The sequence below is a fragment of the Polyodon spathula genome, chromosome 5 (assembly GCF_017654505.1).
Source record: "Polyodon spathula isolate WHYD16114869_AA chromosome 5, ASM1765450v1, whole genome shotgun sequence".
NCBI classification, from domain to species: Eukaryota; Metazoa; Chordata; class Actinopteri; order Acipenseriformes; family Polyodontidae; genus Polyodon; species Polyodon spathula.
The window spans coordinates 8,724,164-8,868,342 of record NC_054538.1 but is presented as its reverse complement, the minus strand read 5'-3'; the positions used below and the strand labels follow the sequence as shown (position 1 = coordinate 8,868,342).

General features: G+C 37.2%; 4 protein-coding genes, 1 long non-coding RNA gene and 1 pseudogene across 5 annotated transcripts; 4 read left to right on the top strand and 2 right to left on the bottom strand.

Moving 5' to 3' along the window:
• Nucleotides 1-45,295: 45,295 nt before the first annotated feature.
• LOC121315242 (potassium voltage-gated channel subfamily F member 1-like) lies at nt 45,296-47,646 on the bottom strand. The gene has a single exon (XM_041249284.1). The coding sequence runs from the start codon at nt 47,080-47,082 to the stop codon at nt 45,652-45,654; it is 1,431 nt and encodes a 476-aa protein (XP_041105218.1). The 5' UTR covers nt 47,083-47,646; the 3' UTR covers nt 45,296-45,651.
• Nucleotides 47,647-50,889: 3,243 nt separating this feature from the next.
• On the top strand, nt 50,890-60,179 carry LOC121315514 (protein disulfide-isomerase A6-like). The gene is made up of 13 exons (XM_041249664.1): nt 50,890-50,995; nt 51,778-51,919; nt 52,425-52,482; nt 52,824-52,950; nt 53,047-53,153; nt 56,593-56,714; nt 57,006-57,120; nt 57,317-57,457; nt 57,761-57,845; nt 58,035-58,107; nt 59,230-59,388; nt 59,547-59,643; nt 60,030-60,179. Exons 1-13 carry the CDS (start codon nt 50,962-50,964, stop codon nt 60,096-60,098), a joined length of 1,329 nt encoding a protein of 442 aa, XP_041105598.1. The 5' UTR covers nt 50,890-50,961; the 3' UTR covers nt 60,099-60,179.
• A 1,640-nt stretch (nt 60,180-61,819) lies between these two features.
• LOC121315516 lies at nt 61,820-74,185 on the bottom strand (annotated as a pseudogene).
• A 3,167-nt stretch (nt 74,186-77,352) lies between these two features.
• LOC121315513 (nucleolar protein 10-like) lies at nt 77,353-99,936 on the top strand. The gene is made up of 21 exons (XM_041249663.1): nt 77,353-77,535; nt 77,945-77,990; nt 79,495-79,593; nt 80,235-80,312; nt 81,404-81,441; nt 81,833-81,969; nt 82,541-82,606; nt 83,158-83,218; nt 84,116-84,201; nt 84,985-85,063; nt 85,216-85,365; nt 85,972-86,038; nt 86,672-86,724; nt 87,432-87,558; nt 88,406-88,485; nt 88,596-88,694; nt 89,139-89,231; nt 89,510-89,683; nt 91,688-91,944; nt 95,063-95,165; nt 98,313-99,936. Exons 1-21 carry the CDS (start codon nt 77,470-77,472, stop codon nt 98,466-98,468), a joined length of 2,115 nt encoding a protein of 704 aa, XP_041105597.1. The 5' UTR covers nt 77,353-77,469; the 3' UTR covers nt 98,469-99,936.
• Nucleotides 99,937-113,090: 13,154 nt separating this feature from the next.
• Nucleotides 113,091-116,155, top strand: LOC121315241. The gene is made up of 4 exons (XR_005950223.1): nt 113,091-114,788; nt 115,142-115,276; nt 115,546-115,622; nt 115,764-116,155. It is a non-coding gene; the product is annotated as an uncharacterized LOC121315241 (long non-coding RNA).
• Nucleotides 116,156-119,051: 2,896 nt separating this feature from the next.
• Nucleotides 119,052-126,891, top strand: LOC121315512 (ornithine decarboxylase-like). Its single transcript, XM_041249662.1, has 12 exons — nt 119,052-119,167; nt 120,125-120,268; nt 120,356-120,511; nt 120,713-120,886; nt 121,201-121,373; nt 122,843-122,977; nt 123,212-123,293; nt 124,545-124,628; nt 124,790-124,952; nt 125,060-125,175; nt 125,261-125,475; nt 125,975-126,891. The coding sequence occupies exons 3-12, from the start codon at nt 120,410-120,412 to the stop codon at nt 126,111-126,113; spliced, it is 1,383 nt and encodes a 460-aa protein (XP_041105596.1). The 5' UTR covers nt 119,052-119,167; nt 120,125-120,268; nt 120,356-120,409; the 3' UTR covers nt 126,114-126,891.
• Nucleotides 126,892-144,179: the final 17,288 nt, after the last annotated feature.

Here is a 144,179-nt window from a genome sequence, read left to right as displayed (position 1 = left end):
CCTTGTCAATTAGTGGTAATCATTTAACAACACACATGTATGTTCTGTCTCATAAAATGTTGCTACCCAACATCATTTTTGCTGATTCCAAGACACCGAAATCAGTAACTCTTCAGGAAATGTCCCAAGGCCTTTTTATGTGGTACATGTTTATTAAACACACTGATTACATGATATAACTGTCTATAAAATATATGGCGCCTATCCAGAGTTTGGTCATACAGATGACAATGTCATTGTTGGAATAGACTAGGATTTAAGACAAGGTAAATCTAAAGGCTTGTGCAAAAAAGCCTTTAGATTTCTTCATTATCTCATCATTGTATCAGAAAGTTTTAAGAATGATTAGGCTAGGTTTTTAATCCACCAAGCAATTTCCAAATTGTCATTGAATGTATTTTTTTTTTTTTTTGTATTTATAAATGTAGCAATATTTTAATTTCTCAATTTTTTTTTTTAATTTAGTAGTCGCCAGTTGTTTTTATCATTTTCTACCAATCTGGAATAGCCACTTATTTTTAATCTAAGCTCACCACTACCACCCCTGCATTGACTCGGGAGCGGCGAAGAGCAACACACGCTGTCCGCCAAAACATGTGTTGTCAGCCAACTGCTTCTTTTTCACACTGCAGGCCCACTATACAGATAGTCAGATGTCAACACAGCTTTGGGCAGCTTACAGGCAAGCCTCCAGGCTCCTGGCCAGAGGGGTTGCTGGTGCGTGGTGAGCCGAGGACACCCTGGCTGACCTAAGCCCTCCCCCCTCAGGAGGCGCTCGGCCAATTATGTGCCACCCCATGGGAGCTCCCATCCACAGTCAGCAGTGGAATAGCCTGGACTCGAACCGGTGACGTGCAGGCTATGTGCACATCCTGCACTCCACGCGGAGCGCCTTTACAGGATGCGTCACTCAGGTGCCCCTCAAGTTCTTTTTTAATATAAATTTTGCTCAGGTCACTTCAACCACTGCTGTTGTTTCTTTCAGGGCATAGTTGGGGTAGGTAAGCCTTGACGAATGCCCAAACTGCGAGATGAAGCAACAATGAAGAGTAAAAAAACACCAGAGAAAGCTTTTGTAAGGAGCCTTAGTCTGTGAGAGACAAAAAAAGCCAACAGAGCACACATTGTTATTATTTCCAGAAGAGTTATCCCTCTGCTGTGAATGTCAATTTCCCCCAAGCTCTCAATGATAATAATCTAAGAGAGAATCTGGAGTCACTTGTACAGTACTCTTCCAAGGTCACATTGATAGGGACATGCCATAGAATTACAAGAACAGCTGTTGACATGCCTTTCTGAAATGTCCAGCACTCTTAAAATAGAGATGGTGAATGGGTAAAATGTTCCGTCCACCTTTGCTTTGTATTACTCTGCTGGACATAGAAATGTTTTGGGGGCAGTGTAGGCAACATCTTGTAAGACTGGGGTTTGCAAGGATAATTGGAAGGCAATTTGACTCATGACTCAATACATCAAGTTGCATTGGCTTTGAGATAAAGAAACCTCAATGATTTTGAAACTATTTAGCTATTTAGTTATGAATCATCAATATAACTACTCAACTGAATACTTATGAAAGGTGATCAGGGTTAATGTTGCTACTTTTCACTGTTCATTTCATTGTGAAGTTACAGGTCAGCTTGCATTCAATTCTAAAGAATCTTAAAACATGTATAAAATCAATTTCTTTGCAGTGATAATTTTGATCCATTTACTATACTTTCCTTTATGTGTTTTTCCCTTGGCTGGCAGTTCTTTAAAATGGTTTTATCATAAAGCTTTCGCCTATGCTTTACCTTATAAAGAACATTTGCTGTCACATCCAAGGGCCTAAATTTAGGCTGTCTGTTTATTACAGATCTATTGGAAAAGCCTCAATGTGTCTCCAGAAGAAATGCCTTTTAAGAGCCCTTAGTTTCAGTATATTTAATGATCAATATTATTTTTTTCATAACAATCTTATGCTGTTTAGTGATGTCATTCACCCAAGTGTGAATTGGTGGAAAAAATCTATATTGTAGGCTTTATTGTGGTCAGACAGAGTGTACAGAGAACTGTGAAAACAAAGGGAATGTAACACTTAAAAGTTAACCGAACTACATGTATGAAAAAAGAATAGTGGATATAGATTGAGGTAAAAAAGAAGCACTCTATATGATGGATTCTTCTCCTCCAGCAAAAGTAAACAGTGCCGATTCCAAAACAAAGTCATGCGGTATCATAGTGGGAGTTTTCAAGTGGAATATTAAGTTATAATTATATCAATAAATGGCAATACAGACACATTGGGAATGTAAATGAGTGTTGGAATACGAGTGTGTGCAAGGTCCAGATTTGGTCCCTGTTCCTTCTGGTTTGACACCACTAAAAACGCAAATGAAAACGTTATGATCAAAGTCAAATACTGGCCCTTCAACACATCCCCAGACTTAATGAATAATGACAAGGAAAGAAAATGAATGAATTATTTTGATTTGTTTCGCTAATATAATTATTCTTAAACTCCCTCGGACAATGAATGCCTTACACACTGACATATATATTTCTTGCATAAATCAATTTTTACACAATCACACGTTGTAAAATATATATACAAGACTACATGTGAAAAGGAAATTCTCTTAACACTACCTCTGGAAATAATATGTACAGTCTGTTCTGATGCTGTCATTAACCAAAATAGGAAGAAAAGAAATCCTCTGTGTCATAAATACAATCCAGAACATTTAACACTGGTATTTACATGTACTGGATCCAAGGACAACACTAAGATCCAGTGGAGGTTTTGTCAAATTAAGCTTTAAACCTGAAGGATTGAGATGCCCCTGATCTACAAAGCATTCCAAACGTGAAGAAAAAAAAAACACTGGACTTTTTTAAACAAAGGAAATGGGAACTTTGCCATCAGCAATTTTCAAATTTGTGCAAAATGACAACATTCGTCGTTGGCCTCGTAGTGAAGATTCAAACCCAGGAATCTTATTTAGTCAGGTACGTTATATAAAAAACTTTACTTATACACATACACATACAAATTAGTTTCAAAATGCTGTTGTGAAAAAATATGTGGCAAGTGGTCTGTGGGAAAAATCCAAACACCAAGGTAGTCCCTCCATTGAAAAAGGTTGGGAACCACTGCCTTGGGGACTGTCAGCAAAACAACACATTCAGACCTCAGTAGGAGCTGCTATTGAGAAGTCTTGCTGAGCCCCGCAGAGAGAAAGCGATAAAGTACAGACACAGACTTGTATAACCCCTATATATAAAATCACCCCTGAATTAAAACAAAATTATCCCAAATGTAAAACACCCCTAAATGTAAAATATTGCTTCCCCCTAAATGTAAAACTTCTACTCGTAAATGTAAAAACGATCTTTGCCCCTAATTGTAAAACCATGGACAACTCTCAACTTAAACACTAACTGCTATACCAATGAAAAACAAATAACTTTTCATTGTAGGTGTACATTCATTTAGTAGGTGTTTTACACATTGTGATTTATTTACATTTAGTAGGGGGTTATTACTCATAGGGGTAGATGTTTTACACACAGCAGCAGTTGTTTTGTCTACAACCTAAATATGTAAAATCACCCTAAATGTAAAACACCTACTAAAATGCAGTCATACTTGGTCAGTCACACTTGAAAAGCCCATTAAATCCTCCAAAACACAAGATCAAAATAGTACCAGCCAGGATTGAGACTGAGATTACGATTCCTTCTGAACTGGCACCACATTGGATGTTTTAACATTGCTCTTAAACTCAAAACAACCCCACTGTTCCTTCCTGCCACCCTGAATAATCTTTACTGATACCAAGCGGTCCCCATTTTCTCAGTGAATTCTTTCATCAGTGATCCGGGCTGAAGTGTGTCATCATGCTCTTTCTCTGATGAAAGTTCATTCTCAGGGCTAGAGGTAGACTCAATGAATTCATCTTCATTTGCTGTCAGCTGCAAACTAACATAGAGCTCACCCTGCCCTTCTGGAAAATAACCCAGATAAAGAATAGGCCCATCGAACTGGACTTTATGTCATGAACTTCAAAATCCCCTCTAGCAGGATAAATACGTATGGTGACCTTATACACCTTAGCAGCAGCAAGCAACATTAGATTGTCTCATTCTGACTCATGGATTCCAAATAATCCTTCTGTTCTCCTTCGACAAAATTGGCATAATGTGACCCATCCTGAGCAAAGGGGGAGGTTCTTAATTCAGTAACAATTTCAGACCTCAGAGTGTCTGCTGATTGAAATATGCCAAATCTTTGAAGTTGCCGAGTGTCACAAAGACGGCCTGAGTGGGTGGTGTCAGACCAGAAGCAGGAAATAAACAGATAGTGGAGTTTGGTTGAGCTGAGCGAATGCTTTCGCTCAGCATTTAATAAATAAACAGAACAGACAGAAAATAAACGGTTGGAATAAACAAGCACAAACACAGGGGACACCGCACATTCGCCAAAATAAACAGACATAAACAAAACGGACTAACACTACACAAAACACGGTGAATAGATATTTTAAACAGTAGCAATTGTAAATAGTTTATCCTCCTCTCTCTCCAGTTCTCCACTCACCGAACACCCAACCGCGAGTATGTGAAAACGTGCATCTGTATATACTGTTGTGCTGGGATTCAATTACTAATTAATTATTCACTTGAATCCCAGCACGTGAATTAATTATGTGCAACCTCATGCTCATATTTTAACTACTTTAAATGTACGTGAAGTGATGTACAATCCCGTGCCTAAATACAAATATACATTTTAAACACTCTTGTTACAGACCCGTTTATATCCCGTGTACCAATGACTATACACCAACATTTAACAAACCACACGCAACATAACAGATAATATACACAGGGGCAGGCACTTTGTCACATGAGCCAATACAGCAAATTGACAATTGCCATCACCAAATGGATCATAAATGATTTTCATCCCTACAGCATCAAAATACTCCAATCCATCGTCATGTGTGTACGGGATGTAAATCGGTTTTGTCCCTGCCTTCAGGGGTAACTTAATAAGGATGTCCATCCCTTTCCTGAATTTTGGTGGCGGGTTATATTGCTGTTGTCACTTGACCATGTACTCATTAATTTTTTTCTGTTGCCTTAGCAGCTAGTTAGTGATCTGTTGGACTCCATCAGCTTCAGCAACTCGATGTAATCTCCTGGGTTGGGTGCAAGGAACACAGCATGGATGTCGTCCTCTGGGCAACATACATCTCTATCACAAGTTGATTATCTCTTCCAAAGAAGGCTTGAAAAGGTGACTTGTATCTAAGTGTTGATCACTGTTCAAAATTTCAGCTTATTTTGGAAGGCTTTTTACCAGTTAACATGCAAGCATTGTGATGTCATAAGCTATTTTGTCTACTCCATTCATTTACTGCATTTTTGAATTCTGTTCCTTGATCAAACATTCTGCAATTGGTGACACATGTTTGCATGCAAGAGGAATCAACCAGATGAAATGACTGAAGACGTCCATGACTGCAAGCACATGTCTATCTTTGTTTAGCAACAGATTTCTTTGCCACGTCCATTAAGTCGATCTAGTGATGATCTTACACCTGTTTTGCTCGAACTGCTCGTATTTGTGGCTTGTTGTGAAACTTGCAATGAAGTCTCTGACACACAGTATTCTCATTTAACAACTTTTGAATACTGCACTCTGAAAGTCCAACATAACGAGTTCGCCAGCGATAAAGTTTTCTTGCCCTACTTCCTTTGGCCTTCCAGAATTCATGAAGTACAATATCAGGTTCCTTGTTTTTCTCAATGATTATTTTGCCATCCAGAAGCTGACCATTCACCACACTGAACACCACAGCAAAATTTCCGGTTACAAGTGTTGAGATCACATCAATGGTTTCTCTGTCCATTACAGCAACAGTTTTGTATTGTGTCAGATCAGTAATTGGTACAACCAACAGAATTATAGGCAAAGCATGCAAATAACGGGTGTGACAAAACTGGACTATGAAACTATGAATGGAGGACAGTTAGGACAACAACCAGTAATTACAAAAAATGAATTTAGACAACAGTGGTGTGAAGGATAAATGCAATTTATTTTTGAAAGATGTTAAGGTGTGAAGCAGAATAAATACTAGAAAATGGTGGAAGCATTATTATACTGACAAGGTATTTTACGTATACATATACTGTATCAGTGAACAGCAGTATTTTTGTAAAAAAATAAAATAAAATGTAAAAAGCAGGTTTCCTGAATACAGAAAATGCAAAGCCAATCATTTTATTTCTTCGTCAAAAAACTGATACTGAAAATTTCAAATAACTATGTAGATTGGGGTGAAAAAAAGTAGTATTCTTCATTAATTTTAACAAATGTATACATATTCATCAGACTTGGAAAACGTATATTCAAATACCGGCACACCAAATGTTGCTAATATGATTTTTTTTCTTAATTTTGTCTAATTTACTTAATTTTGTCTAATTAATATCCCAGAATCTTATAACTGACTATAAAAACCTGATAACTGTGGTGCTGCTTACAGATAGTAGTACATAACTGTTTTTAGAAATATATAAATTCTGTTTAATCAACAAAAATATGTGTTTTTTTATTATTATTATTTTCGATTTATCACATTAACACATTATGATTATTTTAAAATAGATTATAATAATAAAGTATTATACTGGCACACCAAATAAAAAAAATTAATTCGTCTATATAAAAAAAATAAATAAAGGGGTAATGTTTTTGCATTTTAGGGGCGATTTTACATATTGGGCTTGCACAGTCTTTCACATTGAGCATGGTATTTAAAATGCATGCCACATCTCGGAAAAACAAATCGAGTGGAATGTAACCTTTTATTTACTTCTTCACATATGATTCTTTTGGAAGCGGCACAGCAAGAGATAACCTAAATGCACTCATTATTCCAATTTCTTGATATTTAGTTAGAGCTATATTAATCGAAGCCACCTTTCAGACTGTTTTATATATATATATATATATATATATATATATATATATATATATATATATATATAGAGAGAGAGAGAGAGAGAGAGAGAGAGAGAGAGAGAGAGAGAGAGAGAGTATTCATTGTAATGGGATAATGCAGCATTTCACGTATCAAATGTACTGCCCTTGGGACATTTAGCATAATTGTTTAGGAGGGATTATCATTGATTCACAGCACCATTGCTTTTGATTTGTTCAATAACACAATACCAAAGTTGAAGCTCAAGCTAAAAAAAGAAAAAAGTTTCAGAAAGGAGGCACTCGCCAATTCATTGAAAGAACAGCAGAGTAGCATTTATTATTAAACTTTTCTGCCACTTTAGTTTTTTGCTCAGTGAAAACATAATTACCTGCTTTCAGAAAGGCAGAACGGACCCCCGTACCCCCGTCCCCGGTCTAGACCACATGTAGGCAATAAAGAGAAATAAAACAGTGTGGAGAACGAGAGCAGCTACATTCATTAAAACCCTAGAGCTGGAGATAATGCAGAGCGCTACTGTTTTTCATTTTTTGGTATATGACAAATCACATACCATACCATCATTATTATAGTATTATTAAAAACTATGCATGAATTGTTGGGAAGATCTATAAACCAGATGGGAGAGTGTCTGTGATGAATGTGAGGCGCCCTCAAGAGAGATGAGGCTCGAGCTTAAGCTTCCAGGGCTGGCATGATGGGTAACCCCAGTCATTTCTAGATGCACAGGCCATTGGCCAAACAACAAAGGTTTTCAAATCTATTATAACAGGGATGGGGCTGGGTGAAAACCAGCAACAACGCAGAGCGAGTAATATGACAAAGAAGCTGAGCTTGTCTGCTTGGCTTATAGAGTAATGGCAGTGTAGGTGAAATTGTTATGTATAAAGGGTAAATTTCCACTCACAGTTTAAATTAGTTTGTACATGCAATTCTGCAGCAGCCTACCAGTAGGGGAGTGTATATGATGCCATAACATTCTACAGCATATTCCAATATGTTTAAATGCCTCATAAAAGGAACTGGTTAGAACTGATTTTAGGGTGAAAAATGTCTTCTGCCAAGATGAGAATTCTAGTCTGAAATTCTTATGCAAGATTTAATGTTAACACCCTCACATGATCAGCGATGAGATGAAAATCACATGATATGCGGTAAAGCAGTATGGGGTATAGTAACGTTAGTACATATATTATGAAGGATAATAATAATTTTATTATCCATGATACATATGCAGAACTATTTCTGTCCAGAGTTACCCCAAAGAAGTCGCACTACTTGGAGATAACACTGGATAGGTCATTCTTTTGGCCATGGAAAGGGCTACAGATTAGAAACAATACGTCCCCAGATCAGTGATTTGTGCAGATTCTGACAATATGGAGCAGATCTGCCTGCAAGCTTCAGGCTGGGCTGTACACAAAAATAGAATAAAACTAAACTGTTCATTAGAAAGCTAAGAACTGGGGCGTGTATCGTTTATATTTAAAAAATAAAATATAGTGTTTTATCGCAAAACAACACAACCTTTTTTCATTTTTGTCCAATGTTTAACGATGTCAAAAATATCCCCAGATTACAGCACTAGGTCTTCTGCTTGCAGTATTAAGGTCTTTTCACACTGAGCGCGTCATGTCAAAGCATCAGCGTCTCATGTATTTTAATGCCGTCAAGTTGCTTTCACACCAAAGACATTCAGATAACTAGAAAGCAAGAAACGGCAAACAATATAAAACATTGTTTTATTTTTGTACAGTAGACCCTTCCGCCATCATGTACATGGGTGTCTCGTGCTGGCCCAGTATCATTGTGATACCCTAAATTGGACCATTAGTGATATCACCATATATACAGTATATATTTAACTAGCCCATTGTGTGCATCATTAGATGTTATTCCTCCTTTGGGAGCTATACAGTTTTACAGCTGTGGGGTAAAATGATAATTTACGGTTGCCTTAGGACTGTCCTCTTTTATTTCACTAGATTTTCCGACACATTATTAATAGGTAGCAGGCTGACAGTCATTAAAAAAAAACTGAACAATTCAGCCAGGGCGATGAGGAGTAATTTGAACTATTCAGAGGAAGTCTATAACAGCTAATACCTCATCACCCAAACCCAGCCAACACATTTCCATTGTTGCACTGCAAAATACAAACAAAATACAAACGTCTACATAATTACACCCCAGCTGAAAAATCATCTGATTTAGCTTTATTTCCCATCTACCCTCACTAAGCTGTGTTACAAAAGGTCATGTCTCTGAAATTACAGGACCCCATTTAAGGACTTGATTTCCCTTATTTTGCACAATTGGAGAATCAAGTTAAAAGACAGATGAAGTTAAAACACTAATGGTAGTGAGCACATGCCTGTGCTAGACTTGGAAAAAATCAGGGAGCAGGTTTACCAAACACAGGGGTAGTTTCATATGAAATGAAAGATCAGGGAGCAGGTTCATCAAACTGAGGGGTAGTTTCAATATGAAATGAAAGATCAGGGAGCAGGTTCATCAAACTGAGGGGTAGTTTCAACATGAAATGAAAAATCATGGACAGTGTCAGTAAAGACAGAATCCCATTGCATGTGTATATTATATTACAATGTTTCAGTTGTCATTACTTGTCAGGGTTTAGATACAGTGGAGTAAATTAATAATGAGAGATATTAGTAACCAGAAAATTACAGTGATCTACATAATGTATAATAATAACTTGTGTTAAAATAGGTCTTTGATCCTCTGAATTAACCACAGGGGTAACAAACAAATTACATTTAGCAAACAGATATTGTACATATTTCAGGCAATTCATGTTTTGGAACACCCATATATATATATATATATATATATATATATATATATATATATATATATATATATATATATATATATATATATATATTCCTGTATATTTATAAGGACATGACAAAGTGTTTATATACAAAGTGTTTTGATCAGTAAATAGTTTACTTTCGTGTTGAAGTGTGTAGTTTAGTCCAGTGTGGAGATAGGCTTTTGTTTTGTTTTGTTTGAAAAGCAATATTGTACATTTATCATTTACAACATACTTCAAAACAAAGAAGAAAATAAATATATGAGCCCTGTCTCGGTTTGTAACAGATTCCTCTTGCTGTGAGTCTCCTTTGTTTCATTTTTTAATTTTTTTCTGCATCCTACACAATACCAGTGAATTGTTAATAAGATATTCTCTAAAACAGCAGCCGTGCTAAGTGCCAAGAAATCTGCATGAAAAAGCCTACCCATTGATAATCAAGGATTACAAGTTATTATGAACAGAAAGATAGTACCATAGATTATGACAGTTGCATTATCCCTGTAATTAATGTTGATATAACAGCAGGAAACCTGCATCCATAGTCTTCATAATAGGAACATTTGCGTAATTGTGGAAACAGAGTGACGAAAATACATTACAGCTACCTTAGAAATCTAGAGGCCTTTAATAATTGTCCTTTTCTATGGCATTACATTTAATTCATATGTCATTAACTTTTCAAAAATTCAAAGTAAAAAATGTTGAGATTATTTGCATTTATAATTTTTCCTAAACTGCGTAAACAAACATTAAAAAGTAGGACACATTATAGAAGCCTAAAGTCACACTGGCTGACCCGTTTTGGCTTGACTGCATCATTATATATATCTGTGTATTTGTTGATATAAGTTGTATATATTCTCTGTCTCACTTGCTGGTCTTCTTTCTTTCTGCCCATCCTGTGTCTGTGTTTTTTGTATCACACTGATTTGCAGTTATGTGCATATATATTTCCATGCACTAGGATGCATTAAAGGATAGTTTGTTTATAGCCATGGATTCATGACTCCCTTTTATGTCAGCTGGCTTGGTTAAGACTTTCTTTAAGATTGTTCTTATAAGAGTACACTTAGATTGGCCTCAGTAATTCAAATTAGACTGTTACAAACTTAAAGACAAGTCGGCTGTTTATTCTTATCTTAGAGGAATGATAGAACTCCATGATAGTGGACAATACCCTTATAGAAGTTTACCATGGTATTTTTGCATTTTTTCCATGTTTTTTCCATGGCAATACCATTTATTTATCATAATTTACTCTGGTTTACCATGTTTACTAATATGCTTTACCATACCTCACTGTTCTTTACATTGCTTTATCATGCTTTCCCTATGCTTTATTATGTGTTGCTATGCTTTTACTATGGTAAACTTTTATATGGGTATGTTATTAGTTTTAGAGATGACCTCATATAGCCTTGTCTTAGAAAAATAAGGAAAAGCCTGGTACTGTATATTAGTTTTAAGGAGTAGCCTGGCACTAGAACGTGTATTATTAATTTTAGAGATAAAGACTGTCTAACCGAACAGATGTTTAGATAAGCCTTCTGATGCACAGAGGAGAGAAAGTCCTATAAATTACAATTAAGTATCAGTTGAGTTTGGTAACACAGACTTAATTGGTCCATCTTTTGAGGTCCTCTCTGCAAAGCTGACTGCTGGTGTTGTATTCAGCCTCGAGTTTGGACGACTCTCCTTTCTTTATTCTGTTTTATATTTTAACATATACCTCTCTGCAGGAAGGTAAGCATGATCTTAGCCTTCATAAGGTAACCTTGAGTCCATTCGTACCCCACGGTGCTTTAGTATCCGTTATTATGTGGATCTCGTGACTTGATTTTGGTTTCCTTTTAGGTAGTTGTCAGGCACCTGTCATGTTACACTATGCAAAGGATAATTCTAGTCCAGGTAGCCTGGTTGAATTTCACAAATTGTTTTAGTTTTGGGGTCCATATAAAGCCGGATCAACAATTCACCACAGTCATTATAAATAATTGTTTAGTACTGCCATCACCCGGACTGCTGACCATGGCTAGTATTATTGTGGGGTGGTGTGGCAGAGCAAAGCTCTGCCCTTTAAATTGGCAGAGATGTGGTTAACTTCCCCTACCTGCCTGGGTTTATTATGTTCAGGTGGCTGGGGTTGATTAGTTGATTAGGTTGATTAACGATCAATCAGCGCCCAGCCACCTGATATAAAAGGAGGCCTCTGCTTCTCATTAGGAGAGAGGGAGCTGAGGAAGCAGGTTGGTTTTTTTTTGGGTTGTTTAGAAAGTTTGAATCCAGTGAAGGCATCGCCCAGCCTGGAAACTGTTATTTTTGTAAGTTTTGCTTTTTATCTTTTTTGTGTTTAAATTGCTTTGTTTTGGCCCTTGTGCCCTTTCATTTTGTGTTTATTTATAATAAAATAGTTATTTTTTTTTGAACTGCAGTCTGTCTCTGGGCCTCTATCCACTCGCCAGCCTGCCACAGGTGGATAACGTGATTTTATTATTTGGGCTGCAATCCCTGTCTTTTGTTTTCTCTGTTTTACACATTGATTTGTATAGCTGGAGCCTATTGTTTGGTCACCAGACCAAGAATTACAAAAATAAAAATGCCCCTTTTCCAAAACCAGATTACAATTGCCTGTCTGTGATTATTCCTGCACTGCATCGCCTCTGCGCCTGTTCACAATCAGCAGCCACTTTGCCACAGTCCTGAACAGATATTCCTAAGCGAAACTACAGCAAATCGAAACCAAGGCTTGAATCATGTGACATGAGTTAGCTCCTAAGTTTCGTTTGTTGCCTCTTACTCGGTCGCTCTAACAGAGAGTGTTCTGGTTTCAATGTCATTTAAAAGTGCAGGCTTTGCATTTTCCAATAATGCCCGCATGAGTACTTTCTACCAGCCCCTCATTCAGTGCTCCAGGGCTATGATGCAAACAAATCGGTAGGTGTGTTCAAGTGCCTCTAACTCAAAAACAGAAAGAGCTATGAACACAGTCAATATACCAAATGAAAGAGGAGGTGTGCCTGTTACATATTCCTAGAATTAACTACAGTGTCCAGAATACAGTGGTGCCTTCACTTGCTCGGAGACAGCTGTGTGCATTGGGCGTCTTGTTCATTTTGCATAGCATAAACAACACATTATACCACAACACATAGATCTGCAATCACTCCATCCATTTAAGCATTAATAAACCGCAGGAGTAATAATATACTCTGATTCGTTAAACTTTGAGTACTTTACTCTGTGTGATTTATCCTTTTTTTAATTTTTCCTGTTTCTTTAACCACTGGTCCACACAGCCTCCTAAGCAGGTCAGCAGGTTTGAGGAGGTACTTGGGACCTGTGTGGTGAAGGGCATTGTAGGTGAGCAGGAGAGTTTTGAAAGTAATCCTGAACTTTACAGGTAGCCAGTGCAGCTGGGCAAGACATCCGTGAGGGAAAAGTAGGGACGGACTTTGGAGATGTTTCTAAGATGGTAGAAGGAAGATTTGACCACAGAGAAGATGTGGGCATCAAAGGAGAGGTTGCTGTCAAGAAGCAAACCAAGCCTTTGTACTGCGTGGGAAGGCAGCAGCGGACAGTTTACAAGGTTCAGGGCAGCTATATTGAGATTCTTAAGTTGAGTTTTAGATCCTACAAGAAGGAGTTCAGATTTGTTAGTGTTCAGCTGAAGAAAATTGGCAGACATCCAGGCCTCGATATCTTGAATGTAAGTCGAGTGACGGACCATGGCAGAGGGACTTCCAGGGTTGAGTTTTAAGTATGGCTGGGTGATCCCAGCATAGTGAAACATGAGGCTCTGTTGGTGGATGAATTGACCCAAGGGAAGCATGTGGATATTGAAGAGAAGGGGCCCAAGGACAAATCCTTGGGGGACATCACAAGCAACTAGGTTAGTAGCACCACTGCAACCAGCTTAGAAAACAGACTGCATGCGTCCGGATAGGTAAGAGGACATCCAGGAGAGACAGGTTCCAGAGATTCCACCATAAGGTGGTCAAGATGAATGCCATGATTTATGTTGTCAAAAGCTGCTGTTAGGTCAAGGAGGACAAGCACAGAGGGAGCACCATCATCGGCATTAAGCAGGAGATCATTCACAATCCGGATCAGAGCAGTTTCAATAGAGATTGTTATCCGTCAGATGTTTCATCAGCTGACTGGCTAAAGCCCTTTCAAGAGTTTTGGAGAGAAAAGGGAGATTGGAGATGGGACAGAAATTAAATAAGTCAGCCAGATCGATGGAGGATTTTTTGTTACTCTTACTTATTGGTTTACAGGAAGATATTTATGGTGAATCCTGAATATCGCGTTGGAGCAGATGTGCAGGGTTTTGCTGTCACTATAGCTGCTGCTATGTCTGTGAAGTCTATTTCAAGGACATGTTATTTTGTTCTGCAAATTTGGTGTTTCCTTTCAGTGAACAGAGAACTGGAAGATAACAGTTCTGACAGAATGAAGAACAAAGTACTTTCAAGGTCAAACACAGACATGGAAAATAAATCCACCATTGTTGTCCTTTTGGTTTTAGCTTGTATTGAGACTTCTCCTAGGGGCAGTGCGTTATTGAATTTCATTTGAATTACCATGACAATGATTGTAAAAGGACAGTGCTCATACAGGATTATCAGAAAGTTTTGGCTATTTTCTATTTCTGAAATTCTCCAATGACTGTCCTGGAAATCAATGGACAAAAATTGTCGACAAGTCAGCTCTCAAAGTCGCTAGATTTTCAATATGTTTTTTGGAGAGGTTAGCTGCATATAGTAACAGAAGTTAATGTGAAACAAAAAGAGGCTATATTTGTAGTTTGACTTGTGAACTGTATCGTAGTGTGAATGATCGATTTCAGCTCCATGTTATTATATGGGTTTATTCAGCCAGGTTTAATATCTCACAAGACTATATGCCAAAAGAAAATTCTATCAGTACTACTTCTAGAAACAATGTGTACAGTCTGTTCATGACGCTGTCATATTTAACCAAAATGCTATAAATCCTATTGACTGTGTACCACCAGTCCCATTTAATTTACACATCACAGCCCACCAGAAGTGGTAAGTGATATCCTCTACAATCTCCAATCATTTTTTAATTTTTCAATTGCTTCCCACTCACCTCACCTTCATATTCCGGTGTGTTTTTTGTATGTACATCAAGCGAAGTTGGCGGTCAGTGAGTGCAATGCATTGAGTTGGAAATGGACAGATTGATTTGCTACATGAGGTAACGATTCCGGGGACAAGAACTGTGTGACAAGTGGTCTGTGGGAAAAACCCAAACCCCAAAGCGGTCCCTACATTGAAAAAGGTTGGGAACCACTGATGTAGGTAATGTCATAAATACTAGCCTCTAATCGGCTGGACTAAAGAAAGAAACTTTCTGAAATTTAGCATGGATATTTGTTACAAGTTATGGACTGTGAATGTAGGTCATGTACAGGATTCTGACACCTAACTGGCTGAGTTATTAAAGGCAATGCCTTGGTAACTGTCTGTTCAATGTTGATAAACCATTGCATTCTGTGAATACAGTTCCTGGTGACCTTTTTCTTTATTATTGTACTGAAACCTGTGATGTGGTCCTAAAAACATCCTCTTTGATCCAAGACCATTTTTATCATAGGAAGCAAAACAGAAAACCCGACACATTTTGATACAGGATGCTGATAATAGAAGCTTGGGTGGCAACAGCTGCTGTAACCAAGTCTATAAATTATTAACGTTTCATGAGTGAGGACCACATGGGCCCTTCTGGAGAACAGACAATCTTGGCTGTGCATCTTTCCGTTTTCCCTTTAGAATACTCCAATGTCCTTTAAAATGTAATAATCAGTGAGGAATGGGCACGCATTTCACCAGGAAAATCCCAGGACCGCCCTGGTGCCCATAGGTCTTTATTATTCATTCAGCCTTCTTATTTACAGTCACTACACAGTATATCTTTATGGGGTGAATGGCATAACTACAGTACATAAGAACTACATTCCAGAGCTCTTTTCTTTATCCTGCTTGCTAATGCATCTTATGTTCTAGGGGGGAAAACAATCTTCTTTGATGTTTTTTTACAAGAGGATTATACATTTGATGAGGTCCGAAGGGATCTCCTATCTAAACATAAGGCATCAGCAAGCAGTGCCTTATGAAACATAAATGAGAATTAATTCATAGCTGGGAAACTGTAACGGAGTTTCATGGGGGAAATGGTCCGTGGAGTAGAAGGATGATACACTGCCCAGTTCTGGGGAGAAGTGACTGAAAGAATCAAGATAAATCGAGTCTGTCTGGGATTACATGAAGAGAGAGAAGCAACTGAGGCTGCCTAAATCCACAGAAGAACTGTGGTTAGTTCTCCAAGATGTTTGGGCCAACCTACCTGCCAAGTTCCTTCAAAAACTGTGTGCAAGTGTACCTAGAAGAACTGATCCTGTTTTGAAGGCAAAGGGTGGTCACACCAAATATGGATTGGATTTAGATTTTTCTTCTTTTCACTCACTTTGCATTTAATTAATTGATAAATATAATCTATTAACATGTCTATTTTTGAAAGCATTCTTACTTTACAACATTTTTTCACACCTGCCTAAAACTTTTGTACAGTACTGTATGTATATATATATATATATATATATATATATATATATATATATATATATATATGTGTGTGTGTGTGTGTGTGTGTGTGCATGTTTAATATCTTTTGTAGTATATAATCAGTCATTGGAAATCCTAGATTGTGATTGGTTAATACCATATCATAGGAGGAAAAATAGATTAACTGGTGCTCTAACATCCTTACACCATTGGCCAATAGTCTTCATCTGTCATGTGATTGGTTCACAGCACTGTAATTCCTGCCCCTTTTCAAAGGTAAGCCTTTCTCCTTGCACTCTTCACAGGAGAAAATGGCTGAACACTGAATTACAAAACACACTACAAAAGAAAGATGCTCCAAACACTAAAATGATGATTAAAACATCACTGTCACTGTTTTTTGACTTTCTGAAATTCAAACAAATTCAACTCAACGAAAACAAATATGACGGGCAGGATATAAACCGGATTATGCAGCAGTCGCAAAGCAGATGGAGACGGAGAAAAGCTTTGCTAACTATATGGTATGAACTTCAAAAACATTTTCTGTTATTTATTTATTTACTTATGCTGTATCAGCTATATTTAAACAACATATATAAGTCGATATTTATTGACATATGTTGCATCAGCGATATTTAAACAAAATAAATATAAAGTCATATTTGCTATCCAACCTTGCCTCACTTGTTTTCTTGACTTATTCATATATTAAATATGTACTGCAGACTCAGCTCAAAGTGGAGAATTAAATGCCCCTGGTGAAGGCTACTGTTACCTCCTACGGCTCAGGGCATTATAGCCCCCGTCGGTAACAATAGTCTTCTATCAGTTGTTTGGTTTTTTCTGTTTTTTTCTAGCAGATTGCCTCAATAGAATTATACAGCATTAACTCCCCCTGTCATTTATTCTTTCTTTCTCTCTCTATCTCATTCTCTCTCTACAACAAAAATCTTGTATCCGTCTCTATTGTTTTATCTTTGTATAGCACTTTTGTTACATTATCATCATAATGAATTTCCTTTTTAGTATTTTTAATGTTACATGATTAGCAGTCATGATGTCCTCTAACAAATTGTAATTAGGTGCTTATAATAAAGATTAAAGCAATAAGCAAATGTGAAAACAGTGTTAGAAGTTTCCATGTGAATTTCACATAATTATCACTATGACTAACTAATAATTATCACTTCAATAACACCACTTGTATACTAATGATTACATACTACCTTTTAAATGTATTTATTTATGTATTCTTTCTTTCTTTAACCAGCAATATACCCATTAAGACTGAGGCCTCATTTACAAAAGTGTCCTGGCAAGATGACCAGAAACAGGTAGCAGTGAGTTCACATCCCTAAAAACATCATCTCTCTAAAAGACAATCTCATCATACATTCAATCTTAGAACAGAAACATTTACTCTTCAATAATTCTGGAACCTGCACTTTAAAACAAATATAATCTTACTGTAGAAAATGAATGTTCCATTCTAAGAGCCAAAAGTCGCTGTAAGCATAGCCATTGTCAGTTTAATGATCACCAATAGCAGAATACAGTGGACAGTATTTAATGAGCTGGAGTTTCTAAGCTTCAAAGAATGTGGTGGGTGGTTAACTGGCAATGCTTGTAAACAAAGTATCTTGGGATTAAAGAAAAATAAAAGGGAAGGAACACATTTCATCTCCTGATCAGTCTATAGTTATGCTGCCTTTTATCAGATCTGAATTTCTGATGTGATGCTTTCCTTCATCTGGTTGACCTGAATTGAACTAAATGTAAGATTTAGATAATCAAAAATGAAAGGCAAGGCACACATTTCATCTCCTGGCATTTCAAACCAGTCTATAGTTACGATGCCTTTTATCAGATCTGAATTTCTGACGCAAAGTTTTCCTTTAGCAGGTTCAACTGCATCGAACTGCATGTAAGAGTTAGATCACCGGAGATGAAAAGCTTTATTCCTGTTATGGAGGCAAGTGCTCTTTTTACTGCTACTCTGTCCCTGATCCTTAAAATCAAAAGCAAACTGACCGAGCCTCGTAAAACAAATAGATTGTGCATTTGGCAATAACAAACGTGTTGACTTTGGAATACACTGCGCTGCTAATCTTTAATTTGATAGCTCATTCAGGGCTCGATTCAGTAAGCAGTGGTAAAACTGCATTTAAGAGTGGAGGTGAGTTATTACACTATGTAACACAATTTTTGTTCCTGGGTAGTAAATGTTATTTCCTAATTGCTTATGCCTCAAAAGTACAGAAAATGGCTATTATTCCCCTCAAACTTTGCTTTTGTGACCAGGACAGTGATATTTCAAAATATCACTATTTCCAATGGGAAAACGGGCAAATGTGTGTCTTTTCGTTCACATAAAGTCAGAAAAAAACAACATATGAATCCAAATTAACATGTATTTGTACTAAAGTAATACAAAGACACACGAGTAACGAAAAGACACACATTTGCCCGTTTTCCCATTGGAAATAGTGATATTTTGAAATATCACTGTCCTGGTCACAAAAGCAAAGTTTGTGGGGAATAATAGCCATTTTCTATACTTTTGAGGCATAAGCAATTAGGAAATAACACTTACTACCCAGGAACAAAAAAAAAAAAAAAAATTGTTACACGGTGTTATCACTCCTTCAAGCTTTACTCCATGCTTCCCCTGTAACTCACAAACGTTCTAATGGTGTTTTTTTTTTTTTTTTTTTCCTGTGGTGTTTGACCACATCACATGAATAATACATTTGTGTTAATAACACCCTTTTTACCATGATAGTTGAACTCTTACTTTAGTATCTCCTTCAAATAACTCCCCACACGCTTACATATAGAACACCTGGAGTCAACAATGGAGCACAATTTAACATTTGTGTTCAAATATAAATTAGTTACATGAGTAACTTATAACTAGGACTGTCATTCGATTCAAATTTTTGATCGGTTAATTTATGGGCATTAGTTGATTAACCGGTAAATTTAATCAAAAGAAAAAGAAAAGTAAAAGAAAGGTAATTATTTTATAATGGCTGTCCTGCAAAGTAATACTAAAACAATCAATCTTTTTTTTTTTTTTTTTTTTTTTTTTTTTTTTTTAAATAAGCCCAATGGGAATTTGGTCTTTTTAAAAGCATTTGTATTTTATTTTATTAAATGTAACACATTTTCACAGATCAGCCTAATTTTTTAATTTGTAAAAAGCCATTTGAAATCTTAATTTGAGGTTCTCAATATAATTCTCAGTGACGGTCTATAATAAGCATTATCACTCATGATTGGACACGTGCATAACAAGGGCCAGATCTTTGACTCTCCCATTGGTTAAACTTACTCAGGACCTTCAGCCGAGGCAGTGGATATCTTCAACTGTTTATGTCCCACCTCCCCTCACTTATGATTGGACTGCCATGAGAAAATGCATATCTTCTATTGGTTGATTTTATTTTATATATAGATAAATTGATTAATCCGTCCAATTGATCTGTTAATTGGAACAGCCCTCCTTATAACTTTTCTTTTTTATCATTCAATATCTGTTAAGCAACAGTAATGTGAAATGTATTATTAAATGCTGCTAATGAATAACTCATACCATAACAATTATTTTTAATAACTAGAGTATAGAGCTGGAGTGATTGTGTGGTATAGTTTTCAAGACATTTCTTAGTGCCCCATCTGGGCAGTTCTGTCTTGGTTAATACATAAGTACTGCTAAAGCTGAATTGCTTTTAGTGGAAGAGATTATTAATATCTATAAAATTATATTTGGAAATCAAGGAACAAAATGAGGCCAATGAAGGAGAGTCATTTGGAAATCAATATGCAGAAAATACATGCTGTCGTCAAATAAAAAGAACTGTGAATAAAATAAGATGGACAGCCTTAAAGCAAAAAACAAAAGAAAAAATGTTCACAGAAAAAAAGCCAAACGATCATCTTGGTGGTAGATGTGCAGGTTTGTGTCCTGGCTGTGCGAAGCAGGCCGATCTTCACTGATAACTGAAGGGAGCGTCACATTGGCTCTGGCACTCCTGTGGGTTAGGGAGGCAAAGCTGACGGGGACTGTTTCTCCTCATCGTGCTACCACGAACCCTGCTGGCTAGGAACCCAGTGAGCTTAAAGGTGGACATCTGTAGGGCTGGCTTTCATCCTTCAGAGGTTGGTAGCTTGCTGACATCTACTCTTGTGTTCCTGGGTGAAAAAGGATGCTGGCTTGGTTGTGGGATCGGAGGCTGTCCACCTTTGGGTCTCCTGAATTGTATGGGGGAATTGAGGGGTGAGGGGAAAAGGCAACTGGGCATTCCAAATTGGGAGAAAAGAGGGAGTAGAATAATAAATGAACCCCTCTGGAAATAAAAGTCAAATCAACTATGAACATTGAAAGCACTAAAAGAATTTGATGAACAGATATGGCATTAAGTCCCTGGACAGTCACTACTGCTATGTAAGCATCTCTAGGTTTATTTAAATAGGCCATGTAATGCACGTACACTTTTGCTTCTCTTTGTTAATTGTTTTGAGTATAAAATTGATTCATATTTCTGTGTGAGTGCATGTTGGGCTATGGGAATGTCATGAGTTCAATCACACAGCCTTACCCTGTATTCAAAGTCTGAACAAGTTTTGTTCTGGTGCTACCACTTGTAATAAACCTGCCATCAATGTCACAGATCTGTATTAATCAAGACAGGTACATGTAATCCTATACCTCTCTTTATAGTCTGTGTTGTTTTTGAGTTTACCTCATTTTCAGCCTTGCCATCCTTAATTTTTTTCTGTGACTTAGTGGCTTTATCTAAACGTAGCCAATGAATCCATGTTGACAACAAGCAAATCCTTCACACCTCACAAGGAATTAATCAGTGCATGTGGACGTTTTTTTTTTTTTTTCTGCTCAGAAAACATTCTAATCTGTAAAGCTGTGCTGAAAATAGTAATGGGCACATTCTCTTTTCAGACTGATTCACAAAGTCTTATCAATCACTCTTTATTATGCAGCAAGCCAATCTTTTTTTCATTAGAAGCTCAGACTGTGCTCATATCAAGGTAATTCCTTCATTTAAAGCACTAATGCCATGGCATTTCTCAAAATGAGATTGTATTTAATCAGTGAGAAAATAAGAGGAAAGTCCCACAGGTTCAGGTTTTTCTAAAGATGTTTTTTAGGACAATATAAAGTATCATCAATTTGTCATTTTCAAAGATGTCCATCTAAGTAAATCTGAAATACCATGCACCTTACAAACAATCTTTTTTTTTTTTTAAATATGTCTACAGAGATCTTCTGTCTAGCCTACAGCCATATAAAACTTTTAGATTTATTCTGCTCTCAATTTGGAGGGGAGATACTAGGAGCTCTATGTGGTGTAGCTCGTTGGTAGCTTACAAAAAGTGTATGGTAATTTTTATTAAACCTCAAAGATTAACATGTGTAACAGTATAGTATAGCCTTTTAATAAACCTTAAATGTTATTGTATAATCTGTAAATATAAATAAATAAATAAGCAATCTAAATATATATCAAAATATTATTTATTCATGATTTTGTGAAATAATTTATTTACACATTTTAATGTTATGACATAGGGGTGGGGTTTACCCTTTTTTTAAAATTTGAAATCGGCAATAATTTTTTTCAACCCAATTTGGAAAGCCCAATGTTTTTCTTATTTCAACATGGCTTACCGCAGCTGACACGGTTCCTCCGAAATGTGTGCCGTCAAACACCCGCTTCTTTTCATTCTGCAGGCCCGTCATGCAGTCATCTCAGAGCTACAGTGTCGGAGGACCATGGAGCGCCCAGCCAGTCTACAAAGGTCGCTCGTGCTTGGTGAGCTGACGACACCCTGGCTGACCAAAGCCCTCCCCACCCAGGCGGTGCTCAGCCAGTTGTGCTCCGCCCCCTGGGAACTCCTGTCCACGGTCGGCAATGGAATAGCCTGGACTTGAACCGGCAATCTCCAGGCTATGGGGGGCATCCTACACTCTATGCAGATCCACAGCGAGGCCACCAGACCTATAGTGCTGGAGGACAACACAGATCTGGCGGCTCCACTGCGGAACCACTGACGCCCTATCGGCCACAGGGTCGCTTATGCACAGTGAACTGTGGATTCCCCTCCCGGCCTAGACCCTCCCTACCCAAGTGGTGCTCGTCTAATTGTGCACCGCCCACTAGGAACCCCCCTGGTCACGGTCGGGCCCAGGCTATAGGGCGCATCCTGCACTCCACATGGAGCGATTTTACTGGATGTGCCACTTGGGGGTCCCTTCTTCAAGTTTTTATTAAAAAATGGAGAGCATTGGTGGAACAACTCCAGTTCATAACATCAATAATGTTCTTTTAACACTAGAACGACCGCGTTTATAGACATACCTAGAATAACATGAATGGTCAATTTGACAAACAATTGAATATAATTCAGTTTTATTCAGGAACATCATATAAAGCATCTACACAACCAAAACATTGTAAATAAACAGACATTTGAAAAGAAATGTGTTTATATACAGACACGTTACATAACGTGCAAACTCAAAAAAACTGTAAAAACTGAAATAAACAAATATTTGAAAAGAAATTTGTGTATATACAGGTATATCACGTACATACAAAACTGTACAACTGAAAAAATGTAAATAAGTATAACTTGGCGTACTTTAGGGGGCGTGGCGCCGTAATCGGTTCCTTTGTTATGATTAATGGGAGGAAGCAAGGATGATCAAACTGTGAGAGAAGTGTCGTTTATACTAAACTGTGTGTTTATCTCTGCCAGACGGCTAAATACAGATCTGGGAGCTGCCGCTCGGACTGCACTGCACCTGAACACACACCAGCACCACTGTTTCCAGCACCGCACCTGCACTGAGAGCACAGACTGTCTGGAGACATGCCTGTGTTGTGTGTCTTTGTTTGTTATTATTATTTTGGGACTGCAACCCCTTGGTTTTGACGCTGGCAATACCCATAGTTGGGTAGAGCCAGCATTATTATTTAAACGGACAATGTAGTGGGATGTCTTTGTTAGATGTGATGTATTTAGTTATATTATTTTATTGCGTGAGAACTGATGAGAACCATCTCCGACTCAGGAATTACTCCCTCACCACGGACATTCTGGATCTGCTGCTTATTATGTTGTGTGTTATATTGCTAATGAGAACCGCATCGGCGGCAATCCGTCTCTGACTCGGGACCCACTGCCGTTCCATCTTCGACTCAGGAATTGCTGCTTCACTGCTCACACACCGGAAATGTTGCCGATGAGTTGCGTCGTCACTCGTTCTGTCTCAGACTCAGGAATCGCTGGCTGCTTACTCTGCTCACACGCTGGATCTGCTGCTGTAGCTCCTTACCGCACCGCTCCGTCTCAGACTCAGGAAACACTGGATTCTGGAACTCTGCGCACACGCTGGATCTGCTGCTGTAGCTCCTTACCGCACCGCTCCATATCTGACTCAGGAATTGCTGGATTCTGGAACTCTGCTCACACGCTGGATCTGCTGCTGCCGTTACTTACCACACCGCTCCATCTCTGACTCAGGAATCGCTGGATTCTGGAACTCTGCTCACACACTGGATCCACTGCTGCTGCTCCTTACCGCACCGCTCCATCTCAGACTCAGGAAACACTGGATTCTGGAACTCTGCTCACACGCTGGATCTGCTGCTGTAGCTCCTTACTGCACCGCTCCGTCTCTGACTCAGGGAACGCTGGATTCTGGAACTCTGCTTTGCACGCTTGTGTTTAATGGACAGCTCTTTGTCTTGTTTGGTTTATAAAATGCTTTATTCAAATAGTAAAAGGTACACAAAATAACAACCTTCAATACAAGGTTCCAAAGGATCCCTGGGTCTGACTCTAGGCACCGAGCTCAGTACAACTTTTCATTCACATTTCCCGGGGTTAAATAGCCCTAGTTCCGCCCCTAATCCCTGTAGCAGGCAACCTATAGAAGGTAAGGCATCCTTATCAAAAATCCTACAGAACTTGGCTCCACTCAATCTGGGCTCACTCTGCGACTAGATGGTTGTCAAGTGTACCACAGCATGTGTGACTAATGCTTTTGCGTTCTTACATTCAATCTTATTGTACATAATTATAATAAACTAACATTCAATGGTATCTGATTACAACATCATATAGTACATAAAAACTAGCATTCAATTGTGTTCAAGGACTACAGATAATACTGCATATATTTGCCTTTTAAAGCAGTGTTTTACTGGTTATTGTCAAGTGTGTAATTCCTGAAATATGGTAGTAATAAAACATGGAAAATTTGCTTACAGTCAAGGAGACCCAAAAAGAGAATAAAAGTACTTGAGCCGTGAACTTTGTGTTTGTCGTTGTCTGGAGCACCTGCATCACCCTTTCACCTTCGCCTTGCCACCCACATGTTCACAATTGCCCACATAACAAAGCGCACATACACAATCAAAGCTATGTTATTATACACAGACATACTATAATCAAAATGACATGCATAAATAAACATTTGAACAGAATGGGCTTCATTTACTATTGTTTACAAAGTCTAAGTGCTGGCACAAATCACACAGATCCTGTTCTTTTGAAAAGATGCAGTGCAGTTACTACAGGCTGTCATTTTGCACAGCTATCAACAGTAACCCAGGATTCTGCACCAAATGCTCCACGGTCATATACTAGTGCAAAGAAAGCTTCTAATTCCTCCGAGGGCATTGTCCAGGAATCATCTTGTAGTTGTCGGTGGGCTTCTGCTTCAGTGCAACGTTGTATGTGGTAAAGTGTAGCCATGTCAACAAATAGATGAAAAGCACTCAAGGGGCTTTCATCAATGTTGCATTTTGCATATGCCGTAGGCCCTTCCCTCAAAATATTATGTTCACCCCTTCTACCTGCAGCTTCGACACCAGGATTTGTAGTGTTCCAAACAGTGCCATCATAACCAGCCTCTTGAGTGCCAGGTGGTGCTGGTGCTACCACTGGAGAAGGGGCTGCCTCAGGTGAAGTAGTGGCTGGATCAGGTGCAGGGCCTGATGCAGGTGAAATGGCTGGCATCCTTGCAGGGGCTGCCACTGGATTGCACTTTCTCCCACGGATCGCCTGTGCCCTCGGTGTCACTGCTACTGGAAGATTCATCTTCGCAAACCCAGTCTGCTTCAGAGCCAGATTCATCACTGTCCGTCACTGCTGCATCAGAATCATCGTTTGGTAAAATTTGCAATAATTTCAAACAATAAGATGATGTCTAAGATGATATTTCTTTGTTCAATACTCTATTTCCTTCAGCACATTTTTCCTTTTGTTTACTGGATTAAAATACAGATCACAATGAGCAGTGTCACAGGACGCATCTCTTCCAATTAAAGCACCAGTAGCATAATGTTGCACAAATAACCAAATTATTATTTTTTTTTCTGTGTTCAGAATAAAATAACACCTATCATGTAACAGTTTTAGCGTTGCTGTGACAGCTTGGTTGCGGGTTTGAACCCTATCAATAGGGTTCTTCAACTCCATCAGTTATTGCTTCTCCCAATAGTTACCTTTGAGTTCCCAAAAAATGCCAGTCCTAAGTCTACCTGCATGTATGAGAAGGGAATCTACTCTTTATCTCTCATTAGTATTATCAGACAGCAACAACATCGATTCACCGTGGCAGTAATTGCAGTTTAGTTCAAGTGTAATTAAAAGCATTGCTAACCTAACTTGCATGGGGGACCAGATAAGAAAATGTAATTAAATATATTAACTAGCATTGAACAAGGCACCACTGAAAAGATCAATCACATTTCTGTGGATTTATCCTGTAGGCGCAATGCTGCAAGGTTTAACATGGCATCGAGACAACTGATCACCACTTCCACAACAATCTATTTGCAACATTTTTTTTCCCTTCACCCTTATTCAATAACTTTTTAACAGCTTTGCATTGACTGGGACTAATGATAACACCCCACTGCTGAGAAGACCATTTTCATCTGTTCAGTCATGAAACTATTTGGATCATAATTACACTGTCTGATAGACGGTATAGTGAATGGGTGTATTAGAAGACCCAAACAATCTCTAATAGCTTTTTTTCTATGTATTTTTGCACTTCATAGTTTTAGACATTAGAGACAATGTATTTGAAAAACATGGAATTAGATTTTTGCTGTTGGAAGTATATGCAGAACTGTAAGTGACCAGGCTATTAATGAAGTCATACTTATTTGAATAAAAATAAACTCTCCCATTTACACTTTCTGTTATGTTATTCCAAAATTAATAATTAGCACATGTTTATTTTTCTAAACAGGCTTTACATATTTAGGATTGTGCAATAAAAACCTGTAATTAATTAATGATGCTATTAACAGTTGGTAACATGTTATAAACATTTTTCAATAAATTATGGTATTACATTATTTTCTCAGCTTGTTCAGCTGTACTTCGGAGAATAGTATCTTCTATTATCTTGCATGGCTCCTACCTGGTAATACACAAGTATTTCATAAAAAGGTTGAATGACAACCTTTTCATCTGGCTTGATGTTAATGGCACACATGAAAGAAAGAATGTTGTGGCAGTTGCACGGTAACCGCTATGTATTTTTAGTCTTGTTTTCAAGTATGTCAGCGAGATAATAGATTTTAAAAAATGAATGCATTAATTATGCATTGTTATTAAATATGCCTTCCAAGGAAACAAACAGGATACTCCAACAGTCTTGTCCAATTAAAAAAATGTGAAACTCCACAAATCTGGCCTGTGCGCAAAATGGCTTCCACAGTCTCCAGAGGTAATTAATAAGGTGTTCAGAAAGAACAGACGTGGGCGGTAAATAATACCCCTTGGCATAGTTTGTCAGTTTGACAGCACAAATTACTTATCCATGCTTCTGGCAAATAGGTTCTATTCAAATTAGATGGCCTGCCGTCTGCCTTGAGCTGACTGGGGCAGCAGTAAAAGATAGACCCACTCAGTGACAGACTTCAAGTGCAAAAATCAGAGGAACAGCCTAAGGGAAGACAGAGAGACTGAAATGGATGAGAATTCTACTTCAAAGGAATCAAACACAGGCACCAACTTTAGTCCATCGTTAAAGTATATTCCTTCTAGACTATGCACAAAGGAAAAAAAAAACTAAACAGGCACTTGCTTGTCTCTTTTAGGTGTTATTCTCCACAAATTGTAGAATAGTATTATAAGAGTATTCTGAACAAATCAGCAGAACAGTGTCCCTGTTTAGTAATTAATGACAATGAAGGTATGTGCAACATGCAATACAAAAATAAACAGCTCTTGACTTAAAAACAATAAGGATTATATAGGACTCATTTGTGCTAGGAGCAAGATGTGACTTAAAAATCAAGTTACAAATTATCTTATTACAAAAGTAGGCATCAGCTGGATGAAGTGTGTGAATGCCATTTATGGTGGTTAGGAGCTTGTGTATGGCTATCATGACGTTATTTATCACTGGACTCTTTTATCCAGTGCTGTTGAGTCTATCCTCTGCTTGCCCATGTTAAACTGAATCTTCGTATTTCTTTAGCACAATACTAGAGATTCCAGTCTGGTTAGTTTTAGCACTGCTCATCCTATAAATTAACCACGCTAGAAAAAACCCTTCAGGCTGATGTAAGGATAGGTGCAGTGCACACAACTGCGGCTGCAAAATCTGACTTGCCTAACGGCCAGGCAATTTTTCTTTTTAGGTCAGAGGAGGGGCAAAATTATTGGAGGGTCAGCAATTGCCCAAGTGCAAAATCCTTACATCTCATTATAACGTTTGTGCAAATTATTCTACCTAGATTGCATCAACCCCATATTTTGAGATATTCCCAAATTGGGAATAAGTTTCTACCTTTAAAACATTTTTTCTAAAGCATTTTAATTATTAAAACCAAAATATGAGAAAATATGAGTCAGCATTTTAAAATATGTATCTGTATGAAATATTTGCTTTCTTAGTAGTATTCAAGTAATTTTTTTATGGCTTGAAATATTTTCTTTCAAATAACTTCTAAATACTTAGGATGCCCCAGACTACTATTATCATAAACTAGTCATAGTCATTTATCCAATACACAGCAGCCCCCAACACTGTACATTTAGATTCACATCAAGCAGCTTCTTGAAGGATCCCAGGGTGTCAGCTTCAACAACATTACTGGGGAGTTGATTCCAGACCCTCACAATTCTCTGTGTAAAAAAGTGTCTCCTATTTTCTGTTCTGAATGCCCCTTTTTCTAAACTCCATTTGTGACCCCTGGTCCTTGTTTCTTTTTTCAGGCTGAAAAAGTCCCTTGGGTCGACACTGTCAATACCTTTTAGAATTTTGAATGCTTGAATTAGGTCGCCACGTAGTCTTCTTTGTTCAAGACTGAACAGATTCAATTCTTTTAGCCTGTCTGCATATGACATGCCTTTTAAGCCCGGAATAATTCTGGTCGCTCTTCTTTGCACTCTTTCTAGAGCAGCAATATCTTTTTTATAGCGAGGTGACCAGAACTGAACACAATATTCAAGATGAGGTCTTACTAGTGCATTGTACAGTTTTAACATTACTTCCCTTGATTTAAATTCAACACTTTTCACAATGTATCCAAGTGAACAATGACAGTGTTCAATTTAATGTTTATGGCAAATAAAAAAAGTACAAACTATATGTTACAATCAAACAGTCTAAAGGGACTATTTTTTTCTCAGTGGACGGATACATAATATATTTCTTTTATTTTTTTCCTTAAAAAAGCCTCACAGTGCAGGCAAGAATTGTCTTACCACACACCTTGTCCTGGGTTATTTCTTACCTGAACGAAATGGGAAACAAAACCTACAATAAAAGCTTTTGGGCTGTGAACATCATAAAAAACTGGCTTCAAGAAAGAAAGTAAAGCTTTCTCAGAATTTTTATGCTTCCGTAAGAAATAAAGATGGAGAGCAGTATAACACTTCCAGCTTTGTCAGTCTGCGAGCTGGTATTAATCACTTTTTGAATGAACCGCCATACAGCAGAAAAGTTAATTTAACAAAAGATGCTGCATTTAACACAGCTAACAATGTATTCATAGCAGTAATTAAAAAACTGAGATGAAGTGTAAATGACAAAGCAACACACTATCCCCCAATAACACCTGCACATCTGGAGAAGCTAAAAAAAATACTTATTTATGTAATTTACAAAGTTTTATATGGCCATTAATGAATTAGTATAAGAGGTTAATGTAATTGATATACATAAATGTACTTAACATTTTAATAAATAGATACTATATTTACAATTAAACATATGTTAATATATAAAAACAAACATGTTTAAACAAATTTTGTTTACATTACACTAGAACTATTTTTTTGTGTTTAGTGATAGTTACTGTTATTGAACATATTTTGTTAATTTGCTGTGTTAATTTAAAAAGTAAATTAATATAAAATTAGATTTATACTAGCATTAAGGCACTGCACAGGTTGGGTGAAAGGCTTTATAATGCCCTAAGTGTGTGCTTATGTCATGGTAACCCACCTGCTGTCGTACCTTAATTCTTCATTAGGTGTTAGATGACACTTTAATTGAAGAAAATGTACAGCACATATCAATGCTCTGTCTTCTCTAGTTAGTTTTGTGTTTATTAGCTGAAACCCACTCATTTAGGTTTCATTACAGTAGTTATAATGGCCTAGTGAGTACAGTTTATAAATTAATTGCTATATTTATTAAATAAAGGTTGATTGATTGAGTGATTTATTGATCGTGGTTTGAAAGAAACCTGTAGAAAATGTCTTTAAGGGCCAATAAACATAAAAAGGATAGAAGGTACTGCAAATGCTTGCCCCTTCTAGTCTCCAATACCTGCAAAAAAAAAAAAAAAAAATCTACAAAAATTAAAATATGCAATATCTGTTTTACGCAAAGATTATTTTGGACATCATGAAAAGGAATGTTCACTGTTTAGGATTTGAACTTTTTTTTTTTTTTTTTTTTAATGTGTCTGTGACGTACAGAGATTTTATATTAAAGCCTTCCTCATGTTAATCATTCCTCTCTTGTTGCAAGGACTATTTCAGTCAGGGCATTCTGCATGCCAGAGCCAGCTTAAGCAAATACTGTAACTGTTCATTCAAGTGTCCTCTTCAACTTGTCCTATTGGAATCCAAGCTGTCTGGACCATTCTGACCCAGTAAGCAGAACTCCCCAAGCATTAAAACTTGTATTTTTGCCAACCTCCTGCTAATCAGTGGGAAGAAGGAAGCTGGGCCAGGTTAACTACCTGAGAGCTACATGACATCAGATGCCTGTTATGATACTGACATTTTCCAGCAGAATAAATTGTGAGATGATAATAAATAATAATAATAATAATAATAATAATAATAATAATAATAATAATAATAATAATCTTAGGAGCAAAGACTGCATCAATATATACATACATATATTGCTTCTGTGTGCCTCCTGGCTTGCTATTCATCTTCAAGATGTAAACAATAAAAGGTCAGGGGGTTTTACAGGTATGTGCGCAGGCTCAGAGGAAGAGTAAGATGGGCCCCAGTGCAGGACCTTATTGTGGGCTCCCCTCCCCTAACGTTAATTTAACCCTTATTTATAAACATCAAACACACCAAATCAAGTGTTCAATATTGAACTGTATTTAATTGTCAGAATGTTAGCATGTATGAAACAGTATGTAATAAGAACGTGTTCTACTCACCTACTTTATTTTATTTTGCGTACATCTTTACATCCAGCACAAACAGGTTAAATCACTAATCCTACCAGGATTCCTCAATTCTGTGATCACAGAAATTATTACAGAATTCATGATTCTGCACAGACACTAGCAGAAATTGTTTCACATAAACAGTTGTTTTTTTTTTTTTTAATTATTATTATTATTTCCAAATCAGAAATACAGGCATGTTGATTTGTTGTAGTTTATTTTGGAACCCGCAGCAGCACCCAACAGCTTCTGTTTAAACTATAGGATGAATCGTGCACACAGAATATAACTGCAAATGTCTGTGCTGAATAGAACCCCAAAATCTTCCAGGACGAAGTGACTCGTACCAGTCTCCAGGGGAAAAATGTTAGGATAATTAAGACAATAGCGATACCTGTTGAAATGAGGGAGGGTACAATCTGAATTACTGTTACCACACACCGGCAGCTACAGTGATACAAATGTGACATCTGCAAATATAAATAAGAAGGAAATTGTCCGGGGCCCCCTGAGTGTGTGGGCCCGAGTGCAGTTCCACTTGCTGTACCTGCTATTGCTCCACCACTGTATGTGCTATTAAAAAAATTTCATTTTCTGAATGAGGCTCACCTGTTATCTGTGCAACATGCATAATAACCTTTACTCAAATCACAGGAAATATTTAATTTAGTAAAAAAAAAAAATACCCAAACCACTGTTCCTCCTCATTTTAGTTTAAGCCTCTTTTACAAAGGCATCCCAATCCCCACATCAATGCATGCTTTCCTCCTACAAGCCTCTGCATAAGAAGGGTCAGAAGCGGGAAGGAATCCCCAAGGAAGCTTGATCACAAATCACGAATCTGCCAGGAAAATGTCTGTAGTAAAAGATAGAAATGAGCCAATGCATATGAGCACGTAGCAGCACAGCTTGAAACACAATTAATTTTCTATTCTTTATGAAGGAAATAAACTGTAAAATCATTGAAATCGACTATGCCACAGGGAAATATTCCCAGAAAAATATTAAAGGTTCCCACACACAAGTACTTTTAAATTGGCAGTTGAGCAATCCACAGCAATCCTTACAAACACACCAAGACAAGTCAGATACAATTTGGCCAATGGCCGTTTATTAATACAATGATTTGCAATATAAAAAGATGCACAAAATGAGCCACCCTGTGATTTGCAATAGCAGCACTACACATTGGGTAGCTTGGGGGAGATTCTGGGACTAGTAATACAAGTGAGCCCAGGGGGGATCCGGTTGCTGACCTGTCTTTGTAATTCAATACAGACTAGATAAAAGCATAGTGATCTTAAGGGGCCCCGACTACAATACCCACTTACTGTAAATCAGGGCCCCTTAAGATCACTATGCTTTTATCTAGTCAGTATTGAATTACAAAGACAGGTCAGCAACCGGATCCCCCCTAATTAGTGGCACACACACACCCCACCCCCCCCACCCCCACCCCCCCCCCACCCCAACGTCTAATTTAATGTTTCTATACCTATTAATTTAATAACACTCCAGAAATAGATTAACACTCTTAATAGGTCAAGCATAAATAAATTAAAAATAAATTAATGGCTAAATACAATTATTATTAAAACCTAAATCATTAACCTGTGCAAACTCCCCGTTATTAAATTAGTAGCTGTTTAATAACAACCAATGTTACTTTCTCTAAGCCACCCTCCTGAAGTAGCACTGTAGACAGAAACAATCTCCATTTGCCCTTTACAATCTGTCTGGATACAGCACATCAGCCTTTCGTCTCAACAACCCCAGACGCAGCTCGGGTCTTCGGGGGATCACAGCAGCAGCGGGTAACGGCTTGAACTTGAAATAAACAGGGAGAGACAAAGCGCAGGCCAGAGCAGTCTATTCTCATCAAGCAAATATCATTGAATTAAAATACTTTTACCGATTCCCTACATAACCCATGGCAATATTGACCTGAACAAAAGCTATAATCGAGTTTCATACTGAAAATAGATAGGGAGAGACAAAGCACAGGCCAGAGCAGTCTATTCTCCAGCACAAGCACTGCACAGTTTGTAAATCTCCCAGGAGATCATTGCAGTTTTGCAGGTGACATTCTGAATGGGAGTTTCCTGATTGCCTTCACTTGACAATCTTCACTCCATCAGACTGTTTGTCACTAATATTTTAAGCATTCCTATAGGCAATCCACACACATACAATAAAATAAAAAAAAACAGTGCTCAATTAAAAAATATTACAAAATCAAACAAAGTGAAACACAAACATCGAATAAAACATAAATAAATAGTGATATGTGGCTTAATGAGAAAAAAAAAAAATATGCTTTTTGGCATGTTAGAATTACAGAAATGCACATTGTTATAATTTAAATTAGATCTTGTTTTCTGGTGCTTGTTAAGGGACAGCACTACATTAATTAAAATGTAATCATACGGTAAGTAGGTAACACAAAAATAATCAATGGGTTCACAGAGGGCATACTCACCAAGGGATGAAATTCCGAGCTGGTTATCTTTCCTAATAAATGTAATTATTGCTGTGTTAATGCATTGTTTTTGTGTTGCACTCCATGAGCATGAATACAGGTTTACTTTGACATTGTGATATGTTTGGACTGACTAACCTCATTAAAACAAGTGACAGGCCTCAGCTGGCAGTTCTTTGTGGCATTCTTCTTAGAAGCAAGCCACTGATATGGGGTGGAATCCTTACTTTTCTTTTGGTGTTACTGAAAATAATCCAGTCTAGGTTACTTAAAGAGGATAGGGTGGAAGAGCAGAATGGTAATGCTTTGGCTAAGTGTCAGTCACATATTCCATTATCATTGTTTGTGGTCACCTTGTAATCTGACCATTTTATAAAAGAAAACTAACTAAGTAAAATGAATCGGATGCTTGCTGACAAGCCTGATGTGTGTACTAACCAGACTTGTAGTTGAGTCCTCAAACCTTGTATCCGTGTCCCGAGTGTTGAGTCCAAGTCATCAGGGTCTGAGTCCGAATCACTATCATTCAAGTCCGTCCGAGTCATCAAGGACTGAGTCCGAGTCACCATCATTCGAGTCGAGTCCGAGTCATGAGAGTCTGAGTCTGAATCACAATCATTCAAGTCGAGTCCTAGCCATCAGGATCCGAGCCCGAGTCATCAGGGTCCGAGTCTGAGTCACCATCATTCAAGTCCGTCCAAGTCATCAGGGTCCGAGTCCGAGTCATTTTTCCGTAATAAATTATTTTCATTGATGGAGTTGTATTGTTATTCTGTCATTCTTTTTTTGCTATCAGTCAGTCCTTCTGTCATATCAGTCTGATATATCTGCCTGTTTGATGGTAGGCAAGTTTCAATTTTAGTGGCTAGTTTGACAGGTGAATTCATTGATTTTGCATGCAAACAGTGATGGCATGTGCTGGGAACGAGTGGCGATTAGAAGCAAAGCACAGAATGTTTAATCACGCAGTGACTTTCTGCTATGAACTAAGAAGCTCTAAAAGTATAATTATAACTTATATGATTATTCTCTTTTCATATATTTTTGTTTTCAGTAAACTCAAAATTACTAAGGAGACCAATGTTCTATAGTTTTCTGTGAAAATAAATTATATTCCAGAGGTTCAGGGAGCTCAGCAAAATCAAATTACATATTTTTGAAGAAATTTAGTTTAAGCAATGTATTTCTACAGTGCTTAAAAACTTAGAACCAGGTTTAAAGTAGTAAAGAGAAAGGTTTGTTAAAGCCAAATAATTATTTCCTTGTTAACCATTCTGACATTATTTATTCCTTATAAAACGTAATGCAAAAAAGAAAAAAACTTTGCGATGGTTACTGTTTGATTTGCAGCTGGACTGGGCATGTGGTTACGTTACAACCTAACTTGCTTCCAATTTCTTATTCTTAGTATGATTGGCTGCAAAGACAACAGGGCTAACTAGCAATTGGATAATGTTTTGTTTGGCGGGTTTTTATTGGGCACAGTTTCCTAGTAACTGAAGACATTGTATTCTGAGAGATATAGTTGTCGGTGGAAGTTTTAGGGGAAGCGGGACTGGAAAGGAAGAATTTCTTGTGTAATAGAAAATTTAAAAAAGGACTTGTCGTTAATATGTCCAAGTAATAAAGCCCAAATGTCTGAGTCTGAGTCACACAAGGTCAAGTCCGAGTCTTATGCGGCCGTGAGGAGTCAGAGTCATGAAAAATGTGAGTCCCAGGCTCAAGTCCAACAAGTCTAAAGTAAAAAACTGAAATCACCCACAGAAACTCCCAGGCACAATGACAACGCAAAGGATGTGAAAATGTTGCTCAACTACTTTGCACTGGTGGCAATTTCTGCTCTCTCAAAATCCTTTTACTCCCCACAGGAGCAGCTCACTTGACCCTTATATGATTAGTCACATATCATTCTCCCAACTAAAAAGCATAGCACAGCCAATGAATATTTTCTTCTTCAACTAATTTTAAAGATATTTTTAATCATCTTAATATGTTTAAATGTCCATTTATGAACAGACCGGTTCAAGTTAGGCCAAGTTGTGTGTTGTTTAACTTGGGGCGTTTTTAAATGCAATGGAATACAGTAGTACATTTAAAAAGTGCTGTCTCTTTTTTTGTTCTTCTTCTGGAACTGAAGGGCTAAATTAATTTTCAATCAGGTGTATTGTTTATACTATATCATTTATATCTGAATGATAAATGCAGGATAAAGTCAGTGTATGAGGAAAGAACAGTCTTCAGGATGGAATCCAGGATTCTGTAATAACAAGAAACACTGATGCCTCTAGTTACAGGTATTATTACTTGGTCTTTTCTTTTTTAAAGTACGTTTTATTATTATTATTATTATTATTATTATTATTATTATTATTATTATTATTATTATTATTATTATTTAAACATAATTAATATAATCAATAGAAGTCAGCAGAATATAGTGTTCACAATAAAATGGCTGGGGCACGGTGAGATATGAAAGTAGCTGAAAAGGAGTCCAACACCTGCAGTTATCCCAGTACATTTGCACAGGTTTGAATTTCAATAGCCTAATCACACTATTGTTTATGTATATTATTTTAGATTTTATAGGTCCTTTTATAAGTGCAATAATGGGCAATTAACTCACTTAGGACTTGATTGGAAAAGAGTACTGGACTGGAATGGACTTTGAGAGCCAGAGCTGTGAACCGCTGATACGAGACCGGTTTGTCCAGCTGGAAGCTTTTTTGTGTTTCATAGTCAGTCAGATGTAAGATCTGAGTTAGGTGTTTGTGTGAATTTTTAAAACCATTTCTTCCAAACTAAAACAGTGACTCTTAAACCCATTTAGCAGATCCGTCAAGCAAAGTAAAAGATGACATCCACGCGTCTTAAAAACAGCACGTGAAGTCAGCTTGTACATACCTAAAATAGCAAAGATGAAAGCGTTTTGACATTTTGATCAAAATGTAGCAGTTCATTTCATTGACTCTGTTCTGCCTGATCGGTCATAATTTTCCGAAGGGATAGACAGAATGAAATGTAATGATTCAAATGATATGGACTTATAAAACGAATCATAGTTAGAACTACAGTTGCACAGATTGAAAGCAAAAAAGATAAAATACCATCTCAATTAGGGGATGGCTTGTTAGAAACAAAGCACCTCGACTTCAGGCTGGTTTACATTGTAATTAAATGGACCTGGTAATTAAAACAGAAGCATGTATTTTAATGAGAAGAAAATACAAGTCGTGGAGGTTTGTACTTCATGTGACCTTTGGCACTAGTTATTTACTTTTGCATTCTATCAGCAGGTAATTACCATGACTACCAGTCTATAGCTTGAAGATGTTCTGTAAAGCATTGTTTAAATGTCAGCCTCTCTGATGTGAGGTGCGAAACTCCTCATTAGTGTAAACTCCCACTGGCGATATAAGAAAGGCTGGTACAATATATAGATTATTTTTCCCCGAATTTCATGTTGTCTTTTGTTCAAGGTGGAGGATTTCACAGATAAAACTAAGTAACGGATTCCAGGGCCTTCTATCATGATTTACAAGTAAGATGTTGTATAAAACTTGAAGATACTTGATGAGGTGATTGAAACTTAGATAACAAATTAATTCACTTGAATTTCATATTATTTTCTTTTACAGTACATTGTAGATGTCTTGAAAATGTACCTCTGTTTTCCTGCTTTCCTGAGGTCACAAGAGAAAAGATAGCAATATTATGGACGCTCTCAAGAGGTAATAATGACAAAGATGTGAGAAAGACTTGAGGAATGTAAAACCCAGGGGTGAGAATACAACCTTGGGAGCTCATAGATCATGACAGGCTTCCTTAGAGAGTATATGATAAAAGTCTTCAGTGGTATAAATCAAAGGGGCTCATTAAACAGCAAACCCCATTTTAATAACAGCAACAACAACATCAAACGAATGTAGTTGGCTGTGCTGTGTCAGAATATAGCACACTGCACTGTTGTTATGGGCGTGCTGGGTTACAACCAACTTCTAAGTACCGTGCCAGTGGATGTCATCTTCTGGAAATTAAGGAGGGGCTTTTTTCCTATTTCAGATGTCCCGTGTCATGAGAACCACTAGCGAAAGAATACTTCACACTGTGTGCCAATGCTACTGTTTTTCAGTTAACAGGATTACAATTCATTTCATTTTACAATTCATTTTAGTCATAGTTCTGCTATGTTAAGAGGGAGCAGGATAAACTCATCTGGAAACACTACAAGAAAACATGTAATAAGTGCAAACACCTGCCATACCATATTACCACATTTTACTAATCTTGAAAATGTACACCATCTGAGCATGAGTAGGTCAGATTACCTTGATAGGCTCTCTCTCACACACACACACACACAGACTTAGCTTGTGTCTTAAACAGCACCCTATAATATATGTTGTACCTAATATAGGTAAATAGTTAAACATTACCTAGTTTCAATGTGACGTTATTTGCATCTTATACAAACCACCTTATAAAAGTCATCTGAGCCAAAGAAATTTCAGATCAAAATCACATCAAAATCAGACTCTGCTTTATATAATAATGTATATTGGGTGATCATTCAGTCAGAAGACAAATGGTAAAGGCATACAATATGTTTTTTTGTTATTAAATAAATATCCCTTGTAAGGTTTTATCAGAAGTGTGCTTTTATTTCTGATGGGACAGTTTCTTATCCTGCAGTACTGTTTAGTCTTTCCCTATTTGAGCAAGCTATCTAGAGCCATGAGCTCATAAGCAATGAACAAAAAGGATGCAATGGGATTGTTGGACAGCAAATGCATGAAGTCACTGTGCAGTAAAACTGGTGATATTTCCACAATGTACAACCCCTGGCACTGAAGCTGGTAATCTTGCTGTAGATCTCAGAGCTGTTACAGCCACTCCTATAATTACACTTTGGAATTATGTTTGCTCTCAATGTCTTCCTGCTGCGAGAGAGAGTCTATTATTGGAGTAAATTAGTCCAATATGTTAGTGTGTGCCCAAATGAGTTTTGTGTAGCTTCTTGCTAACTTAAAAGGTATGTCTGGATGCTTATCAGCAGCCTTTCTAATTCTTCAAATCATGTTTTATTATGTTGTTGTTGTATGAAGAAATCTGACCTGTTTAAACTATCCCTGGCATCAGTGGACTAGCCAGGATTTTGTTTCGGGGGAGAGGGGGGTGGGGTTGGTGGGTGTTTGTAATTTTTCAAATCAGAAAAACAGCGAGGTGACAGGCAAACTAGTTTCTTATTGTGTGCACAATGCTCATAATATATTGAAAAGAAAAAACCAAAAATATTTAACATCCAAGAATAGTTGCAAACGATGTTGTGCTTAACATTTCAGCAAAAAGAGGCACCTTAGTGTGAATCTACACCTCTGGTTAAACAATGATGCAAAGAACGACTTTCCACAACTGAAAACAATGCAAACGCATAGGTCAATTCAACATTGTAATGATTTAAAGACTTCATTAAAAATAACTAATTAAAATGCCACGTTTCTGTCATCTCCTTTTACCCCTAGTATGATCAAACTTGATGTCGATTTCATCCACTTAAAACACAGCAAGCTGTATTATTGGCATTGTTCTAATCAATGAAATGCCCTGTTTTCTTTGATGAAAAGACTAAAGTTCATATCCTCGCAACGTGAATTGTTGTTTTACCGTAATAACACTAAAAATGGTTAATTCTCTCTCTCTCTCTCTCTCTCTCTCTCTCTCTCTCTCTCTCTCTCTCTCTCTCCAAAGTGGATGTGACATCATCTGGGTATAGGTTTGAAAGCACCTTTGCAGAGTCTTCAGTTAGCATATGGACATTGCATAGGAGGATGCAATTAAGATTGGCAAGGACGGCTCTGTGTTTCATAAAGCGCTCCTTCATTTGAGTTGTATAGAAGTCCAGTAGTGTTATGAACAGGTTCGGGCAATAGTATGTTTCACAAGCCTTTCACGTATCACTGCCATCACTGTCCGTGGGTCTCCACAGTGGTCTAAAATTAATTCCATACTCAGTTGCTTGGGCACAAGTTTTCTGAAAGATTTTTTTTTTATTTGCTCTCTGCATTACAGCGCATTTCCTCTACTTGTTGTATCACTGAGTCCGCTGCAGAGATGCATTCAGTCAGATCACATTCAACTTTTTGAAGGAACTGTGACAGGCAAAAAGTTTTTGCAAGCATTTTTTTACAAACATTCATGGTCAGCATGAATTCAGCTTTATCGATGGCACTGAAAAGCTGGTTTGCTTTCACTGAAGAATCCCCCGAGAAATTTTCACTGATCAGCAACAGGCTGGATCGGACTGGGGCCAGGAGCTCAACGAAAGTGAATGGTGATAGTGCATCGTGACACTCGACCCATCTTGTTTCACACAGAGCTACCAATCGACTTTTATTTTGATATGGCAAGACACGTTGAATTTCATTTCTTAGACAGGCAGAATGCAAAGCTGAATTGTGAAAAGAGTTTCCAAAACAGTTCCTTACCATTTGAACAGAGCAGCATTTGTTCAGGACAAAATTGAGACTGTGGTGCACAGTGAACATACCATGCATATTTATACCTTTCTTTTAGTTTGGCCTGTACTCCATTCAGACGGCCGTTCATTGTGCTAGCACCGTCAGAGCCCTGGCCTCCCAAAAAATTGAGATCAAGACCAGCATTCACCATTTGATTTTCAATTGAATTGCCGATTGCCTCTCCAGTCAACTCTTCCATGTCAACAAATGAAAGAAAGTCAAGTCCTCCTTAATCACATTACGACCAGTGTCATTCACATTCTCATCCACGTACCTGATGCATACAAACAGTTGCTCTCTCCCCGATGTATCCTTAATTTCATCCAAAGTACAGTGAAACACTTAGCTGAATTTATTTTTTCCACCAGCTCTTTTCTAATGATGTCTCCGATCACATTTATCAATTCATTTTGCATTTCATATCTCTATACCTCAGCAAAGCACTGAAGCTTCCGTCACTGTGAACTGGCTCTGATACTCCTACAGTCCCTGAATTTTGGTTTCCACGCAGAGCTAATTCCTGGCGACCACATAGAGTAATCGTTTCTATGATGCTCTTTAATTTCTGTCAGTTTTCTGCCAGCTGCTTCTTCCTCTCCAAATCAAGTTTCAGTGATAGTTCCTCTGTTTTGTTTTACAGCACACGTTCAAAGTTCACTGCCAAGACAGTTGCATCAACATAGAATTTTCTTTTTGAATGTTCACGAAACACCTCCAGTGCATGCTTAGAGTCGCAAAATGCGTTGTTCACCAATTTCCCCGGTGTCTGATGACCTCATTTTCCCACACTGTGAAATGAAAACGTGAGGCACTGTTTGCAGAAGCACCCGTTTAACTGTGGCAAATACACCAGCCAGGGAAATCTGTCGAGCCAATGATGCTGAAAACTGCCAGTCACAGGGAATACGTGCCCTTGTTTAGGTGTCCAATCTGTCATGTAAATCTTACCCAATTTCTCACATATTATGAAATGTCACTGTAAATGTTCCCTACGGCAGTCTGAAATGCTGGGGGTAGCTGACTCACTGTGGTTGGCGGCAGGTTGCTGCTGGCACTCCAGACAGCTCATTGGCTGATTTTGTTTTTTTGTTTCTTTCAAGGCCATTGTTAACTTTCAGTTAATATTGCGTCGCTGCGCATCCTTTACGATTGCTGGACATATTTGCCTAGTACTTTAAGTAAATTTTCCAATCAGAAAAGGTTCAGGTTCAAAATCGCATTAATGACAGGGAGTAGCCCAATCGCAGACATAAATATGACAATCAACAGACACCTGACAGGAGGTTACATTTATTCACCCCACCTCCAAACAGAGAGCTGTAATGTATTGAAATGTACATGCCTCTGCATTTTTTTTTAAACAAAATTATTGTTATGTCTTTGACGTATATGGGTTTTTTTTTGCCTTTGCATCCTAAGATATAAGTCGGCTTTGTGCTTCAGTTGATGTGAAGAACCAGGAAAAGACCATAAATAGTCCTGACATCCAATGAAAGAACCAGTGGAATTGAGAACTGTCTTAAAAAAGACTTTGTTTTGGGAACTGCTATCCTGTGGGGTGTATTGAGAACTCTTGTCAGAGATTGGACAATGCAACCACCTTGAAGATAACAAAGGCTAATATAATTCCCTGCCTAAGATGGAGTGTGGCCTAATGTTAAATCTACAATTTCCTGCCCCCTTGACTGCATGAGATTTGCTGTGTTCCTGAGAACTTGTATTTCTTCTCAATTGCAAAATCACAGAAATCCTTTTAGATTTGTAATCGTGGTCATTCTGCTAATCATATTCTAGTACTTGAATGAAAAAGGTTTATATTTAATTGTATTTAACAATCCTCAGAGTTTACATAAATACATTTTAGTTATGTGTTTTTGTTTATTAATTTGTGACTTGTTTTCTTTATTTCTAACATCGGTCCCTTTAACTAATTTAAAAAATATATATGTAATTAGAATGCCGAGTCTATTCTAATCTAGAGGTCAACATGTTCACTTTATATCACATGTATACAGGTAAAATGAGGTAACACTATTACAAGTGCTTTGTTGGTGGTCGTGATATTGATTGTACATCAACCTGAACTTGAGTTTCAATAGGTCATGTGTTCACAGACATTTTCAGGAACAGTGGCTTGAAACTTGGTTCCAGGAGACCAAGAGACCTAGTTTGAGGCAACTTTGCTGTATCAAACCTCAAGTCAGTTCCAGGCCACAAAGTGGCTTCATATTCCCTCAGTTTTAGAAGAAACTAAATGTTATTCTGTAAGCCCCACTCAGTCCCCAGCAAATGCCGACAGGGGTTGTGATGTTGCTAAGCAACGACAAGATACCAACCAGAATATTACAATCTAATTACACTATCAGTGGGGTTATAAAATGCCTTAAGGAAAGCTGATTTGTGCTTGGGGATATTCACGTCTGGGTAATGAAATTATTGGTTTCAAATTTGCCTATTGCTTATTGGAATGATTGTAGACATGATAAATAGAATAATGGATGGTTCAGAATATGTTATCACACAGTAATATATGCCCCGAGTTGGGTTTTGGGTTCAACTACCAGTGCATTACTAGCCCAAAACCAGCAAGAGACATATTGTGTTTTAATAATATATTCTAACACATATGTTATTTTATACATTCTGTTGCTTAAAGCATGTAAAAGTGAACAAATCAAAACATTTCTATATTTACTGTCAGTTTTTCACCTGTTGCAAATCTTATATATTATCAAGAAATGTATAATAGTGTTTGATTTTATTAATTTATTTTTTGTATTGTTTTTATTCATAAACTGCTTAAATAGTGTATTTTTTTAAGTATATAAAAACTTTATATTTTAAACTTTACAGGCTATGTTCCTTGATTAGTTCTAATCTTGAACAGCCTTACAAAAGTTATTATGTAATTCATTTAAAATAGTGTTGACACATGTAGTTTGGCATTAGCATCATGTGTTTGCATGGTTTGGCAGAGGGTGTACATTACTGACATTTGTGATTTGGACAACTTGTAACACACATTTAAAAATGGAAGCTATCTTCTCATTGTCAATGAAGTAGCAGAAATGATTGAAGTAAGTATTTACTGAGATGTTATCTTCGACTTCATTTTAATAGAACTGAATCTGTATCTCAAACAGTCCTGCAAACTTAAATATTGAACCTGTCAATAATCTCAAAAGAGATGCACAAATGGAATGAAAAGACCTGACAATGAGCATTATGAAGCACCTGCTGTGTTGCTGTGATAGGGAGAGGGCTTTTCTGTGTGGGTGGACAGAAAGACAAGCTGTTGCTGTAGACTGGTTATTAATCTCCTTGCTAACAAAAGGAAAAAAAATAGTAATGAATGACCAAGAATTTACCAGAAGCTTACAGCCCATGTGGATTTCCATAATTCTGGTCAAGTTATGAGGTGTGAGGAAGTTTTGTGATTTATAACCCCTGTGTGCAGGTTTTTAAATAAATATATATATTGGCTCTTAGAAATATTTCATTTCTTATTTTATTTTACTCCCTTTAATTTTTATTGAAGATGGCTGATGAGTTTGGGGAAAGTGGTTACAGCGTCTGGTGAAGCAGCTACACTTACATTCAAATATGATAAAATAGTGCTATTTTTCAATGTCAAAGCACTTTTCAAGGCTGAAGATGAAGAAGTTTAAAAAACTGTGCCCCTTGTAGATTTAAGAAATGAATAAGAATTTTAAAGTTGACCAAATGTGATATTTCCTACATCCACTGGGGACAGTGTTGCCAAGGGACAGGCTAATGGATGCACCCTAGTGTACCAGCGGAACTTGGAGACAAACATGTTTGAGAGTCCTTTGAGGAAATTTTTTTTTTATTTGTTTTCCTTAATTATAAAATTTGTATCTAGTTACCAGGGTGTGATACAAAGTACTTCTAAACAGGAAGAAGAATATATTAGTTAAATAAGGTTGTTCTTCCTACTGTGGAGGGGGTGATCTCTATTATTTTAGGACTGAGAGTTAATTAATGGATGAAAACAAATATATATATATATGGAGAGAGAGAGAGAGAGAGAGAGAGAGAGAGAGAGAGAGAGAGAGAGAGAGAGAGAGAGAGAGAGAGAGAGAGGGGGGGGGGGGGGGGGGGGGGACTTGAATAGCTTTGATCTGAAATTAATCGGAATGAAGCAGACTGTCAGCCATTCTGTAAATGTATTGCATTTAGGGTGTGTAAAATCTAGGGTCAGTAAAATTACCCAAAAAACGTTGTACTGTCAGTGTTTGATAGAGCTCGTTGCATTGACTATTAATAGTGCTCTCAGTAAAATATTTGCTTTTTTGGAGCAGAAAAACACATATACAAAAGATTAGCAAAGTCACAATGGGGTCTAAATGAATCGAAACAGCAGAGGATCTAAATACGGCCACTGAGATTATTCACGTTTGAGATTGTGTTTCATATTAGAGGGAATAGAAAAACTAAGCAATGTTAAAACCAGTGTACATAAGCGCATCTGTGATCTCAACAGAAAATGTGAACAGTCATTACAGATAGATACTGCTTTAAAGATAAACTGCAGGAATACAGTCAGCCATTGTGATGATACACGCTGTATAACACTAGCCAGGAATAATAATAATAATAATAATAATAATAATAATAATAATAATAATAATAATAATAATAATAATAATAATCATACAGAAAGTCACTAGAACCCTGAGATCAAACTACAGACTCACATGCACATTATCTTGTAGTTTCTTTGGTATAATTAGATGTAAACCATGTTGTACATTTCTCTAGCTGTTCCTGTTTCTGAGATTCTGAGGTGCAGACGTTTGTGTTCATAGCCACGTGTCGTTTATCCCTAAATATAATCATAACTGTAAAAGTTAAGAGATAGGCAGGGGTCAATTGTTATACACTGAGACATGATTAAGTCTTTAGATGTATTTTAAAAATAACAACACATACTTCTATTGAAAGGTTTTTTGTTTTTTGCGCGCTATAATAGTGTAGCAAGTTTTTTTTTTTTTTTTTTTTTAAATGCAACACATGTACAATTGTGGAAAATGATTGCAGTTGAAATGGTGCTGGAACGTGTATTTTGTTTAGGACTTAAACATTAAAATAGTATCGGTATAAAACATTGTTTTCAAAAGCAAAACATGAGATCAGCAAACAGATTGTACATACGGTTTTATTAGGCTAAGCGGCATCTCCCATACAGAAAGAGCCTATATTACACTACATTACACACATTATTGTGATAATCATGCACATTATATAACTGTTTAATGACACAATAACGCCACGCAAAAATGTTTTAAATATCAGCAATAAGATGTTATAGTTCAAAGTGAACCAACCTGCTGTTGCGACAGAACGGATTCCTCTTTACCAAAGAGCTAAGCAGAAAGTAATCGAATAATGATTATAATTAGTCATTTTCACCCTGTTTATAGATTGCAAAATATCGTCCCGGTGTTTTTTTCAACACTGAAAAAAATAAATAAATAAATAAATAAATAAATAAATAAAAAACTTTATTTACAGCTTTGAAGTGTCTCTGTGTGATGCTTCGCGTCTGATAAAAGCGGAATGTAACTGTCGCTTTGAGACAAGTTCCTTCTGTTCACCCCGGCTGCTGCATCGCTTTCTTTCCTTCCCTTCCCCTCTGTGGAATGCAGTTCCATTAAATCGAGCTCGTGCTTGGTTGCAGTCTCCAACACTCTCTGTTTATCGTAGTATTTGACGAAGTTGTTTATGATCGGGTGAATGGGTAGCGCTATGGCAATCACCCCACAGAGGAAGCTGATCGCTGCATTGCATTTGCCCAGGGTGGTCTTTGGGTATATGTCCCCGTATCCAACAGTGGTCATGGTAATTATAGCCCACCAAAAAGATTGGGGGATGCTCTTGAAAAGAGTCTCCGGGTGGCTCTGCTCCATGGTGTAACCCACGGCGGAAAACACAAAGATACCCATTGCTAAATACATGAGTAGCAATCCAAGCTCTTTGAAGCTCATTTTCAAAGCGTATGTTAGAGTTTGGAGCCCAGAAGAATGGCGTGCCAGTTTGAAAATCCTTGCAATCCTCATAATTCTCAAAGCCTGGATGGCCTGCTGGACGTTGGACAGCTCCATCATCTTGTTACCCAGATAGGTGAGACTTAAACTGATATAGAATGGCATTATTGCCAAAACGTCAATGATGTTCATAAACGAGAGGGCAAAATGTACTTTATTCGGTGACGAGATTAATCTGAGAATGTACTCAATGGTAAACCAGCCTATACAGACGGTCTCAATGGCGTCCAAAGTCGGGGGTTCCACGTGGTTACCTTCGGCATCCTCCACTTGCAGCTCCGGGATAGTCCCCACACACATCACCACCGAAGAAATCAGAATAAAGAGAAAGGACATGATGGCCACCACTCGCGCTGGAAGCGAAGACTCCGGTTTCTCCAAAAACTTCCAAATAAACTTTTGGCACTTTTGCCAGCGGTCGTCTGAGGGATCTCCTTCCAAGTCGTCCAATATTATCTGTACTCTATTTGCTATTTCTTGTAGTTCTTCCTTCTTCTCGCTCAAATTGCTTTTGCAACAGTCGTCCAGAAAACTAGTATCTATTTTCCAAAACTCCAACTCTTTCTGGAAGCAGATGGGACAAATACCCCTTTTCATATGGATCTCTCCAAAGTAATACACGTCTATAATGCACTTGAACGCGCCTGGATCTCTGTCGAAGTAAAACTCTTTCCTCCCAGGGTCGTAGTCGTCGCAAAGGGAGAAAATTGCGTCGTATCCCAGAGAAGAGCAGTTGGCTAGCTCAGCGAGTCGGGTCTCTGGGTAGCGGTTCAGGATATCCCCATACAGGACTTGTCTCACTCCCCCAATATTTACCACAATCTCCGTTTCTTCACTTGCCTCTGAACCATTACAATTTGCATATCTCATCCTGGGCATTCCCCACATTTTGCTTATTGCGAGTCAATAGATTTCCAATGCATTAGAATTAGGGTCCCTTTAGTGTCTCCAAAATGCGCAATAGTCTAAATCATTTACAGTTGTTTTTTTTGTTTTGTTTTGTTTTGTTTTTATGGAACTGTGGGATCAAAAAAGCAAGTTCATAGTTGTTACCTTATTCTATAATTTACCACATCGAGTCTTTCCTGGAAGAAAAGAAGACACAGATCTTGGCATAAACAGTACCGAAGAACACAGAGCCCAGGGTGCCCCTGCACATTCTATTTCCCTGGTACCCTGGCGTATAACAGGTCCCTTCTTTTCCAGTGGAATGAGTGCAACGAAACTGACAGCCGACTGCCTGCTGTTTAGAGTGGAATCCAGAGCAGGGGTTCTGTCTTGTCAGGGCTATTTATCCAGACCCCCACATCGCGTCACTCGGCTATAAATTCGCAAGGCGATTAATGAAAAGTAATTGACAGCTCTGGTGCAAAAACAGGTGAGCCATCATAAACAGATCCCGGGAGAAGCAGCACAATCGTCAACACACTTAAGAGTGGAAAAAAGGGATTCATGAGCGCACAATGTTATTTCAAACATATGTAGATGGCCAACTGCTTTGTGAACTACAAACACTGCATTTTTTAACAATACGTGTTTTCAACGGACACTCAAACAGTATCCATAACTTTTAAAAGTTTATATATTTTTTTGCAGTTTCATTTATCTTTTTGAGAATGCTAAAGTGTTATACATGTGGTTGTGTGTGTTTTTTTTTTAATTAATAATATTAAATCGCTTTTCTCACGAGATACTACTGTATATAAAAATAACTGTATGTAAAAACAATGTACTGTGTTGTTGTAATTCCGTTGTAAATCTTGTTTTATTTTTTATTTTATTTTATTTTTTTTTACCGATTACATTTTCTGAACAAAATACGCAGCCAACAGAAAAAAAGTGTATCTGTCTGTTTTTAATATTGTAAGATTCTTGGCGGGTTAGTTTGCAGGGGGAAAAAAAACCCGCATAATGTTTACATGATCGAAAAAGTGACACTGCTGAGGTGTATACAATACATACAGTGCTCAATATGCACCCTCTAATGGTTGTCCTGCGAAAATGTTAAAAAATAATAATTATTATTATTATCTGTGGAAATTGAGTATTTGTGGATGATACGGTACGTCATAAATAGTAATGTGTATTAACCATGAGCCTAATAAATACACACCGACCTAATTTGCTCAAAAATCTTCTTTAATTTATGAAGGGATTTCTTTTTCTATGAAACAGTAAAGGTTAAATCTGCTGATTTATGCCACGAATAATCTATTTGTGCTTCATTTATTTATTTTGCATGTTTTTACTAAGTTTAACACGTCCATTTGTAAACAACAATTCATACAGTAATTTGGTTAAATTGCTTGAGGACAGAATGGCTCATGTTATCTTAGAAAATATATCACTGCACATTCACAAGCATGGAAAATGTAGCCCACAGTCTAATAAGTCAGAATAATCAGGCAGACACAGAGCATTGGATGTTAACAGCTGCACAGGCGCGCAATTTTAATAACACAGGTGCTGACACTAGGGTACCAGCAATGGTAGCTCTAGTGTCAGATTTAATAAAGAAGATCAAATTCAAGGTAAAGCAAAATAAAGAATACAGTAAATTATAAGTAAAAGCGAGTTTGACTAAGAGCAGTTAAGACTATAGTAACTATTTGCTTATATGAGTGAAGTCCAGTAAGAGCAGGTAGTGAGTTTGATAAATGGAAGCGAATGATTTCAAATAAGAGCACATTATATATGCAATATATATATATATATATATATATATATATATAGAGAGAGAGAGAGAGAGAGAGAGAGAGAGAGAGAGAGAGAGAGAGAGAGAGAGAGAGAGAGAGAGAGAGAGAGAGATATCTCAGGAGTGCTGTTACCTATAAGAGTAAAATCAGATACAAGATATGGTAAGTAGTTATAGTTAGGAGCAGTAGCTGACCGCGGCAAGGCATGGAGCAGTTCAGTGCAAGTACAAGCTGATTGGAGTACTGATACAATTCGGTGCCATGTAGTCCAGTATGGTTGAGAGTTGTGGTGTTTACAGTGTGAACGGGTGTGTTTTGAGGAGGCGCCAGAAGGTGTTCAGGGACTGAGCAGCCCTGATATTCATGGTTAGGTCGTTCCACCACTGAGGGGCAACAGTGGCTCTGGAGGCGGGGGAACGGGGGGGAATGGGGGGGGGGCAAGTTCATACTTGAAAACCTACTCGGAGCGGGCCAGCGGTCTAGCCTTCAAACGCCAACAGGAAGGTGACCGTTTACTTTGTGAGTCGTCTGGACCGGGGAGGGGTTCCTCTACCAAGAACTGGCTGTGACAGTCAAGTTTAGTCCAGTTCTGGTCTCTATGTGAAGATAGAAGATCACGAACGTTACTTTTGCAGTATACTCCTGCTTGGATAGAAGGGTGAAAATAAGAATATAAGGGAAGCCTTCTTCCCAAAAATACAACATATCTGTACAGAATTCCCAGACTTGCCAGACCCAGAAAAACTCCCCATTCTCCTCGGAGAGCAGACAAGCTGTATAGAAGTGGCAGCCCAAGTACACAAGCGCCTGGAACAGCCTGAGGGACAGGGAGTGACACTAAGGCCCCTCTCATAGGGAGGAGGGGAAGAAAAGAAGAATAAATACATGTTTTATATATAGTTGTTGTGATTTGTTTTACTTATTTAATGTAACATTTACATATGTTATAAATGTTCATTGTAAAGATGGAAGTTACCCATCATTGCTTTGGCAATATTTGTAAAAATCTGTCAGGCCAATAAGCATTTGAAATTGAAATTGAATTCTCTCTAGCTCGCTCGCTCGCTCTCTCTCTCTCTCTCTCTCTCTCTCTCTCTCTCTCTCTCTCTCTCTCTCTCTCTCTCTCTCTCACACACACACACACACACACACTCACACTCATTCATTCATTCATTCATTCATTCATTCACTCACTCACTCAAAAGCACCCCTCTGTGTTGCATGGCGGTGCAGTTGCTTTTTGAGCTGCGCGCAGCTTCCCCGGGCACGACCCACAGCCAATCAGGACTTCCTGCTCAATTGGGGTTGCCTAGCAACGCGTCTCCTGTTAGGCGTCCCTGCTGCACACCTCCGATATAGAACCAGCGACACGGATTAAAGGTATCCATGTATGTCTGTAAATTTGAGTTTACAGTGACTGTGAAGTTTTTTTTTGTTGCAAAGATCATTTTACAGAATCGCGATACTTAATGTTAGGTGAATAAAGGTAAATACAGCCTTTATAAAACCTCGTCATTGCTTATACTTTGTAACAATTTGTTCATTTTGTGGAATATATCACCTCGTTCAAAGTTTTCAATACAGACAAACATTTCACTGGGAAATATACACGGGGATAGATCAGTGTGCAATACTAATGCAATTTTATAAACTATATAATACTACATGAAGTCGGAAACTTACTTCTGCTCGTCAAACATGCATGCACCACTGAAAAAATCAAATCAAATAAAAAAAATAAACAGGATGTTGCTCTGCAAAATCTGCTCTCGTGTGAATCTGGAAAGTTAGTAGACATGAAAAATAGAGATGGATAGACTTTTGTTGCTGTTACTTTAGTGTCAATTTCTTGTAAAACATAAAGCATATTTGGCCCTCCCTTAGCAGAAGAACTGTCACTCCGTACTCTGCCTCCTCAGTGTGAAAACCACACGTCGGCATTCGATTGGCACGTCGTTTGAAGTATTGAAACAGGCCAATCAGAGCCTGACACGGCCCGAGATTTGTTCACGTGTCAGCGGCAGTAGCAGAAAGAACCGAGAGCTGATCCAGGCGAGAGATAGGGTTGCGGATGGTGGCAACATCAAACATGAAAAACTTAATAGGTAGGATAAGCCTTTATTTGTACAGATGTCAAAGTTGTGGTGTTTAAAAGATGGAAAGATATTTTGTTAGCATACGACTGTAGCCATACTGTATATTGCGTTGGCCCAATTTTCTGATTTGCAGTGGCAATACACTTCCTGATTCTGAATTAAATTACTGTCTTTTAAAGGTTATTCTTTTCATGATTAAATATGTTATCACTTCCATTACAAAGTGCATTGTGTTAATTCATTTTTTGTTGTTGTTTTCTGTATGGCGTTCTATTTGAATCATACTTGAGTGCTTTGAGGAATCAGCGTGTTTCTGTGAGTGTTTAAAACTAGAGTACACATAGAGAACACTGTTTTTAAGCTATTAATTGTGCAGTTTTTTTTTTTTTATGACAACAGGTGCGATAAAAGACAGAATGATAATACGTTATTTGCTTACCCTATAGCGCCCTAGTTCATAAGTATTGAGCTTCAGTGGAGTAGCTGAGCATTGTTCTTCAAGGGTGATGCAGCACGCATGTGGTTGAAAAGTGGCCTCAGATATGCAAACAGACCTGAACTGTATGAAGAAAATTGACAATTAGATGGCATCTTTGTCGCTCCAAGCAAAAGTAGACTTTCTGAGTAAATGCAGAATTCCCTTTTAAATGTAACGTAGCTGTTCGACACAGCCACTACCTTGAGTTATTTTCAATTGCCAGCTTGTTTGTTACTTTATTTTACACGACAGTAGCTAAAGTAGTTGCTTAAAATGTTGTGTATTTTTTATTGGTTTGTTTGGTTTTTTTTAGGTACGGTGGCCTGTACTTTGTTTCTGACTGTAAATGGTTTTTACTCATCAAGTGATGATGTTGTTGAATTAACTCCGGCAAACTTCAACGGAGAAGTTTTACAGAGCGACAGTTTATGGCTGGTAGAGTTCTATGCTCCGTGGTAAGTTAAATATGATCGGGGCTCTGACAGTATTTATTTATTTTTATTTATTTATTTTAAGCTGATGTAGCCTGGTATCCGTATGACCCTATGCACCGAAAACATGATTAAAACTACATATTTCATTGCATTGTTTAAAGTTAAATACTGGCAGCGCCGTGTGTGCTGTCAGACAATGACTAGCAATGCTTGTTCAGTGATTAGCCTTTAAATTGTTACACGTCAGTTTGTATTTACTGTGCATGTCATATAAACATTACTTTTACAGTCACTTTTTCTTGCAATGCATGACTCGATTTGACCAACTGTCTGATCTGGATAGAATTCAGGTTTGTAGTGCTAACATCAGGAATTATTTGACTCCAAGCTTAACAAACGTTTTGCCATTCAGAGAATTATTTAATATACACTACAGACTCGTTTGCAGTGTAGATACTTATTAGTATTCAGACAGAAATTAAATGTTGCATCACATTAAGATTACAGTAAAATCTTTCTTTTGCAGGTGTGGTCATTGTCAAAGCCTCACCCCACACTGGAAGAAGGCAGCCACAGCTTTAAAAGCAAGGACTTTTATTTTGTTTTGGCTGATTTGCAGGAATAATATGTAAAACCAAACAGGAATATAGACATCTGCCCTACCTTTATTTGTTCTGTTTCCAAATACAGTTTTATAGGCAAAGTCATTAAGCACACCATGCTAAGGTTCAAGTTAACAAACCTGATCATTATATTCCAATTGGAAAGCATTGTATTTAGAAGCGTAACGCAAGCTGTTGATCACATGAAGATGGGTTAAAGTGTGGCGCATGAAAGTGTGTATCTAGGCTAGTCCCTTTAGAAGGATGAACGATTACAGCAATAAATGAGCAAAACACTAACATGATTCATTTTGTTTGACCAGGGTGTAGTCAAAGTTGGTGCAGTGGATGCAGATCAGCACAAGTCTCTGGGTAGTCAGTATGGCATTCGGGGGTTTCCTACAATCAAAATCTTTGGATCCAATAAGAACAAGGCAGAGGATTATCAAGGTACTGTGTCTCAGTTTTACTTCCATCCACATAGTTTCACTAGCAAACAGATTTTACACTTTGTTGCATAGTTGATATCTTTATTTCTTTATTTAGGTGCAAGGAGCAGCCAAGCCATTGTCGATTCAGCCCTGAATTCCCTCCGGTCCATGGTCAAGGAAAGGCTTGATGGGAAAAGCAGTGGCTCTGAACAAGGAAGACAGGTATAGCTATTTTCTTGCATGATTCATACATATGCAAGTATGCTGCATGAAAAACATGCCATGCTCTTAAATACCAGTAATTAGGGCTGTGTTTTTTTGTTTTGTTTTTTCATAGCACATCATGATCTAAAAATAGATATTTAGACACAGTGGGCCCTATTTAGCAAATATACGCGCAACCACTATCGCTAGGGCAAAAATGACTGCGTTTGCGAAGCACTGCGATAGCGCATGAAAGCGTGACTTAGCCCACGCATGAGACCTGACTTCTAACTAGCATCAAATAGTAAGTCATGCGCCCTGCCAATCAAAGCATAGTGGGGGAGTAAAGTTACAACCAGTAAGGATTCAACATTCCCTTAAGAGGACCAGTGCGTCTGCGATAGCAAACGGAGGGCATTTTGAAATTAAAGTAAGAAGATTACGCACCTCAAGCAAGGCTACTTTTTTTTTTTTTTTTTTTAGCAGTCTGTGGGGAGACGGGACAGTGAATACTTACGAAATAAAAAAAAAAATAATAATCTGTAAGTAAAATTAAGTTACATTAATATTTTTTCATGTTTCACTTGCTGAGCAAGCAACGGGGGAGTGAAACATTAAGAATCAGGAGTTTTCGTTAAGTTAGGCATGTATAGCTCACCTTTGAACCGTGAGCGCTGTCGCTGCCTTTTATTATAAATGCTTATCTGTTAAAAATATAATGACAGTATGCTTGCGTCTTATACAACAATAACAAAGTACTCATTTTTCATTGGTCCGCAAGTGTACCTGTGAACCTGTCTGAAAGGCGTTGTCTTACCTGCCTGGCAATTGCAGCATCTGCAGCCTCCCACACTGGTGCTTCAGGTTCAGCATCTGCTTCCTTCAAAGTCTGCATCAGAATGTGGCAGAACCTGACATGAGCAGTTTATACTCGAAAGCCCACAAATGTGTGGTTAACATATAGAAAACAGAAAGTACTGATTTGAGGAAAAACCTCAGAATGGAGTGTGGTAACCAGCGGTGTACCACAGGGATCAGTATTAGGTCCTCTGCTATTCCTAATCTACATTAATGATTTAGATTCTGGTATAGTAAGCAAACTTGTTAAATTTGCAGACGACACAAAAGTAGGAGGAGTGGCAAAGACTGTTGCAGCAGCAAAGGTCATTCAAAATGATCTAGACAAGATTCAGAACTGGGCAGACACATGGCAAATGACATTTAATAGAGAAAAGTGTAAGGTACTGCACGCAGGAAATAAAAATGTACATTATAAATATCATATGGGAGATATTGAAATTGGAGAAGGAATCTATGAAAAAGACCTAGGAGTTTTTGTTGACTCAGAAATGTCTTCATCTAGGCAATGTGGGGAAGCTATAAAAAAGGCTAACAAGATGCTCGGATACATTGTGAAAAGTGTTGAATTTAAATCAAGGGAAGTAATGTTAAAACTGTACAATGCACTAGTAAGACCTCATCTTGAATATTGTGTGCAGTTCTGGTCACCTCGCTATAAAAAAGATATTGCTGCTCTAGAAAGAGTGCAAAGAAGAGCGACCAGAATTATTCCGGGCTTAAAAGGCATGTCATATGCAGACAGGCTAAAAGAATTGAATCTGTTCAGTCTTGAACAAAGAAGACTACGTGGCGACCTAATTCAAGCATTCAAAATTCTAAAAGGTATTGACAGTGTCGACCCAAGGGACTTTTTCAGCCTGAAAAAGAAACAAGGACCAGGGGTCACAAATGGAGTTTAGAAAAAGGGGCATTCAGAACAGAAAATAGGAGACGCTTTTTTACACAGAGAATTGTGAGGGTCTGGAATCAACTCCCCAGTAATGTTGTTGAAGCTGACACCCTGGGATCCTTCAAGAAGCTGCTTGATGAGTTTTTGGGATCAATAAGCTACTAACAACCAAACGAGCAAGATGGGCCGAATGGCCTCCTCTCGTTTGTAAACTTTCTTATGTTCTAAATGTCACTGAGTTCTTAGCAGACTCCCTTAACCGGAGCGACTTACAGTTGTTACAAAAATCACAATACAGAGTATCGCATTATAAAATAGCACATTAGTCTGGTGCACACTCCATATTTCTTTGATTTCATTTTTTTTCTCTCTTTGCCTGCTCTCCTGGTAGTTTCACCAGTGTTTGTAGATGACCATGTAATTTACATACAGTTTAGTCCTGGTTTTCACATGTCTACTGAAGTGCAAACACTGCTGGTTTGCTAAATCGCTACAGTTGTATTTAAATGAGGATACTCCAAAGTTCAGCCCATGCCCAGCGCTGATGCTAACTTGCCGAGGTGGGCACAAAAACACGTGTTTGTAAATCAGATAGGTTGGCAAAGTCTATTTGCCTACACGTGCACCTGATTCTGGTGTCTAATTGTCCACAAAAGTGATTTGTGATTGCCTTAGGGGTTTGCGAACATTCCTAAATAGGGCCCAATATTTATTAAATAAGAAAAAAAAAAATTGCATTGCCACATATAAAATTAGGGCTGGAACAAAGGGTACATTTTGGTTCTGAACACATTGCTAAAGGAAGGTTCGAACCTTCCATGGTGCTAATTTTGCATAATTTACTGGTGATGTCACCACTGATTGAAAATCCTATTTTACAGGAAATGCACAAATGGAATAAAACATTCCTGTGTAGTTTTAAAAATACGTTCTATAGAACAGTAATCATGTTTCTATTATTAATAAAAATACACATTGTTTGTTTACTCGTAATTGATGCTCAATCTGCAGTGGACTGTGGCAAAACCTATTTATTTAACAAACTGTAACAAGCAGGTTATCTGTCACAGACACAGTTTACTACCACTAAACACATACTGATAGTAATATTAACTTACACTTGTAAAGTGACCCTGGAGATTGGTTGTGCCTCCATGATACATTTGCACAGTTTGCATTCAACTTTTATTTTGGTTGTTTGGGCATTTTCTTTCAATACAGCTTACGCTATACGGTGCTTTGCTGTCAAGATGTAAAATGAAGAAATTAAAGTTTTGCCTCTGGATAACACAAGCAGGAGGGGGGAGGGTGGACAGCAGTGCTCAGTTTTCGAAATTCAAATGATTAGTGCTAACATATTTTGTATGTTTGTAAACCTGTTCTGCCATAGCACTTCTCTTGCAATGTCTTGTACACTATTCAGTACGTATTTTACTGAAGCACTACAACTGTTATAGGTGGGCCCCCCTGCCGCCGTGCTTTGCCATGCTATACCCTGTGGGGGGTGCGGGAAATGAAATCCAGCCTTACAGGTTCACACAATCAGGGGGCCCACAAGACCTGGTGGTCATTTTAAAAGTTTGCAGTCTGTATATCCTAGTGGTAACTTGTAGCTGTCATGGTGAGAGCAGAACAACTCTTGTTTTAAATAGACATTTCGTTGATCTGAATTCTATCCTGAAGTGTGAATTTTTATTGCTTACACAGAGCAGTGGAGGCAGGAAAGATGTCGTTGATCTGACTGATGATGACTTTGATAATAAGGTTTTGAACAGTGACGACATCTGGTTGGTGGAGTTCTATGCACCTTGGTGTGGCCATTGTAAAAAGTAAGATTTGTATTTTATTGTCATGATTTTGTCTTATTCCTGTTTGTCCCCTTGGGATATGAATGTACTGCTGTACATATTTCATGATTCTTATAGCCTTCATTGTGGCCTTGTCGCATAATGGATGACTATTGTCAACAATGGCTAAATCACTTTAAAAGGTAAAGACTGCAGCAATAAATGTTTTGTATTTTTTGTATTTTTTTTTAAATGCTTAGAATATCAAACTTTTTGTCTACAAACTTAGATAAATGTGTACGTCATGTAAAACAATAATTTGTTGTAATTTAGCCTTGAACCAGAGTGGGCAGCGGCAGCAGCTGAAGTTAAAGAACAGACGAAAGGCAAAGTGAAGCTTGGAGCAGTAGATGCAACAGTGCATCAGATGCTAGCTAGCAGATATGGGGTGAGTGAAGCTGTTGTAACTTACCCGTTTAAATAAAATAGAATAATAATATATTTATTCAACACGTCTGTAGCAAAGGAAGATCATTTAAATGTTAAGTCTCTGCTTTTTCTGATGGGTAGTGGCAATCCTATTTTGGAAACTAAAATGTATCGAGATGGTGGCCACATCAACATAACTGTGCATTTCATCTCAGATTCAAGGATTTCCTACTATTAAAGTTTTCCGTAAAGGAGAGCAGCCAGAGGACTACGAAGGTGGACGATCCAAAGCTGACATTGTTGCTCGTGCTCTTGATCTGTACTCAGACAATGCAGCACCGCCTGAGCTGCTGGAGGTGTGCTTTTACATTCACTTTGCATTTCCCTTGTAAAATAAAAATGTATTTGAATAGGTCCTAGATATTCTTTTGCATGTATAACATATGTTGTAACTTTTTTATATTTATCTAAATCTGTCACTTTCAACTTTTGTTGAAAAATATAATCTATTTAAATATGCTCACTTGCAGTTTATCTACAATATGTATAATCTATCAAACTAACTATTTTAATGGAGCGCCGCAATAAAAGAACAAGTAGGTACTGAAACGTAAGCAAATGTCAATTTACTGAACCTATTTTGTATGTTTCTTTAACAGATCCTTAATGGAGACATTTTGAAGAAGACCTGTGAAGATTATCAGCTCTGTATCATTGCAGCTCTGCCTCACATCCTCGACACAGGTATGCAAATCAGAATCGCTTCACTGTCTGACAAACAATTGTAGCAAACTTTGGCTTTCCCAACGGTGTTGAATTTGAGCCATTTTGTTAACAATTGCTAAACAAAAATCAAAACAATGAGAGAACCTGTTTTTATCTATTTATTTATCTATTTATTTATTTACATCCTCTGTATTCCTTGTCTGACAGGAGCTTCTGGCAGAAATGCTTACCTGAAAGTGATGATGCAAATGGCTGAAAAATACAAGAAGAAGATGTGGGGGTTGGTGTAATTTAATATTGAAGAAATATCTTGCATTTTAGTTAGTGCAGCAAATGTAGTGCAAGATCTGTTTGTTTTTCACATTTCAGAATTCACTGATTTTTTCACATCCTTAACCACGGTCCATTTATTCAGTGCCTGTCAGGCGCGTCAGGCCCAATTTATTTTTGTGAGCGCTGTTTAAAAGTAATTTTATTTAAACAGTTTTATCAACCTGACGCTCAGTACTGCATCTCCAGCCCTGCCCCACCCCTTGTTTGCTATATGTATCACATATCTCTTCATAGTAGTGCATACTGATAAATCATCTTCTGATCACTCGTTATATCACCAATCTCTTCAATAATGCTATCCATGTCATTATTTTATTACTTTGACATGTCTGTGGTGAAGGGACTATGCGTATTTTTTTTCAGCTTGCCTCACTTGGCCATTTTTGAAGGCTTTTCTCAGCTTTAGAGGAAAAACGACTAGAGACCTGTGCTTGACATCTTTTTGAACCAGAAAGGAAAAATTGTAATGTTGGACCTGGTTTGACATAGGACCACAAATGGTTAAAGTTGAAATGTTTTAATTTACAGTTATTTCACCAATTAATTTGGTTCACATTTTGGGTTGGTTTCAGTTAACTGGGAGCTTGTTTTTATCTGACTGCCACACAAACACAATGTTTTTGTCTTTGGTATAGGAAACAGCACTGTCCAATCCTGATTGCTTGCAAAAAAGCATATAGCTAATTTAGCAAGAAAGATTGTTATACATATCCCAGCTGTTGGGATCTTATGACCCACAATGCTAAAAAAGAAGCATTTATTTGCATCTGTATTTCAGACCTGCCTGCATGTAACCCCAACTGCTGCAACCTCTCACAAAATTACAACTTCAGCATGCTTAAAGCAGAACAGCACTTTGCCAGAAAGAGGCATTGTTTTGTAACAGGTCACATTCATTTTGGTTTTGTAGATTACATGTTTTTACAACAATTTTTTGTTTTTTTTTAAATATAGTTGATGTCCTTGACACTGTAGGATAGGCAGTAAAATGATCCCTCAAAGGCACTGATGAGGTTAGAGGGGATAACCATGTTTTATTTTTCTTCAGTAACACTTGACCTTGTTGCAGGTGGCTGTGGATGGAGGCTGGAGCTCAGATGGATCTTGAGCAATCTCTGGGGATTGGAGGCTTTGGATACCCAGCCATGGCAGCGGTCAACTATAGAAAAATGAAATTTGCTCTTTTGAAAGGGTCCTTCAGTGAACAGGGAATTCACGAGTTTCTCAGGTACATTCATTGGCTCTCAATTAGGCTCTGTAGTTCTGGGGCATTTCATGTTTCAGAGCTGCTCACAATGGCAGTACAATTTGGTAGTAAATGTGTATCTCAAAAGTGTCAGCTGGGGAAATAACTTGGTAACCTAAATGATCCTGCTTTTGTATCAGGGATCTTTCAATGGGCCGTGGATCAACAGCTACTGTGGGTGGAGGCGCACTTCCAAACATTAATTCAGTCGAGCCTTGGGATGGCAAAGATGGAGAGGTAAACCATAGAAATATTATGTAAAAGGTTTTTCTTTCTTTTTTTTTAAAGGTTGTATTTGAATGTCCCCATTTAAAGATAATTTGTTGTATTTCCTTCTATAAATTAGAATTTAAAAGATGCATTTGTTTCTATTCTTGGCTGTAAATTAAATTGGGGGGTAAAAAACCTGCTGGTCAAGATTGAAGTTGTGATTCTTGCAATTTGTTTAATGACTTATTTTAAGAAGTTTGATTTCTTGCATATGTGTCTGACAAATATTTTAGTAGTATGAACTATAATTTTTTATTTGCATTGTTTTTGTTGTACTTAGGAATGTCACGTCGTTCTTGCTCTAAAGCCAAAACGTCTGGGGGGGTAACCAGTGTATCTGTTTGTTATTGCAGCTTCCTGTAGAGGATGAGATTGACCTGAGTGACGTGGAGCTGGATGATCTTGGAAAAGTTGAGTTGTGAGAATACTGTGTCTGATTTATTCACTTACTGATGATAAAAAAAAAAATAAAAAAAAAAAAAAAAACAGACAACTTCCTTTTATCATCTTTCAGTCAAACTGATTCATCATGGGATTAGTAAATCCAAACCCAGTGGCGGCTTTTGAGAAACATTTTTGCACTTGCTTTTGTCTTGCGGGCAAGTTACCGAGATAAAGAATACTGAAATTCCATGAATCCAGTTTATTGTACATGGCGTGGTTGGATGACAAACATCCTTCTTGCATTCGTTTAATTTCTCCAACCATTACTGTAATTTTATGTTTTCTAGTAATAGTAGGCCTCAAAGTTAAATGTGTGTTTTCCAGTTAATATGTGGTCAGTAAAAGATAGTGGAGGATTTGGGTATTCTTGTACATTTGTTACACCACCTTTTTAACTCTGATTGTGAGTAACACATTGTTTTGTTGAGGGAAAGTTGTTTATTTTGCATTTCTAATTGTTTGAGTTGGGAGGGTTCTTGTTGTGGTAATTGAGAAGGTTAGAGCTGAGATTAAGAACAAAATGGACTGATTGGTGCAAGTGCTAGCTGGGTTTCTTCACAGTGGAGATGGATGGCCCGTGGCTGTTAAGCTTTCAGTGAACACATGGAAACAGTCAGTGGTCTGAGGGTGTGTGAGAATGCAACAAAGATAAGAGTAAAAAGAATGTATTTTGCTTGCCCTGTCCACTCGGCAAAGATTTAGTTGATTTGTGTTGTCCTAGACTCAGCACAGGCAGGTGACCGTATACTGTTTGCAACTGTGTGCCCTTGAAAGAATTTGCTGTAAAAACAAAGACCTGGAATATGCATTAAGACGGACTGTCAGATTATATTAGGGATTTGCCTAATGAACCTGTTTATGTTTGTAGTCAGGCACATACCTTACATTTGCTAACTGCTAGTTGCTTTGTGCTATTTCAATTTGGTCTGGGAATAAAAATGAGTTTAACTTGAGTAATTCATGACGAGCAGGATTTTTTTTAAATTTATTTATTTATTTATTTATTTTCCATGACTGTTTAAAACTCAACACCAAAAAGGTGATTGTGCTTGACTAAGTTAAGAAAACAATTTAGCCAAGGCTGAATGAGACAATGCACCTATATAGTTCAGTAAACACACTTGGCAAGGCTGAATAATACTGTGCCATTCTAGGGACTGTTCACACAGCTTGCTGTACAAATCTAGGTTGGAATGTTCTGTATTTTGCTGACATGGAAAATGAACCAATGTATTGCACATCACTACTTGTGGATTAACATGTAATGACACTGAAAATGGATATTGTTTTATTTTATTTTTTTATTATGTATTGTTTTGGACTGATTCACCGCTAAAAGATAAAAACCAGGCACAAGTATATGCTTCTTCATTTAAACATTAATGTCATAACTTCATTCTAATGTTTACCAATTTTACAATAATACAGTATATCTGTAGTTCAAGTAATTGTTTTGGTTCCTAATGAACTGTCAACTCAAAATAATTGTCATTATTTAAATTGCAAGTTTTTAAATATACAGTTCATTTTGTAATGTTATACATGTTAATATCTTTACACAATATGAAATAAAAATCAGAGGGAAAGAAGTAACCAATCCATTATATTAATATGTTTACTTCTTTACAGCTGCACTTGTTCATTTTAAGTCACTGCAAGCTGTGAATGTGTCATAGGCCTGGGATTTCAAAACCTCAAAAGCTTAATGTAGAGATAAAATACAATTAAGAATGGATGACAAAAGGACCACCAACGTAACTCAAATTTACATTTTGATGCTAAAGAAGAAATGCAGTGTACTGCCTTAAAGGAGGGAGCATACTTCTCTGAATATTCTTCCCCATATACTGTACTGTCAGTTTGTTGTTTAATCCCACTCATACCATTGTTTTACCAAATATCTTGATGTCATTGAATAGATAATCTTCTTTATAACTAGGATATGTCCCTTTTTGCTTTAACTTGCATCCAGATTAGTCCCTGTGCCTTTTATTTTAGTGCTCTTTTGGGACTGCTGATACTGTGATGCATGTCAACTTGTTATAGTGGTCAAGCATTAATGCCATTTCCATGAAGCATAGAAATGTGTCCAGGGCAAAAAACATGCATTATCCTTGCAGACAAAAGTGGAAGTGTTGAAAGCAGTGAATAATGCACCACTGTACAAGCCTCATCAGTGGTGAAAAGAAAATAAACTCGGATAGATTAAAACCAGTTACATTGTTATAATAATATGCATTTAAAGTGTAGTAAACTGAACTTTCATTTTATTGCAGGCAAAAAAAAAAAAGTGGTTTATTCCAGTCAACAACCACAAACCAGATTTAACAATGTAGGTGAATGGAAGACTGGGGCATGTCTTGGCTTTGTCCAAATGCAGCATCCTGTTATTGCAGTTAAAGTTGAGACGTTAGTGATCTCCTGCATGCCTATTAAACATGTATGCTAAACATGCTAACGCAGTTGCAATAGGGATTAGTTACAGCATTTGTTAAAAGCTTATTTGACAGATAGGTTCAATAAGTTGATGTTCTACACTCTTTGGTTTATGAAGCACTGAGATCCTGAAACTCTTCTCAAAAAATCTACCCATGGATCATGACCTTACACCTTGGCACCATTATCTATTTTTGGTCTATCAGATTCAGATCTATCTTGAAGCAGACATAGGAGTAATAATCCTGGTTCCCAACACTCAATCCAGGGATATCTACGACAGCCTGGAAAACAAGAACATGCATTTTTAAAACAAGTACAAATGTGTAGCTTTAAAATAAAGAAATCAATCAGTTTGGATCAATTGCATTGTGGCCCTGTGACCCGCTTGACTTGAATTTTGAATTACTGACTGAAAGAGAGATCCCACTTTTCATGCATGAATTACAATTTAAACCAATATTGTGCGGCTACTGCCATCGCACAGATTTCTTAATCTGGTTTTCCACAAACTGTTTAGTATGTGTTACCGCTTATTTATTTATTATTTTGTTTTAAATAGCCACATTGCAACCGGAAGCTATGTCACATTTTAAGTATTCAGGCTTAAAACAAGGCATCGCTGTCAATTAAGAGTAATAAATACATACATCCACCACCCTTGCTGCTGCAACACCATCTAAATGTTTGTAGAGTGCGTTCAGGACGTCCCGCAGGCGTTTCACGCTCTTCTTGTTAGGCTGCAGCAGCACCACTTGAAAGTTTACAGGAAGGCCATATCTAAGAGACAGTGATTTTATATTTAATTACGTATACTGTACACTGTAAAATGCATAAGGTAAGTATTTGTCTGCATATGTCACTTTTCACAGTTTTAAATACAACATATCATGTACAGTCAATTCTCATTAAGACTAACTCTGATTAAACGAATTTCCTGATATGTGAATTTTCTACACGGTCCCGGCCAAAGTAATATTTGCTTTTAGTAAATTACTTAATTATTTTGGGAAGAAAAATCAAAATAAAACACATAAACCTGCATCCAGATTAATCTACTATGATGCATTTTGAATTGCCATAGTACAACACATGCATTATCCTTGCAGGCAAAAGTGGAGGTGTTGAAAGCAGTGGGTATTGCACCACTGTACAAGAAAAATATGTTGCTGCAGATTTCAACATTCCCACTAAGACTTTCTCAACCATTCTGAAAAACCAGGATACAATACAGGCCTAGGAACAGCAAAACTGGCTGCAAGTTGCCAGCATTTCCAATTTGCTCAGTGCTCTGATACTGAGGTCCTCTTGCTATTGTGGTTTAAAAATGCCCATGATTAGAATTGGACATGCAGAGTTCAAGTTGCAATGTATACTTTTTAAAAGTTCACTTGCAACCTTATTTTCAATAAAATGCACAGTACTTTTAAAGGTATAATACTTTTCATTGTATTGCAATTGAAATTTGATTTCAGTTTGACTGTAACCAGTAAAAAAAACAGCATACATTTGCTTAAGACTGCTGATAATAGAATTACTGATGAGACACATTCTTTTGTCGGTCCCTTGACATTTGTATTAATGAGTTCACTATGGAGTGTACCATATCTGAGGGTGTACAGAAGTGTATGTCACCGTTAAATGTGTACATATATATAGAGAGAGAATGCTGATCCAAGCATGATAAAATTGGAAAATAGATTATTTAGCACAAACTCGTGAGGGATGTGGAGGTACCTACATGCAGTGGATGTGGGTCACAATGATCTATGTATTCATGTTACTGGTCTTTTGTGTGCTTGGTGAGGCAGAGGATGAATGTCAGTGATATGCTTGATTCGTATTTAACAGACGTATGTAACTGCCATATTAGTCTTTGCTTTGTAAAACCTACATTCACGTACCTCAGTACTGATTCCACAGAAACTCTCAAGGCCTTTACATGGATCCAAGTAATGAATGCTTCACTGAAGTTAACCTTCAGCCATCGCAGAAGAGGATACTACAATTGTAAATAATGACAATCAAACAATAAGTAAATAGGACTTTAAATTTTTTTTTTTTAAAAACTACCTTTTAAATATACCAAGTGTTTGAAGTTACCGATAAAGTAGTAAGTGACCTAATGAACATCTACTGTAGCAGAATAGCTGTAACAATCGATAGAGGCAGTGTGGTCCAGTGGTTAAAGTCTGGGCCTTATAACCAGAAGACCACCAGTTCATATCCCACCGCTGCCACTGACTGACTCACTGTGTGACCCTGAGCAAGTCACTTAACCTCCTCGTGCTCCATCCTGCAGATAATGCTATTGCCATGTCCTATTGTAAGTGACTGCATATAATGCACAGTTCACAGCCTACCTCTATAAAGTGCTTTGTGATGGTGGTCCACTATGAAAGGCACTATATAAAAATAAAGATGCAACACACAATGTGAAGATTGTGGGAGTACTGTGTGCACACATATACCTTCTGCTCCAACTACCCTCTCAGAAAATACAGGTAAGTGACTTCACTGTTAAAAAAAAATTAATAATAATAATCATTTTGAAGCATTTTATACACGTTACAACTGTTAATTGTGGTAACAACATTCTCTGCTCTGAGACGCTAAGGTTTAATAGGAGAAAGTGCTGTACCAAGACATTTGTATTTTATGAACACATCATTATACATTACATCACCCACTGTATATACACAAAACTCACAACTATGCAGGGACTCTTGTTTAAAAACAGCTTGCAAAATGCCTTGGATTAAAACAATTGGAGTAGTTACCCCTGCTCCATTAATTCAATGAAACACTATCAAAACCTGTGTGAGTGAATGAGAATTAACAAGAGACCGGGCAGATTAAAACTACAAGTTGGATCCAAAGGACTTTAGCTGTCATCTAGCATCTGCCACAAGGAGTGTTCATAAAGTATCCACTCCCATTAACAAAAACAAGCCTCTACAATTAGACAAGGGAATAACCAAGAGCAGCTTATCAGCTAACTTGCAAACAAAATCCTTTAGATGTTATCTGTACCCCTGAGTCCTATTGCAATGAAAGTGAATGTAAGTCATTTAATTCCACAGCACTGGTTGTAAACGTGTGTTCTGACTGATAAAGCTCCATTTGTCATTGTAACACCCTGAGAATTAAAAAAAGCTTGGGGAAAACTTACATACTACTGCTTCTTGTCCGCAGCCAGCCGTGTCATTTCCTCTTTCTTAGACTGCAGCTCCTTCTCATTGAAGTTAAATTCACGCACCACGAACCTTCACACAAACATGCAAATCTGATGTTAGCACCAGGTCGTGGTCTTTAAGGAATGTCAGTATGTGTCAAAATGATAACACACTAAAATAAAGCACTGTACATTGCCCTGCTGAACAAGTGGCAGGTTGGGGAAGATCTGTACAGCACCTGCTGTCAAAACTAGCTCTTGACCACTCCTGATCAGCACTTTTGTCTTGGTTCCCTTTTTTAGGTAGAGATAACAGGATGCACTGCAGGGAGAACTATGTCTGTCACAACATTCACACTACTGTTGCTACTACTCTGGGCCTTGTGCAAATCACCTGCTCTCAATCCAGTCTTCGATGGCTACTATCTTGACCCCATTGGAAGCTATTGAATCATGACCATGTTCTCCCCCAAACAAGCATCTTAAGCATAGAGTCAGTTATAATGAATACAGCATGAATTTGAACTTGAACTTGACTTACTTGTTCTCTCTTTCTTTTGCTTTGAATTCATCGACCGCTTTCTTGAACAAAGTCACAGTTAAAAGGCCTCCTTCTGAATCCTCCATTAATTTTATAGAGTACACAAGTTACATCACTCAGACCAATCACTTTCCTCTTGCATTTCTTACAGGATACAAATCTATGTTGCTAACCATGGTTAGCTTTTTTAACATTTTAACTGTTAAAAGCACTTTAAGTGCAATTTCTGTTATATTTTATTTCCTCTTTAAATATATCTTAGGACAGCACGCTTTACAGCAGCCCTTGTTCTCCTAATGTGTTCACACAAGCTTTCTTGGCTGGACAGAAAGAGACCCTTTAAAACTCCACTTTACACTTATAAGAAAGTCAACTAAATAAACACTTCAGCTCTTCAGTACTCTCATAATTGTGATTGAACGTTTTTGAAGTTGACAAATAAGAACATACCATCATGCAGTATGTAGTACTGCCTTCTGAAAGAGATACTATCAAGACAAAGGGAGCGTCTCTTCAGGATTGATTTCAGAAAAGCCTGTTGACTTGAATTCATATTACATACTACTCAGTAACAGACAAGCAAAGCATTTGCTTACTTTGTTGACCGAGGTGCCACTAAATCTGACAGAGATTCGTAAGTTTTTTGCCACATGATGTAATTTGCCCTACAAAACAACAAAAAAAATTGATCAGTATTATATGACAACATATACTACCCCCACCCCCCCAACAAAACAAATGTTATAAATATCATTTAAAAGACTACATCAAACAGTCGTGACTTACTTTGGGATAACAACTAGAAGGGTGGTGAGATATTCTGAATCCAGCACAAAGTCATCCTTATTCACAATGTCTGTTAATGTTCGAGTTAAAATGTTCCCCCTACGAAAGTGCAAGCAATGTATTGTTATGGAAACGTGGGTTAGTTTCACGTGCAATTCATTTACAGAGCAGAAATGATGTCCTGGGAATGGTGAAGCATGGCTGAGTGGAGTGCAAACTAGGCTCTTACCCAGCTTTTCTTTCCAGGCTCTGCAGACTGGCCTTGACGTTGTTGTATGCCACAGAACAGGCTTTCAAGTCCGTGTCAATCTGGGTGGTTTGCTGCAACCAGAATATAGAAACATAAAATACAAATTTTAATAAAAATACCCTGCTGATTATGAAGAATATATTAATATATCAAAAATGTTGATTTTAAGTTATAGCATAGTTTAATTATGTATGTATATGTCTTAAGGATATTTTTTCTATTTCAGTTAATAATAATAATAATAATAATAATAATAATAAATAATAATAATAATAATAATAATAATAATTACAAAAGTGCATTATGGAATTTAAAGGTTTTTTTATAACATCATTCTTGGCTAATTGTTACTGTATAAATTCAATTAAGCACTGGTTCTTGCAATGCAGATAAACAAACTTGCTTTAACAGGAATACAACTTAATTGGATTAAACAATGACAGAATACAACCCCCATGTGGAAAAATACCAGCTGCTTCAGATTTTCCTTCACCCCTGAAGAGAGCACACACAGCAAACCTATTCAACATCTCTGTTATCCTTAAGTTAGGAATAAACCTTTACAGATTGTACTCCTTTCCGTTTCACTAAATTTCTCCACCTCAATTGAATAAGAAAGTACTATATTAAATGTACCTTTGCCATAAGTTCTGAAAGGGCCTGCAGTGATTGCTGTATTGGATATTTTGCCATGTCCCACTGGAACCGAGTCAAGTAGGTGACCAGGTCAACTAAAACAGTATAGACAAAGAAAGAATTCGAGTTTTCATGAATGTATATCTTGAACATCGTAAGGACATGCTGTAGCAGACAGAATACACGCATCAACACACTGAACACTTCAAAACCAACACAACGCCTACATTTAATTGTTTGCTGAACAAAGTTCTTAATACCAATATTGTAAGCAGACTGCTGTGTAAAAGGGGAAAAAAAAGAATGCCCCCTGCTGGAGGAAAAGGAAATTACTTGTAATATCTTTGAAACTTTTTCTAACTTTTGGCTTAACCCCTGCAGTGAGATTAATGGCAAGGCACTCTGATTTTCAACAAATGACCGGTACCATTTGTTGGTATGAGGTGTGTTGCACTTGCCTGGGCAAGTATAGCTCAGAAAACAGGAAACGATAGATTTTAAACTATACGCTAGTCTAGCAAGTGAATTAAAAAAAAAAAAAAAAAAAAAAAAAAACACGGATTTAAACGCATCTAACTTTGTTTTGCTCTGATCAAGAAAATGTATGCGAACAACGTTTTTTTTTAAACTCGTGACGTCATTAAGTGCAGCTGTTTGTTCGTTAGGATACTACTGGAAACGTGTTTTTGTACAATACGATTCGCGTATATATATATATATATATATATATATATATATATATATATATATATATATATATATATATATATATATATATATATTATTACTTAAATTACATATGAGGTGCACAGTACAGCGTCAACAAATATGAAAAGTTGTACAAAAGTTGTACAAAAAATACATGATATAATACATGATATAACACAATATATAACATCCTAAAAGTTACAGTGCAGTTAAAATTATTTTTCACATTTTATCATTTAATGTCGGCTCCTGTCTGTCATCACAGTTGTCGAAGAATATTAGATGTTTGTTATCGGATTACAAACTAACTGGAAGCTGGTATCTTAGTTCTTGCATGCTTTTGATTGTGAGGATAAAGATGGAGCTTGAGCTTGAGGCTGACAGATATAGAATCCATCGTAACCTGATCACTGTACCCTCAAAACCAGATTTCAACTGTCAACAACAACAAAAAACAACAGCATCAAACAAAACAACTTGAACACTTCAGAGGACATGCTTTCATGAGTGCACCACAGCAACGTGAAGTACCCCATAGAGCCTGAAAACACGTTTTTTTTTGGTTGTCTTTGCTGTCTGTGTTGTCTTGTGACCTGCAGGGGAACAGTCACATCACCATTGCATTGACAACTCATTGTGGGTAAAACAGCTGGTAAGGTTAATGCAGTCCTGCGTGTAAACATGTGAGCACTATTGCATAGTTTATTTTTCACTGTTCGGGTTTATCCTTAATAAAGAGAAACTTAATGGGTGTGGAATTCCTCCCCTTCGTCAGTGTCTTAATGGGTGTGGAATTCCTCCCCTTCGTCAGTGTCTTAATGGGTGTGGAATTCCTTCCCTTCGTCAGTGTCTTAATGGGTGTGGAATTCCTCCCCTTCGTCAGTGTCTTAATGGGTGTGGAATTCCTTCCCTTCGTCAGTGTCTTAATGGGTGTGGAATTCCTCCCCTTCGTCAGTGTCTTAATGGGTGTGGAATTCCTCCCCTTCGTCAGTGTCTTAATGGGTGTGGAATTCCTCCCCTTCGTCAGTGTCTTAATGGGTGTGGAATTCCTCCCCTTCGTCAGTGCCTTAATGGGTGTGGAATTCCTCCCCTTCGTCAGTGTCTTAATGGGTGTGGAATTCCTCCCCTTCGTCAGTGTCTTATTGGGTGTGGAATTCCTTCCCTTCGTCAGTGTCTTAATGGGTGTGGAATTCCTCCCCTTCGTCAGTGCCTTAATGGGTGTGGAATTCCTCCCCTTCGTCAGTGTCAAATCATGTGACAGTATGACCTTTCAACACTTTTTTTCAGTTTCAGTTGGAGAGTCCACTTAACACCTGACTTAAGTTGTCTGCAGAGGAATAAGTGCCTGGACTCAACAGCGTGTTTTGTTTCATTCAAATCATGTGGACAGTTGACCTTTCAAGACACCTTGCCCATTCAAGGAAAACTGCATTTGAAGCTCACTATAAGCAGACCATCATTATCGGTCATATAAAACCCTTTCATTGCATCACCCCTCACCTCCATTGGCTAACATGTTTTCCTGAAACTTTGTCTTTGGAATCCCTCCATCATATCAAGACATGGAGTGTGCAATTTTCTTTAGAACAAAAAGTTGAGAAAAAACCACAAAAGGGAATGTTTTTCAACTCTTCTGTTGGTGAACTCACCGTTACAATGTTGGTCAAGATCCTATGGTACCTTGACCGATACCTTGGTGTGGCAGAGAAAAAGGCTCTGCCTGTTAATAGTGTTAATATTTGTGTGTTTTGGTGGTGGTTGCCACCAAACGTTTTTATACACTCTTACACGACGAGGGTTTACCTTATGGAACCACTGGTGATAATTGTCGGAGCAGCCACATCATTTAAAAAGGAACCCAGGTCTGCATTAGGGACAGACTGAGGGAGCTGGGGAGAGCCCAGGGGTCCATTAGAGAGAGGACTACCAGGGAGCTGGAACCAGGACAGGACAGGACCTGGACAGGACAGGACAGGACATATACAATATATGTTTGATACTGCTAAATGGTAGGTCACATCCAGTGTATCAGTTTAGAATTCAAGAAATGTGTAGCAGTTCCTTTTGCACAAAAAGTACACCTTTGAAGTCGGGCTCCTGCAGCGTGAACCTTTGATTTGTCGCAAGGAAACAATAACTCTTTCAGGAGGACATATACCTGAGGCCTATACTTTGAACTGAAAATGTGCTCGCAACAGATACTATGACGATCAGAAATTTCACTCCGGAGATTATTGATGTTTAATGAAACCCTACTGGCTAACAGATTCCACTCCATTAAAAAGTAGCAGTGCATTGTCTTAATTAAGAAACCGATACCTTGGCTGTCTGACTTCTGCCAAGCTACATAGTCTCAAGTAGTCTCAGGCAAGTGAATTTACATGGAAAAACATCCTTCAATCCTGTGGCATAATAAGTAATGAAAGGTATTGAAACCATACACCCCAGTCATACCTTTTGACTGCACAGCCCCAGTATGGGGTAGAGGCATTGATAGGTTTATTTACTTTTCTGTCATGCCCTTCAATTTGCTATGTAGATCTCACTTGCGTGTTTTGGTGTAAACATGTTCAATACATGCAAAGATGTATAGCTAAAGCCAAATGTTTTGCATCACCCAGTAGAACTGTATCTAATTTTGCTTCATAAAATCGAATGAAACCCACTGAATAATGTTACGTTAATATATTGAACTGCATACCACTTTGTAGTTTTCCATATACAGTACTTAACGAAAAACTGACAAAAATTGAAAAATACTGTTATTGTGGCTTCCGATAGAAGTTTGCAATGTAATTTAGTAGTTTCTTTGATTACATGATGTTGAATAAAATATCAAAACGTTTGGCCATAGTTGTATTTTAATTAAAAAAATTTATATCTGTTACTACACAAGGCTGATGTTAGCTCTGTTCTCATACTTTTACTTTCAGATAGTCTTGCACTTCTTAGGCTATTTCCCCTGAAGTGTGAAGCAGAAAACCCTAAAGACACTGCTTTAGCAGACTACCTCAGAGATCTCTTTAACATAGTATCATGCCTGATATTGAGTTTTAAACTACAAATGCATGTGCTTCTTTCAAAACTGCACATAAGAGATTGCAAACAGAAGTTACATTATTTCATTAGCTGTACAACCCTTTAGAAAGAACCATGCCTATATAAAAAATGTGTAGCGCTTTGTTTAGTCAGGGTTTGGAAAGTTCCTAAAGAAGGTCAAATTAATCTTATTTTACCTCATTGCATTTGTTTTTTTACAGAGACTACACTGGCTTCTTGTGGTAATAACATTCTCACATTCTAATATTCCTTTAAAAATCTGACAGCTTTTAGAAAAAGAAAAAAAGAAAGAGAAAAATGTGCTATTTACAACAAATAAGCTCTTTAACATAATTTAGGTTTGTACATGTATATATGGTTATGTTATAAAATATTATTAATACATCGTGACAAAAGTATACATTTATTCCATTCATATGAAAAGCTTTAGTCCAGAGAATGTCCTTCAGATGCTAAATCTCATTCTCAAGGACTTCCCAAAGATGACAGAGCTGTAAGTCATGGTGTGATTCAATAAATTTCCAAAACCAAAAAGTGACCTACTAGTATTAATCACTCCTTTATCTATGAATGAGGAGGATAAATTATAGTACTTTTAAACTGGTGTGATGGTGGACTTTTAAATAAATAGTATTATATAGTCATGTTATTATTGTGGTATATTCAATATAACTATTGAGTATTTGCAACCCATTAAGAAATGTCTACAGATATTACATAAACATATAACTTAAGATATGTACAATTTCTATATAAATCATATATAAATCTATAGATATTTATAGAAATATAAAAAAAAAGTTATGCATCAAATTTGAACAAAAAACACGGGTGGGCAAGATTGTGTGCTACATTTGCCCTTCAGGCATGAAACAAAACTGGATCGATCGAGATTTTGTTTTAGTCAATACCAAAAGTCTCAATACCAAAAGTCTTGTTGATCACTAGCTAGATACTAAAACACAGAGAAACAATGAAAATGCTATGGTACCCTTGATTACACTAAATACAAAGCAGAAGAACTGTGTGTGTGTAGGCTGAACACAGCAGAGCAGCTCCAGCTTACACAGGGCCCAAGCCTGGTCACAACCAGGGTTCATTCAGCTTACACAGGGCCCAAGCCTGGTCACAACCAGGGTTCATTCAGCTTACACAGGGCCCCAGCCTGGTCACAACCAGGGTTCATTCAGCTTACACAGGGCCCAAGCCTGGTCACAACCAGGGTTCATTCAGCTTACACAGGGCCCCAGCCTGGTCACAACCAGGGTTCATTCAGCTTACACAGGGCCCCAGCCTGGTCACAACCAGGGTTCATTCAGCTTACACAGGGCCCCAGCCTGGTCACAACCAGGGTTCATTCAGCTTACACAGGGCCCAAGCCTGGTCACAACCAGGGTTCATTCAGCTTACACAGGGCCCCAGCCTGGTCACAACCAGGGTTCATTCAGCTTACACAGGGCCCAAGCCTGGTCACAACCAGGGTTCATTCAGCTTACACAGGGCCCCAGCCTGGTCACAACCAGGGTTCATTCAGCTTACACAGGGCCCCAGCCTGGTCACAACCAGGGTTCATTCAGCTTACACAGGGTTAGGTGAGTGCTCAGGTCAGGCTGGAACAAGTCCACTGTATATATTCCAAACAATTAAGCACTAACCATTTGTATATTGTAAATAATGGCTGTTTTTACCTCTCAGCAAAGGTATCCAGTTTCCCCAGCTCATCCAAGAGGCTTACCAGAGCATCTAATGTGCCTACTTGCAGGAAACCAATAACATTGATTTAACACACTGACCCTGTCAAACAAAGCGTGTGAAATGAAATATCTGGACAGATATCTTGCTCAGTAAGGTCATCAACATAAAACCATAGTTGTAAGAAATGTGTTATATCAACATAAGTTTTTTAAAGGTGTTCCACTTATACAATAAAGAGTTTCCATTTCAACACTATGTCAAAGGGAAAGGCACATTTTCAGAGAGGAATTAAACACTTTTAATGGCATAAATGTAGCCATAAGCATTTTAATTATTATCATTATTTCGTTCCTCACTTTAACATTTACTCTTCCTTCAAGGTAGCCTATTGGAGAGATACCAAATACAGTACAAGACAAAATATTAGCTTCTTACCTGGTTACTGACAACAACAACAACAACATCAACAAAAACAACTGTGATTGTTAGTTTCAATTGTAACACAGCATTTTTTTTTTTATTTTTTTTTTACCTTAAGATCAGGAATTGTGAATTTGAAATTACTGGACAGGTTGGCTTTAGTGGTGACAGTGTTCATTCTCTCCCAGGGCTGTTGCTTTGGCTTTTCACCAGGTACAGAAATAAGCCAGAATTCTGCCATTTTTTTTCTTTCTGAACACTAATCCTTTTCAGTAGGTTTCCTCGCCACTAAAATGAGAAAGCACAGTAATAATATCACAGTGGCAATGTTACACACAACCCCCTGTGTCTCTCTTCAATAAAGACTCTTCTCTACTTTGTCAACTCTCAAATGTCACTCTGGATAATGGGAAGTTGAGTTCATTCTAGTGTGACTTTGAGTCCCGCCCCCCCAGTCACATAGAGAAATAAATGTTTCCAACAACAGTTGTTGCTACAAATTGTCTTTTCAGACAAGTACTAATTCATATTTTCTTTTATATCCAACAACACAATAATAAAATGTTAATTTACATTTTTCAACAGTTAAGCAACCTCTGAAAATTTGCATTTTACTTCACAGTTAGAAGTTATGAACCTTTTCTGCTATTTAAAGATTAAAAAGACATCCAAATTTAGCTTTGTAAAATAAAAAATGCAATGCACAACTAGATGGATAGATGATGTCCCGATGCATTTATAAGATATGGCGAGCAACAGTATACCAGTTTGCCTTAGTAAGCAGGGGATTATCCAAACGATGTGATATTATTTATTAGTTTGTTAATTTTCTCTTGAGCACACTCGTTTCTAGAATAATAACAATATCCGAGTTTCCCATGTGCTGTCGAATACATGCTACACAAGGACAGAAATAATGCCAAAATACATATAATTTTTTTTTGTTTGGCACTGCTCACTACAATCCTGGACAGTTGGGTGTTCAGTTTTATAACTCTGCTGAAAATACCAGCTGCCGTCGCTATTCAGTGCATCTAAAAAAATGTTACTGATACATATGTCTTCCCACCACTACTACGCCTACAGTGAGGCTGGTGATGAAAACACAGCCGTTTCTAGAGTGGGAAAGGTGACCATTACCGCATCATCCAACTGCAGGTAAGGCTATTTTCATAGTATGGAGATGGTTTCTTGTTCGTGTTCCCTGCTTGCGGTAAAAACATTTATGGGAGTGGCTTTCCTGAATCGAAAATACAGTAAAATGTACAAAATGAAAATATGTGTGCACAAAGACCGCTTGTTATTGTCTATAGTTGTAAATGGTTTAATTTCTCAATGTCAGCTATTCTGAATTTCAACACAATGCTTGCCTTGCCAACTTCAATTAGTTCAACGTGGCGTCCTGAATATTATATATCGATCATATATATATATATATATATATATATATATATATATATATATATATATATATATATATATATATATATATACACAGAGATATATTATTATACACACAGAGATATATTATTGTTTGAAGGTATCCTTTTCTGTCTCAATTCGACAACGGGCGTAAATAATACGTCGTTTCAGCCGATAATTACGACTTGCCACTGCAGTGTCACTCAGTACATCGATTACAGTCAAATCGGGTGAATGATCACTGAATCATTCATTCAGTATTTCTCAAATAATTGGCCAATCTGTCCAGAATTTGGTAATGGATAGAACTATTCAATCTGTCACGGAGCGTCACGAGGTCACACAGGAGACTATGAATGTCATCGGTAGTTTAACAATTCTACCATTGGTAAGTTTTGTTTCTGAGAACCACGTAGAATTATAAAAAAAAAAAAAAAACGACTTGAATTCTGTTGAATCAGGTGTTAGGTTAAAGGGTGAACCACCTTAAGTTTGCACCCTTCTGGTAAAACACAAAACAAACTGATGATGTTGTAGGCTATGTGTTCCGGTGGTTAAGAAAAGGGCTTGTAACCAGGAGGTCCCCATTTCATATCCTGGCTCGCTCTCTGTGTTACCTAGCGCAAGTCACTTAATCTTCTTGTGCTCCAAGTGGCTTTGCAGGTGATACATAGTTCAGACACCCTAGTGTCTAAATCGCCTTAAATAACAGGTGTCTGCTAAATAAACATAATAATAATATAGAGCTAAGGTGCATGTAGGAGCTATTAAATAATCATTCTGAGTTATCTGTTTAAAGCTTTTTATCTTAAATGTTTTATTTTCTTTCTGGAAAGGAGGGCATTGCCTTTTCACAGTGTGCTTTGTGAATGTGGCCTTTTGTAATGTGTGACTTGAACCTACAATCCACACACTCCATAATGTTTGCTCACTTTACATTGTGTAAAGTCAAGTGAACAGTGGCTAGGGGCCACAGAACCACACATTGGAAGAAAAAGGAGAGAGAAAAGATCACATTCTGTCTGTCACATTGTCTATCCTTTTCCAAGTATACATTGCAGTGGGCAATAAGTTAAATAAAAGACAGTATCATTCTAGCATTCCTAACTGTATTACTTAAATTCCTAGTAGGGTCGTATTTGATTTAAGTTGTAATTGTAACATCTGACCAAGGTCAAATTTAATGGAACAATTACAAGTGAAAAATGTATATTTTTGAAGGTTCTGATTCCCAGGTTTAATGTTTTGATTGTTTCCCCAAAGTCCCATTCTGCTACAAGATTCCACCTTTAACAATGGATTTGGTTCAGCATGCTTCTCCATTCATTGCCTATCTAATGCCATTCCAACTACTCTTAAATTTCAGGCTTGCTTTGGAAATGTTAGAATTCTGTGACTGCATCTTTTGAAAATAGACTGCGTGAGGTACTGTTGATTTTTTTTAAATTAATTTGACCTTTGTTGCTATATATGCCATAGTTGTTTGCATTGTGATTGTTCTTAGAACCTGGTTTGTGCGGTTCTGTGTGTGGATATTATGAATACCTTTAAATTATAGCCTACTCAGAATAAAAATAAAAAAAAACACAATTCACTGTTCAGACGTTCCAAGTCAAAGTCCCAAGCACTTTGGGATGGTGGTGCACTGTGAAAGGCGCTATATAAAATAGAAATTGAAAAATGACTTTTCTGATACCACTCTCACACACGGGCGGGTTCTGTACATTATGTCAAAAAATAATCGCTGTCAGTATTATTTGCTTTGCTCAAAAGAGTTTAAGCAGGTGCTATTTCAGCAATGGAAATAAGACTCCTATTGCATAGCGGTTCCATCTATTCCAGATATTACACAAGTTTGATTAGCCATAGTGTATAGGTAACAGGTTTGGGTGTGTCATATTAAACTCATAGTAAAACCAGGAATGGAGCAAACTGCTTTGCAACTGGAGTCATGTCCATTCCTGTTATTTCCTCTTAGGAACTATGTCACTCAGTAAAACAGTCATTCTCATTGTCCAAGATAACAATACCAATAACAGGACCCTAAATGTTTATTACGTACTGTTTCTTCACGGACCTATTAGCAGGAACACGCACTTCCGGTTGCCTGTTGGTTGTTACTCAGTAACAACGTGGGGTGAAGGGGCAAAACGGGAAAGATTTATTATTATTATTATTATTATTAAGTATGAAGGTACGGCTTCATTGAGAAGTGGAATAATGCAGGTCTCCAGTGTAAACGATGTAAAGATCTATAATCTGAGTTGTGGGAAGTCGCTACCAGAGGTAAGTTAGGGAAATATTATGTGTTTGTTAAAAGATCGGCATTATTATTATTATTATTATTATTATTATTATTATTATTATTATTATTATTATTATATTATTATTATTATGTGTATTTAACGCTGGTAAATTATAGTGTTTCTCATACTAAACACACTAAGTTAAAGTCAAGCTCACCCCAGGAGAACATGACACAGACAGTGTTGTATTGTTTTTAATTATGAGTAGTGGTTTTGACCAAATCATATGTGTTATAGTTCTGGGCTGTGTATAAAAATACTCATTTCAATGAATGTATTAACAACAGCAAAGTTGTGTTAGTTTGTTTGCGTGTGTGCATGGTGGGGGTGGTCTGAGCCTGGGATATAGCGCTTTAATTTCGGGTTAACAATTACTATTGTATTTGCAGTGGCTCTCAGATCGGAAGAAAAGAGCTCTTCAGAAAAAAGATGTTGGTGAGTAGAGGGGTGCGTTATGAAAATAACGGTATAGTAGAACAGAACAAGTCCAGCTACTGTAAATGCTGATTACATTACTGCACCAGCAATAGCTGTATACTCTGGGATTTTGGGTCTGTATTTATTTCTCGTCTCTTTTAATGACTTATATTATAGCTTTACTTGGTGTAAGTAATATGAAGCAACAATAGCAAACCTGATTCAGTGCAACATCTCATTATGTTTCTGTAATGCCAGGAAATTGATGGGAAACGTAACTCGATGTCATGAAAGTGTCCTAAGACTGAGTTCACCCTGATTGATCGGTCTATATAGTGACGTCACGCCACCAGCCTATTCGCCACGCCCCTATTTATTTTAGAAATACTGTTTAATCTCAGGATAATGTTACCGTTACTACAAAGAAAATTATTTTATTAAAAACAAGTTACTTTTTCTGTTTTTGTTTGTTTGTTTGTTTTGTTGAAGTTAAGATTTAGCTGAACCGGATAAGTAACAGGTTGTCGGTTTAGTTAGGTTATAAATTGTCTCCTGTGTTCAAGTTATGCTGGAATGGTGTTTCACGAATATGTTCTAATTAGGGCAACGGGTTCCGATTTATTTATTTATTTATTTTTGCTTAAATTGTTTTCAAATTAGGGTGATTTTATTTTTTCATTATTTCAAATTGGGTATACTTTTTTATTATTAAAAGATCTGTTGTGTTTTTCTAAATACCATCAAGAAAGGCTTTAACTTTCGGCTAAAAATCGGGTTTTCATTCAGATGAGATTATTTTTTATGTTTTTTTAAGAATATATTTTTCTTACAGACAAATACAACATGATAATACTGTGAGATGTGTCAGAATGTATGAAACAGTCTTTAACTTTTGTTGTTTATTACTAATTGAATTAAATTAGTCTCTCTAAAATATACCATTCAAACAAAGCATAGATGAGGCACTACGCTTGGAGGCAGGATGCGCCCTATAGTTCATGGACTGTAGCTCTGAGGTGGCTGCATGGTGGGCCTGCAGTGTGAAAATTGAAGCGGTTGGCTGACGGCACACACTTCGGAAGACAGCGTGTGTTCGTCTTCGCTGCTCCCGAGTCAGTGCAGGGGTGGTAGTGGAGCCTAAAAATAATTGGCTATTTCAAATTGGGAGAAAAAATTATAAAAACAATTGGCGACTACTAAATTAAAAAAAAAGAAAAGCACATAGATATGACCATAACTTCACTGCGCTGAATACAGATTCAAGTGCCATATTCCTCTGGACACTATTTCACTACAAGCAGTATTTCGTGTTGCTTCGATATAAAATATTGTGCGCTCTGCATTGAGTATGCGCAGTGGACACTATTTCACATGATACCGGACAGAAATTGTACACACAAAAACCTGATTCAATGCATCACGTGGTAACCTTATAGTGAACGCAGCTGTCAGATTCCCATAGAAATCGGACGCTGCATGTATAACATCAACTACTTGATATCACGGTTTTGTTCTTTTGCAGATATACAAAGGAGAATTGAGCTCATCCAGGACTTTGACATGCCAACAGTCAGCACGGCGATTAAGGTGTCAAAAGATGGGCAGTATATCTTAGCAGCTGGTAAGTGGTTTCTGGTGCTTTGAAACATGCCCAGATGCTACACGGCTTTAACAGGGCTTTGAAGCTCCTACATTTAGAACCTGCCCAGACTAAACTCTAGCAGCCGGCTGTAGAGATTGTAGAATTAAGTAGGTTAAGCACACTGCATGTAAATAAAGCTGTTTGTTATCTAAATGTGAAGTGAAAAAATAACCGTCAAGCACAGTACTGGCTTACTATAATCTACAAAAAAAAAAAGTGTGACACAATGGTGGCGGTAACAGTCCAAACAAGCACAGTCACTTTTAGTCTCTATGACTTGTAAATGCAAGGTGGCAACATAACACCTGCAAGTGCATAGAGTGTTAGACACTGTTTCCAAGGAAACAAACTGTTTGCTTGGCATAATGCATGATCTGTCAATTCTAGTGTAGTTGTGTGTTTAGCAAAACATCCAGATGCTGAGTCCTTTATGTTACACAACACATGAGTGTTCAAAATCTTTTTTTTTTTTTTTACAGTTGTTTGCACACATCTGTAGTACAAGGATTTTTAAATGAGAAAAAAAAGTGACCTCACCAATTTTCAGGCATTTGCCAAAATATGCTGTGAAGACTAGGATTCTGTCTGCATAAGTTGCAAATCTAAGTTTAATTTTCCAGGCACATACAAACCTCGGGTTCGCTGTTATGATACTTACCAGTTGTCTTTGAAGTTTGAAAGATGCCTCGACTCGGATGGTAAGTAGAAACTACCATCAAAAAAGGAGGAATCCACAACATTTAATATTTGTATGTTACCAGAACCAAAAGTGTAGACCTGGGGTAAAGACATATACTGTATGCTAGTTTGTACTTCACACACAACAAACAATGTGCTGTTGTCTGTGTTTCCATTTTAATTGTAATTGAAAGTAGACAGGAAACTTGCACTGTATGGAAATTTAGTATTTTATAATAGGCTGGTGTTAGGCTAAGCCCTCCTAAGTTTACAGCATCCTAATTAGGTCTATACCCTTATAAAGGTTTATCGTAGCACTACCATTGCTAATAGTTCCTACTGGGAAAAATGAAGGGGGTTACCCCATTGTGTGTAATTTAACTTTTATATATCTGTTCCTTTTTATTCCATTTTGTCCATTTTTAAGTATGTCTTTGGACAGAAAAATATTTTACTTGGTAATGATAATATAAATATATAAACATAAAATTAATGATTCAATAAAGCACAATGGAGATCCATTATTACAGAGAAACTCTCCACAGCAGTGCCATTTTCACTATTCTAGTTCTTTTATTTGCTTTTGTTTGTCTGAAATAATCATTGCAGCTCACACAAAGAGTTAACTATGCGAATAGGGCTTGTATAAACAGAAAAAAAACAAATGTTGATCACAGTACATAACATTTCCCTGTCATGCTCAGGCATTTTAGAGAGAAACAGCCCCTGATTCAGACTCGCTTCCCAAATCAGAAGCAGTACTTGCGCTTTTCAGTGGAGGTCACTTTTTGGCAGCTTGAATTGCATCCTACTCTATGCTTTGTTACATTTTTCTTTTTGCATTTTGAATACATATCAAGTATCGTTCGTTCGAATGTTCTGATATTTGTCCCAGCACTAGAGCTTTATTTCTCCTTTATTGAGTAATAACAGAATAGCCGATCTTCATAGAAACCAATGTGAGAGTGAGGGCTGGTTGTTGTATATTTGTGCTTATAGCCTGTTACTTTATCTCAACAGTGAGGGTCACAATGATCTGTTCTGCAGAAGTGTAACAATGTACACAACACAGCAAGCACTTTTCCTGTTCTTTCTTTCTCTTTCTCCACAGTTGTAACTTTTGATATCTTATCAGACGATTATTCCAAGGTAGGTGCTGCAGTATTACAAGTTGATCCATGTTTGTAACTCCTTAACTGTTGTGCCCCAGTTCTACTAGCAATCTGTGGGTTCACAGCTTTATTTCTAAACTTTGTAATATTTTTGCAACCAAAGTAAAACAAAAGGGGGAAGCAAAGTACCTTACAGTTCAATACACGCATGCCAAAGTAAAATACAAACAATGCAAGTTTGAAATGAACCGAATGAATAAATAGAACTGTCAGGTGCAACATAAAAATGATTGTATTAAATGTTCCCATTGTTCTTGTAAATTTAACAACACCATAGTCCCCTCCCTTAATGCCATAGAAATAATGCAAAAGTGTGTCTATAACTTGAAAGGATCAATTAATAGTGTTTGTCTTCTTTTCTTTCCTAGCTGGTTTTCCTTCACTGTAACCGCTATGTAGAATTTCATTCACAGCACAGCCACTATTACAAGACGCGAATACCAAAGTTTGGTAGAGACTTTTCATATCACTATCCATCATGTGATTTGTACTTTGTTGGAGCAAGGTAAGGAGGAGTTAATTGTTATGTGGTGGGTAGAAATAATGTGCTCTTTAATTAGGAGAACATGATGCAGATAGTTATTGAATAAAACAAAGAAACGAGATGATGTTGAATGTGTATACTTGGGGATATACTTGAATGCATATACTTGGGTATATATTTGAATGTATGTACTGGTAATATGTACTTGAATGTGTATACTGGGAATATGTAATTGGGGATATATTTGAATGTATATACTTAGAATATATACTTGGGGTATATTTGAGTGTATATACTGGTAATATGTACTTGGCATATGTTTGAGTGTATATACTGGTAATATGTACTTGGGATATATTTGAATGTATATACTGGGAATATGTACTTGAATATATATACTGGGAATATACATTCATAGGGTGAGGGTTAACATGTCTGCTCTACTTCAGTGAGGATCTTTAAGGTTCTCAAAGTAGGCAAGGCTGGTTTAATGTAAGTTTGTTTAAATTGTGCTTTCTAAATACTGACACAATATATATGACTCTGTCATGAAATTCAATATCTAATATCTATTAATGTGTTCTGCTCCTAGCTCAGAAGTGTACAGACTTAATTTGGAACAAGGAAAATTTCTGAATTCCTTACAAACAGATGCTGTGTAAGTATGTTTTCCAAGAATCTGTTAAATTGCAGCAGTTTTGTATAATTCCACTAGGGGGCACAGTGCAATTTTGTTTTGTGTGTGTGTGGTACCTTGGTGGGGGTCACAACTATATGTGCAAAGTCCTGCTAATTGTAAATGTGCCTTTTAAATAATTAACTTTCATTAATAAGTTGGTTTATGGTTGTAGTCAACATATTTCTTTAGGTAAATGTTAATCCTCTTTTATAGATAATAATACATAGGGGAATGTGAATTTTGAATGCCATTGGAAATGTGTGTGTGTTTTTTTTTTTTTATTAAAATATGATAACTAGGTTAGGTTCATGTTGAATATTACATTTTTAAATCAATTACATTATATGCAAAACTTGTATGAAGATTCTTTTAGTATTTCTAAATTCAGCACTAGTGAGTGTCTGACAGTTACAGATGATAAAACTTGTAGCACCTTTTCAGGGGGACATTAACACAGTGTATACAAACATACTGTACATCTGAATTTCTTTAATAGAAAATAACACATGCTTTGCTTTGTTTAATTTCAGGGAGAACAATGTGTGTGACATTAACCCTGTCCATTACCTGTTTGCCACAGGCACATTAGAGGTACATGTACAAATGTAATCACTTGGCTTTCCAGCCTAGGGTTGGCTTGATTTCATACGTGAAGTATAAATCTTGATGAAACTTAACAAAATAGATGATGGTGATTAAGTAGATTCAAGAAAATGCACAGAGTCCTTTTCTTCAATCAGTCGTTAGGTTTATTGAAATATGCAGGGAGTCTGGTCCCAGGTACAGGACAAACAGAATACTCATCATTACAATGTTTGCATGACATTAAATACCCTTCTGTATAGATGGTCCACCTCCCCTTTCTCTGACACTTAACCAATGGTCAAGGTAATTTAATTTTTTGTGTGAGTGTTAATGTGTGTGTGTGTGTGTGTGTAGTCTAGTGTGACAACCTCTGAACTCCGTGCATTCTTCACACTCCTGGAGACAAAAGGTCCATACATCTGCCTTTTGTTATCTCCTTGCGACCCCCTTTGATGCCAGTGGGATTATCTCTTTTGATCTCTCTGAAGTCTTTAGAGCCTGTTCCCTTCTAGTCCACAGCATTGTTATCTCGTTAGCTTGCAGTCATTGTTGGGCAGTTTGTAGACGCATCGTCTCTATCAGTGGTTAGCAGTACATGCAATTTGAACCAAACAGTCTGCTATCTGCAATATTAGTCTCTTTTCAGAAAAAAACACCAGTATAGCTCTGCCAGTCCACATGTGTAGCAAACTGCTAATCAATTCTCAATCCATGTTTTCCCACAAATCTTATAATTTATCAATTAACACACCAACAGTTCTGACATCAGACTATAAGATGCAATCCACTAAATAGATAGCTTCCTATGGCTCTTAATGCAATTAATATATTTTATTTTCCATTGTTAGGAATTTTAAATTTGATGATAACAGCATGACTGGCTAACGGATGTTTATTTGTTAGGGTAAAGTAGAGTGCTGGGATCCAAGGACTAGAGGTCGTGTTGGCTTACTGGACTGTGCTTTAAGCAGTGTGGCAGAAGATACAGAGTAAGTGATGCCATTTAATTGGTGGTAAACTAGAGATTAGAGGAAGCCCTACCATGTTGGGTTTGGCAAGCATTCGAATATAGTCATATTACATGATTTTATTAAATCGTTTTTGAGGTACCAGGACTGAATGTCCTGTGCAGAGGTTGTATTATGCAACACACAGAAGGGTTGCCATGGTTTCAGTTATTGAGAAATAATTTCTAAACCAACCCATGTAAATGAATGCAATGCCTAAGAATGATTCATGAGCAGAGTTCTGTGTATTAGGATAGACCCAGCACCATAAATAATTTGGGCATGGAGATTCCTTCTCAGTGTAACAAATGTTAGATTTTCATAGCATGGTCCAAATTTAACATGAAATAATGCATTCTTGTATGTTGAGTTCTGTATATCTGCAATTGTTGTGGTGACCACTAGATGGGATCTGGAGTCTTTTTGCTAGTTAAAGTGGAGTTTAGTTAGTTCTAAAAAGACAAATGCCACTCCTGCTTCTCTGCGAACTGTCATATTGGTGTCCTGCTATAAAGCCACAGTGATATAAATGTCCACCATCAGAAAGTAAAGAGTTTTTCTGTAGTTTGCTTACCCATCCCTCCCATGTATTGTACTTTTCTGAATGTGAACTGTTATGATGATGTCTTCTATCTGGGGTTGTAGATGGACCCCTTTTCTTTTTGGTAGAAGTGTGACGTATCAAAGCGTGCAGAAGTATTGAGTGGGATGTTCTGTGCACAGGCTGCACTGAGATTGATTTTGGGATTCTTCTTTTCTGTTTAGGGTGGAAGGTTTACCATCGGTGTCTGCTTTGAAATTTAATGGGGCTTTGCACATGGCAGTTGGAACAAGCACTGGCCAGGTAAGAAAACAAAGTACCAACAAAAACACATGAAGCAAAAAAATTTTGTTTGTCTCACTCAACCATAGTTTTAAAAAGTAAAAGCGGTAAAGGCACTAGCCAAAAACATTTTCTAATTGTCTTTCTTAAGATTTTCCCTTTTTCTCATCTAGATTTTGATGTATGATCTCCGCTCTAATCGTCCGCTTCTTGTCAAGGATCACCATTATGGGCTTCCAATCAAATCCATTCAGTTCCAGGATCAATTAGATTTGGTTTTATCAGCAGATTCCAAGATCATAAAGATGTGGAATAAAGATACGGTGAGTAAAGGTAAAGAAAGTGTTTTCTCATCGATAAACCATCCATACTCTAGTTCATCTTATCTGCTACCTTAAAGTGATCAGACGGTATTTATCCATCTGTGCCCAAGGTATGTTTTTTGTCATTTGAAATTAGTTATATTGTATTATTTTGGGTATTTTATCTAAAGACACAGGATATTTCTTAACAAAATAATATGACAGATTACTACTTTGTCTTTCAAGATAATGTAATTATTGAATTTGTTCACTAGATAACAAAAACCTACAACAGTTTTGAACAACTGGTAAGAATCTGGAAACAATAGACTCTATATGAGTTGGAATATTATGGTCCATTTAAATGATTTTAACAATCGCAGGTCTTAATTCTGTCGCCTCAAAAACCCAGCCTAGCTTGGACCTCTTTGGAGGGTGTCTTTATTGTATTGAGTGCCAGCAAGAGTCTCTTTTGCAATTGGAGTCATCAGGATGGGATAGAATGTATTGTCATAACTAATGCAGAGGTAAATAGCAGCTGTGTTTAGATCTGCTGTTGTTTTAGATCTTTAAAATAGCCCCCGCCCCCTTCATCATTTTCATTGCAAAAATTCTCTTGATTTTTAGGGGAAAATATTTTCTACGCTTGAGCCAGAACATGATATTAACGATGTCTGCCTCTATCCCAGTTCAGGTATGTACAGTTCAGCTCCTGCAGAGGAGAAAGGTCCTTTCAACATTTGCTTGAATTTTTTTTAATGAACCTGTGAGATTCTCGGGCTGGTGTATGTATTTTTTTAATGAACCCGTGAGATTCTCGGGCTGGTGTATGTATTTTTTTAATGAACACGTGAGATTCTCGGGCTGGTGTATGTATTTTTTTAATGAACCCGTGAGATTCTCGGGCTGGTGTATGTATTTTTAGCATCACTTCAGGCTCAGATGTACTTCCCTTATTTTTTTGTATTACGTTTTGACATAAAAAAAATTCTAGTAGATTTGGGGTTTTTAGGACTGGTGAAACATTTAAGAATAACAATTCTGGTTATAATTCCCTCATTTAAGGAGTCTCAAACATCACCACCATCAATGCAAATTAACATTCGGTTCACAGAAATGTCAATACCTGTCAATGATGTGTGTGTATGTGTGTAAGTGTGTATGTGTTTATTTTTTCTCTTTTCAAAAAAAAAAAAACCACCAACTTTGGAAATCTTAAAAGTAGACACAAACCATGATTGTCTTTGAAACTGCCTGAACTATATTCAGATGTATCTTTCGATCACTGTTGATAAAGAACAATATCACTTGGTTTATTTCCCAACAGGAATGTTGTTCACAGCTAATGAAGATCCTAAAATGAATACATTTTACATTCCTGTAAGTTTTGTTTATTTTAGTGCTTTGAGACCATGTGGCAGAGTACACCCAGCCCCTGTGCGTATTTTGTTTGGTGTGCATTTGTGTGTCGTGTTATATGATTTAAAATGTGTGTCTTTGTGTACAGGTATATTTTTATTAGTGTTTAAAATGCATGTCTTTGTGTACGGGTGTGGTTTTATTAGTGTTTAAAATGCATGTCTTTGTGTATGGGGTGTGGTTTTATTAGTGTTTAAAATGTATGTCTTTGTACTCGGGGTGTTTTAGGTTGGCAGGGAAACAAAGCAGTTCACATGCAGACTGTGCCTAGACTCGACTGAGTGATTAACAAGCTACTTGTTTAAATTATAAATACCTGTTTGTTTTGGCCACTGTGCCTTTTTGTTTTGGGTTCACTGTTTTGTTTCTGTTTGTTCAAACCATTTATTTTCAATAGATACACGCACCAGTGCTTCCACCCACAGTATTATTGTCTGTATTTCCTGGTCTGACGTCACCCAGAAGCCGTCAGGGTGACAGACCATTAGTTTTGAATTTGAAAAAAAATGGAATGTAACATGTTGATACTTACTATGATTTGATCTTAAACAATTTACATGAGCTGCTTTATTATTATTATTATTATTATTATTTATTGATAAACTTGCTCAGTCGGGCACAGTATATTTTGAACTGTTACTGTAACTTGTTGTTTTTCTTGTTTAAAGGCCTTGGGTCCTGCTCCACGCTGGTGCTCTTTCTTAGACAACCTCACAGAGGAGCTGGAAGAGAACCCTGAGACCACTGTATATGACGACTACAAGTTTGTCACCCGAAAGGACTTGGACAGCTTGGGTAAGCAACCTCTTTCGTTGGATCAATCTCTGCTGTAAAGTTACACAGAGACTTTTTTCATTACTTACCAAAGGACGCTAACTGGGGTTATTTTGGAATTAAACCGTGGACAGTGCCAACCTCTACTTCTGGCGCTTTTCAAATAAAGATGATTTCATTAAAATTTGGAGTGAAAGCACCGCATATAATTATAAAAAGAGCCATCTATCATGAAATCAATAGTGTGCATTCTTCTGTTTCCAATTTTATTCTGGTGATGGAATCCCTCCATGAGAGAGTAGTGTTTCTATTTAGCTGGTGATGCAATAATACCTCTCGGCTACAGCATCCTCTGAGAGCCATGGTAGCAGTCCTCGCATGCTGTAGCTCATTGTTTGGTGCTGTGGCTCATTGTTTGGTGCTGTCACTTGCCGTGTTCCATTGCGCTCCTGTGGATTTTCTTTTTGTTTGTCAGTGCTGCTGTACAAAGTGTTAAGTGACTTTGTAACAGTCAGAAATTGATGGATCTGACCTGGTCTGCTAGACTCATCACCCTCAGTAATAACAATCAAGATAACAACGTTGTATAGGTCTACTTGTGTGTAAGTTTGTGGAAACCTTATCAAGTACAGCCAATAGCAAATTGACACGAAGATGAACATCGTACTGGTTCTATGTATATTCATGACCTGTTTTTTTTTAAAAGGTTTAAAGAATCTTAGCATGTTTCCTGTATGAGAGTAATATGATTCCTTCAGTTCCCCAACCATTATATGTGTGTAACGAAAGATTGGAATGTATTTTCATTGTAGCCACCAAATCAGAATACAGTATAGCTTTATTTATAAACAATATCTTCTTCTCTCAGGACTTGCACATCTAATTGGATCGCCATTGCTCCGGGCCTACATGCATGGATTCTTCATGGATATCCGATTGTATCACAAGGTCTGTTATGTGAACTACGACAGTAATAAAGTGGATGCTTTACTTTTATTTCTGTATGGCATTTAGAATATGGGCTATTCCAGAAAGTTTAATAAGGATTTGTTTTATAGGTCAAGACCATGGCAAACCCATTTGCCTATGACGAATACCGCAAAGATAAGATCAGGCAGAAGATAGAAGAAACAAGGGCTCAGAGAGTCCAGATAAAGGTAAAGAAGGATGAGTGTTTCACATGCTTTTGTATTATTTATTATTTGTTTGTTAAGCAAATGCCTTTATCCAAGTCCACTTAGACATTTGCTCAGTCAACACTCCAGGCTTCTACTGCAAAACATTCTCACCGCGGCTGCCACAAGGGCACAGTGTCATTATACTGGAAATGGTTAAATCTGTTTTTTCAACCTCATTTCACTGGATTTTTATTACACGTTGTTTTGTTAGTATTACTGTAGTTTTAAATAGTCTTAAATGTAGTTGAATAGCTGATCACAAACCAGGGTTTCTAGTTTGTTTAAATGCTAATGAAAGTGGAAAAATATATTACACACAGGCCCATACAATATTGTTGCGTATCCCGGAAATGTGTAATCAGCTACAATTTTGATTTATGTGTATTGTTTATTTTAACATTTTCTTGTTGCTTTTAAATTTAGAAATTGCCAAAGGTCAACAAACAGCTGGCTATAAAACTTATTGAAGAAGAGGAGGAGGCAGACCAGAGGACATTGAAGAAAAAGAAGGGAAAGGTAAATGCTGTGTCCGTGTAGCCATCAAAAAACTCCTTCATGAGTGACGGTAGAACCACAATTCCACTGGGAGTACCGGAATGTAAGGATGCATAGAAGAACTTGTCTCCTTTTCCTTCCTTCTTGTTGTTGTTGTTGTTGATCTTTTTCTTTTTTTCGTGATAGCAAAAGCTCGAATTTTGCATTTCCCACTGTCGCAGGGTATGCATCAAGGATTCTACAAGTTAAAAGCCTCTTCATGTTAATTTTCGCTGTTTTGAAATGTGTTTGATTCCCAGAATCTGCCAAACATCCTGAGCGACGATCGGTTCAAAGTGATGTTTGAGAACCCGGATTACCAGGTGGACGAGGCTAGCGAGGAGTTCAGACTCCTGAACCCCATTGTGTCCAAGGTGAACGAGAAGAGGAAGAAGCAGCTGCGGAAGCTGGAGTGTGAATTAGCACCTGAACAGGTAGGAACGACACAGCCCTTTCAACTCTGTCTTAGGATGAGGTTACAAAGAGGAAGGTAGCTGCAACAAAGAACTGTTTTATATATAACTGGAAGGAACAGACTTTTATCAAGTATGTTTGTTATTGTCTTTCGTTTCACAAACAACTTTTTAAGTAAGGTTGTAATGCTCAGGAATATGTGATTGAGTATAAAACACTGCCTATAGAAACCTGATTCATTGGTCTTCCACACATCGTTCCAGCAACCAGGGTTCAGTATGTATAGCAGCTCCAAGGTGTTTCTGACTAGAGGAAACTTGTGGCTGAACTAAATTAGTAAAGTAGAAAGTGCAGAAGATTGTCAGATGGGATTATTTCTGCATCTAGTTTTGGTGTTCTTTGTTCCCACTGTGAAGTTTTGCACACTCCCATGTCTGCCAGTGGGAACTCCTTACTGGAACTCGAAGAACATGAGCTGTTACATTTTGAAAGGGAACTGTAGTCAGCAGAGCCCTGCCTGGAAATTGCAGGAACTTGATGTCATTTATACACTTCAAATGTGAATAGGAATGACTCTCAAGTAATTCACAGTGGACACCACCAGTAGATGTAAGATATTAGTCATGGTGAACTTTGTATTCTGCTGAATTACAAATTCCTGCACACTGTATGCCCCTTAAAGATTTGATCATTTTGAAGAAGTTGTTTCTAAATAAGATAGGTAATGGTCTTTTGATCTTTACTTTTAATAGATTTATGGTATGTTCTGCTGTTGTACAGTTTTCCAATATGACAAGCTGCTATAAGCAATTACTCCACTTTTAATTGTGTAATAAGGGCTTATGTTTGTTTTCATTAATTTCATTTTTTCAGTACTTATTTTTAGCTATTTGAGTTTTATGTAATAGCTTTTTTTCAGGACTTGTTTTTTACATACTGTCTGAAATTATTATTTTCAGTTACTTCCCAAAATGCTTAGCTGTTTTTTTTTTTCGGTCACAATATGTATAGTAACTCGACAGTACTTGCGTACTGAAGTTGTACCTTTTTTCCTTTGCTGTCTTCAACAACAAAATCCTTATGGTCACAGGCACATTCTTCTGGGGTTTTTGTACCTAGGCATTTTTTTACATTTCGCCACAACTTGCAATTCTGTTTTAAATTCTCCCTATCTAAGTGTAATGTAGCTTTAAATCGAGTGAAGAAGCCTTCTTATTGTAATCTTCTTATAAATCTCGCAAGCGGAGTCTCCAAAACAAATGTAGGAGTTTGCTGCCACTCAGTAGTTGGGGTAGGTTTAAAGTATTCACAACGAATCAATAGATACAAGTCAGTTTTTTTTTTGTTTTTTTTAATGGGAAAGGGGTTCAGTCAACGTGAATTAAGTAACCATTTCCACTGTTTTTCTGGTGTTTGTTGGCTATATGCTGATTTCATACTTTTTGTATCCGGGGGGGGGGGGGGGGGGGGTAATCAATTTTTATCAGTTAAAACTAAAAATCAGAAGCTCTGTGAATAGTGTAACATGACTACTGATATTTACTGACTTTGATGGTTTACATACGTTTTTGGTAGTCAGCTGTGAGTCGAGGCTTTTCAGTTAACATACAAATGCAATTTAAAAGCGAAGTATCTTCAAATTACATTTTCATAGAATAAGAGGCAGCATCATCTATTTAACCTGATTCTTTTTTTCTTTTTATATGGCTGCAAAACACCACTGTGCACTAGGTGAGATGACTCTTACTTCTATAAGACACTTTGTCTTATGTTGCCAGAGCTACATATTTAAGGCAATTGGCAACTAGAACAAAGGATTAGGTCCTGAACTCTGGTCATGCACTTTAAGAAAGAATTTATAAGGAAGTTAGACGAATGAAAGTGTATGATCAGTCATCTCCTGAAGTGATTACATATACGAAATTCTCTTGGTAAGAGTTGCTTTACTCTTAACAGTTAGCAAACACTAAGCTTTTAGGCAGTACACTGTGACAACAGTCATTCACTTTCCACTGCCATTACAGAAGGAAGAGGAAGAGCCGGAGGGCAAGCCTAGCGATGCGGAGAGTTCAGAGAGTTCGGACGATGACAAGGGCTGGGTGGAGGAGGTGAGGAAGCAGCGCAAGCTCATGTACTTCGAGGAGAGGGCCAAGCGGCAGGAGAGGAAGGAGAAAGCCCGCGAGGATCGGCGCACTTCACTGGAGCCCAAGTTCTTTGAGATCAAAGCAGGAGAGGAATTTAGGAGCTTCAAAGATGCAGCCAGAAAACAGAAGTTGCAGAAGTGAGTTTGCATGTGTTTTTGTTAGTTTTGTTTTAGGTTTAAAATGAGATCTACTCATTCTCTATTGAGATCTACTCATTCTCTATTGAGATCCACTCATTCTCTGTTGACATCTACTCGTTCTCTATTGACATCTATTCGTTCTCTGTTGACCTTAAATAAGGAGGGGGCTAACTCTGAGAATAGCCTCCCTTTTCCAGTTGGCAGCTTGCCTATTAAGAGCAGGGGCGTTGACAACCCCAAGGGTTACTTTCATTACTTAACAAAATGACATGGCCAGCCTGTGACCAGGCATAGAGGACTATATATGGCACATAATTGCATATGGATTTGATGCTCAGAGGCATGGAATGTTACTTTGTTGAGCTATGTGTTTTAACTAGGGTTGGGACAATATTGAAATGGTGATTGTGGGATAAAAAAGATTGCGATAATTACAATAATCGTGGTGCTTGCTCATTTAGATTCCGCTGGTTATACAAATGTAATATAGAGCCGTCCCTCGCCAAACCAAGGACAGGTTACTTACCTGGGATCATTTAAGTGGCCGGTTTAAAATATATAAAAATAAAACCCTGCACATTTATACTGCTCAATTTTTTTAAAAATGTATTTCCCTTTTTGCTAAATGTAATGTGTTCTTTGTACACATGACATTAAGAATGACTGTACAGTGTACAAATAGTAAAATCAAATGAATGCCGAGTGCACTCTTTTTATTTTAGCCTATAGGCTACTGTAAATAATGGTAACACACCTTCTCTACACATTACTGTAGAAGTTGGAAATAATAAAATATTATTTTAAGTTGAAACTATTTAATTTAGCACACTTTCTTTTTACCAAACTACTTAATAGTACACAAAACAACAAAATAGTTGATGTTGCTGCATTAACAAGCTGTGATACCATACAGTACCTTACATATACTGCACACAAAGAAGTAATAAATACAATTTTAATTTACATAGAATAGTTTACAGTGTACGTGTGGCTGCAAGAAAAAAACATAACCTACCTGCTGTTTTCTAAAATAGTCCACACTTGTTTTCTGTTGGTATAACCTCAGTGTAGCATATTTTGCACATAGGGTACCTCCATTTTCCACAAGAATACCCAAGCAGATACTGAACTTGTAGTATTTCTTTTTTCTTAAGTTGCTTTGAAAGAGTGCTCACTGCTGCTTTCCTTTTCTCAACAAAATCTCGCCAAAGCCTCACAAGCACTGGGTCACCATTAGGGCAGTAGTAGCGGCTGCTCTAATACACTGCAAGACATACTAATTCAATATTACTAGAACAGATGGAATACTTGGAATTGCTTGTGGAATAATTAAATAATAAATAGTATAAAACATTAATCTGTCGTTATGAATTGTCATAATGAACACAGCATCGTACCTTTCCAATAACTCTTAATTCTTTTTATAATGCATTTTATTTATCGTGACTTCTGTTCGATACAATATTACTGAGTTATCGTAAATCGTCCCAACCCTAGTTTTAACATTGCTAACTGTGTATTAACAATCATAACTATGTTTAGCTGATGCCAAGAGAGGATACAGCCATTGTCTACATCAGTGGTGGCTAATACGTGGATCGCAAAGGATTTTTGGTGGATCTCGGGACAAATCAGAACAAGCACACACATTTTTTTGGGGGAGATGGGGAGAGACAGTTTCTGCATATGAAAATAAAAACGTGTATGCAAATGTACATTTTAATTTAGGCGTACGTGTGCGACTAGAAATTCCTGATTTTTTTTCGGCTGAAAGTATAAAGCAAACAAAACAAAAAAAAAAACACCTCATAGTCGGATCTAAAGTCTCCACAGCTCAACCATAATGTACTCTGTGAATGTAGTTTATTGGTGTCCACTGCCCACTGTTCCATACCCCGTCAATTTCAGTGAGTCTTCAGTGCGATGGCTACTCATTCCAGACAGTTTGAAAACTTGTCAAACCAAGTTATTTTCATGTGGTGGAGAGGTTTTAAAAGAAAACCGTGATGAACAAAATTCAGATATGTTAGCGCATTTACAAGAAATGAGCAACAAAGTTATGTCAGTAGATGAAAGCGAACAGGGAACTTTGAGCAGGACTATGTTAGTTATAGAATGGTCACAGTTGTAAGCAGCAAAATAAGTTCAACCAACAGTAACTAAAAGGTTTTCCCTGGCTTAAGTTTGACAATGTTAAAAAAAAAATCTTTGTTTTGCACGTTTTGTCAGGATGCACGGGAACTGATGGCAGACAAGACTGCCTTTTTAACAGGGAGCCAGACGTTCAAACATGAAAATATATTAAAATATAGTGCTTCAAAACAGCATGCAATGTGCGGAGAGGCATATATCCAGAAACGTCAGCCAGACAATCTGATTTATAACTACCTATGCTTAATATTAACAATGCTTTGATTGTGTGTTTGTTACATTTTTGTTGTTCTGGTTGTTTTGTTTTATTATTGCTGTCTTATGTATTGGACACTGTTATATTAAATTCCGGTAATAATTGTTGGTAATAGCTTACTGGTGGATCGCGGAGCCCGTTGAAATCCACCAAAATGGATCGCAGTGTGTAGTGTATTGGCTGTCACTGGTCTACATGTACAGTCATTAACACCAATTAGAACACTGTGCTGGTAATTTTATTCATTCTTGGAACATCTCAACCCCTACCCCACACAAAAATAAATTGTGATTTAATTTTGGTGGTTATGAAAGTAAAGCACTGGACACTGATGTTCTCTCTGTTTTATTCACAAGGCATAATTTGCTTCCACACATGCCTCTAGCTTTCTCTGGTGTGCCCACCAATTTGTGTAGCTTCTGTTTGAGGCAGACTGGAAAGTTGCCCTGTGGCAAACGTTTTGTGGCTTGAGCACACTTAGACAACCAAACTCTTCAATCCTTTTCAGTGTTCTTTGTTCTTTAACCAACCGTGCAGCAGCTAAGCCCATCAGGCTGAAAAAAACATTTTGAAGTCATTCGAAATACTTTGTATAGAACCTGTATTAGTTAGTCTGGCATTAGGTTAAAGGCATTTGATCACTTATTTTTGATAAACAAACAAATAATTTGCACTAAGATTAACTCTTAAAAATTCTCTGGCCAACAGGACAACACTTGAAGAGCGGCTGAAGTTTGAAGAGAAATCGGGAACTTTGAATGTGTCGGACGCCACAGTGGGCAGCAAGCAGCTGACATTTAAATTGAAGAAGGTACTTTTGCAGGCCTTTTGCTTCCTTGTTGTATAGAAATACTAAAAGAACATTAAATTCAATGACAAATGTTTCGACTAGAAGTCCTTTTCAAAGTCTTTCTATCTTTGTGAATGCTCTCAGTAAAGTTGTTCTGTAGACAGTTATGGAAACTAAAAATATGATTTACTACTACCAAGGCTGAAATCCTAGTTTGTTTTATAAAATGATATGTCCCTAGCAAAAGTAATTAACAGATGATTACCTGAAATTCATTCTGCCCTGCAAAAAGTCCAATCTGTTCATGAAGAACTATTATATACTTAACAATAAAGTGACTGACAATAAAGCGATTGATTCAATAGAAGTAATGTCAGGGTGCAGAGGTCAAAAGGGGTCCTTTCCATGAATGTTTTGCTCCATATCCAACTTCATCATGCAAAAGTTTAACAATGACCACAATACTACCGATAGGCTCTTGTATTTACGGTGTAACTGATTACTGTTATTAACTTACACAAATGAATAGTTTTGCATGTGATAGATTTCGTTATTTTTACCTTCATATTTTCTATTAACAAATAATTTGATGTAATGATAGGCAATATTAGGCAAGGAGGTTTTGGACCCTACTTTTTATTTAGTGTTATGTAGTTGTTGTTTTGTGCTGGGAACATTCTTGTGGTGGGTGAATATCATCAGACCATGCCACGAGTAAACTAAAGCTTCAGTACTTGAGAACTTTCTTTGTTCATGCAGGAATCACATAAGCTGACAGTTTAAAATCTCATGGGAAATGATCTACCAGGGTCAGTGTGTCAGCAACCGAGATCAGATTGTATTGCAGAAATGCTTCCCTGCTGGTGATGAGTAAGCCCTAGGCAGCTGGCTGTTTTAAGTAATACCACAGCTAAGTGGGGCCCCCAGTATTATGTTTAGACAATGCTTTAATAGCCCCTTTCTACTGCTGTAGTATTGCTTGTTGTCTCTAGTTCTTTGAATGGAATCTAACCTGATTTGTTTGGTTTCTAGGATTTTCAAATCTGCCCTGCTTCATCAGCCAGATGGATTTATTGTAAATCAATACAGCCAGCGTGTGACCTTATAGGTGCTAATTCTGGTGTACATTTTGTTCAATTCATAGAGCTTGCTGCTTATGTACTCCTTACTGTCACAGTGACACCTACTGTACCCTCTCATAAGAACCACACTCCTGGGGGTCAAGAAGAGCTACTTCCTTGTAGTGACCCCTGGGCAACGTCTCTGACGGCAAAAAACTTTTCAAATTGAACTTACCATGCAATGCTTAAGCAAAGCAATGTTGGGCTTGGTTAGTACTTGGATGGGAGACCACCTGGGAATACTGAGTGCTGAAGGCTACATGTTAAGCTCATACGAATATATATATAGAACCACACTCCCATAAGAACTATGTTGTCTCAGAAATACACAGCATTTCCAATGTGAATGCAAGCAAAACCTAGATCGCCATATAGCTTGGCAGTCTGTTCAAAATGTTCTGGCGGTCCAAATCTTGTTTTAGGTATGAGTGTAACAAAAGCATTGGGCAGTTATTTTTCACACTCACCTGTTATTATAGCAATGCAAGTGTGTTTGGCATTTTTACGAATGAAGGCTAATGTTGTTGACTGTGATACGATATTGATTGCATGCTTGAGTTGTATATGTTAGAAATGAAAATCAAATGGTGCTTAGCGAGCTTCCCAGGGATTTTTAATTTGTGGAAGTAGTCTGCTATGTATATTGCCTGTATAATGAACAAAGGGTTACTGTACACCCCAGCATGACTCGAATTACTTCCTACTGCTAGACAGATGGACACACGATCATGGGTCCCCATATTTTGACCTTACAAATTCAGTTGCCCAGTGAATAAATTATTGTACCTTGGGCAAGGCTTGTGGTAACAAACTCTTAACCAAGGCCAGAATTTTTTTTTCACCTTTTTTCTTGCCCTCGTTCTTTTTAATCCTCGTACAAAAAACTTAGGTATGCAAGCTGAACATATTTTCTTTGTTGCTATGCAAAATTAGTACAGTACAATTTTAGAGCCATGATGTTTTGTACTATTGTCAGTTTTTTTATTGTATCTTAAAGAACATACATAGCCACTGTGTTACTTCTGAAGGTTATGTTATCTTTACTGGCCCAGGACATGATTGCTTAAGGAAACATGCCTTAAAGCACCAGTGTAGCACAATCTATCTTTTTACAGGCTGTTTTCCTAAGACAGCAACAAGAACATAAGAAATTTTAGAACGAGAAAAGGCCAGACAGCTAGCTAAAGGTCTTATTGTGGTCACAGAGAGGGTTATACAGTATTGTTCATGACAGCATCATCTATTCTAGAAGGATCCTGCTGAAGTAACAACTCTGTCCAGCAGCCTGTTCCAGTGGTTCACCACTCTTTCTGTGAAAAGCTACTTCTCCCCTCGGTTCTGAATGTGCCCTTCTTCAGCTTCCACATGTGGCCCCTGGTTCTGTTCTCTGTGATCTGTGAAAAACAGTTCTCAGCAGTTACTTTGTTAAACCCCTTGGCAATTATAAATACCTCCATTAAGTCACCCCTGGCTCTCCTACTTTCTAGGCTATACAGATTCAACTCTCTCAGTCTATCTTCATATGACATGCCCTTCAATCCTGGAATTAATTGTGTTGCTCTCCTCTGTACTCTCTCCAATGCCTCAATGTCTTTCTTATGATAAGGGGATCAGAACTGGACACAATATTCTAGGTGTGGTCGTACCAGGGCATTGTATAATTTTAAAATAACTTGGTTACCCAAGGCTTCTGCTGATGTACTGGGAAAGTAGCCTGAATTAAGTATTGGGTTGGAATTTTGTACTCTTTTCATCCCGTTGCTAATGCTAGCTGTCCCATTCCCTTTAGTTACAAGTACAGGGAGATGCAAGTTCAATTCAGTCACATGTTACACTTCATCGGGAAGATTTAAATTGATGAGTGACTGGTGAAAGAGCAAAGTGGCCCCAACACTAATGCCTCATCACAGTTCAATCATCCCTTGGTAATCCATTGTCTCTGAAATTGTCTCTGCCTTTAGCAGCTGCAGAAGGTTGGTCGGGCTCACACTCAGTTAACATTACAACTTTAAGTAGGTTTGTAATTCTTTTTCTCTCCCTCTTTCAGACTGAGCAGCAGCAAAAGCAACAGGAAGCAGAGTGGCAGCACCATCAAGAAAGGAAAAAACTGAGACGGGCTGCGGGGCATCTCCAAAGCAAACCTGCCAGGGGGCGAGGTGGCAGCATGGGCAGGGGTGGCAGCAGGGGGAGAAGACCTTTTTAAAGGGAAGGACCTTTAATTAATTGATAGAGTGTCTGCAGGGCAGGTCTGTTTACTGGCTGCCCTGATTAATCCAGAGTTGTCCACATGCACTGGGCTGTTGGCAGCAGCCGGCCCAAGGAACCGTGCCATGGTAACCTGCTGAAAGGCCTTCATTACCAGTTACCAGCAGACCTTGAAAATACTTTGTTTTGTAGAAACTGTTTCGTTGTATAGACAAAACAGTTCTATTTTTTTTCCCTGTGTTTTTTTTTTTTTTTTTTTTTTTTTTTTAAGAACCTACATATCACTGTGTATAACTGAAATCCTAAATCCAATGCAATCTTAAATAGAGGCCTAAATATTCTTCTTCTTTTCACTTCAATGTGTGTCTCTATTATTATTATTATTATTATTATTATTATTATTATTATTATTATTATTATTTCACATGCTTATTTTCAGCTTTCATTTCTGGACAGATTTGATGGGTAATACAGTATATCCGTTCCTGTAACTTTCTAGATGTACTGCAGTCAACAAAGCATTCCACCCAAATATTTCTTATGCCAAATAACCACTTAACTACCAGCAAGCAATGCAAAAATAGTTTCTGATGTAATGTACTGGAGCTGTTACCTCCAAGCCTTATTAATGGGGATTGTCCTTATTGCTGAAGATGAGTCAGTTGAGTTAAAAACAGAATGTGGTTTCTGTAGAAAAGATTCTAGTTAATCCTTAACTAAAAGGTGTATGCTGCAGAATTAGACAACACAGCTCTGTTTTAAAATACATGCTTGTAGCAATACCGCCCTGAATTCTGATTGCATCATATCTCCACGGTTTCACTCTGACCTTTTTGAGAACACCAGATGCCAAAAGCAATGAAGGGATCATTTTTGGCTTTGAGAGAGGTATCTGCCCTTAGAAATTGTCACGCTATCTAAACATTGTTCTTTACTCCTGTCTTTGATTTGTTGTTATGACGAAGGTAAGCCCAAGATTCTTCAAGTGACTTAATTATCACCCGGCATGTGTAAGTAAGTGACTTCCTGCCAGCTTTCCTGAAGTCAACTGTTCACTTAGTTAAGAGACATTACTGTAGTCTAAAGAATATAAGTAACAGGGCAACAGAATATAAATCATATATATGGTTATGGGACATTACCAAAGAAACACTGGAAGGTATCGGAGGTCTCGCATACATTTTTGACCCAACGTGCAAACCTGTTCATCAGATTCCAATTGGTTTGTCAAGAAAATGTGCTGAACCAAAGAAAACCTGTATAGAATAAAATCATCTGTTTTTAATATAACCTTATGTAAACATTTTATAAAAGCAACTGTGCAATATTGTATTTGTTAGCTGTATTATGAACTATTTTGTTGGGCTAGAAAAAGGAATGGTTAGCGTTGGATGTATATACATTTTGTTTAGGACATCTAGACATGTGAGTTTATTGTTTTATAAAGCTAAATATGGTGGCGTTAATGCACAAGTCATGACAGTTATTCTCACGTTGTGTTTGTCGTACTGGGGGGGAGGCACACATTCTGAATTACGCCACACATTAGCTACTTGTTTGTCTGGTTACCTTTGCAACACAAACACAATTATATCAGATATCATTTCTACCAAGTAAAGTTAAATTTAATTAACACTAGAACCGCCTTTTACAATGCATGTTTTTATTTTGAATATAACCTACATATATATATATATATATATATATATATATATATATAATGTATATAGTGATCTTGCGGTCGCCACACAGACTCGCATGGGTTCTTTTCCCTTCAAAGTAACGACCAGACACAGGATTGAAGGGAACAGCGCTCACACGCACTTTTAATAAAATGAAATAAACAAAAACAAACACCAAGCACCTTTTTGGATTGCTAACTAAACATTCACCAGGAACCTGCTCTAATCAAACCGGACAGCTAAGCTGTTTACCAGCTGACACAAAAACATCAGATTAAACACCAAAAAGACTTTCACAGTACATTTACATAACAGTTGAAAACACCATCAACCGGGCCTTCCACACAGCAGCAGCCTTAAGCAGACTGACTGCTTTCCTTTTATATCCTGCACCTGGCTCTAATTTTTAATAAGTGCCAGGTGCAGGTGATAATTAAACAAAACAATTACCTTGGCAGGGAGGCTTTAACTCTGTCCCTGCCATAAACAAACCATTTCTCAGTTTGCAGGCCCCCTGTCCTGTTACATCCTGTTACTATATATACACACACACACACTAGCCTGTTGTTATCTCTACTGGACCTAGCAGCCATCAATTCCTTAATTTTGTACAAGAAATGCACTGGGGACAATATCAGTAGGAGAGATTTCATCTAAAAGCCACAGTGCTTCAGCAGAAACATTTCGATCAGAAAACTGCAGCTCAACCTGGATTCTGCGTTGCAAGTGACACACAAACACACGAGAAATCATGTTACTTTTGTTTTAGATTTAAAACTACTTTTGTTTTTACAGTTGTGTATGTACATAAACCTGTTTACACACTAGTTTCTTTTGAAATATTTATTTTATTATAGTTTTTCATTTTTTGAAGTAGTGCAGTATATGTGGTAAGTTAGAAAATAAACCCTTTTATGTTTAATTGTTCATTTAAATATGACGTTTTGGCTGTGCAGATGTTTGATATGATGTGCTTGAATACAACGTTTGAGTTGTATCCGATATTTTGTGTTTCATTTTAATATTGATGATGTTTAAAGTGTACCATGATAATGATTGCCGTCAGTGGTTGTAGGTTTGAGTATAACTGCGGCGGTTCTAGTGTTAAAGTAGTCCATAAATGTACATTTTGTGTGAGTGTGTGTTTCTGCTGGAGATTAAGTCAGAAGACCAGGATCTTGACTCGTGAGCCATAAGCACGATTCCTGCTAAGGTTTACTTGGATTTTTACAGCTATTTTTTTCCTGAGAAAGCGATTGGCCCTGCACTTAAAGTCGCGTAGCCAAAAGGATGTCCTTTTGCTGTTTCACGATGTATTCGCGTGACAACGTCAAACGCTGTAGAGTCGATTTTCACGTACATGTAAACCGAGTCTATGATATAGTATTGAGGGAATTGTATTAAATATAACTAAAACTTAATATGTCTGAGAGAAATGTCCAATATATTGTTTCCATTTGGAAACAGTGGGTGGCAACAGGTTAAAATGAAGAAGAATAAAAGCAGAACCAGGGAAACAAGATCTTTTTATCTGTCTGGCTTTGTCATTATTGCTTCTCATTACCTGTTGTTATGTAGGTTATTTCTGGAGTAGTGAACATTCCTTTGTAAGGCAGGAGTGGTGGTTTAATACAGTATTGTTCTTTGAATGACTCATCTCACGCAGCATAGTGTTTTTTAAAATGTTTTGCTATGACCACTGCAGTTGCAAAAAGGAGAGCACTTTGCGTACTGTGAATGCATGCTGCAGGTTATAACATTAAAACATTAAAAATGTTTAGCTGTATTTGTTGTTGAGGTACAGAAACATTGCAGTTTGCTATATGCAGGCCCACTGAAGATAATTAGCTCCAGTTTTTTTTTTTGTTTGTTTATTTTAAGATTATACCTTTTGTTTTTGTACAACAACATATAGGTGTCCTAGTTTATATACAGTTCAGGAAACCTGGCATAATGTACATCAGCATTATGAGTCTACAGGGTTCTGAAATGGTCATATTTCTGGAGGGATGTTTGACAAGTCTGCCAGGACCACCACTTCAGGGAATTAGGGGGTGGAAATCTGCAGTAAAGTCTTACTAAAATGGCCCATAGATTCATCTTTCTGCAGTCTTTTCCTCTTCGGATACATGTGGCATAATTGACAATAAGGGCGTCGCATGGATTTAGTTACCTCCTTGGAGGTACAGCAAAAGCTGAATAGAGTAATATGCACAGCCAATAAGCCCCTGCATAAGTAGAACAGGCAGCAGTATATGACACACATGGCTTTGCATTGTATATACCTTTATCAGTATAGAATTATTCACATACTCAATTTAAAACAGGACAGAGTGCTCTGAGATCTTGGACAAGTCATAAGACCTCATGCCCTAGCCCCACTCAAATACAATGCAGTGGTAGCCTTGAGGACTGAACCACAGTTTTCTTTTACATTGCCATTGAAGGATGCCAATTTTAGAACATGTAAGAGTTGGTTACACTTCTGAAGGCTACAAATTAACTTGACTTCCTTTAGAATTGCTAGTAGCAATGCTAGGGTGTAACACAAAACCTGAGAAACAGACCTTTACAGTATTTATAATTTTTGTGAAATTAACAGCAGTTTTCTTCGGTTAAGAATTTGAGATATGCCCCAGTTTTTGTAGGTTACTTGTCTGAAATTCTATTGGCATTCATGTGAATATTTAATCCTTTTAGACGACTTTGCACCACTATTGAAACCTGGCCCATGAAAGAAGAACTTTCAATACAGTTTACTTTTATTTATATATATATATAATATATATATTATATATATATATATTTTTTTTTTTTTTTTTGTGTAGGGGTTGTGCTATTGAATGCAAGCCACATCTGTTGTAGTTGATTTGTGCATGGAAGCTGTATTAGTACCTATTGGGATAAAAAAAAATAAAAAAAAAAAAATCCTGGCTAAGACAGATCTTTCCCTTTCCTGAAGCACAGCTGTGGTTTCCTTGTGCATTAGAAACAGCCATGCTGGAATGCCAATCTCCTCCCTGGAAAGGCGTACATCCCAGCAATCATCCCTCTTCCTGCTGGTGAGGCACAAGGTGATGGAAAATGTCACCAGGTTTGTCTCTCGTTGGGTGTCCATAGTTGATTTTTTTCCAGACAGGAGATGGAAATAGGAAGAATAGGTTGTTAAAAATGTGTTTCCAATCTAAAATTAAAATTCAAGGTTCAAAAGGCCTAGCACTGGTCCATATGCATGACCCCATCTTGTGGCCTGAGAGAACCTCTTTTTTGTTTGTTTATTGCATAACAAGTTCTAGTAATAATAGGGAGGCTTCCTTGCAGTGTTATATGTTCCCTACTTTTAGCAAATAGCAGATCTACATGAAAGAACTTAAATAGCAAAATATTTCACTGCGGCAGAACTGAACAAAATAACTTGTGTTGCACACCAAGATGTATAGTCCTTAAGAAAATGCAAACTTACCTTCAGACAGCAAAAATCTGACATTTAATACAATATCGACAGACTTGATATTCAAAAAGGGAAATGCTCTCATGTCTTGTGTATAGTAACTGAAACAGTCTTTCCACATTATAAAACCTACAGAATGTGTTGAATTGCATTTGGTAAGAGAATTAAGTGGGTTTAATCACTGGGATCTTTTAAGAACCAATAAGATGAAGTTCTGGAATGAATTGAAATTGATGGTCTGATCATGTGAGGGCCTGGCCATTTACATACGTGTGGTGCATAATATTGCAGTTGGCATATTTTTGGTTGCAATTTTCATTCCTATACCCCCGGTATGTATGCAGTATTACTTTCCCTTTCAAAATGCTAAAAGGATCTTTTGAAGTTTAAGGGTACAGTGATCTGTCAATGTAACCGCTCTTCAGTGCCAGGGACATTGGTGTTAAAGGTTATGTTGACATTCTTAAGTCAATATCATGCCTGACAGCCCTCCTACAGCAATCAGGTCACATGTGCTTCTGCCCTGTTCTTAAATGGGGTGAGTGGGGAGATCAGTTTCCAGTATCCTAAATTCAGTGCTCTAAAATATACATTAAAAAACAGGTGCAGGTAACCATGGCCCATCCAGTCCATTCTATTGCAAGAAAGTTCTAACAAATTCTTAATTATTTAGTTGATCTTCAGCAGGGTTGAAGCAGAGCCTTACAATTGACGACTGAACTATCAATGTAAGCTGTCGATTTCACCATTTTGACCAAACCGCGAAAAACTGGTGGTGACGGTAATAAAAGTTAACACATTCGGATAACCTGACACATGCAGCTAATTACTTGGAAAATGGCAGTATTGTAATTGTAGGTGGCACAGCATCAATACATCGGTACGGCAGGGGACTCTAAAGGTTTGCCATTACTTCCTACTCTGTGCTACGTGATTTGCTGACATGTGTGCACAGCCCACAAAGCAGTAGCTTGTCTACCTTCTGTCCCGTCTTTTGGAAGCCCCTGTTAGACGCAGACCTGCTCAGATGGGTGTTGTCTTTAATGAAAGCTGTTATGCTTTGGAACAGATATCGAAGCAGCCCTTGTATGATTTCTCTGGTGCTAAAACAACAGAATGTCTGCAAAGGCCAGAGGCACTTTTTTCTTCTTCTCCAGTCCTGCAACAGTGGCCTTTTGGAAAAGGGATATAGATGCCATCTGCCTCGTAGTGATTCTTGGGTAACAGTGTTTGTATTGTACCCAGTGAGAGGGTTCTCTTTTCTAAAACAACAGCAGATAAAAACTGGTTAAGACTGGTCGGTCTAAAGAAAAAGCCTATGTATTAATCAAGCACAGTTCCTTTTCCCCTACTCTTTTCAATCTTGTCCCTGAAAGAAAATCTGTTGCAAGAGCTAAACTGTTGTCTCTCTGAGCCATGGAAACCAGGGCCTGATTAGACCTCATAAAGAAAAAACTAAACAAGAATATGTATCTAGGCAAATACTTTCTGAGAAAATGGGCGGGGAGGGGGGCAGCCATGATTAAAAAGCTTATGAAAGGAACTGCAACAGTTTTTACAAGGGAGAATATATTTCAGCATTAGCCTTTAAATTCAATGCAGACCTTCAAGGAAGTTAAATGATTTCATATGTTTCTAATGTTTTGCTCGCTTTGTTCTGAGTTTCTCCAGACATGCACTTCCTAGCCAAAATGACACAATTTTAACGTCTGACATTTTAAAATCTAACATGAAATACTTTTGCAGAAAGTTTTTGACAAAGTCCCACATAAAAGATTAATTATCAAACTGAACGCAGAAGGGATTCAAGGAAATGCATGGACATGGATTAGGGAGTGGTTAACTTGTGGAAAACAGAACATACTGATTAGAGGAGAAACCTCAGAATGGAGTGAGGTAACCAGTGGAGTACCACATGGATCAGTATTAGGTCCTCTGCTCTTCCTAATCTACATCAATGGCTTAGATTCTGGACCATTAAGCAAACTTGTTAAATTTGCTGATGACACAAAAATAGAAGGAGTGGCAAACACTGTTGCAGCAGCAAAGGCCATTCAAAATGATCTAGACAAGAATCAGAACTGGGCAGACACATGGCAAATGACATTTAATAAAGAAAAGTGTAAGGTACTGCACACAGTCAATAAAAATGTGCATTATAAATATCATATGGGAAATACTAAATTAAAAAAAGGAATCTATGAAAAAGACCTAGGAGTTTTTGTTGACTCAGAAATATCTTCATCTAGATAATGTGGGAAAACTATAAAAAAGGCCAAGATGATGTTCGGGTTAGGGTCTGGAACCAACTCCCCGGTAATGTTGTTGAAGCTGACACCCTGGGATTCTTCAAGAAGCTGCTTGATGAGATTCTGGGATCAATAAGCTACTAACAACCAAATGAGCAAGATGTTCTGAATGGCCTCCTCTCTTTTGTAAACTTTCTTATGTTCTTACTATACATCTATTATGGCTTCCGGTAGACTTTTGTGATATAATTTTGTAGTTTCTTTGCTTACATGATGTTAAATAAAATATCTAAACAATGTTCATATAGTTTTTGTCTTTAAATTTTCTCAATACTAAAATTCTAGGTGATGCAAAATTGTTGGACATAACTGTAAGATCAGTCAATATCTTCAAGATATTAAAAGGTCTTTAGAGGCCAGGACGTCAGAGGATGGCATGTATGTTGTAAGTACAGAGTTACTTTAACTGGGAAAAAAACAGTTCAGCTCACTCAAGAGGACCTCATTAGATTGAAGTCAAAGGACTGTCAGCAATGCACCATTTAGAATTGACCTGAAGAGCTCAATAGCTTCTTCACATATCTTTCCTGGGTGTCTACAGGACGTGGTCGATCCATCATTGATTCTGTGATGTGTTCCAACGATCAGATTAAAGACTTTTAAAATGTGCACTACCAGACATTATTGGGACACCAGTCAGCTCAGAGGTCAGAAATGTTTTATCACCACAGGATGGGTCTATCTTTTACTTGAAGTGCCATCTTTGGTACGTTTAGTAAATTGCATGTGATATTGCGTTCTGTTGCTGATGTAAAGAACTGGATACTGTATTCTAGCTCATTGCACTTGTTACTGACAGCGTGGTTCAGATGCTGGCCATTACAACAGATTGGCATTATATTAATGAAAACTAGTGAACATAGTTTGTACCATTCACCAGGCTGGTATGAACAGTGTGTGCTTTGACATGAGCATTAGTCCCAGAAATGAGTAGGTTGTAGCTGCTCGTCCAAGTTAACCACGTTCATGATAGGATTTTTACACAGATACAGGGTTTTCAGGTTCCACTCTCCCTCTGGAGTTTCTGTTTGCAGAACTGCCAGGATACATGTGTTTTTGTTTTTTTGTTTTTTCCTATGGTATTTTTTTTTTTTATCCCATACCGGCACCAAGGCTAAAATGACAAAAACTCTGTGTACTTAAAATGAAAAGTTAAGGAGCTACATAAGATTAGTTGTACAACAAGAGAAGGCTTTGATGCTGCAGCTGGTTTCTCCACAGTCTCCTGACAGAGCCAGCTGTCACCTGTGTTCATTATAGGAAATTGCTCAATGACACATTACTCATTCCCAACAAAATTCCTGAGCTTCCTTCGGGTATTGGATTGGAAAGCTTCTGTGTTCTAACTGTACACTGAAAAGTAATAGATTTGTGTCTGTATACCCCTTTGCTGTGTAGTTGAGAAGGTAAAACAATTTCAGTTGCAATTTTTAAGTCAAGATCGAAAACCTATTTTTACGATCTATCGTTTCCATTTTAATCTGACTGTCATTTTTATTTAATTTTTTTTTTTTTACTGTTTTGCTGTTTTTATTGTTATATATTTTTTATGCACTACAGATTTATTACTGTTTCTCTGGCTTTTGCAGTTTTATTGTTGATGTTTCTCTTAAGCACCTTGAGATGGCTCTGCTATGAAAAGCGCTATATAAATAAAGTTTGATTTGATTTGATTTGTTGCTCATTCAGTGAACTGCCAATTCAATGGCATTTCTCCTTGACCTCCCAATGATATCAAGAAAATGCTTTTGTATTTATTATGCATTCTTTTTGCAGTCTTTGTTATCTGTCATTTCTGGATTTATTTTAGAACCAAGTGGATTATTTTGTGAGAGGCATTAATTTAGTAAAATACATGCTGATGCACATTATTAATCCCTTCCTAGCTTCCTGCTTCCTAGCCGAATTAGTTTTGGCAATCATTTTGACTTGGGTTACTCTCTTGGGTTTCAATGGGCTATGCGTTCACAAGTTACACCTCAAGTAATCTGGTGAGTGGAATTAAAGGATGAAGGGCCAACTGATCTGCTTGAAGGTCCTCTGTACCTTTATGACCAGAGGCATGGAATGACTGTAGTCAAGTTAGACTCCCTTCAGTTCCATGGCTTACCCTAAAACCCCTTTTATCTAATGCAGTAGTATGATACATTAATAGTACTAACCAAACAGATTCCTTCATTATTTTGAGTAGCTATTATAGATGAAGGGCAGCTTCCTTAACAAAATTCAAAATGTTTTTTGTATATCTTGCTTTATTATGTGCTTGATTAACACACCATTTCCATTTCAATTGTCATTGGGAGTGAACTGAAATCCAATTTCCAGGGAACAAGTGCCCATGTGACCATCAACAATAAGTATTTAATTGCTCCAAACTCTTCAGTCTGAGCTAAGATAGGCCAAAGATGAGAGTACAATTAGTATGTCAATGAAAAAGCTGGTGCCGCACAGAGTGTCTGTTGAGTTGAGCACAGGCAAAAGTACAAAGAAAGAGACACAGTGCTGCTGTCACTGTAAGCAGTGATGAGAGAACTCTGCTCTCACGTACTCGGAGTACATTCCATGCACTTTAACAAAGCAAGGTCTTTCTTTCTGAAATCTATCAATTGAAATGATTCGAGTGCTACAGACACTGTACAGCACATACACATTAATTCTACATACAGTATAATGATTTAAAAAGAGTTTATAAAAGTGTACGGTTGGTATGACACCTTATAAACCTAGGTGAAAAGAAGAGATCTTTGGGTATTTCATGTTTTACAATGGATTTTGCTTCCAGCTTTATATTTAGAATGACAAAGTGTCAAGATGATTTCAGTTGATCTTGGAATCCCCTGTTCTACCAGTCAGACAAGTGTGTCATAAGCACACTGCCTACTTTCTAACGAAGGACAAACTGTGGAAGAAATGATAAATTGTTTTTTAAGACAGCAACTTTAACTGAGCAAAACAGAACACATTTTATTTAAAAGGAAAATTGCTTTTGGTAAAGTACTTTTTTTTAATTGTTGTTTGTAGACAAGCAGGCAGCGGATAAATACTGATACTTAAAATGTCAATGATCATTCCATTTGCACCAGAAAGCAATGCTGATTAACAAAATACTAATTTAAACTTGGATAAAAAATTTAAAAAGACACTTGGATAAAAAAAATGTGGCTGGAGTCCAACCCGTTTCTGGTTTCTTCCTTATTTAAAGTATTCACTTAGGTCTATTTGATTAATCTAAATAGAGAAAGATCTAAATACTGCCATTGTTTACATCACTAAAATATTACTGTCCGTAGACATATATTTAAACTGAATCAACTCACACTGTTGGGTGTTTGCTTTGCATACACAACAGATGTACTGATCTACCCAGATCTAGCGCTTTGTGTTCTAATAAACCATGAGCAAGCTAATAGACTTGTATTATTCATGCTGAAAGTAGGGTTTCTATTGCTAGGTGTGTTAGCTCCTTGCCAGTCTGATCCTGTTTAACCTGGCAACCAAATTTAAGTCCATACAATTGACGTAACCTATTAATGCAGACATTAGGTATCCTTGTTCCAAATGTTTGATTGTAGCCTACGAGTCCAGATCCCTGTGACAAATGCTCTGCTCTCAGTTAATAATGAAGATGAACTGCTTGACATATATTGTTCATTTAAATCAGCTATCTTAAATTGTCTGACTTCATCCAGTAGTTGCAAGCATTTTCATTGTAGTATACTAGTTAACAATTAAAGCACTGTTTTGACGTGCAATCTTTAAGTAAAATGTGATTTGTTTTTGAGTTAATTAAAGACTGTGTGTGGCAGAGATGGCTTCAGTGGTGATGTCAGACCAGGAAAATGAAGCAAAACACAGCTACTACTGGGCAAACTGAGGCGATGGGCACACTGCGTTTATTAACAAACAAAATAAAGGATTTAACAAAAACATGTTTATATAACACAACAAAAAGGGCACATCAAAGCAAAATAAACAAATAATAATAAAGTTCCTAAACGACTGCCTTTCGATCTTGTAATCCGGTAGCCCTCGCTCTCTCGTTTTCTATAGCTCTCTTTCTCTATAGCTCTTTTGCCTAAACTCCTTTACAATGAGTCCGGAGTGGGTGTTTTATATTTTGTGGCTGGAGCCTTATTTACCCATATAAACAATGACCTTATTAAGGCTCCAGCCACATTCGCACAAGCTTTAACTCCATCCCCGCCAGCTACACTTTTTAAGAACGGCTTTTCGCCGGTCTCAAATAATACATAATAATGACGGGCACTTTCATGTCAAAATTTTTAAAATTGTAATACAAGTGGATTTACTCTGCCCTTAAATCGAGATTTTCCACTGGGAAGCAATAATTGTTTAGAATAATACAAAAACAAAAACCAGAAAGCACATAAAACCAGCTATAGAAGTTACAGGATTGTGTAACAAACAATATAAAGGGTTCCTCTTTCTCTCACTCTCTCTGAGGCTGAATCTCCTGTTGTTCAAATCTTCAAGGCATTTCCAGCAGCGCACAGAGCCACTAACTATTAGTTCACTTTTATATCCTCCACTGCGCTTGTGTTATGGGAGGGAGGGGGTGATGGTGGTGGTAGAACATGGCATTGCCTGATTTGAAGTAGTCTGGAAATTGTTCATTGTGGGACTGTTGTAGAGCTGGATTTTCTTTGAGTTAAAAAAAAAAAAAGGAATTAAAAAATGTGCTTTATTTACAAACAATAAGTAAATTCCACAAATAAACTTCACTTACGTCATAATAACAAGGATTACTAAAACAAATGAGACATGCTTCCTCTTGACATCAGCACTGAAGTTTACCAACATGATTCGATAGTTTTAATGGCTGTTGTGTAACTATAAACGGTGCAGCTGAACTTGGTGGAGAGGGTTTTTGAGAAGGGGGAGGGTTCTTGTTTTTTCCAGTATGCTCGTGGAATGTAAATGACTCAGTTTGCGTGTAAGTGCTGCTTTCAACAAAATATGGTTTTGTATTGAAATGAGTCATGTTACAGAGGGAAGAGTACTGGGGAAACAATTAAGTAATAACTCTCAACCTTAAACTACCTCTCTCCAGATATAACTGCAGGATCCACTCTATGTTATTGCCAAAAAACTGGAAGAAAACATGCCAATGCAGCCGTTGTTTAAGCACGGACTTTCTCTTGAAACACTGGCACATGTCTCTGTGAGGTGTCCTTGAAAGCATTATCTGCGGTCAATGTGTTTCTTTAGAAAAGAGCAATGCAGGAAGGTAAATAAGAACAGTAGGAATTGCCCTAGGATGTTTTTTTTAGTGGATTATCCTGGTGCAATATAACGTGAAGGTATGTGTGGTATTGACTACAGATTTGATTTTATATATATATATATATATATATATATATATATATATATATATATATATATATATATATATATATATATATATGGCAAAAGTTGTTATATGCAATTCACAAATGAAAAAAGAAAAGGACCACACCTGGCCTTTTGAGTATGGTAAATCCATATTGGGACATATTCATGAAGCAGTGACGCAATATCGTGCTGTTCTGGGTTCCAGTTGATTTAGCAGCACGCTAAATTGAAAGTTTTATGAATTGGCCATTGTGAAATAGCTGGACTTCTAACTTTATTATGTTGTATCATCTGTCTGGTGCCTTGTAATAAAGGGTATACTGTAGGCTATGGCCTATATCTGGTTTAATTTGCCCTGATACATTGGCTCTTTCAGAGAGTTTTGGATTGTGTAAACAGCTCTAGATCCACATCAGTGTTCTCTCCTGCAATACCTAATGCTCAGGAACCAGAGAATAGAAGATATCTAAATAAAGGTGACCTGCATTCACAGCATGGACATGCAAAAACGGAAACCTACAGTACATACACAGGGCCTCCATATAGCCACGGATTCCTATATATTCCTAAGTATGCATACAAACATGGAATCCATGTACATATAGGTGCCTCAACAACACCCCTGCTGCTGGAGGTATGCAGAGGTAATAAATACTACTGAAAAGAGAGTCTTGCGTACTTTATAAAGTTACAGTATAAGTCTATGCCATGGGATTCATTAGGCTCTGCCTTCCCCCGCAAGGTGTTGATGCTTAATGACACAGCAATGGAGTTTGTGGCATTTGATCAGGGTGGAAAGTAACAAAGCAGAAATACTTTTTTACACTACTAAAGTATTTGTTTTTGGGATCTGTACTGAAGTACTTTATTTTTGTGATGCTTGTACTCTTACTCAAGTATGTTTGTTTAGAAAATAATGTACTTTTTACTCCACTACATTTCCCAGAACATCTCGTTACTCGTTCTTTCAGCACACAGACTCTTGCTCTGGCCAGGATTCTGATTTGGTAAAGCAGAGCCGCATGCGCAGTGTCTGCTTGCTTTGGCGATGACCATTCTAGTATGATGATGCCCAACCACAGACTGAGTGCATATATTTGTACTGGTATTTAACTGGCTACTTTTTACTTGTGATACTTGAGTACTGATACTGAAGTACTTCTAGATCCGGTCTGAAACATTATTACCTAGCCAAAAGATATGTTCTTTTATTCAGGAAGGTTCAGAAACATTTGCTTTTTTTTGGGCTGGTTTAAAAAATAAACGTGGTTACATTGTGCCTGGTTACTTCCGAAATGTGGCAAAGCATTGCAAAAACATACCTGGAAGCTCTGTGTGTGTGAGGAGCACGTGCCAGACGTGACGTGGGGCACGCTATGAGCTAACATGTTTCAACTTGCCAAACGGCTAACTAACCACACGGGGGGCCCTGGGGTATGTCATCTTTTTTTTTTTTTTATTTAGTTTACATTTGTAGGGAAATTGTGTAATTTGGCTGAATTTGTGGACCGTCTTGGATGGAACTTCAGTAGATGACCTGACAGCACTGCTTCTTGCGTGATAGTTTGATTAATTTGGTTCATTAGGGTCGAACCAGTTGAAGCATTTAAGGTAAATGTTTTGTTTTTTTTTCTTTCAGCTTGCTTAAAAAGGCTTAACTGGGTTTTGTATGGAACCCCTAAAGCACTGGTGCACAACTCAGTCCTGGAGGGCCAGTGTCCCTGCAGGTTTTTATACCAGCTGCACCCTGAAGTACTTTATTGGACCTTTTTAGAAGCTTAATTGGTCCAATTAGCTAATTTTGGGTATGGTTAGAACAAAAACCAGGAGGGACACCAGCCCTCCGTGACCTGAGTTGTGCACCACTGCCCTAAAGGGACATTGGTGGAAATTAAAAACAGTAGGGTGGGCAAACAGAGTGTGGTCGGATTCTGCCCCTATGAAAAGGACAGTGTGCGGATCGTGAATGCAGCTGTTAATATATAAATCTCACAAAACAGCATTCATTGGATTGTACAATTCACCTGGATTACATTTGGCACAAAAAGCTTACTTTTGTAAGTGGATTTAAAAAAGGGTTAGTATCTCGGGCCTTGCGCAAGACTTACTGGTGAGCAGGAGTTAGTATCTTGTTGCCTGCGCAGACACTTCTCGGTGGATAGGTTAGGAGACAATCACCAGATTTTCCGCATGGCACATGAAAAACTGCAAGTGAAAGCTATTTCACCACAATGAAAGGTTTCATGATAAGAAGTAAATTGAGTCATGAATGCGTCTTAGTGATTTGTGAGTTATGGGACCGACTGCCGCCACGTTGTTGATCGAGCGCGATCGGGTTTTTGTTCTTAGTTAAAAGTGGATGCAAATACATAGTAAAATTACCATTAATCTACCCAAATGACAGTATTGCAAACTAAAAAAGAAATTACAAAATAAGAGAAAATCAAATGAAGCAATAATAATAATAATAATAATAATAACCAACCGTACTAGCAGTAGCAGGCCACGTGATCCGAACCCTGGTTTTAATTGGAGGAGCCCAGATATTTCTTTTTCATCAGACAAGCCTCCGTTATAAACTCCTATCTCTGTAGCCACAGCACTAGCAATGACAGGTGACGTAGTCTGAGCCCTGGTTTTAATTGGAGTAGCAATTTGTCATTTAAGTTTAGCAAATTGGGTCTATATTGGATGTGCTTTGTTTGTGTCTGCCTTTCTCCTGCTGTAACAACTTTGTTCCGAAAATATTTTATGGAGAGTATGTTAGTGACGTGGTCCTGAAATCGACATGCTATATTAATGTTGCATGATATGGGCTAGTGGAGAAAATACTTTTAACAGCCAAATTGGGGTAATTCTGTTCAGACTGCACTTGTAGATCTCTTGATCTACCCCTCCTACTAATAATCTCTGGTCTTCCCTAATCTAAGGAACATGTTACTGGATGCTCAGCTAATGCACTATTACACTACTAGTATGTCATTGTAGATATACCCTCTTGTAATCCTGGCTTGTTGCATCCTTGTTCGTATTGTAGTAGTATTATTATATATATAGTCACGAACATAAACATGAACAGCTTCAGCACTGCCGGTTTTGACTCACTTTCCATAATGAAGGCTTCTGTGCCAGAGATATTGTGGAACAAAAACTAAATTAGGTCTTCCTTTTGGTAAGTTTGAATGTGTTGTAATGATATGGGATGTCTTAAATGCTTAAGCAAATGGGTTATTTCAACTTTTACAAGTTAAAACTGTGAAACACTTCAATGAAGTGACAATATTAAATATTAAAACTGTTAACACCCCTAATGTTTGATACATCTCCTGTACGATTTTGATCAATGAGGAACTATTTTTTTTGCCTTTTACGTAGCGGACCTTGGTGACGTTCTTAAGAAGCACATGCGATGGACACGCACCCTTCCTCGTGTGACTCCATATTATGCTGTGAAATGTAATGACAGCAAAGCTGTAGTGATGACCCTTGCTTCCCTGGGTGCAGGATTTGATTGTGCAAGCAAGGTACATGGACTATTTAAATACCAATGCAAATAACAATCTCAGTTGTTTGAAACTGGATGAACACATACTATTTAGGCAGTGTAAAGAGAGTATTGGTGTGTGAGCAAGTTTAGTTTAATAGATGCACTCTTATGTTTGTATGAACTTGGATTCGTATTGCTGTATTGTTAGTAGTTGCTATGCTAGAAATCAATTCTCTAACTAGCTGTTAATGTTAAGGTGTTAATGGCTACAATTTACTGCAGGTTTATTCTAAAGTAAAATAAATATTGAAGATAATTAGGACATGCTTTATTTAATTTTTTTACCGTTGCATTTTATTCTCTGTACTAAATTCATGTCCTTAATTTTAGGTTGGTTCTTCGTATTGCCACAGATGACTCTAAAGCAGTGTGCCGTTTGAGTGTGAAATTTGGTGCAACACTTAAATCCTCCAGATCCTTACTTGAGCGTGCCATGGAACTGGGTGTTGATGTTATTAGAGTAAGGTTGGTAACATTCTGTAACTTGAATGTTTGTGTTTGCAAATGTTATTCTTAGGTCTAAAATTTACATTGAATAATGTATACATTAAATAAAAGTGATTATATTTACTTGAAATTAAATATTGTTTTCAAAAGTATGAATCATCTTTCCTTTTTAAAGAAGTTAATTTAGTGGTAGGGTTTGTGCTTTAGTGCTTGTTTCATGAACTGAAGTTTAACTAATGAAATGGCTTAAATAAGGCAACTACTAACTTGGGGGTTTCTCTTTACAGCTTCCATGTTGGCAGTGGCTGTACTGATCCTGAAACATACACCCAGGCCATTTCAGATGCTCGTTGTGTCTTTGGGAGTAAGCATTGCCAATAGTATCTCTGTACAAGATTAAAAACACATATTTAAAAAAAATGCAAAAATTGTGGTACAATAACATCTTGATTTGTTTAACTTGTAATGTAAGTCTAGCAACATCTTCCTAGTTTTTTCCTTCTAGACAGAACTTGCGTTCAACATAGATTTGTGGATATTGGTGATGGATTCCCTGGCTCGGAAGATGTTAAGATGAAGTTTGCAGAGGTAAATGTTTATTCTCAACTCCTTAGTAAAGCCATAGTGGTTTACTTTAAAGTGACTGTAAATCTGCCCTGTATTATGAAACAATTCATGTTATTAACACCTCCTGTCTCCATTTATCAACAGTCAATATATGAAGGATCTCATTTGTGTTTATTTTTAGTTTACTGATGTGGTCAACACTGCTCTTGAGAAATACTGCCGTCGCTTCTGGTGTTACACCCTTACTGTTACACAGTTCAACTGTCCAGTTTCTAATAGCTAAGCGTTTACATGATCGTTTACTCTGTATTAGGGCGATATACTCCAGAGAAATGCACTGCTACTAAGAAATTGTACCTGTATGATAATCACAAAACCTGATTACTGTGATTTAGAATTGCTTGTCATGTCTGCTGTTTCTACTGTCAGATTCTTAATATATGTGTGATATATATATATATATATATATATATATATATATATATATATATATAATATATATATATATATATATATATATATATATTTTTTTAATTTTTTTAAACCTTAATGTAAAATGTCTCCACTGTGCTAACAGTGTAATCTCGTTCCTCAGGAGAATCTCGTTTCCTCAGGCAACTGATGCAGCAAATCAAAGAGCAAGGGGGCATTGCTAAAGTTGAGGAGACTGCTTCTAGCCCTGTGCCAATCTCCTGCGCCTGGGAAAGTGGAGTAGAACGTCCTTCAACTTGCTCTTCAACTCGTATTGTTTAACCTGCAGAATCTGGCATGGTTTTAGTCTGTCCTGATACCTTTGGGAATTACTAGGGACCATTAACTTTAATTTTAATGTTGCCTGCCTTTTGTATGTTTTAAGCCACTTAATAAAATGCAACAAACTGGATGACTAGGAGAGGGAACACACTTTATGCTGTTTCTATGGATTTATTTTATTGTTTGTTTAATTTTGTATGTATTTATTTTTTATTTACAAAATGGGAGACAATGAGTCTTTTGTTTCATTTTACTAAACAGAACTACCTCTGGTAGGACAGGTGGCAGACAACACTGCTTAAACAATTTACAAACATTTTCTTATATCTTTTTATGCACACCTGATTTAGCAGTATAAAGCTATTCCCATTTCACAATGCATGTATTGCAGAAATCTTTATAATTAGCTTCCTGTAAACTTTGCTTTTGTGCCAGGAAGCTGTACTATATATTCAGTACTAAACTTGTTGCTGTCTTGTGTTTCTTACTGTACTTGCTCATGGCTCAGTTCTGTGGAATTTAAATCCTCTGCACACTGTCTCTCTGGGTACTGTATTACTGGCAATTAGTGAATTAAGTGTTTCATTCTTTCTGCCAAACACATGCTACTTGTAATGCAGGTTTTCACTGGAATTTGTAGTGCTTGTGAACTGTAGGTTACTTCAGTTCCACCCAAGGTTGGTCTTTGTGAATTTATCTAGTCAGATTATCTTGCATTGAGTTGCCCACATAAAATTGACTCTAGAGATGTCTTTTCAGGCCGGCAGAGTGGTCCACTTTGCAAGGCAAGGGCTAGAGGTGGGTGAGGCATGCTTCATTAATGCATAAGTGCTAAAACTTGGCCTTACAGTTTTCTACACTATATCTATATAGCCTTGGTTAATACATGGTTTATTTTTATGGAAATAAAATTGAAAAAAAAAAAAAGTTCTGTAAACCACGGTGTCAAATATTTAATTTTTTATTTGTTAGGTACCAAAATAATGTCATAGCATACTTTCAGCATGAATATTTTTCTTGTCACTCTTTCTCAAGTAAACTGTTCTCGAAGTATACATACAGATATGGAATCCTTGTACATACTGGTGCCTCGACAACACCCCTGCTGCTGGAGATATGCAGAGAGGTAATAAATTCTAGTGAAAAGACAGTCCTTGTGTTCTTATAAAGTTAAAGTATAAGGCTATGCCATGAGATTCGTTAGGCTCCGCCTTACCCCGCAAAGTGTTGGTGCTTCCTGACATGCAATTTGTGGCATTTGATCCAGTTAGAACTGACTTGAGACGTTATGCTTTTCATGTTACAAAGACAACCTATCTATCCAATAGATATGTTCTTTTATTTAAGGAGATTCAGAAACATTTAGATCACAAAAAGGACACTTGACAAGTGTAGCTGACGTTATACATTTTACAAAGTATTATATTACATAGGGTTATTTTTTACATAAGGGAAAAATTAGATTATTTTTCTGTTAACATGAATGTTTTTTTGTATTATTATTTTATTGGTTTGTTTTATTAAGTAAAGACTTCTGTGGTTTTATTAATCCATTAAGCTGTGTGACTGCTTTTGAATTCATGTGGAGGTTGAGCACCGTCTCACTGGAGACAGAAGGACACTTTAAAACAAGAGTAGCAACATGTTACAAACAAGTGGCTTTTATCAGCTCATTTTCTTAAGCAGTTAGTGAGAGGAAGGGTTATCTTGAGAGTTGGGAATTTGAAGGTTCGTGCAACAACATCCGAACAGGATCACGTGCACAAAAGAAATCAACATCACAGAAGTGGAGAGTGATATCGACATGCAAAGCAGAGGGGTGTGTGGGTACATTTGCCGCTGTCTTAATGCGTGTGCGGTGTACCAGTAGTAATTGGCTTTGTTAGATGATTATGACTGAGTATTTTCTGTAATATTATTGAAATGTAGCAGATTGCAGATGTATGCAGTCCTGCAAGTAGCCTTTACGTTTTTCTCAAAAGAGAATAATGTTTATTTTATGGTGTTAAGAGTTGTTGCTACATAGTATTTCTTTAGCTTTGTTTACCACGGTAAGTTTCCAAAACTGCACTGCAAAAATAATATCTACATATATTTAATTTAGTATATTAATAAACCTGACCGGGAAAAAAAACAAAACTATTTTGTTATATTTGAATATAATTAAACAGTAATAAAAGAGTCTTTATTTAAAAATAAACATTTTGCCTGACAAGTACTATCGAATTATACGTATTTAAAATACTTAGTTAGTATATGTTGAGTGTTATAATTTTGCAATTATCATTCCTCTAGTTTGCGCACTCTGAAGAGCGCAGTTGATGTAATTAGTTGGGTGACGTCACAATAGGAAGTGGGTGTCTCTTTCTGAGCGCATGGCCCGGGCAGCAAGAGCAAACCGATCAGGGCCGGTTTCAGCTGGCGCGTTACCATGGACACCGAAGCAAGGGTATAAAAACGTGCAATTGGCGGTTGTTTAGCACACTTGAGACAGCAGCTCTGGAAAGTAGTGAAATTTGGTGCTTGGGTTAGTTTTTCATTTAAAAGGTTCTCCGCTAATGGAAAAACTTTTCGTAAATGCTTTTTAAGGTAAGTCGTGTTTATTCAATAAGTTTTACTAAGGCTTACGTGTGTTTTGCTATTTACATATTCAGTGAAGTTTAAATATGTATGTATCGAATACGCGAATGTATGATGTATATGTAGGGGTAGTGCGAGGGAATACGTGGTTTGTTTCGTTGTTTTGCTTTATTAACTATATAACGGCCTTGTTAATAAGGCTGACCCGTAAGTACGGGTTTTAGAGCAGTATGCTGGAAATTAAATGCAGTACTAAAATCTGTCAAACCAAACTCGGTTGTATTGACTTAACTCTAGTTGTCAGTTTATACGGACGTGGCAAATGTGAGACTGTGGTATCACAAATTGTTGTTTGTGTAGTTTATATAAATAAAACCGTCTGGTAGAGGACAAAAAGTTCTATTTTAACCACGGCTGCTGGCAAGTTGTTTCTTTGACAATAGTTACTTACCGTGTCCTACTGTAAATGATTGGTTCGTGTATCTTTATGTTTGGAGCGCGGACAATTCCTCGTCTCATTGGCCAGCCTTCTGACTTGTTATAATATGAAGGCGGGTCGTCACTTTGCCGGTGGTAATGACATTCCTTGGGACCACCTAAGATCAAACGCGTTTCCATGTATTTTCGGTTTCTGATTAACTTAAATTTTTGTTTCGTTATTTACTGGCTTTAAATGTTTGAGAGGTCGAAAATAATTATGTATCCACATGATCCGACTTTATTTGGGACGTTTAGAAAACAATTGGTTGTAAGACACACTCTCGCCATATGAGTTTCTTAAACTGTAATTTAAACCTGTCACTTGAGGCACGTTTTAAGGATGTGAGATTAACGTTACTTTTGCTCCATGTATGTAAACTGATTTCAGCATCATAACGTTTATCTATCTCAATCAGTGCGGGTTTGCCTATGGGGGAGTTAACTTTGTGATTAATACAATGCATTAAGATATGTCCCGTCTTGCAGAACGCTCCTTTCAAGAAAGTATACAACGGCTTCTCCGTGGGCCTAGGCCTTGCCTTGTATCTGAAAGAATTTAACTTCACTGGTGAGCCGCCTTGGTAGCGCAACAAAATCCTACTGTGCTACGATTCCATCTTTCTTGTCCATGTAAGTTTAAATCCACTTTGCTGTGTGTAATGTGCATGCTATTAATTCAACTAGGATGCACTAACATTCCCTTTCCCTTCTCTACAGTTTGTTGCATTTGTCTGAATTGGTACATCTCCAGTCATATTCAAGAACATAAACATGAACAGCTTCAGCACTGCCGATTTTGACTTCTCTTTGCTTGATGAAGGCTTCTGTGCCAGAGATATTGTGGAACAAAAAATAAATGAGGTCTTCCTTTCGGTAAGTGAACGTTTTTTTTTTTTTTTTAAGGATGTGGGATGTCTTAAATGCTTAAGCATATGGGTTATTTTAACTTGCAAATTTAAAACTGCAAAACCCTTAAATGAAGTGACAATAGTAAATGTTAACTGTTAACACCCCTAATGTTTGCATCTCTTGTATGATTTTGATCAATGAGGAACTATATATTTTTTTCTCTAGGATGACAAAGATGCCTTTTATGTAGCGGACCTTGGTGACGTTCTTAAAAAGCACATGCGATGGACACGCGCCCTTCCTCGTGTGACTCCATATTATGCTGTGAAATGTAATGACAGCAAAGCTGTAGTGATGACCCTTGCTTCCCTGGGTGCAGGATTTGATTGTGCAAGCAAGGTACATGGACTATTTAAATACCAATGCAAATAACAATCTCAGTTGTTTGAAACTGGGTGAACACATACTATTTGGGTAGTGTAAAGAGAGTATTGATGTGTGAGCAAGTTTAGTTTAATAGATGCACTCTTATGTTTGTCAACTTGGAATAGTATTGTTAAACTAGCATTGTTGTACTTGTGATATGCTATAAATCAATCTTCTAAACCATAGAGTGACTAAGCCTTTGTCCAGTAATGTGCAGATAGTCTCTGTTCTACTGCCTGAAATTTGTACACTGTTTTGAATTGATAACTTCAATTCTCAATTGGCAGAATGAAATTCAGCTGGTCCAGAGCATTGGTGTTTCACCTGAGAGGATCATTTATGCTAACCCTTGCAAACAAGTGTCTCAAATTAAATATGCTGCTGCCCATGGTGTCCAGATGATGACATTTGATAGTGAAGTTGAACTTGCGAAAGTTTCAAGAAGCCACAGTAATGCAAAGTAAGTAATTGTGTAGTTTTTTTTTTTTAAACAGACTGTAGTGCGTATTCCGTGTACATTAATTAGTGTGTGGTATAATTCTAAGCTACAAACCTGTTTGTTAAATGGTTACAATTTATTGCATGTGTGTTCTAGGGCTGCTACGAATAAATTGCTAATTGATTAAGTTTTATTAACAAATGCACAGAATGCCCTGCCTTGCTATTTACAGTATTTCTGCCAGATGAGCAGTAGGTGTGCTCTTTTCCTGCTCCTGTAAACTAGCTTCTGATTTTCTGCTCCCACCCTAACAGTAAATCAGTTTTGAAAATGCTTTGTCAGTATGCCCCTCTGGTATTCGATGTAAAGAGAGCTCACCAGAGTAGGATGACAGGCTTGTGTTCTTGGCAAACAGCCTATAAATTGTGCACACTGAAGAAAACTGACTGTATATAGTTTGTGCTGCTTTGGAGTTTTAAAAATGGACTTTACACGTAACGAATATTCAATAACAAAACTTTTGGTAATGCAATTTTGCAGTGATGTCAGCTTGACCTATAGGAAGTATGCATGTTGTGGGAAGTAAATCAATGTGTTTTAGGCAGGAATCTCTGTTTCACAGAGATGTTTCACAGATCATGAAGGTTAGATGGTACAGTATTAACAAGATGCAATTAATACGATGTTATTCAAATAAATATCAATTACATTGTGTGCCTAATTAAGATTGCTACTTGGAGGCTTAACTAACAACCCTAGTATGTTCTGTTTTGGGGGGGGGGGGGGGGGGGGATATGTAGAATAGTTAATATATATTGCACATATATAAAATGTGGCTGCCATGCTTAATCAACTAATTGATCGGAGACTAATTTGTTTCATGTTCTAAAATGTCACATCCGCCCTGATCAGTTTCATTGTCATTCATGTGGACTGCGCCAGTGCAAAAGGCTACATGCAGCGTGTGGGATTTTTTTTTGAGATGCCTCTCCACCCTTAATTTCATTGGAAGGGTGCTGACATTCTCTGGGAGTAAACCATGAAACACTCCAACGCATTATGCAAGTACTGGCAGTTGTGTGCAATCTTAACTTGTTCTACATGTTTGCTCAAACTACCTGTATCTGTTTTTATTAAACATGCAATACACTTGTAAATTACCCAATAATAATGCAAATCTGTAGTGCACCAATAGGCCTACTGAGTATCTTTTTAAATAGTGGGTTTATATTTAAATTTAAATGCTGAAACTGGAGTTACTAGGAATAAAATAGCACAAGATTCCAGAATTGCAGTTTGCCGGTGTGATAGTCTGTATTAGATGGTATACAGTTGTATATATTCAAAGTTTGCATTGAATGCCGACAGTTTCTTCTGATCTAAACACTTGGTGTAAGTGCACAGTGTAACATCTGTCCTACTTGTCTAGTATGTGTTTTTTTTTTTCTGTCATTTTATTCTCTGTACTAAATTCATGTCCTTAATTTTAGGTTGGTTCTTCGTATTGCCACAGATGACTCTAAAGCAGTGTGCCGTTTGAGTGTGAAATTTGGTGCAACGCTTAAATCCTCCAGATCCTTACTTGAGCGTGCCATGGAACTGGGTGTTGATGTTATTGGAGTAAGGTTGGTAACATTCTGTAACTTGACTGTTTTTGTTGGCACATTTACCCTTGGGTCTATAATTTACATGAAATGTATAAACAAAACAAGGGAGTGGTCTTTAACTTAAGTGTATTTTCTAATGTTACTCTTGTCTGTTTTAGCCCTTATGTGCTTTCATGACCTGAAGTTTAATGGCTAAAACTAATGAAATGGCCTGAATAATGCAACTACTAACTTGGGGGTTTCTCTTTACAGCTTCCATGTTGGCAGTGGCTGTACTGATCCTGAAACATACACCCAGGCCATTTCAGATGCTCGTTGTGTCTTTGATATGGGAGTAAGTGTTGCAAGCAGAGTTTCTGTAAATTCATGTATTCCTTCAGATATAGACCTCTAAATTGGCAACACAAAGGGCAAGGCCAAAATGTCTTTCAGTTCAATAAATTTGTAGGACACAAAGGCCACTGAGTAAGTCAAGGCCAAAGTGTAGGATGTTGGGTAAGATTGCTTAGAATTAACATATAAAGTTAGTTGTTGGACACTAAGGTGTAGTTATGTTTTTGTTTTTTGTGATGCCCAGTAGCCTAGATTTGATCCAATGAGAACATGGCTCCTTGCACACTGGCTGTTTCACCTGTTACAATCACACTATGCACCTTTTCTTTTAATTCCTCCAAACATGCTGCCTGTCTTAACGGTAGATCCTCTGGCAATTCTACCTGGGGTCAGGATCTGGGTTCAGGCTCCCCTGGTCACAATTTTGCATAGTGTGAGGCAAAAAGCGTGATGACTGATAACGGCCACGCCTGTGACTGTTTCACTTCTGCAAGGAGTGTTTGTTTAGCCATACTTTTTGTTGCTTGAGGCTTGCCAGATTGCAGCAGGGATAAAGAAGCATTTTAATCAACATTTGGGCTGATGGTTCAATCCAGAGACGCATGGATGGAAGCATCTGTAACAAGCTGCTTCCAGGGCAATGATACGTATATTTTGTTTGCATCAGTCACCCAGGTCAATCCTGCTTTTATCAAAAGCAGTGGGGAAATTGCATAGCTGACCCACAGGACAGCGCTGGTGTGAAAGAGGCTTGGTTTAACTTCTACCAGATCAATGAGTCACCCATGCAGAATGTCATGACTGCTTGCTGTTAATTTTTTTTCTTTTAGTAAAAAAAAAAAAAATTGTGGAACGAGTAGCAGTTCTGGTTTCCGACTTTAATGTCTCTGGCATGTGTGGTGAAGCAGAATCGGTGCAAGTTGAAGCCACATTCCAATAAACATGGACCAGTAAATGCATGTTCTGGTTTTGTTGTAAAACTTGGAGGATAATTGCAATTGAAACATTTAAGTTAGTTTCTCCTCCCCCACCCTTTCCTCCAAATCATTTTAATACAGGTGCCTCTAGTTTCTGTAGCTGAAAGGGCACTGCAGCCATAATGGCCTTGAATAGAAGACACATAGTGGGACATCTTGGCAATTGCTGCATGGCATCTTAGTTGAGATATATGCAAACAGTTTAGGTACAATGACAAATTCATCTGTTGGATGTTTTAATGCATATTTAGTAACAGTTTCCAATTCTTTTCTAGGTGGAACTTGGGTTCAACATGAATTTGTTGGATATTGGTGGTGGATTCCCTGGCTCTGAAGATGTTAAACTGAAGTTTGAAGAGGTAAATGTTTAACTTGTGGTAAAGCCATTGTGGCTAATTCTAGGGGCCCTAAGTAACAAAATTTACCCTCCTAATATGACATAATTAGTAATGCCTCCTACCTCCATTTTCTTGAACATTTAATATACTGTATATGAAGTATCTAATTTTTGTGTGTTTAGGTTACTGCTGTCATCAGCACTGCTCTTGACAAATATTTCCCTGTTGAGTCTGGTGTTCGGGTCATTGCTGAGCCAGGAAGATACTATGTTGCATCTGCTTATATGCTAGCAGTCAATATCATTGCTAAAAAAGTTGTCTTCAGGGAGCAGACTGGTTCTGATGGTAAATATTCAACCTATATATATATATTTTTTTTTTTATATATATATTATAAAAAACAAAACCCATTGTGTTAAGTTGAGTGACCTGAAGTTACTTTCATTTTACAGATGAGGATGATGGTGCTAATGACAGAACTTTGATGTACTATGTTAACGATGGTGTTTATGGGTCATTTAACTGCATCCTGTATGACCATGCTAATGTCAGACCTGTTCTCCACAAGGTAAGAACTCTAGTTGGTGCTTATATTTAAACGTGTCACATTTAAACCTGTGATTTTGATTTTTTTGTTTTTGTTTGTTTTTCAGAAACCTAAGCCTGATGAGAAATTCTACTCTTGTAGCATCTGGGGACCAACTTGTGATGGTCTGGATCGCATTGTTGAGCTCTGTGACATGCCAGATCTTCAGGTTGGAGACTGGATGCTCTTTGAGAATATGGGAGCCTACACTGTTGCTGCATCTTCCACCTTCAATGGATTCCAGAAGCCGGATATTCATTATGTGATGTCAAGAACATCCTGGTTAGTGTAGATGACATCTGGATTTTAGAATTGTCAGAGCAGCAGTTTCTATATAGTGTACCAGCGCTTGCAGGAAGAGAAGTCAATGCAAGCATTTGCACAACATGTGTGTTCAAAGTAATCTTATCCTGAAGGACTAAAGATGCTTGCTCTCTTAATTCAACACATGCATATTTTTAGTTTTGTATGCTTAAGTCATTCAATTAACCACCATTTAATAATGGTTACATACTACTAAACTACGTCCTACAATATGCTTTTTGATAAGATGGATATAAAGACATCTTATTGCATGTCTCTAGTGTCTGAGAACAAATTTTGGTAAATCAACTGTGGCAAAGCCATTCTGGTAGAAAGGCTGCAAGTTTTTGAATTTTTTTGGTGATGATAATCCCCCATGGAAACTAAATGAGGATATATTGATGCTAGTGTGAATCTTTACAAGATTTGTTTTATGTTCTCTCCACTGTACTAACTGTAATCCTCCTTGTTTTCTCAGGCAACTGATGCAGCAAATCAAAGAGCAAGGGGGCATTGCTAAAGTTGAGGAGACTGCTTCTAGCCCTGTGCCAATCTCCTGCGCCTGGGAAAGTGGAGTAGAACGTCCTTCAACTTGCTCTTCAACTCGTATTGTTTAACCTGCAGAATCTGGCATGGTTTTAGTCTGCCCTGATACCTTTGGGAACTACTAGGGACCATTAACTTTAATGTTGCCTACCTTTTTTATGTTTTAAGCCAGTTAATAAAATGCAACAGTTGATAACTTGGGGGGGTCACATTTTATGCTGTTCCTATGGAAACTTTTAATTTGTATTTTTTTTTTCTTTTACACAATAAACAGACAATGAGTCTTGCTTCATTGAACACATTTTATGGCACAGCTACCTCTAGAACAGGTGCCAGGCAACCTTGTTTTAAACAATTTACATATCAAACACACCTGTTTTTATAGTATAACACTAATCCATTTCACAAGGAATGTAGTGTTAGTTTGAGTGTGTGACAAGAAACTTGTAAATTCAGTACTAAACTGTTTCCTTACTCTACTATGCGGTGGCTCAGTTCAGTGGAGTTCCTCGACACACTGTCTGGCTCGTTTTGGTGTTATAACTACAGAGACCATAACCTGAACTGTGTACTTGGCTAGTTGTGTGTGTTTTTTTTTTTTTAGGGTGTTGAACAGTGTTGCCTTCTGTAGGTTACTGTGCTGTTGCAAACAATCCTTCCATGTGCCTTCTAACAATATGCAGGCTATTTCTGCAGATCAACTAATTACTGGCAATGTGTACATAGTTTTTCCTACTTGCCACAGTGGTGCCAACGTCTACAATTTGGCTGTAGCAGCCAATATCTTTATGGTTCTGCTATGTCAAAGGATGTAATACCATATATTATTAATAAATGATGGCTATTCAATGACTGTGTATTTTTTTTTTTAATGTATGTATTTATTTTTTTCTTAATTGTATTTTGCGGAGTTTAGTGTGGTATTTTATTTGACATACAAAAAAGCTTTGGGTCGGGTTGATTCGTAAACGGTTTAGCTGTTCGTCAAACTGCTGTACAAACATTGCTTTGGTTGCGTTCTTGTTCGTATCCCAGAGGGTGCTGCGCCAGCTGCTCTCAGTCTGACTGCAAACGCAGATTCTAAAGACCCTTAAAAACCTTGCAGCGCACATTTTAAACGTTCAATATTTACATTTGTCTGGATTATCACCCTACAGTCGGTTTGATGTAATTGATTAACATTAACTTTATTGTAACATTATACGTCACTTAACGGATTTAGAACATTATGTTTAAATGTTGAATTTATTTAATATAGCGTTGATCTAGCCTTAACTGTATGTCGTTGGCCTACGCTAACAAGGGGGCAGTAGTAGATTTACTGGTGATTTGCATGAAGATTAGCAGGGCTCACTCGTGATCGCTGCATCGTCTGTTTGGTTCACAGCCGCAGCCAGTCTCTCGCAGCAACTTTTCAAAGCTGCAGAATTTTCAGGGATTTCTGCAGGTGGAGATGTGACGTCACGCAGCAGCCCTCGAAGAATGCGCATTCCCACTATTCTGTGCAGAACTGCAGAAATTTGCGCTACGAGAACGCGAACATTATCAAGCACGCATTTATTTACTTGGTTGCTTATCAGTTATTAAAATAGGAATCATAAATCACAAAAATATCTAAAAAAATCGAGAGGAATTTACCACTGAATGGTCATTCATGTGTTGTAAGGTATAGTACACATCTTTCTGAGGTGTTAGTATTTTGAGAGGGTTTGTTAAATAAAGTTTTGAGATTGAATATTTCAGTCCAAGTTTGATAGCACTTGAGATCCTACAATACTCTTCATTACTAACATTTAAATCCAGAATAAGTAGAATTCCAAATAATTCGCTTCACTCGGCACATGCTGCTAATTTTTCCTTTCATAACTTGCCATCTCTCAGGCTTACAAATACATGCTACTGTAATACAGGTTTTCACTGGCTTTGTAGTGGCAATGGTGAACTATAGGCTAACGCAATTCCACCAAAGGTTGGTCTTTGTCAACTTATCTAGTCAGATATCTAGCATTGAGCTGACACCACTGTTGCATATTCAGGCATAGAAAGTGAACCACGTCAAGGCAAGGGCGAGAGGTGGTGATGCACTGTATCTATACATCCTTGGTTAATACATGGTTGCAACTTAGTACAAAATACAGAACATTTACAAAAGCACACTACATCGATTAAAATGGTACAATTTGATGTATCCCTCACCTATAGAAGTTTGGCAGAGTGATAAAGGATTTAAATACATGAAAAACAAACAACGTAATGAGTATGTTATTATTTTTTGCATAATCCTTTTATAATTGCAGCTGTCCATAACTGACTTAATGGCAGTGCTAATTATTATTCTTAATTGATTATTTCAATTACTTCAAAATAATATACTTATTACATAACTGTTCTGTGTATTGCAGGTTTGAAATTGTAATTACCCCAAACGGCCATCTTCCAAAATAGATATAGTATACCCTGAAATAAACAGCAACCAGGTACTGAACACTTGTCGGGGCTTAGTTTCATATTGAATAAAACCTGTGCAGCGTTTACTGGTTGATCAAAGCAGCTGGCTGTAAATAAGAGTACAGTATCTTATTTCTACTGTATATAAGGAAACTGAATCGGTAGTTTTAGGAGAAAAAAAAACAGAATTCCCTTAATGGATACAGACCATACTAAATATTAAACATCTGGATACTAATCCAGGCTTTATCTTAAAGGTTATTACTTCCAATGGAAATTCTCTCTACCCTTCCGTTGACAACGGTAATTACTCAACGGCGAACAAATTGTGCAGTAAATAAAGTGCTTTTGGTTACGCTATCCACCCCAAAGATAGTTCTCAGGATATCAGTAAAGACAGAACGGACTGTAAAATACCCTCTTTGTGTGTGAGTTTATAAATGAGATGCATAACGAGCTGACTTAAAAAGGACTTGATTCGGTTACGGGACACAGCTCAGAGTCTTTCACACTTAAAAGTAGAAAATTCTGCCAATAGTTTGATCGTCTTAAGACAAACAAAATAAGGAAAATACAGAAAGTATGAGTGTATTGATGAAATGTAGGTTAAAACCTTACTGCTTATTACCTTTTAGTTCAGGTAGGGGATGTAGTAGCCGCTAGAGGCCGCTAGAAGTGGAAAAGAAACGGTGTTGAAATAACAGTGTTGAAATAATAGTAATAGTAAAAAAGTTACATTGATAGTGACATGTTTATCGTTAGGGTTAGGGTTAGGAGTAGGGGTAGAGTTTAGGTTTAGGGGTTAGGTGTAATTCGCATAGGATGTGGCGAGGACTGACGTTGCAGCTGTATTTTGTTTTACAATATTTTTGTAAACAGCTAGATTTTTTTTCCCCGCGGGTTTTTCCCTTTAAATTAATACAATAAAAGTCAAGGATGAGCAATGTGGTAGAACTTTGTGTTTTTGAGTGTGTTGGTTAAGTTAATTTGCACCCTCTAGCATTTTGCCATTTATTTATATGCTAGGTTGTAGTGAAGAGTTCTCCTAGAAATCAGAATACAAAACGAGTCACTGATACGACGGCGGTTCTGCAAAGATTTAGTAAACCAATCAGTGTGCCTCAGGACACTCGCGATGACAAGTCTCATTTGAAAATATTTAATAAACCATTTGAATTGAAGTTTGATGATGATTATTTATCAAGTTAGAAAACAGTGCTGTATCAGTTGTGAACAAATCGCTAGTGCTACCAAAAAAAATGTTCTTTTACAAAGTCTCTGTTCCTTTAGGCAGAGTGTTTACAATGAGAACAATCCATTTCACCACAAGGGAGGTCTCTTAGGAAGTGTGCCTATAGGCAGAGACTTTGTGTGTGTGGTAGCCTAGTTAAATTACATATTACATATTTCTAAACTTTTCATCCTGAATATTTCTATGCATCCTTTAGTTATTTTAAATGTCTGATTTACTTGACAGCCCCCTTATGGAGTAAGCTGCGGGTTATCCCACAGTGATTCAAGTGAGTTTTTTTTTTTTTTTTTTTTTTTTTTTTTTAGTGTCGAGAGCATGTAAATAAAGATCAGTTTAACATTTTCACTGGTAAACAAATGCACTCTCCATCATTTATGACAGCCTGCATATTATAAATAAATAAATAAACACACATAAAAACACATATTAATTAGTCCTCAGAACTGTCATGTGTATTAGGATGTGCTTTGTTCTGTGTTACAGAACCTGAAAACATGAGCCACTGGCCTTAATGCAGTATGTCCATTATTCTGCTTAATAAATAAATAAATATATATATATATATATATATATATATATATATATATATATATATATATATATATATATATATATATATATATATATATATATATATATATATATAGCTGACGAAATGTTGGAATTACACACTGAGGAACCGTGAACATCCTGGGAAATACCCTACTTTCATTAAAACTTAAAACAAGCAGCTTCAAAACCATTTTACCCAACACTGAATCCACCATTAAACAACAGGGACTTGTGGCTCTGCCTGCAACAAATAAGCTCCCTGCTGCTGCTACTACATCTCACTTGTTCTCAGCTCTTAGCTGTCTTAATTATGGCAGTCAGACTCTACATGCGGAGAAGTAAAGCACACTGATAATTGGTCTAGCAGTCAGTGTCAAGTCCACAGTTTTTCTTGATACTTTAATACTGAAAAACTTGTATTGCTGGGCATTTGCAGTCTTATTATATAAAGCAATGTAAAGCAAAACAATGTACAGTTAAGCAATTAGTAGAACTGTTTTAAGTTATTACCTTTTAAAGAATACTGATATTTACAATTATACCCAGTGATTCTGAGCTATATTGCTCTGTTCCCAGTTCTTAGCTAAAACTGCCTTTCCATTTCAATTCCTTGTTGCTAGCAGTGTCACACCTGACATATATTAAAGGCTAGAACCAAAAGGCAGTGTAGGACTATAGGAGTATTAAAAAGGGTTAAACTTTGCTGTAATGATCTAGCACCAGAAATAAAGTTGTGGGGTTTGTAATAGTGTAGCAAGGAAAGAGATGGGTTCCAGACCAGAACGTTCCCAAGGATATTCAACCACAACACCCCACAATGTGGTTAAAATTTTGTGAAGCATAAATAATACAAATAGAACATAAAGAAAACTAGACCATCTAGATCACCATCGAAGGAAGAGGAAAGGTCAACAGATGTGAACCAATAAATTAATTAACTGATTTGGCATGCCGGCACCGGTCAAATTTACAGCAAGATTTCTATATACTGAGCGAGACAGGTTATACAAGAATGCAGAGACATACAGACAAACTCTACTGCAAGTCGGCTTTCTGACGCAAGTGGAACCACAGACGATTAATTCATACCGTGCATCAACCCTGCAAAACAACAACTGAGTATTCACAGTTCAACTGAAAGAGATTTAACAGAATCTATATGAGACACTGTAATACATACATAAGCAGAGAGAGAGAGAGAGAGAGAATTCAATTTCAAGTGCGTATTGGCATGACAGATTTTTACAAGTATTGCCAAAGCAATGATGGGTAAATTCAATCTTTACAATTAACATTTATAACATATGTAAATGTTACATTAAGTAAATAAAACAAATTACAACAACAACAATAATGATAAATATATTTTCAAACAGCTATCCTATCCGATCCTATCTTTTAGTCATGCTATTTGAGTACTGATTTAAGAACCTTGCTATTATTATAGAAATAAAAAATGCTGATGAATGCTTGCTTTTACTTTTAACTGATATGTTACGTGTCATTTCAATATTACTTGAATATTATCCATTGCTAAACTTCATGTAATGATTATTTTGACACTAATTCATTTTCTTACTTTCGTACTGTATTACTGAACTCACTTTGATAAAATGTGTGGACTATATAACCCTGTTGTGTTGTTATTGTTCGACTGTGTTTCACTTTCTAGATCTTGAGCTTGTTTGGAAGTAATTAATAATTGAGAGTGCTGATTAATTAAAATCATTACAAATATCAGCTGGTTACTCTTGATTGGGTTTAGTACATTTATTTACTTGTTAATACTTCCTACAGCTGAGCAGGCAGTCTTTTATATCTAAAGTATGGCTTTGATTTTGTGATGATATGTATGTTTCGTATGGCAATGTGTTTTTTTTGTTTTGTTTTGTTTTATGTCTTGGTGGAAATACCAATATTACACCTTGGGCTTGTTTGTTGTGATGGACAGCGATTGTATCACTGTTTATTCTATAATGAAATGTATTGCTGGACAACAGCTCTGTCTGTCACAGGAAAGAGATAAACAAGAAAGAGATGAGCTTCAGTAGGGAGAAAAGTCTTTTTCATGTCTCATTCCAGAACTTTGAAACAGAACACAAGGGATAAATACATACATACTCGTGGAAACTATTTCCATGCTAGAGTTAATACAGAGATCAAACAATTATGTGATATAAGCCCAGATCAAAACAACATTTTTGGAGCTGAATCCAAACCAGCACAAATTCTATCTGCATTGAACAGATTGTGAGAATGCTGACTCTTACTGTAGGTAAGTACATAATTCTCTGTGATAAAACATTAATTAAAAAAAGGCTTGTATCATAATAATGACATTTGACTTACTAGTAACCAGGCAACCAACTGAGAAATTGTGACCCTACGACATGCAGCATTGTGTTCATCTCACTGGACATTTATTACAGTGGTCCACTCCCAATAGCTCGATCAGTAAACATGTTTATAATAATGTAAGCCTTTATTGTTCTTTATCGTCATACTGCATGGTTCACTTGCAGTATATACGCCATGATGATTATGTCCAGTCTTATCGACATACCAACTGGATACAATCATCTCCAGAGGATTCAGTGAACCAATGTTCACCACCTCTTTTTCTCTATTGTGGACTCAAGCCGACAGTGGTCACCATTCATGCATGAAAGACAGAAGAGGCAGATTTTAAACCTCAGGCTGTAGAAAACAAGAAGGCATAACTGAAGATTGCGAATTAGTTATACTGTCTAGGAAATATTGGGAATCAGTGGATTAATTTATACACAATTATAGAACTTTTTTTTTTTTTTTTACATACAGACTATCTTTGACTTCATGTGACATTCAGCTGTACATTGTATTGGAGACTGCAGATGGAACTGGTGACAGCCCCAGGTTGACATTGGAACGTGCTGAGTTTTACAGACTGGTTATGTGGTGCAGATAAAAACATTGAATTAGTCTCTAAACCAGGAAACCTGGGTTCGATCTATACTACCACATACATCATGAGAAAGACCGTCTCCCAACAGTTCCTTGCAACTTTTCATTTTCAGACATGTTTGCGTCTACGACAAAAAGTAGATGCAACCTTGACACCCACCTCAAGGAAGTTGCTAGCTCTTGCACCTTCTCTTCCTGTAGAAACTCCCCATTGCTTCTGATCTCATGAAATCAGTTGGCTTCCTGTTTGATCCGCTGCAGGACTACCATCTGCTCCTGCAGTGTTGTGACTGTGCCTCCCCATCTCATCACTTCCTCAGCCTGTGAGTTCAATGTGTACGCCCTCAGGAGGCGAGACAGTGGGCAGTAAGGATGAGCTAAATTTGACAAAATGTCTTTCACCCATGCTGGCACCTTAATCTCTAGAGCACTTACAAAGGGAGGTGTTCAAAACAGCTCTGTGAAAACAATGTTATCTTGTTGTTTAAAGGGTGATTCTTTTTTTAAGATTCTTTTCGCTGCTCGTTTCATGTGTGTCAGGGCTGTATGAACTGTGTGCCCCATTGTGCTAACAGAAGGAACTCAATGGGTTCAGACTTTTCTTGGAATTTAGTTATTCATGATTCAGTAAATAAATCAAAATGAAAACCATACAGAACAAGTGTACTTACACACAGTACATACAGAATGTTCATTGTTAAAAAGTAATCTGCTTGGACAGATATTTTGTTTCCATGGATATCCTGCCACCTTTAATTAGGTTGTGAAGATGTTTTACTTTTCAAAAGAACCATATCAGTATTATATTACTTTTTATACACTTACATTATTTTTCTTTCTGTAATGTAATCTCTTCTGAAAGTACAGATACATGTCAGCTTGCATTGTATAGAACCTCATTTATGCCATGTTGTACTTCCATCAGATTAGTGATGTTTTTGTCAAGTTTGGATTTTGACAGTCTGACAGCTTCTTCATGGAAAGGAGTTCCATGATCTGAGCCCCAGGTGTTCCTCTGCATGTTTCATAGAAGACTGGCCACCTACCCTCCCAGCACAGCTTACATACGAACGAGAACATGAGAAAAGTTACAAATGCTTATCCGACTCCCAGTAACTAATTGTTCCCAAAAACCACAACTGAGACGGTTCTTGAAAGGTTGCATAGAATAAGCAGGAGACTCAGCATTCAACTTCCTAATGTGTTTAATAGTGAGAAGCTATGTTGCACAGTTTTACACTTCATTGAGCTGAGATTCCCCTGACAGCCAGGGGATGGCAGCACGTACATCAAAATAACAACCAATGAAGAACAATCAAACTCATCTGGAGTATTGTTCAGTTCAACAAACACACATGTGCACTTTTTTTTTTTTAATTGAGTTAAAAGCTTTTTCAAATATTTTTTCACAGGAACGGCTATACGCGCTATGACATTTCTAAAAGTTACACTAAGAAAACGGGGGATTTGATGATGAGAACATTTTACAGGGAAGAAAAAAAAAAAGCATATTCACTCGTATTTTAACCATTTACTTGTAAGGTACCAATCGCAAATAAATGTTTTAAATCTCACCAGGGCACTACGTTGTATTTTCATACATCGTGAGCGTTAAAGGATGGATGGAGTAAAACAAACAAACAAAAAAGACTGTGTTCCAGTTAAGCTATTATTACTAACTAGATATAAAATATACAACAGTTGCTATTATTTAGATAAGAAGTGAGAAGTGTGTTTTCAGCCAATTAGGTTGATTTGAACAATTATTAAACTACAATAAGTAGGCAATAGGAATTGTATTGAGGTGATAGTAGAAAATTATATATATATATATATATATATATATATATATATATATATATATATATATAAATTAAATGTAAATTGTATCTATGTCTTGCCTACAATTATTTACTTGTAAGGCATTCCGTTGAGGTTATTCTAACTCAGGCATGATATATCATGTAATATCTTTATTTTTATATAGCGCCTTTCATAGTGGACCATCATCACATAGCACGTTACAGAGGAATGCTGTGAACTGTGCATTATATGCAGTTACTTACAATAGGAGATTGATTTAACATCTTATCCGCAGATGGAGCACAAGGAGGTTAAGTGACTTCCACAGAGTCACACAGTGAGCCAGAATGCAGAGGTGGGATTTGAACTGGTAACCGTCTGGTTAAAAGCCCTGGACCTTAAACACTGGAGCACACTGCCAATGTATATAATACTTTATACATCGTATTAGTACATAGTGAAGCATTTGAAGTCACATTTATAGCAGCAAACAATGTATTCCCAGGTAGTTTTAATCAAGACATATATTACTGTGCAACATCTTATCTTGCAAGGTGTTTTATGTTATAATTACAAAGAGACACTGCCCCTGTCAAGAAAAGAATGATTTGTCTGTATTTCTATTCGGTACACAAATCAATACAAGCTGACAAGGACTGATCGAGAAGTGAGGGGAATTGAATTACAGGGAAGACAAGTAAGTGGATACTGCATCATGAAAATGAAGCACTGCAGCGCTATGGAGAGGGGTGTGGGGGACAGCATGAGATTAATGCACAACATTAGTCTCTTAAAGCAAGATAAGACTGAGCTTGGAATTCAACCAGCGCAATATGAGAAAACCACTCAGGCACAGTGTATCAGCCACATTGTTAATTCAATTTTTGTTTTTGATAAAACCAATTCCAATTTTTTTTTCCAATATTACAACAGCAAGAGAACATTCAAAGAGGACATTGTCTAAGAGATACAAATTGCAAAATCACAGATGAAGAAAAAAAAATAGTAAATATATTAAATGATTACTTTTCACAAGTTTTTACAAAGGAGGATGTGGACAACATGCCCCACATGTCAAAAAGTTCCTATCCAGTTTTAAATAACTTTAGCATAACTGAGGCAGAACTGTTAAAGGGACTAGGAGCTCTTAAAATAAACTAATCTGCTTGATTTTTTTGAGGATGCAACATCGATAATGGATAATGGAGCATACGACATGGTTTATTTAGATTTCCAGAAAGCTTTTGACAAAGCCCCGCATAAAAAATTAATTCTCAAACTGAACGCAGTAGGGATTCAAGGAAACACATGTACATGGACTAGGGAGTGGTTAACATGTAGAAAACAGAAAGTACTGATTAGAGGAGAAACCTCAGAATGGAGTGAGGTAACCAGTGTACCACAGGGATCAGTATTAGGTCCTCTGCTATTCCTAATCTACATTAATGATTTAGATTCTGGTATAGTAAGCAAACTTGTTAAATTTGCAGACGACACAAAAGTAGGAGGAGTGGCAAACACTGTTGCAGCAGCAAAGGTCATTCAAAATGATCTAGACAAGATTCAGAACTGGGCAGACACATGGCAAATGACATTTAATAAAGAAAAGTGTAAGGTACTGCACGCAGGAAATAAAAATGTGCATTATAAATATCATATGGGAGATACTGAAATTGGAGAAGGAATCTATGCCAAAGACCTAGGAGTTTTTGTTGACTCAGAAATGTCTTCATCTAGAGAAGGTGGGGAAGCTATAAAAAAAGGCCAACAAGATGCTCGGATACATTGTAAAAAGTGTTGAATTTAACTCAAGGGAAGTAATGTTAAAACTGCACAATGCATTAGTAAGACCTCATCTTGAATATTGTGTTCCGTTCTGGTCACCTCGCTACAAAAAGGATATTGCTGCTCTAGAAAGAGTGCAAAGAAGAGCGACCAGAATTATTCCAAGTTTAAAAGGCATGTCATACGCAGACAGGCTAAAAGAATTGAATCTATTTAGTCTTGAACAAAGAAGACTACGCGGCAACCTAATTCAAGCATTCAAAATTCTAAAAGGAATTGACAATGTCAACCCAAGGGACTTTTTCGACCTGAAAAAAGAAACAAGGACACAAATGGAGATTAGATAAAGGGGCATTCAGAACAGAAAATAGGAGGCCCTTTTTTTACACAGAGAATCGTGAGGGTCTGGAATCAACTCCCCAGTAATGTTGTTGAAGCTGACACCCTGGGATCCGTCAAGAAGCTACTTGATGAGATTCTGGGATCAATAAGCTACTAACAAACTCGTTTGTAAACTTTCTTATGTTCTTAAGGTAGGCATCCTTACATTTCTTTGAACTTTCTCGAGCCTTAAGAGATACATTCATAGCCTTTAAAGAGATAACAATGTTTGTTAAGTTATTCTAAGTATTATTCAAAGCCTTATTCTCAAGCAAGGGCTCATAATCAATCAGAGTCTATCACAAACTTCAAGTATACTTGGATTTGAGAAAGTGGGACTTACAAGATCCTCGCACTGATGATTAAAGTGTATTATTCTTGTCAGCATATTCTTAAAATAATTCAGCTCTGTGTTTATGACTCCTCATCCTCTCTGCTCTGGTTACATCACTCCTCAATAATGCTTCTTTCATGGTAGCTGCTCTCCAGGTACAGTTTGACCTGGCCCCTTCCCATACTCTTTCTCTCCTGGTCACTTCTAACTGTCTTCCTTTTATTTAAAATTATTGAGCTCATGCAACTTTCACATGGAAATATATATACAAGGCCGTAACTAGCTATGAGGCACCCGAGGCCCAGGCCTTGGTTAAAATTATACTAATAATGATTTATATAGGCCGAGCTCAAGCTTCAACCCTCATTGGTTATGATGTGCTTACAACTCATGCAGCTAAACTCTCTCCTTCTTGTCAACCTGCTTAAGCTCATTTTATTGCTGAATGTGATTTCATAACAGCACACAAACTTTATGCATGCAAGCACCCTTGTCTTCTCGGTATTAACATCACTGTTAATTAAAAATACACAAGGTTCTGTGAGTTCAGATCTTACACAAAGTTATTTCATTAAAGGTCCTAACCCCATTGAGTTTTGCTGGCCCATGTGTAACTAAGAAGAATTGACAGCTCCTGACTCCTGAAGTGGCAAAATACTATATAATAAAGAGTTTACCACCCCTTGTCACTTGGGGGCAGATTGCGCTAGGCATGTAGCCATTTATCATTGTTCACAAAGAATATACACAGCTCAATTACAATATGCTGCCCTACAGGCTTAGGTTCAAATAATGCCACAAAAGATTTGTTCCTGAATCCTGACATTACTGTATAAATTATAGACTCTGAATAAATAACACTTATGGTTCTTAAAATTAAATTGGACCAAGAAAGCATGTGTTTTATGAATGTGTAACATGCAATAAGAAAGCTAGGAACACCTTGTTTTAAACTCAATTTGTCTGCAGTTTTTCTCACGTTAATAAACTCAACATAGTCATTTTAATACACTATTCTTTAAAATAAATACAGCAAAATGTGCAGTCTTATTGAGTGTGCCAACCATTACTTAAATGTTTAATTACTTATCTTTTTAAAATCCATTTTCCAAAGTTTCTGATCACTTTTACTTGGACCATGAGATTTCACAAGTGCAGCAAATGAACATTGATAAGTTCATCTTTATAATGATCTCATGCCTCTTCATGCCTGCTCTGGAAACAAGAACATTGGGAACATTGGGAAGAGTTGGCCTGGGATTGTTATACGGGGTGACATATTGGGAAGTTTACATCCAATAATAATACTATGAAAGCATTTTATTATCTGAGTTGCTTGACGTCAACTTAATGGATATATTTTATAAGATCTGTGTTGGAGGGGATGCTTATAAAATATATCAAGGCCTAATTAAATGAAAGAGTAGTCAAGTTTAATAATTGATTAACTGTTCAGATGTTTAGATAATATCAGTGCCAAATTGACCTGATTGTTTTTAAATGTGTTTTGGCTGCTATCATGTCTCTTCCATTGAGTTCCAAAGTATCCACTTATGTTTGTATGCTATTTGTTGTTATTAGCGGAAATACAATAACATTTGGAAGGAGCAGGAGTCTAATTTAATAATGACATTATTAATAATCTATCGAGCAATCATAATCACTGATGATTTAAAACTGTTTAGTTTCTGAATGACCATAAAGTGTTCAGAAGACTTTCTCTGCTGATAGTTTGTTCCCAGATTTTATCTCCACTTTCTATTGGGTGAAGCCCGTTTATCCAGGTGCATCACTGTAGAATCACTTCATGAGCAGCAGGTAACAAAATCTCAACTGACACTATCTAAATTCCGAAAAAGGGAGTTTAAAATCATGGTAGTATGACCACTAGCATGAAGTACAAATCTGATGAACACATGAATTACTGATTTGCTAGTACTACAGTAATACCTATGTTTTATTTACACTTTTAATTGCTGCCTCTTAGCAAATGAGGAATTTACAAAAATAAAGAAAACAATGCCAATATCTCCCACTTTTCCCTGCTGTATATTTTTCAATTGTTATTTTCCATTTTTACTCTGCTCTCTTCTCATACAACGTACTTGATGTTTTTTTTTTTTTTTAAAGTAAGATTGCAATGAAGAATCATCAAAGAAAAATTATGCTTTCAGAATGAAGTAAAGCTGCTTTGATGACAAATAAAATAAAAATACTGAACAGAGATTATTCTCTGAAATGCTTCACGCACTAAATTATAGAAAGGGAATGGAATACTATTGGACTGACATTCTGTATATAAGCAGAGTTGCACTAGAAAATACAATGTCTCATATTAAAGCATGGACATGTTTTATATCTCCATGCCTGCACACGCTTGACTGCAAGTACAACAGTGAAGAATTGTGAAGTATTCATAAGACCCTGAGTGACAATTTATCAAGCTGCTGGGGTTTTATATCATTCCTAATGCCTCTTGTTCTCACACATTCAGAAGCCTGGTTAAACAGTGAAAAGGCGATATATAGATCTGTCTGTGGTCACTGTGGGTTTCTGGGTGAAGCTGAGATGAAAGGGCGTCCCAGGATGGATGAGTGCCGGGGTCATTAGAAAGCTTTGATATAGTTATTCTTTGATATAGTACACACTTGTTGTGTCATTTTAAAATCATAATAACAGGCCAGATATAATTGCGCCCGAGGTGTAGAATAGTGCAAGACAAACTCCCTGGAAAGTCTCACAGCTCCTTATTGAATGGACATAGGACCATCTATTTTGTGTTTTAATGGCCACCCATGAACTGTTGCCAGCATTCCCAATGCAATATTCAGTAGCTATTAGTGAAGATCCCTCTTTCCCCAATGGAATAAGAAACTCCCAGTGATTGTCTCGAGTCAGAGGAGCATTTCTCAACCACTGCGCACAAAGTCCTACAGATAAGGGATAGCTGAGTCCAGTGAGATGGATTCACAATTTGTTCATTACAAGTAACATTACCTCTAACAAAAAACACATTCAAATTGGCATGGAAATAAGTGAAAGTGAAAACATACACATGAAACAGGTAATTACAATATGGAAAAAGGAACTCAATTCTTCAGCTGAGTGCCAGAAACTGCAGATGTATTCACTTAGGCTTTTCCTCTACTCAGGCTGCAGGAAAGACTGCTTCACTCCTGCTACACCAGCACACCTCCACCTTGTCCTGGAGAGACCACCTCTGGGGTGAGAACATTGATAGAACTTCCGTGATACCATGCCAGCAAAGATGCTAATTGGCACATAATTCCATTGTGTTTTTGTGAAGGGAATACCATCCATCCTCAGATGTTATAGCTTTGTCTTGTCAAATTAAAGGCATACCAAGGTGCCTTTTAAGGAAAATAACTATATCTTAAATAATGTGAATAGAATATATTTAAGACTTCCCCATAAGGAATAAAAATATATTTTTAATATATAAAGAAATGTATGATACTTATATTTTCCCAACATCATTCTTGAATTAAACAGAATATAATAAAAATATATTATCAAGATATTTTATACATTTTTAATACACCAAAATTAGCCCCTTTTCTAGGTATATAAATGAGTATGTATGATATATTGTTTTTAAAATATAAATGTCATATGAGAAAAATGCATTATGCATACATTTGAAATGTGACATTTAATATACTGTGTGTATGAGCATCTGCCACACAATAAAAAACAAACAATATTGTAGACAAGCAAGGCACTTCAAATCACCTTTCAGGATTAATACTATCTCTTCTTGTAAAACCAAATGTGGCTGTGATTACAAACAGCACTGGCTCGCTGCTCCTCCCCTCTCTTGAGGACACACACCTCTCAGGGTGATTTTTGCCAATTAATAACAAACCACAGAAATATTCCCAAATGAACCATAAACATGTAAACTTGAACAATTATCACAAAATCAGTAATCAAATATTTACAATAATCAACAAATAATTGCAGTTTCCACACAAAAATCCCAGCCCCCAGCATCCTTTGCAATCAACTAATTTACATGAGTCTGCTCCAGCAATATCCATATACATCAAATACCTACAGCTCTGGAAAGAATTACGAGCCCACTGCAAAATGATCAGTTTCTCTGGTCTTACTATTTATAGGTAAGTGTTTGGGTAAAATTAACATTTTTATTTTATTCTATAAACTACTGACAATTTTTCTCCCAAATTCCAAATAAAAATATTGTCATTTAGAGCATTTATTTGCAGAAAATTACAACTAGTCAAAATAACAAAAAAGATGCAGTGTTGTCAGACCTCGAATAATGCAAAGAAAATAAGTTCAGATTCGTTTTTCAACAACACAATACTAATGTTTTAACTTAGGAAGAGTTCAGAAATCTATATTTGGTGGAATAACCCTGATTTTCAAGCACAGCTTTCATGCATCTTGGCATGCTCTCCACCAGTCTTTCACATTGATGTTGGGCGACTTTATGCCACTCCTGGCGCAAAAATTCAAGTAGCTCGGCTTTGTTTGATGGCTTGTGACCATCCATCTTCCTCTTGATCACATTCCAGAGGTTTTCAATGGGGTTCAGGTCTGGAGATTGGGCTGGCCATGACAGGGTCTTGATCTGGTGGTCCTCCATCCACACCTTGATTGACCTGGCTGTGTGGCATGGAGAATTGTCCTGCTGGAAAAACCAATCCTCAGAGTTGGGGAACATTGTCAGAGCAGAAGGAAGCAAGTTTTCTTCCAGGACAACCATGTACCTGATGCATTTGGAATATATTTAAATATAATTTAATCTGTGAGCCATATATTTATTTTATATATTGAAAATATATGGTAAAGTTATAAATATATTATTTATATATTTAACATGTTTCCCATTAATAAAAAACATATTAGAAATATATTTTCTTTCAGTATGGGTCTGATTTTCATTTTTAACCAATAAAAACCAACAAAACACCCACAATACAAAAAAATAATGAAATCGGTACATATCCAATGAACACCGGAAAACAATGGAAGTGGTTCCTCAATTTGTTGACTTAACCCTTTCCCAGTGAAAAAAAGAAAAAAAATACAGTAACCTACAAAAAAAGTCCCCAGTGCAGCTTTAAAGCTATATTATAGTTTATTACTATTTACACACTCGTGGAATGGGAAACAGAATTCCAAATTGTGGTGAAATGTAAAAAAAGGCCTAAACACACAGAAAATCCAGAAGAATATGTCTGTGACCTTAAGGATTTCATTGTGGAAGACAGCAAAGGAAAGAAGGTACAATTGAAGTGTGCAAGTACTGTCAAGTTAATATAGTGACAGAAAAAAGCCCATGAATTTTGGAAAGTAACCAAAAACAATAATTTCATACAGTTTAGAAAAAGCGGAAACCCTGATTTACATAAAACTCAAATAGCTAAAAATAAGCACTGAAAAATGAAATGAATAACAACCGAAAAACAGAAGCCCTAAATGTATTGTACACCAAAATATATATTAGCTACTCATAGTTTCCTCAGTACAGCAGTATCAGGAGGGTTAGAGATAGGGAAAGGGATTGAGTTTAGGGTTAGGGTTTAGGTTAGGGTAAGGGGTTAAGGTTAGGGTTAGGGTTAGGATTTGGGTTCGCGTTTGCGTACAGCAGCTTCAATAGATATCATTTGTACAAGCAACATGAATGTCTAAAACTTCCCTCACTGTGCCTTTTTATTATCTTGATTTCATATATTGCAAAAACATGTAAGCCAAATGGCACTGTTGTATGTGATTCCCCCATGGCAGTGCACTGTTTCATTAGAGTACTGATTACAGTTACATGCACCATCAGGCATAAGAACATAGCAAAGTGGGAGATCAGCATTTAACAAAAAAAGAACCTGCCCTCCTGCCCATAACATGGGTTGCTTTGCTGAAACATTCTGAGCTGATGAAAAAAATAAAACCAACTGCAGTCTGGATTTACAAAGCATCTGCTACCAGCTTATAAAATACAATCAGGAATAAATAAAGAGCTGCCGTTATTAGGCAATTGATTACGATTCCATCAAACTCCCCGTCGCAAAATGATTAAGGGCATGCTATATGTAATAACAATTTAGCATGTTAATGCATTTCATTTCATCATTTATTCATTTACTTCAAATATATATGTGAAATCCCCTTATAGTGTATAACACTGGATAATGTACCTATGAGGGTCCACTCATCTTAATTAACAATCAAAAGAATTCCCTGGTAATCAGCTCGGAGGCCTCTCTGTATAATCCTCTTTCACCCCAAACACTGAAAAGTTATTCAATTGCTTTTTTCACTTTAAGTGTTTTGAATGTGGTCTTATACAGTAATATAATCAAAGAATGCTCAATGTGAATTCTTTATTTGGCCATGGAAAATGTCACAAATCACTTCATATATCTATGTCAGGAGTCCTTATCTAAGTCTGAGCCGGTGTATTGATTAGTCATTTCAGAGAATGTCATTAAATGTCTAATAGAGGCACTGGCTTGGTCGTCAGACAGGCAGTATGCCCAGTTTGACATTACACATACAATGGTCTTTATTCCTCTTTGTAATTGAAGAAGATTCACAGTGAGACAGCAATATTTGTGATGTTGGCGCACACCTTTAGCCCTTTTTTAAAAC

What these genes read in the sequence shown, in the direction of transcription:
- LOC121315512 (XM_041249662.1), top strand. Translation starts at nt 120,410, where the DNA reads ATGAACAGCTTCAGCACTGCCGATTTTGACTTCTCTTTGCTTGATGAA. An exon ending in TAAATGAGGTCTTCCTTTCG is followed by an intron (nt 120,512 to 120,712) that starts GTAAGTGAACGT and finishes TTTTTTCTCTAG; the next exon opens with GATGACAAAGATGCCTTTTA. An exon ending in GATTTGATTGTGCAAGCAAG is followed by an intron (nt 120,887 to 121,200) that starts GTACATGGACTA and finishes CTCAATTGGCAG; the next exon opens with AATGAAATTCAGCTGGTCCA.
- LOC121315513 (XM_041249663.1), top strand. Translation starts at nt 77,470, where the DNA reads ATGCAGGTCTCCAGTGTAAACGATGTAAAGATCTATAATCTGAGTTGT. An exon ending in TCTTCAGAAAAAAGATGTTG is followed by an intron (nt 77,991 to 79,494) that starts GTGAGTAGAGGG and finishes GTTCTTTTGCAG; the next exon opens with ATATACAAAGGAGAATTGAG. An exon ending in TCCTTACAAACAGATGCTGT is followed by an intron (nt 82,607 to 83,157) that starts GTAAGTATGTTT and finishes GTTTAATTTCAG; the next exon opens with GGAGAACAATGTGTGTGACA.
- LOC121315242 (XM_041249284.1), bottom strand. Translation starts at nt 47,082, where the DNA reads ATGTGGGGAATGCCCAGGATGAGATATGCAAATTGTAATGGTTCAGAG.
- LOC121315514 (XM_041249664.1), top strand. Translation starts at nt 50,962, where the DNA reads ATGGTGGCAACATCAAACATGAAAAACTTAATAG. An exon ending in AGGCAGCCACAGCTTTAAAA is followed by an intron (nt 52,483 to 52,823) that starts GCAAGGACTTTT and finishes TTGTTTGACCAG; the next exon opens with GGTGTAGTCAAAGTTGGTGC. An exon ending in TGGTGTGGCCATTGTAAAAA is followed by an intron (nt 56,715 to 57,005) that starts GTAAGATTTGTA and finishes GTTGTAATTTAG; the next exon opens with CCTTGAACCAGAGTGGGCAG.